The sequence below is a fragment of the Sinohyriopsis cumingii genome, chromosome 6, assembly GCF_028554795.1.
Source record: "Sinohyriopsis cumingii isolate HCF-2022 chromosome 6, ASM2855479v2, whole genome shotgun sequence".
Classification (NCBI taxonomy): domain Eukaryota; kingdom Metazoa; phylum Mollusca; class Bivalvia; order Unionida; family Unionidae; genus Sinohyriopsis; species Sinohyriopsis cumingii.
In genome coordinates, this window is record NC_142966.1 from 111,148,920 (window position 1) to 111,293,098 (window position 144,179).

The 144,179-nt window shown below is 35.0% G+C and overlaps 2 protein-coding genes across 5 annotated transcripts; one reads left to right on the top strand and one right to left on the bottom strand.

The window, feature by feature from the left end:
* The first annotated feature begins 5,743 nt into the window (after positions 1–5,743).
* Positions 5,744–66,505, top strand: LOC149797723 (MSL complex subunit 3-like). Of its 4 annotated transcripts, XR_016421872.1 has the most exons (12): positions 5,744–5,962; positions 21,871–21,953; positions 25,226–25,318; positions 37,535–37,676; positions 39,614–39,661; positions 43,757–43,840; positions 47,987–48,126; positions 49,709–49,855; positions 53,302–53,981; positions 57,492–57,576; positions 63,998–65,413; positions 65,754–66,505. XR_016421872.1 is itself a non-coding variant. In XM_089962652.1 (11 exons), exons 1-11 carry the CDS (start codon positions 5,864–5,866, stop codon positions 64,065–64,067), a joined length of 1,671 nt encoding a protein of 556 aa, XP_089818778.1. In that variant the 5' UTR covers positions 5,744–5,863; the 3' UTR covers positions 64,068–66,505. The 4 variants fall into 4 exon arrangements, 3 of the variants coding, with proteins under 3 accessions (XP_089818778.1, XP_089818780.1, XP_089818779.1); XM_089962652.1 differs by having other exon boundaries at positions 63,998–66,505; XM_089962654.1 differs by having other exon boundaries at positions 5,745–5,878; positions 63,998–66,505.
* Positions 66,506–98,459: 31,954 nt separating this feature from the next.
* LOC149797724 (tetratricopeptide repeat protein 29-like) lies at positions 98,460–139,435 on the bottom strand. Its single transcript, XM_089962655.1, has 10 exons — positions 139,364–139,435; positions 134,318–134,549; positions 131,729–131,952; positions 126,528–126,713; positions 124,580–124,798; positions 121,811–121,896; positions 117,672–117,763; positions 112,115–112,238; positions 110,202–110,436; positions 98,460–102,585 (listed from the first exon to the last, which is right to left on the bottom strand). Exons 2-10 carry the CDS (start codon positions 134,518–134,520, stop codon positions 102,410–102,412), a joined length of 1,545 nt encoding a protein of 514 aa, XP_089818781.1. The 5' UTR covers positions 134,521–134,549; positions 139,364–139,435; the 3' UTR covers positions 98,460–102,409.
* Positions 139,436–144,179: the final 4,744 nt, after the last annotated feature.

The following is a 144,179-nucleotide window of genomic DNA, read 5'->3' on the forward strand; positions in this document are numbered from 1 at the left end:
TAAAATAAGAAGTTGGTGGAGGAAAAGGAGAAATTAGAAGAAGAAGAAGAAGAAAACCCAAAGGCCCTTTTCAGGGCCAGCCATATTTCTCGAAAAGAGATAGTCTTTGAATTGCCTACCCCTTTTTTAAAAAAATTTTTAAAAAAAAATCCCATGTTAAATTCCCCTTGTCCGTAGAGTGACCCACGATTTATTGCCATGTTAAATTCCCCTTGTCCGTAGAGTGACCCACGATTTTCTCCATGTTAATTCCCCTTGTCCGTAGAGTGACCCACGATTTTTCTCCATGTTAAATTTCCATTGTCCGTAGAGTGACCCAGGGGTCCCTGTAATGCTAATTCCCATTGTCCGTAGGGTGACCCCTTTCACTACTGATGTCCACATGTGGAACACAATCTCAATAATTCGTATGTGCTTCTCAGATTTGTAACGTATTTCATGCGATATTGTTTTAACAAGTGGGGTTAGCAAAGGCTCGCTTACAAGTAGAGCAATGAATTCGTTCTTTTCCTTCATGAATGCATAGCTTAGACATTACATACCCACTACATCTCTCTTCACAATTAATGGGTTGCTCTAGATTGATAAATCCCTGGTCACATTTCTTTCAGTAGTATTTGTTTCCGAGATATCCTCCGATACTTGTACTATAATAGACATGCTCTTGATGACGATACACGTGAATGTATTTTCAGCCGGGAAATAATAATAATAATAAGGACTTTGTATAACACCTAATCTTTAGAAGCTCTAAGCGCTTTACAACATTAGACAACACCTATAAGATAAGAAACATAATAATAGTATTACAAAAACAAACAACATGAAATTAGAAAAACATTAAACAATAAAAAAAACATGCTGAGAATATTTCAGGTAGGAAACATTATTAGGTCTTTAAGTTTGTTCTTGCAGTCGAAATAAGTGAGTTTTGAGAGCCCTCTTGAATGTGATCACTGTGTCTTTGTGTCTAAGTTCAGTGGGCAATCCATTCCACGTTGCTGGACCCTGGTATGCAAAAGAACGCTGTCCATATGACTTTGTTTATCCTATACCTATCAAGAAATGCAAATAACGAAGGCAACTTGATTGTGAAGAGGAAGAACCCATTCTTGCAAGTGAAGAAATATGTGTGTGAGAGAGAGAGAGAGAGAGAGAGAGACAGAGACAGATAGAGATAGACAGACAGAGAGGAAAATTAACTGTTCCGATGTGTTATGAAAATTCCATTGTGGTTCTGATTAAAAATAAAATATACTTAAGAAACTTAAGTTTCTCTTTCTCTTGATTTTTTGTATAGTAAAGATAAGATACTTACACACACACATACACACACACACACACTATTAAATATTGGGGAAAAGGATTTTAATTTCAATTGATTTGGCAATCATTGAGCAATATATAATTTGTAAGTGAAATTAGGTGGTCCTGGAAAGGACTGGTGGGCTAATTTTATGCTTATAAAAAAGACAACCAAAAAGCAAAAGCATGGACATGATATCAGCAGCTTTCGCTGTCTCAATCCCTTTCCACGAATGAGTCCTACTCGTCCTATTTGCTGTTTTCACTGCCCAATCAATGCCTTCCAGGGCCTTAGCGCTGAAAATATTATGGTGCCCCACCCACCCCAAATGTAAAACTAAAACAAACAAAGTAAAAGCTAAAAAGGTGGTAAAATACCAGTGTTGCCATTAATCTTAATCAAAATACTCTTACATGCAGATCGAAATGGTCATATATAATTCATTCAATTTTATCATCAACAATTAATTTGATTTTTTTTGTTTTCTGTTTGCCCCTGTTGGGCTGTTGCCCTAAACACGTGCTTAATTGCTGCTGCTGCCGGTATCCCAGTAGCAGTGAGTGTGGATGTAGCAATGGAAGGTTTAGAAATCTTGGGTCGTGAAGGCTTCAATCGATTGGGGTTAGCTAAAAAAAAGTCCGATACATTTGTCTCAGACATTACAACTCCTCCAAAATGCCTCGTAGCACACACGTCGTAAAAGTATAAACTGCGCCCGCGCATGTGTGTATAATAAATCCAACCTTTTGTTGCAGTATAAGTCGGTGTCGTCATAATTGTATGGAAGGAGGGGTGTTATGCATTTAACAACATCATTCACCTCATAACTGGCTGAAAACTCAGGAAAACCCCAGAGAATTTTGTAACGGCCACAGGGGCACGTTGCAAATGAGGTCACGAGTATCGGTCAAGGGACAGAGGGCTGTATTGTTACCAGTTTGGACCCTCCAGCCCTTAATCCAGTGGCCGATACCCTCTAAGTTTCCTTGGTAACTTGTCCCTGTAGCCAATCCACGTAACTTAGGTGGCAGGGTCCAGTTTCGTAAATTGATCCCTGGCAAATTTCTTAACTTAAGGCTATGGTGTGACTTTTTCAGCTATTATTGTTTACTATTTATAGATATGGATATATTTGTGAACTAGGTGTTTTGGGCTTGTGTTGTTCTTGAAATTGATATCAGGCATATACACCTTCCATAGTTGCTCTGCAGTATGTTGATAGTGAAATACCAATAGTTGGCTAGGAAGAAGAGTTAGCCTCCCATAGCAGTAGACACATGGGTTCAAGGCAAGCAGAGTATCTCAAAAAGGGCTTGGATGACAACTATTCTGAATTGCATCAAGCTATTTAGTAGACAATGTTTTTCAAAATTTTCATCCAGGGAAAGGGCTTGCGTTTGCACTGTGAGCACCACATGCTGTCAAAAATGGCATTTGGATGTGAAAAATGCATGTATAAAATAAGGGTTGGGGTGCATAAACCTCTTCTGCTATGAACTGCCATTGACTTCTCTGGTCAAGTGAATACTATTCTTATGCTTTGTTTTAATATAGGTATCTAAAAATATGGACCTTTTTGACCTCACTTGTGTATTTGATTTTTTTATGATTTTATACTAGGTCGCTGTTTGCGGCATTAAATTTGTACATAAAAACTGGACCCTGCCCCCTTAAGGAAAATTGATAATTTTTTGATGGTGCAGTCAGCCACATCTATTATACTTTTTTGTTTCTTTGTGTATATTTAAATAATTTTTATGCATTAGCTTTATTATATCTCCTTTCTTTTTCCATATATCACTTAGTGTTGTATGTAATGCTCTTTGGAGAGGGAGGTAACTGTGTTTTGTACCTCCATGTGAGAACTGTTTATATGACAATGTAGCATATTTTGGACTTAACTTACTAAATATGGGAACAAAATGGTAACCATTATGTATTGTCTTGCACTTTCTGTAGCTGTCAAGGTTTTGCACCCCTGTTTTTAAAATAATATTCACATTTCAATACAGACACACCTAAGCAATTGCATAGCATGTCAACATGTATTCTTTAAAGTAATTTAACTCCAAAGGAGCAGATAGAATTCAGAGGAATCATACATAAACATACTGTTGTGAATATTGAATGTCACCAGTGGAACGGTCTTAGAAATAATGATGCATATGGCATATTACTTGCTATATTTTGGTGAAAAGAATGAAAGTTTTAGCACACCGACATAGTTTCTACCTTCATGACCCTACTCTGAAGTTGACATAAGAGATTCATATCTCACACTTGGGTGATAATAGAAAATGTTTCAATGCTATGTATATATCTTGAAATTTCTAGGTTCAGTTAACAAAGGGGGAAAAGCTTAAAATTAAGTGGCAGCTTCATGCATTTGACAATACACATACAGTTTCTCCTCTGAAAGTCTTATGTTTTCACTGAATGTTAAAAGTACATCAATATCACTTGTTTCTTTTCTTTTTGCAGGTCTCAGTTTGCATGGTAAGAGATTAGGATTAATCGGTTAGTCATGCTGAAAGAAACAATAGCTTCAGTCTCATCCAGATACTCATTCTGATCTAAGTGCACAAGAGAGTGACTTTGACGGACAGATTTAGCTTCTGCAGGAGTTGTTTTATGGTACGTGCTTATCAAAAGCCAAGCCAGTGAAATGCTTTTTACCTTAAACTGGATTTTCCACTATAAATATTTGTTCTATACTTTATCTTATTATTTACTATGATTTTGTAAACTCCAGAAAACATCAAAGTCAGTTGTAAGTAAATTGGTGTCTGAGAAGAAATTTCTCTGTTAAATTGTACTGAGTAATTTGTATATGTATGGTCAGTTTCATTGGCTATGTATCAATGAATTTATTTGATATGTCACTTTGTAAGTTTTAGGGTCCCACACATCAGTATATCAATATTCCAGCATTGTCTAATGTTAGTTGATTAAACTTTGACTTCTCCAGACTAGCTAGACTTGTGTTGTGATTACACCCCACCCCCACAACACACACTGACACAACACTGATGCTGCTATTAGCATCTCCAGTATGATAATGAAAAGTTAGGAACCACTTCTTTTAGATCAGTCTAAGAGTACTTCTAAAGTACATGATTTACTTAAATGTGTGATTTCTTTAAGTTTGCTAGAAGAGTTTATAGAAACTTTTCACTTCTGTAACTGACACCTAACATAGCATTTCTGTCATTCCCTCCTAAAATTTTTAACTTCCAGTTTTCTTCTTGACATTCATGAAACATTGTAAAGGAATTTTGATTTTGTACTGATGCTATGGTGGTAAACAAAGACCAAAAGCATTGTAGGTTGCAAATAATTTGAAATCTTTAAAGAAATGCAGTCAGTCATAATTCACAATGTAAATAATGCAGTGCTTTTTGCAGTGCTTTTTGCTGCAAAGAGGTAACTTTTTCAAAAGCTTAATACCATTTTTAGCTTTGTGCACAAAATGTTTTCCTTTATACCATTGTACTAGATCATGTCTAAATATGTGATAATGTACACAACTTTTGACATAAACCATTTTCAGCCATATTCTTAAGGTGGCAGGGTCCAAATTTCTTAACTTAAGGCTATGGTGTGACTTTTTTCAGCTATTATTGTTTACTATTTATAGATATGGATATATTTGTGAACTAGGTATTTTGGGCTTGTGCTGTTCTTGAAATTGATGTCAGGCATGTACACCTTCCATAGCTGCTCTGCAGTATGTTGATAGTGAAATACCAATAGTTGGCTAGGAAGAAGAGTTAGCCTCCCATAGCAGTAGACACATGGGTTCAAAGCAAGCAGAGTATCTCAAAAAGGGCTTGGATGACAACTATTCTGAATTGCATCAAACTATTTAGCAGACAATGTTTTTCAAAATTTTCATCCAGGGAAAGGGCTTGCGTTTGCAATGTGAGCACCACATGCTGTCAAAAATGGCATTTGGATGTGAAAAATGCATGTATAAAATAAGGGTTGGGGTGCATAAACCTCTTCTGCTATAACTGCCATTGACTTCTCTGGTCAAGTGAATACTATTCTTATGCTTTGTTTTAATATAGGCATCAAAAAATATGGACCTTTTTGACCTCACTTGTGTATTTGATTTTTTTATGTTTTTTTATACTAGGTCGCTGATTGCGGCATTAAATTTGTACATAAAAACTGGACCCTGCCCCCTTATGTTAAGTCCTGTGACGTGAAAGTTATTAACAGTGTCGTAATTGAGAATTTTGTTTTTAATAGTAGGTACGCATACTTGATTTAATTTTAGACTTAGATGTTATACGTATACGCCTACGGACAAAAAAAAAAGATCATCATATACATTTATAATGCATGTTATGTAAAATTGATCCTGATTTACGACATACCGTAAATATCGGCTGGTTTTAAAACATATATTATCGTTTAATAATTTTTATATTTGATATACTTCTTTTTTGTATACAGTCTTCAGTGTGCACCCGCGAACGACGAACAATAATAAATTTCGACCAGAACCGTTAGAAAATATAAGAAGATCGTTGTTAATGAAGGGAAAAGACTATGAGCTTGAGAGGGGTAAAGTACAGTTATTCAGTTGGCGAAATTGTGCTTTGCTTTGAACCCGATCCAACAAAAGCTAGAGTTTTATACGAAGCAAAGGTAAACAGCAGATCAAAATGTTTCACACTCTCTACCCGTACCCGTATCGAGACACTTTCGCATAAGCCGATGGAAACATGTACATTGCATACGTTATTAACGAATAGGTGTGAAATGATACGTATCACGATACACAGCGCATGATAGATATAGTCCTTCGATGAAGACATCGACCCCGATATGTATTTTGTGTGGGTCGATGTCTTCCTGCATAAACAACGGCGCTATGTAGCGTGTTCTGATGTCGACTAAGATTGTAACTAGAAGTCAGACTTACAGAAATGTCTCACACTTGACAGCCCATATCGATGCTTTTCTACAAATTAATGTTTTAGTCAGTCTTGCTCTGATGTCTTTTTAAGCTAATAAATTCAAATTCTGACTCAAGCAATTTAACCTGTTTTCTAGTTCTATTGGCATTCATTTCGTTTACCTGGAATGTGATGGGAGCCAGAAATGTAGGTCAACTGAACTTATAAACATGTCCATTTTGTTGTGTGAGAATTTATTAGAAAAAAGACATCAGAGGAAGTAAAGTCTGACTAAAACATTACGAATTTAATTTGTAGAAAAGTGTTGCCAAGTTTGTGATATTCCTGAAAATTTAACTTACTGTTCTGATGTTATTGTTAATCAACATCAGAACATGTTACACAGCACCATAATTTGTGCAGTAAGACTTCAACCCCAAAGACATAAATATCAGGGTCGATGTCTTACATTGTAGGACTAATGTCTTAATGACAGATACTTTATTGATACACATGTGGACATGCAGATTTAGTAGGTATGCTTGGTGCTGGATTAAGGCCTTCCAGGGCCCTAAGCACTGAAAATATTGTGTTGCCCCCCAATGTGAAACTAAAAAAAAAAAAGCAATGTTAAAAACTCAAAAAGTGGAACAAAATGCTATTGTTGCCATCATTCTAAAGCAGACTGCTCGTACATGCAGATAGAAATGGAAATGGTCATATCTAATTCATTCAGTTTTATCATCAAAAATTAATTTGAATTTTTTCTGATGCCCCTGATTATATGCAAGGTGATTTGAGATATGCATTTGAAGGAGAATTATTACCTTTTTTATTTACCGGGGTCACATTATTGGACATTTATGATCTCTCCATTAACCCAACGATATTAAGATATTATGCCGGAAACTGATTAAAAATTAAAATCAATAGGATATAGTCAGAATTTCTGAAATTTGGAAATCAGCAGTTTTCTCATCAACAAAAGAAAACATCTCAAAATTGTAAATATTTTTGAAATTAAAGTAAACAAATGTGTGATATCCATTAATTCCTTCAAGTAGGTTTTTAAAAAAAAATATGAAAACATGTATCCCCGTTTTTCGTATCTTGGGTAATTGGCAGTAAATCGTCCCCAATTGTATATCAGAGTTCACCCTCCATTGATTTACTCCATTATAAAGACATAATCCAGGCAAATCAAACTATAAATTTGTGTTATGAATAATAATAATTGTTTCATATTCACGTTTTCTTGTACCTGAGAATTAAGTAGTAAACTTAAAGTCAAGCCAATACTTAACAACACTCCTCAAGAATATAAAGGGTTAATCTGAAAATCTAGGAGTTGCCAGATGAATACTCCAGAAAATTATACATCATAAGTTGGTGATGAGGCCTATAAATTACATATCTATGAAAAGTTATGAATTTGTTATATGTTGTGCTGATTTTGGTTTTAAAAAATTGACTTTTGCATTGTAACATTTTCTAGCCTTTAGAATGATGTCACTAATGTTAAAAGTCTATGCTCTTAAAGTAAGTAACAGAGAAGAGTGAAAGACAAGCTTTGTAAAATTTAACAAATATATTTATTTCCCAAGAAGTGAAAATGAGAAGAAAAAACTTATGGTATTGCGATTTAAATCCCAAAATAATCCAAGAATTAGATACAATTCCTAGTAATTTTAAGTCCTGAATAAAATTCAGTAAACGTCTAGAATAAATCCCAAAACTGAAGTTTGACATATCTGTGGTAGCTATTGAAGTGTTGGTTTGCAACAGTCTTCTGTTGAATTACAAAAATATAATTCCAGGTTTGAATATACTATAAATTCCAGCAAATATCTCTGTCCAAGAATTTTACTGGAGCACTTGTGTATTTCCAGAGAAAATAATCACTTGAATTCAATATTTTGAACCAAAAAAAGATTCCAACCCAAAACTCCTGGTCACAACATATAATGCAACTTAAAAGTGCTAGATGTTAAAGCACGAATGACCAAGTCCTCACAATTACAAGATTATATAGTTCTCTACTTGACCTTGGGTCACCATTAATATTTTCTATAAGAATAAACATTACCTAATGGAAAATAAACTTCTAGAATAATTGTGATTGCACTCAAATCAACATATTTACCTCCTTTATTAATAATGATCCTGATATTAAGCCCATTAGAGAGAGAATAATTTAGCTATGTATTAAAGAGGTCTCGCTAGGATTTTAAAACTATTTTTGTAAAATTATGAGTCCTGTCAGCAAAAGTTGCAATCCCCTACCAAAAATCTATGCAAAGTAGATGAACTGTTGGTTGCCATTGAGTTTAATTTCTATGTTCTTTATAGCACTGACATAGCTTTTGTTTGTCCATCAGAGTGAGACTGAATTTATTTTGTCAATCCAAGAAAGGTCCTATTCCAAGCACATTTTTTTTTTGGAGGGTGCTCTCCCTGGTTGATCTTCTCAAACCATTTAGGTAGGCCCTCTTGCCCTACCTGTGGTTATATATGTGCTATATTTTTGTCTTTATATACATTTTTCCAACTTTTGTATGAATTTCATATTATAATCTTTGTGTGTGTGTGTGTGTATGTATATATGTGTGTATATATATATATATAGAGAGAGAGAGAGAGTTGATTTTTTGTTATTGTATATTTATTATTTTTTTGTTATTGTTTTTATTTTAATTTTAATTTGTTGTTTTTTTTTGTTTTTTTTTTAAAAAGATAAGATGAAATCTATTCAATGCATTTGTCATCTTCCAGAAGGTAGGTTTCACCCATTTTAGCCTCTTCTTCTCTATTTTGTCTCTTTATAGCCCTCCTATGTCTGTCTCTGTTTAATTATTCTTCTAGTGATGTTGTTTGCTTTGGTTCTTTTGATGTTATCATTGTGGTTTTCTGGTTTTCCAAACTGTATTCCAGACAATCATCTTAATTTTCCCAATATTTTTCTATCTCTATTTGCATTGTTTCCATTATTTGTGTTGTTTTTTGCCATTCTTTTTATCTTTTTGCTACTATGCTCTGGTGTTTATTCCAATTTTCCTTGTTTTGTTTTTTCCTTCTTCATAACTGACTGTGTTTGTTTCTTTTGTTTCTCTTGGATTACTTCTGCTTTTGGTTTTCCTGCTACTTGTTGTGCCTTCTGTTGTTGTTGTCGGATTTGTTTTTGTACTAATTGGTGTTGTTATTTCTCTCCTTGCTGTTGTTTTGAGCTATTAGTTTCTTGCTTTTTGTGTTGTTTTAGTCACTTTGTCTCTTGTTTGTGTTTTTCTTGCTGTTTGAGTTTATTTTGTCCATTTTGTTACCTTTGTTGTTGTCCTTGTTCTACGTTTTGTTTGTCTACATGGTGTTGACGTTTCTGATCACCTTGTTGGTATTGTTTTTGTTGTATTTTTCCTTGTTGTTGTTGTTGTTTCCGTCCTTGTTGCCTTATAGCCGGGAAGATTTCCAGCATAACTGTGTAGGTTTGTTCTGTGCCTCCTGAATGGGTTTTCGTCTGGGTTTCTTGGGCATTTATGTGGGGTGTGCCCTGTTTTAACGCATCTGTTGCACTTTCGGTGGTATATACATCCCTTATACCAAGATTTTGTCAGAAAACCATGTAAGTAGAAAGCTCTTTTGATCCCTCTTAGTTTTGTTTTTTCAATTTCCAGTATTCTGATACTGTTGTATATGGAAAATCCTGGAACCGTCACCAATCTAGATTTTTCTACCCTTATACCGAATTTGTTTTCAAAGCAGTCGACTGTTTCTTCTATGGGTATTTCCATGGGGGTATCTGATAAATAGAGTTCTCCTGTCTGTTTGTTGATCTTTTTTAGGAGTGGTACTGGGTTTTTAACTATTACTGTCTCTCCTGAAATATCTATTTCTCCAGACTGTAATACTGATAAGTTCCCTCTTGGTCGTATTATATATCCTCGTATCCTTTTCTGTTGATGGAGTAAATTTGTTGTAAAATGTCCAAGCATTCAAGGTATGTCCCTTCGTTAGTCTCAGTTCTTCTTGTTTTAAAATACTTTTCCAGTTTCCTTATTGCATTATGAGTCTCCGCCATGTTTTCTCATTTTCCTTGCTCGTGAGTAGTATTTGCTCTGTTTTCTTCTTCGGTAGATTTGTATAAATTCTTGTATATATTTTATACTATCGTATAAAATTCCAACGATTCTGAAATTCTGTCTTGAAAGTTAATGTGCGCTCTTACGAGCAGCCTTGGTTGCTAACTGTTTTCTTGTTGTTGACACCTCTTAGCTCCATCCCAGCATATATGGCTGGTTAGAACTTAGAAGTGACACCGTTTTTCAAAAAGTGTTTTTGGTGTGGGTTTTCCCTGTCCTTCCATTTGTGTGTAAGTATTATTGTGTAAACACAGTAATGCAGTAAAAATTGTGCAGGGTTGCTTTATTTTTTTATCTATCAAGTTATTCAGTTTTCTTAGCCCATATAGCTACGTGATGTACTATCTTCCCTATGTCGGTGCTTACATTGGGCCTGATTTCCATCCTAGTAGCTTAGATTTAGTGTTGTACTATTACTCCATGAGATAGGTACGGCTATGGGATAATTTCCTTCCCTTTCCCTATAGTTTGTTGTTGTATTCAGTTTTGGAGCCTTTCCTCCTGTTGACTTTCCAAGCACTAAGCAAGATAACGCATACTTTCTTACACTTAGCTACTGTCTCATTCAAATTTACAACACAGCTATAGGGGGTTTTACGGTTGTAACGGAGTTACTGATCGTAGCGCCTAAAATCAGCTCCAATGTGAATGTCCTCCCAAAAAATTCCAGTTCTGGATAGTTCAGTTCTACACTTGGTTAGCGAAACATAAAGTCAACAAAGGCAGGATTCTTAGCTGGACTACAGATCATTATGGTTAAACCAATGAATCAGTTATATATGTCTAACATCTTTTGTTCATACTAGGATATTAATTATAGACATTAAATCAGATAATTAGATTAAGTGTCCATACTTACATTATATCAGATAATTAAATAATATTTACTTTCCATACATAAATGAAATCAAATAATTAAATCAAATACTCTGTCCATACCTGATAATATAGATTCGTTATCCATAATTTCAGATACATTTGTAGGAACATTTCACTTTGCTCTCCGATTTTAAACATTTATTGCACATTTTTGGCTAAATGACTTTAACGAAAACAATTTCAGCTATTTGCATTTTTCTATTTTGATATATCCTTCTTTCTGAGTTACTTTTGCAAGGCTAATAGTTTGTTTATAACATGAGTTAAGAAAGTTATAACACAAGTTTGATCAGAAAATTATAACACGAATTCGATACGTCAGCTGATTTGTAATGCTGAATAATTTAAACCAGAAAAGTTTTGTTTTTTAAAAAATGGAACACATTATTTTAATGTATTCAGAGGAACTTAACAAAGCAATAATTACATTAGCTATCATAACGATAAAGGAGTGTAATTAATGCAGACGGAATATTTATTCATATTTGGGTGTAAATATCGTACAATATTCAGATTAAATAACATGCCCAATGATGTTTATTTTTGTTTCATTTTCTTTTTGACTTTTGAAACATCAATTATCGGACGGTACATGCAATAACTTTCAGAATAAGTTTTCTTTGCTTATGCTGACATGTAGTAACTCTCAAATTTGCTGGGGTCTTTAGGCAACATTTCTGATTGCCGCCAGCAAATTCATCTAGAACAGCCTTCTTAAAATTAGTTTAATTCTGTTTAACTCTCCTTGCATCAAATATGTAAGTTTTATAGATCAAATTATTTCACAGATTCTGTCTTATTACTTTGGTTCGCCTTTTAAATCAATATTGATCCACATGACCAGATGTGAAATTGCAAACAGTATGATTTAAAAAGAGACTGCTTGTAAGAACATGCTCTGCAAGTCAGTAATAAATGGATACTCACAAATATTTATATTTGTTGTCTTTATCTATCAGTTACTCTTTCTATCTTAGCATCATTTTATACTCATTTTTAACCAGAAGTATGTTTATGTAATATACGTATGCGAACACACATTCATTCGAGGATATACATACCCATGCACCAGATGTTGTTGTTATTGTCGGGTTTAACACCATATTTCAGCACACGATAGGCTATGCATTGCAGCCAGTATTAATGGTGGAGGAAGAACCCGGGAAAAGCCCGGGAAGAACCACTGACCCACGAGAAGCTACCGGCAAGCATTCTCACATACCCATGTTAGCCGAATCCTAGACTTGAACCCATGCAGACAGAGTTGAGATGGCAGTGATTCGTAATGGAGAGCACTTTAGACCACTCGGCCACTCGGGGCCCCCTGCACCAGATGAAATGAGACAGATAGGTGAGAGCCATGAATGTCCTATACATGCATAGTGTGTCTAACATTGATATTTCTCTGAATTGATACTCTAAAATTTCCAACCGAAGGAAATAAAATTAAAATAATCATCAAGGAGACTCGTCCGTGCGCCTGTCTGTTCAAGCGTGGTTGATATTTGTGCATCTTGAGAAAACAAGTTATTTCAGGAAAAATATAATGAACATTAATAGAAAAGTCTAAATCAATAACAAATGAACCTTGAAAAGTTCAACTTCCATTAATTGCTATGATTGAAGCTGTAAAAAATAAACATATTTTCATTATTCTTCAAGCGAGATAAAGTGCAAGAACTTTTTATGCAGCGATACACTTTTGCACAATCAAATAATGCAAACTAGAGCATAAGGTAGTAATGGAAGGATAATGCAGTTCTGAAGTGGGCAGAGAATATTTATTTGAAAGCTGGGAGCAGCACAAGTTAGTGAGAAGAAATAAAAAAGATGTAAAAATAATTGATCAACTATTGATAGAATTTCTTTTTAAGATAGTGAGATATTGCTCCTGCTTGTATAATATGAGCAGTCTGTCACATTTTCTTGATCTACATCTGCCATCTTAATTGATTGAACTATCCGGAAGTGAGTTGCACCGAGATGCCCTCTGGTGTTTTCAAGGGGAGATACTAACCGTGAAACCCCATATTGCATCATGTTTTTATGATGGTCTCATATAATTGCAACATGTACATCAGGGGGTCTTTCTGCCACTGAATTATATCATTGTAAATATCAGCACATTTTCCACCCAGCTGCCAGTCAAAGTCTTTGAACTTGCTGCCCAGCTATTGCATCATGTTCTTTTGGATGTACTTTTATAATGGCAACATGTATGTACATCAAGGGGTCTTTCAGTCACTGAATTCTGTCATTGTAAATATCAGCACAGCTAATTGATCAACACTTTTTACCACAAAGCAGGTGGCTGAAGCAGGACTGGCACATCTTTGAATTTTGCCACCCACCTATTACATGCCTATGGAGGACTCACGCCCATTTGATTTCCTGCACCCCAGATAAAAAATTGGCACCCAAATATGAGCGAATAATCATTTCCAAACCTCTGTATTAGTTGTTTGAATAAAATAAAAGTCAGTCAGGTCAAGCGGAAATGAACTCATTTTTGGACAAGGTCAAGTCCAGCATACAGTGTTACATCACAATAACATGTAATGAAATTTTAAAAATTGAAACTAACAAACAAACAATTAAATTAAATGTACATAACACTAACTATATATACTACTTCCATCTTGCTGGCAAGGTATCTTCTAGTTTGGATTACATGCCTTACCCACTTAATTAAAAAATAAACCTTAGGCAAGGTGCATCAGCCAAAATTCTCAAAAATATCTTTAAAAAATGTTAAAATTTTTGCTCGTTCTAAAAATGTATGAGTTAAGTGCATATTTGGCAGAATAACAACAAAATACAACTTAAACAATTTGTTGTGCATTTACTCACCTTAAAATGCATGCTAAAATGAAGATAAGGCTAGATACGAAAAGACTTGGTTTTATACTTTACATAAAACCAATAATTCCATTCAAGATGTTAATACCGGAACACTGATTATGGTGCAAAAAATATGTTTTGTTTTCTGGGTCTTATGTTAATTTCCAAAAGCTGATTAGAGTTATCCCCCATGCTTGAGCATAGTTATTTCTATAGGACTCACGGTACTAATTCCACTCCAATGGTAAACATATGGAAACACTATCATATTCAAAATTCAGCAACTTAAAATTTATGGGTGCTGATAATGACACCTATAATTTTTCGTGCACATCTAACCTTGGTGCAAGCTTATGTATGGAGAACACCATATGACCCGCGGCAATTTGTTTACATACATGTGCATGAAACACGTGTTATTGATTCTGCACCAAATGAATCAGGTGCTACTTTCAGTATTGAGTACTCCTGAGTCAAGCCTGTAAAAATGCTAAAATTGCATCAGTAGAAATTTGTCAATATTTTTTTTACATTACATATAGGATAAGCTCTCAAAAGATATTTTTCATAAAATTTTAATTTTCATTATTAACCAATTATGGACCACCAAACCTGTAAATACTCTATTATTTCTTCACCCATTTCTAGACTGGTTCACAGTTCTTTCGTTTAATTAGTACCGTGTGTCCTATAACCAGATTTAATTTTTTTTGAAAAAGTTGTATTTTACTCCTTGATATTAGAGCATAATTGTAAGAAAGAATTGGCCATGCTTGTGCATGGGTAATAGTGCAATAGCATTTTATGTGATACCAATATCTGTAGTTAAATTGCATCCACATTACATGTTGCTGTGTTGTATTGTACTTATTAATGGCTTATTCTTGTTATTAAAATAATTGTTTTCTGCCTTTGTATCTTCATGTTATCTTTCTATGGCATGCATGCTACACAAAAGAAACACAAGCATGCTGACATCAGCAAGTATGACATCACAGGGTATCAAATTACATGACACATTGTATTTTCATCTCTCACTGGCTATAAGACAAGTTTTCAATGTTTTAAATTTCAAAATTGCATTTCTTTTCTTGCTGACTCTCACAGAAATAACATACAGTGCATCCCTATTCACATCAATCAAACAAAACAAATAAGTGTGCCACATGACAGGTCAAAATGATACGAGGCCATTGCCCTTTTGTGACTGAAACAAATACACACACCCATGAAGCATCAAGAGATGCTGATATTCCAAACTTATTTAAACTATCATCACATGTGATTCATGACCCCCAAATGTTAATAAAAAGGTATAAAAGCCAAGGAAGAGTTCCATAAGCTGTATTATACTGAATAATTAAATAACATAGTGCTACTTTTTAGTATAAAACTATGGGGAAGGGTGAATAAGCAAAGAATAGACACAGTAATTTCTTCAAGCCTGGTAATGTTCCCCACAACAAAGGGGGTGGGGGGTGGGGAATGTGTATCAACCCAAATAACACATCAACATGAGGTATGTTACATAAGGACATCAAGAGACAAATTTGAAAAAGCTATCCAAAGTTCCTATAATGCTGACATTGATGCTGGAGACAGAAAGTGTATGGAGAAATGTGTGAAAAACTTTGCTATGCCAAGACAAGTTCATGTCTCTATGCAAAATGCAGACACTGATAAAAATTGTCACTGAATACACTACTTGTTAAATTTAAGTAATAGAATTGAATTGCATATTGAAGTTGTCTAATACATAAACATATACCTACATTTACCCAAAGCTCATAAAAAGTTAAGAAAAAGTCTAAAAATCATTACTGTGGCTGCTTTCCACTATAAGCAGTGTTAAATTACTTACTTTTTAATATAAAGCTGAAAAAATGCATACATTATTGAACAAAAGAGAAACAAAGCAAACATTGCAATCACTCAATTACAGTCAAAGGGGAGGTAATACACCTTGATTTGGCAAACCAAATAGCAAGCTCTAATTTACAGCTAAATGATTCCTTACTATTACTTGATGGTAAGAACAGAGCAATGTAGGTTTTATAAATAGCTTTTGTTTCAAATATGAAACCATATTTCTGACATGAAGCTTGTTTTCATTTATTCACAACAACATATATGGTGAACAAAACACATATCGCTTAGTGCATGCAGTAATCAAATGCTGAGATTTGGAATAATGTGTTCTGAGACCACAAGTTGCAACACCCTGAGTATGAAGGTTTTCTATCATGGGACTTGGTACATGAAGAAAAAAGAGATCTGGTTTGGTGGGAGAGAGCAGTATGTTCACCATGCAGTTATACATCAAGAATGTTTCAACTGTATGAAGAGAGGTTGGGGAAGAAAAACTGCCTGTGTAAAGAATGCAATACAGATAGGACTTTTGCAGAGTTATATTTGGAATGAAGGGTTGAAAACTATTATTTTAAGTGAAAATATCCCTCCCTGCTCCCTCAACAAAAGGAATGCAGAAAAGTTCCAATACTGTTTACCCAAAAATGTAATGTACCAATATGAGAAACATGCTGAACATAGAATAGGTGTCAAGGAGTTTAATTCTAGGATAAGAAATAAGACCGGTATAATTGATATTCAATGTGACTCGACATATAATAATTCAATTTACAGGTTGAGGCAATGCAGCATGTGCAGTTTTGTGCACAGTCCTTATTTTTACAATGTTCTCTGCTTTGATCTGCTGAGTGTGTCTCTAAAGTTAAATGATCAGTACTGATACATAAGTGATTGTGACATAAGTGGCTTACATATAAAATCTCCCCCACCCCCACCCCCTTTTGGGGAATTGTTGCATGTGTTAAATTTTATTTAACCATATAGGCCAATCTATGGGTACCATCATATGAAATTCTGCCATCAGGCCATACTATGCTCTTTTCCCTATGGCCTGAGCAATCTACTTCACTCTCCAGTGTATAAAACCATCCCCATCTGTCTTTTGTATAGATTTTTTCTCCAAAACCACATTCAAACCATGATAAAAAGACTCCATTATGATTGTCATATGTAAAAACCACCAAATTGATACCCTGTATGCACGTGGTAACCATGGAAACAACAAACTCCTATTATGGTATAGGTCGCATATAGGACTCACGGTACTAATTCCACTCCAATGGTAAACATATGGAAACACTATCATATTCAAAATTCAATAACTTAAAATTTATGGGTGCTGATAATGACACCTATAATTTTTCGTGCACATCTAACCTTGGTGCAAGCTTATGTGTGGAGAACACCATATGACCCGCGGCAATTTGTTTACATACATGTGCATGAAACACGTGTTATTGATTCTGCACCAAATGAATCAGGTGCTACTTTCAGTATTGAGTACTCCTGAGTCAAGCCTGTAAAAATGCTAAAATTGCATCAGTAGAAATTTGTCAATATTTTTTTTACATTACATATAGGATAAGCTCTCAAAGGATATTTTTCATAAAATTTTAATTTTCATTATTAACCAATTATTGACCACCAAACCTGTAAATACTCTATTATTTCTTCACCCATTTCTAGACTGGTTCACAGTTCTTCCAGATAATTAGTACCGTGTGTCCTTTAGGACTCCAGTACTACAATACCTTCAACCTGCCTAGACCAGCAAGTAGATCTCTGCTTTTTTTTCTTCTGATATTACTGGTAGCAGAGATCAGTTGTGTGGGGAAACAATTCTGAATGAAGCTTTCAACCTCCTATCAATTCAGACTATCTTCCAGTCTCTGGTATTAAATAGATTTATTTTGACTGATATTATATACGGATGGTAAGTAAAATCCCTCTTCTTTTGTCCCTTGACATTAAATCCTTCAGAAGGCTCACTTTTTTTAGTATGAATGACGGTCTGCTCAGAACACCTGTGTATCCATCAGTTACTGACATTTCTTTAAATTGCTGATGCAATGTGGAAAGCAGCGTCACAACGAGGTCAGAGTCACACCTGGAGTTCCAAGTGATAAAATCTTTGTTATATGGTCTCCATTTGTTTACTAAGTGTGTTTTGTTTTCAGGATGTTTACTGGCTCTCTCAGAAATATCTTAACGGGGTGTTGGCATTTCACTTAAAGTTTTCCGTCTATTATATCAGTAGTGCAGCTAGTAAATTGTAGACTTCAGTGTCAACACATCCAGCTTTTTTTAACAAGTTGTCTAACCTTTCGTAACAGGTTTGAGATTGCAACTTATAAAACTAATAAATACACATACACATAGAAGTACACATAGTAAATTCATACACTATTAGGTAATTTTGAAAGGGGGGTGGGTGTCTGCAATTTTCTTTTGAGCTGAGATATTTTTTTTATATCTAGCATGGTAATAATGTTTTTTAGATAATTTACTATGCTATTACTTTCTGTAAATCAATATGCAAGATATTTGTTCCAGCTAATGGTTGAAGGAAATGTTTATTTTGAAAAGTGACAGGCCGCAGCCCCTGATCATTAAATTGTTGGTCCCTAATATAATTGCAGTATAGCATGGTATATATTGCTGTATGTTTAGAAATATAATGGTTTACTATGGTACAGAATGTTACATGGTACCCAGATTAATCACTGGGTTAGATGGCAACTTTGTGGTATACAGATTTATACAAGAGAATCTGTCTTATATATATAGATTGTTCAAGAGCTGATCAGTTAAGTGTATTTACCATGCCTTAGTTATAAGGTCTCTGTTGTGATATCTACAGTATTTAATACTTAGTTGGACCCTGCATGGCTGAGTGGTCTAAAGCATTTGACTTCACTGATCACTGCCATCTCACTTCTTGAGCTTGGCTAATGTTGCTATGTTAGAAAGCTTGCCAGTAGCTTCTCATGGGTTGGTGGCTCTTACCAAGTTTTCCAGGGTTCTTTCTCCACCTGTTATACTGGCCAACTTGTATATCCTTCCTTGCACAGAGAAATGGCATTAAATCCAAAACAACAACAGTGATATTTAGCATGCTGATTTTTTTCCCCCCACTGTTTAAACCAGTATGTGCCCCTGTAAAATTTGTACAAAGTAGAAACCAGAAAGGAGATTAAATGTGCCAAAAATTGCACAAAGAAAAATTAAAACAACACATTCTTTTAAAATCTGAGGTAGATGTGACAACCAATCATTAAATGTGTGAATTTCACAGTGATATTTTAAATGAAATCGAACATAATCCTTCAAGTAATCGTTCCCAATGGCATTAATTACTTTACTCAATGAATGTTTTCTCCAATGTGTCGAAATAGCATTGTACTCTTTATATTCCATAACATATCCTGGTTAAGAGGTTAAAGAACAAACTTGGCATGTAACCAAATTGTAATAGTCATGATTAAAAACTAATATGTTACAAATTCAGGTAAGATACAGAGGTAACCTCCACACCTGTTTTATTAGTATTTTTAATTTAAAGAAAACTTTGTAGTCTCTGCAAGTTTAATCAGCAAATGCTTCAAGACCTTGATGATAGTCACTTAACAACCATAAAGTCCTTTTTATTGTTCTTTTTTTATTTTTTTCTCGATAAAATACATTGATCAATTAGTAGAAAAAGGCGCAGGTGTCTCAAGACTAATAGTACATGAAAAAAATTGCTATGATTTCATGTCCCAACTTTTCTAAGTCATAAAAAAATACTTTTGAAAATAATTAAAAGTATTCCAAGACTTATAGTGTCAGATGACTTAGGCATTACGTTAGCACTGTTTATCATTAAAGGTTATTTATGTTGCATTTTCTAAAAATGGTTGCATCAAAATTAAATGATTGGAAATGAAGTTGAAGTGATCGTTCAGTAACTTAATGAATCACTTTAGTAACTGACTGTATATTACCCGTTTACTATATCATCCTATCATCCTACTCAAAAGCCCAGAGGCTGAACACAAACATTTTATTTTCTGTTTAGACTTGAATACTTCATTCTTGTTTAATGCAAGTTACATACTTCACTGAACTCTGAGGGTTAGCATCTGCATACTGTTACCTAGTGAGATAAACATTTTTGTATGTGTGATTTGGATTTTTAATGTAGCTATAACAATTTTTCAGTCATATCACTGCGATGCCTGAAGTGTGACAGTTCATAGTGATGCCTAGCACTGGGGCATCATGCTGCAGACATGTAGCATGATGTCCCACCCAGTCACATTATCCTGACACTAGACTGACCAGTCCTAGCACTAACCTCTTAAGGCTGAGCTCCAAGCAAGGCAGATACAAGTACCATTTTTATAAGTCGTTAGTATGACTCGGCCAGGGTTTGAACCAGTGACTTCCTGCATTAGAGTCAGATGCTCGAACCACTAGATTACTGGAGTGGTTGAGATAAACATTTGTAATGAAATGATTATAAATAAGAATGAAAAGAATGGAAAAAATTATTGCCTGTTATGATTTGAATGATATGATATTGTTGATATTGTTTAATGTAGATGTTTTTGTGTCTTATAGATTCAGACTTTTGATTATTGCTTGGTCAGTACACTGTATACTCTACTGGATACAAAAAAACTTGTGAAGTCTTTCTTTACATTGCAAATGTTGGCACAAAAACAATTTTGGTATATGTAGTTGTGTCCCTGACTCAAACAAAATAGGGAAAATCATTACAGAACATCCATTTCTGAAAAATCTTTTATGGACAATATTATATAACATTTGGGCCCAATTAGAGTCACAAATCAGTATGTGCATTTTGTTTTTTTAATTTAATTTTTGTAAATATTTTTTTCTTTGTACTGCTGGGGAGAGTGCTAGAGTTGGCAGTGAAAATCAGGGACAGTCTGCTGACCTGAAATGTGTTATGTATATTTGATTTAATTTGACTGTAAGTTTTGAATTTTTTTATTTTTAATTTCATTACATGTCGATGTAATGTAATTTTGTTTACTAGGAATTCGATATTTTCCAGAAAATTCAGTTTGACCTGAATCTTTTCATAAATACATGGTAATAGAAACACTGTTTTTATTTTTGACCCATTTCCTGGCCTTGATCAGGGGTCAAGTAAACAACTTCTTTTTTTTAATTCATTTTTGGTGTGTGAATGGTGGTGGTGAAATCGGCTGTACTGGAATACATGCCATTAGACTTGTAGATACCTTCTGGGACGTTCTAGGATGTGATTATGTGACCCTATTCTGGGAATCTGTTTTGTGTCTCAAGTTACTGTATAGCCTTTGTTTATAGAGAAATTAGACAGTTGGGCTTTTACAATGGAAAGTGTTTGTGACTAGTTTGGAGTTACATTAATTTTTATTCAAATTATTTGGATTCTAAAGGATAATTCTTTTTCCTGGAAATAGTTGGGTGCTCATGCAGAATTCTTGGACAAAGACATTTATTTAAGTTTTATTTGGAATTCAAACACTGGAATATTATTTTTTGTGGTTGACAAAGGACTGTAAACATCAGCACTATACTGACTACAGTATATGTCATCACCTTCCATCCATTTTGGATTTTTTTCAGGACTCATACTTGATTTCATTAGAACATTTTATTACTATGAGTTCTAAAATTTAATTTGTGGATTATTATTGGATTATTTTTTGGATTTTATTCATAAAACTGTAAAAAGTTCTTTCTTTTTTTTCATTTTTACAGAGTTTTTCCAGGGAAATAAATTATTTGTTACATTTTTCATAGCTTGTTGTTTTCACTCTTTCTTTTGTTACTGTTTATTAGAGCCTAAACATGTAACATAAGACGTTATCTTTTTTTCTTATTACTTAAATTTGAAGAATAAATTCCAATGATAATTATCAGAGTGAAATTTTTATTGCAGATTCTTGACTATGATGTAACCCGAGACGGCAGTGGTCACAGAATACCAGCATATCAAGTACATTTTCAGGGCTGGAACAGCAGGTCTGTCACAGTATTTGCATACCGTCAGAAAGTATCATGGATATAGAGCATTTGTTGGCAATGTTATAACTTCGTGATTGAAGTTGAGAAATTATATTGTTTTGTTGCTGTGGACTAATATCAGCAAAACCAGGATCATAATTTGCATGTGTCTTTCATATGAAATATTTATAATCATCCCTTACCTAATCATTACACGTGCATAGGTCTGAAAGGAAAATAACTCTTTAAGTACTATGCACTTCAATGAAATAGGAAATTTAAATTACCTCCCCTGCTATAATTTGGATTAATATAGTTGTTGTTGTTGTTGTTGTAGGGTTTAACGCCATTTTTCAGCACACGATAGGCTATACATGGCGGCCAGTATTAATGGTGGAGGAAGAACCCGGGAAAAGCCCGGAAAGAACCACCGACCCACGAGAAGCTACTGGCAAGCTTTCTCACATACCCACATTGGCTGAATCCGAGACTCAAACCCACGCAGACAGAGGTGAGATGGCAGTGATCCATAACGGACAGCGCTTTAGACCATTTGGCCACTCGTAGCCCCGATTAATATGGTAAATACACTCACACTGCAGTGTTTGTATTTCTTGCATTATACATCAGTTACATGAAAATTCTAAGAACTAATATCCCTCTTGACATCCAAGATGATTTCATTGTGACAAAAGCCAGTTCTGAATGATTTAAGATTTTTGGTACAGGTATCTGCCTACGTATTTGAATTTCACTTTGACATGATTTTCCTTAGTGGAGATGGAAAAGTAATGAAATTATTTGTCCTAAACAAAAGAAAACATAAGATTCATAATTGACTAAATTGAGTTAATGGAATCACGTATCTTTTTTGTGAAAATTAAAGGCAGTGAACCCCCAAAATTTCAGGTTATGCAACTTTCATTTATGAGATCACTCATGGCAGGGTTAGCTTTAAAAATGTTGTCGCCAAAACAATTGCCAACGTCAAGATTGTGTTGCAAATTTTCAAGAACTTTCGCCATTTTCATAATACATTACTATCCTTTTATCCTAACACCCTCAGGACCAAGGTAATATTTTTGACATAAGTGGAGGTTGAGATGGGGGACTGAAAATAATTGAAATTTCACATGCAAGTGAAATTTTTGAAGTGGCCTGTCATCTGTGACTAGGATTTACACAAAGAGGAAAAAAATATATGGAAATTTTGATTAAATAAAGACAACTAGTCTGAAATACACTTGTATATTGACAACTTACATCTGTGTAGTACACTTCACGATGTGTTAAATAATGTACAAGTATATGAAAAATCCATCAGTTTGAGTCTTAGATGTTAGAAAATTCATTTATCAGTAAAATCCCATTAGAAATAACAACTAACACATATGTATAAAAAAAATGGTTGTCCTCGTTTGATCTGTATCCCATAGTCAACAAGCACGTTTCACGAAATGATTCACACTGATATTCATTAGCCTAATAGCACATGACTGTATAGTTGTTTATACGTTACATATACACTTGTACATGTACTTAAATTGGCCTTGATTTTGGTCAGCTAGAGACAACTACCCTGATGCTGAGGCTGTACAAATGTCAATCAGTAATGTCAACCAGCCTCTCATTGTGGAGTTGTCATCAGTGTTCCCACCAAGATGTGCAGGTGATTTGTAGGTATTTAACAAAGTGGAGGAGATTAAGTCCTCAACCACAGAGTGGGGGATTTAAAAAAATCCTGTGAGCTGTACTGTATCATCCAATGCTACAGACTAAACCAGACTAAAGTCACTAACTGCCATCATAGTGCCAAAGCCATGTAAAATCCCCATTACAGTTAACTATTCCATTTTCAAAGGAAGCAGACAAGGATGTACGCAGTCAGTTAAAAGGTTCATATTATTTCTTTATCTTTTGTGAAAAACCAGACCATGCCATGATGAGAACTCTTCTTAATTGGCTTTACTGAAGGAGCCAAGTATGTTGTTTGTCTTCTGAGTCAATCAGTAATGTGATTATGGTTTTCCAGAATAGATCATTTTTGGAAAAGGTTTGTGTTGTTTGTTGTTTATTTGATGTTACAGTTATTAAAAGCCATGCACCAGGCCATCTTCAGTTCACCATTGTTTATACCCTTTATTTATTGAGTTAATCTCTTTATGTCATCAGTGAATTAAGTCATTGCCTTTTGTCTCTAATAAACTTATTTTGTACATAGGATCAGTAAGTATTATCATAACTTACTGTGCAGTTATTCTACTTCTTATGAATCAACTCCAAAATTTATGGACACGTGAAGTTCACTATTGGACAGGATAAGTAAATATTATCTTAGATACTGCTATTTTGAAGTTTATATCCTACTTTTTATGACACGATGGTCTTAAACTAAGTAACAAAAGAAAGAAAAAACCAACATGTTTAGTAAAATTCAAAAAACAATTTTTATTTTGCTTCAGAACAAAGTGAAAATGTAAAATTAGCATAATATTGGGAATTAAATCACAAACAATCCTAAAAGTTCTATTCGCAAGTACAAAAGTATTCAGTATTCTGATGAATTTCAGTATTGAATGTGCTGATGTGCCAGTAGCCTTGAATGAGCTGATGTGCAAACACGTTTGATGTATCTAATTCATGAAAGCGCACTGGCATAGAAATCGTCAGTCTTGAAAAATTTCCTGGAGGAGCACATCATAATGAATTAGATGGATACCTTAGGTGCTGTTGCGTGGACAAGTGGTTCAGTTGTGTTGCCAGACCTTGGTGGCATATAAATTTGCAGTGACAATAGCAGACACTGTTATCTGGATGACCAGGCCTTTAACATACAAATAAATATAGATAATACTCTCTTGGTAGACCAAGTGCATGTACATCAAACAATTTGTAGTCTGCTCATTTTCTCCTGTCCAGACTTTATTATTTTCACTTGATTAGAAAAAAAAAAGTGAATCAACTTTTTTATCACCTGTACAAATCTCAACATGGTGTTTTCACCAGAAGTCTTCTTATTGTATCTAGTTTGTCCTAAATGGAAATTATGCTATTCGTATATCCAGCTGTATCAGTGACTGCTTAGTTAAATTACGTTGCTCAAGAATATCACAAATGGTTTTCAACACCCAGCAGTTAAAAATATGAAAAGGTCTTTCATTGAATTACTGGAAATTGTTTTTGTGTTACTCGTTACTGTTTATTAGACAAGATTGGTTTCTTTTTGCAAAAATGACCTTTTTTTAAAAATGTTCTGTCATTTATGTTGGTGCACCAATTCTCATTTTCAGTTGGGACCGTGTAGTTGCAGAGAATTTTGTTTTGAAGAACGACGAGGAAAATCGAGCATTGATGAAGAAGCTGGCTGACACCTCTAGAAAATAGTAAGACACACTATCAGTCAAGTTTGTTATGAAAATTAATAATATAAACAGTGCTGTTTCTCCAGCAAATACAGTATCTGATCACGTTACATCAGGAAAACTGTTTTTGCTACTTCAGAATCTGATCCTTCCTGAAAGATGGGAAACATCTTAGAATTCTTACAGATTAACTCCCCTTTCTACATGCAGGGTGGCTACTGTTTTATCTGGTTTGAACCAGTTTCTTTTCCCTGACATGGGTTATGTCCTCCAGACAATCCAGTTAAAGTCAATTGGTTTTAATACTTAATTGTAATCATCCACTTCTCTTTTTCAGTATTAATGTTATATATAGTACATACATTTTTGTAAAACCCAGTGAATTTATTAACTCTTTTGTAAGTATCTTGCCATTCGAAATCACATTTGACTTTGAATGGCAACATATATTTTCATTGGTGGAATTTCCTGGGCTCTGTTTTTTAGAATTTACTCCAAATATAACTTGTTTTTAGAATGAGATTGGCATTTATATCAAGTGTGTGTGTGTGTATGTACATATATATACATATATATACAGTGTGACCCTGCTATAAGACAGTAGTTGGGAGCCATAGAACCCGAATGTGTTACAGACCAAACCATGATATAAACATACAGTACTCATGCTACATGTCAAGATAAGTGGATTATGATATAACATTGCACTGTTTAGATGGTTTGTCAATATGGACAGAGAATTTGTTTTTGTAACAATATATAGATTTAAGTGCATTTTATATCCATTTTACATCTTCCTTTCATGGGGCCTCAGAATTTCTCCACTTCAAACCAGTGGTTGTATATACAAGTTCAAACAGCAAACAATGTTGTCAATTTAAAAGAATTGCCAAATGGTATATTTTATTGACAATAAGGGAAACAAATCCAAGTTTGCGACATTAGTGAAGCCCTACGTAATTCCAGAAAAATACATATAAAATTTTAGTAGCCACACCACATCCGTCTTGTATTATTCATATGCAATCTCCACCTCAAAATGATAATAAACCTTTCGTGTTTTTTTTCGTACTTTTAAGAAAATTTTTTTCTTCTTCATGTACCTGTATATGAAATGTCAAGAGCCACACCACGACCATGTTATATCCGAATTCATATTATAACAGAGTGTGATAAAGCTCTGGTGGCCTAGTGGTTAGAGCATCTGCCTTGGATGCAGGAGTTCATGGGTTCGGTCCCCGGCTGAGTCATACCAAAGACTTAACAAAAATGGTACCAACAGCTGTATTGCTTGGCGCTCAGCATTAAGAGGTTAGTGTTGGGACTGGTCGGTCTGGTGTCAGGATAATGTGACTGGGTGGGACATCACGCTACATGTCTCCAGCATGATGCCCCCGTGCTATACATCACTATAAACTGTCACACTGCGGACATCATAGCGATATGACTGAATTTTTAAAAACTCTATGTTAAAAATCCAAATCACACACACACACTTTTTGTTTTTTTCCCTTATTTTACAGTGATGACAACAAGCACAGTACAACAAATGCAAAAGATTCAGAGTAGTTGAAGACATTGATGAGTCATGCCTACTCTGTACCAATTGTTCTTCATCACACACTTGTACAGTGTATTTGGTGTGGATAGAGTCATGCCTTCTCTGTACCAATTGCTTGTCATCACACACTTGTGCAGTGTATTTGGTGTGGATAGAGAATACAGGGTTTAATCTTCCTTGATGAATCTTCTACTACCCCAAATCCCACAGGACATGCATGGGGGTCTTTCTCCTTCAAATACGTTCCCCGATCACATTAACGTTAGGGATATAAGCCTGCTACCTCTCGAATCCAGCCCTACTAAAAGACGAAAATTCGTCTTTTCTGTCTATCTCATATAGACCAAAGGGCAATAACTCTTGCCCCTTACCTCCCCTTGCCACCGCCAGGTGTCACTAGTTTTTAAGCTTCGCTTGTACTGATAACACGTACATTATACCTCCAAACAATCCAAGCCATCTTAGCGTTAAATTGGACCATCCAAAGTTAAATTTGGATTTATTGTGTTGGACCATCATTCTTCTACAGGTTGTATACATTATTTTAACAGTTTTTTTCAAAATTGAGTGACTTTGTCACCCTTACGGATTTCGTCTACTGAAGACCATGTTACACACACTATCGCTAAACTCGTGTTGTCAATTAAGAGTTAACGCGACACTAATTTCGCTTACTCCGTTAGTAACAGTTGTGGTATTAACGAATTAATAACATGCTGAATTGCTAATATGTGCTTTGTTTTCTTTTCTTGTGTCGTTTTAGTAGAAAGGTCAACCAAATGCATGAAATGCAAAAAGTTCAAAGCAAAAGAAGACAACCATGACTCTGGTATTGTATGTACCAAGTGTACATCATCTATACCATGCAGCATGTGTAATACTTGGACAGAGCAAATATGGGCTGATGTAATCCAGAAGGCAGCAAAAGGGAGGGATAGACGGAATAAGTCGAAGAAAGATAGCATTGATGTCCTCAGTAGACATCCGAAGACAGCCTCCATTGTGAGTTTTTTGGGGGACGTTGGGGTCCCCCCTCCACCTAAAGTTCGTCGTTTGCAACTGTCAGCCACAGTAACATCAGCGGCAATGGAGGAAAATAATGTTGACAGGGTACAACAGTCCACCTTTGAACAGATGCGTCGTTTGGTCCAGGAAACAACGATGCAGCTATTGACATCAGGCCAGATATTACCCTTATTTCCTTCGCTCGCTTCCACAGCTTTTTCTGACTCTTTGGGGGAATGTTCCCCCAGTTTTAGACTGCCCAGTGGGCATAAGTCCCCCCGCATGTCCGAGCATGGCCTTTGGGCCTGTAAGTCTGGACGCATGGGGTTTTTACTGGATCCATCAGGTCCATTTCATTATACAACCTCTACGTCACCGGCCATCCAGCTGTCCCAGCATGGGGACCCTATTGCTAAAACGGTCCAACCAAATATGACTTACGGGGATCTTAGTGATAAATCCGTCCATCAAGCTGTACCACCGGCAACATACCAATACTATGGCGGAGATTTTAGTGAGAAATCTGCCCGTCCAGCCAGGCCATTGGAGCAGCCGGTACCGGTGATAGCAGGACCATCGCCAACATTCAGGCCGACCACAAGCCAGACAAACCAGCCGGCAGGGCCGGCCGTCCATATGTTCACAGCTTATCCACAAGGGAGAGTTAGCGACAGTGTCAAGGATGACGAAATCGCGTCATCTATGCAATCTGGTATGCTCTATCCAGAAATGCAAGCTATTCCAGAACGTGACTCAGCACACAGTGAGGGTGACGAAACTACTGCAAATCAGCCGTACACAGATCCAACCATAGAACGGACTGAGTTTGGCTTCAAGGCGGCAGTGGAAGAAATTTACAGGGTGTTGGCAACTTAAGAATGCCCTCCACCTCCTACCGCCACTCAAGACTACAAAGTTAAGGCGTCTGTAGATCTTGACAGGGAGGAAGAGACGCCGTCCTTCCGGTTCCTTCCCCAGTCAGCAAAAATTAAGGAGATCAGTGATCATCTATCAGGACGAATAGGTGATCTGGGGAATGCTAAGGCGTTCTCATGTCGCTGGTACAAAACTCATTCAGACGCCTTCAGTACGGATCTTCCGGCCCTGGACAAAAATATGGCAGCAGTTCACACGTCCGCTCCACTGTTTTACAAAGTGGACAAAAATGTGTTCCAAGCCACGTCAAAGCTAGTCCAGAATGTAGTCGCTACATCTTAAATGTTAGGCTTGGCTTCATTAGCCATTTTCCGACTCGCAGAAAAATCCGACAATGACCACACTTGGGAAGCGACGGCCCAGATTGCTAGAGTTATTAACAGGGCAGCTCAACATTCCATGGCTAATGCGCTGACTGCTTCTGCCAACTTAGACCTAATACGACACCCAACCCTCGCAGGCGTTTAGAAAAAATCAGCCCCTGCCACAGCGGAGGGATGATTGGCGGACCAGGGACAAGGGATCCTTACAATCAAATGTACAGTATAGATCCTAACCCAATGCCAGGAGACAACAGTCTAATCAAGCTAGGAGGCAACCATACAGAGACAGTAAGAAACAAAGTTTCTTCGTCTTCAGGCCTCCTAACTCTAAAAATTGACATACCCTCCTCACCACCCGCAGACAGCCTACCTGTGGTCGGCTGTCTCCTGCAATTTCAGGACCACTGGACCACCTTTTTTTCCTCAGAACGATTGGGTGGTCCAGGTCATTTCAGAGGGGCTTTGGATTTCATTTATCCGACCCCCTCCCCTGTCCTCCTCTCCCCTCTTCACGGACGTACCGTCCGATTGGGAGAAGGATACCTTTCTACAACAGGAGATACGGTCGCTCATAGAAAAACGGGCGGTGGAGAAAAAACCGCAATCACCAGGGTTTTATTCCAGGCTGTTTCTTATCCAGAAGGCAAAAGGCAAGTTGAGGCCGATCATCGACCTGAGTCGCCTCAACCAATACATTTTATCACCGAAATTCAAGATGGAAACGGCGAGATCAATCCGTCTTTCCATCCGGCGAGACGAGTATGCCGTCAGTCTAGATATGACCAATGCATATTTTCACGTCACTATCCACCCCGCATCACGGAAATTTCTCCGAATCACTTACCGCGACGCGGTTTATCAGTTCCATGTCCTACCCTTTGGTCTCAACATCAGCCCTTGGGCTTTTACCAAGGTTATGGATTGCGTCGTCACCCTGTTCCGCTCGACTTCATCTACAGGGATGGCAGTGTACTTGGATGACATCCACCTGAAACATATGGTAAGTTCTATTCTGCTCAAAGGCAGAAACGATCTTTTAGCACTTTTAGATCATCTAGGCTTTCTCGTGAACTGGAAAAAGTCCGATCTCCGTCCATCCCAGCGTTTTGTCCATCTGGGTATGAGTTTCTCACCGATCTGAATCTGGTACGGCTTCCTCGCGTTCGCGTAATCCGGATCGTTGAACTCATCGAGTCCGTTTCCAACAGGATGTGGATTTCAGCAAGAGAATTCTTGCAACTCCTTGGATTATTCAATGCGGCGGCGGACTTGATCCCGCTTGGCCGTCTTTTTATGCGTCCCTTACAAATGACGTTACTGGCATAATGGCACCCCTTTTCAAGTCCCCTCAATCAAATAATAATGATCACACCCCAGATACGATCATTCCTGCGTCATTGGCACAACCCCGGTTGGCTGTCCACGGGGATTCCTCTGGAGATGCCCCAAGCGGAGGTAATGATATGTACCGACACCAGTACCTACGGTTGGGGTGCCCACCTGTTGCCGGACTTCGCTACAGTCAGCGGCACGTGGGAGCCAGAGGAGAGGCCTCTCCACATCAACCTTTTAGAAATGAGGGCTGTCATCAATGCCTTTCATTTCTGGAAGGATCAGCTCTCAGGAAAAACTGTCCTCATTATGTCAGACAGCTCTGTGGTGGTGACTTACCTCCTCAAACTAGGGGGCACTAAATCACCAGACCTATGCATTCTGATCTGGTAGTTTCTACGTTGGTGCGACAACCTCCACATCAACGTACAAATCAGACACATTCCCAGCAGACTCGATGTCTTGGCCGACACTCTATCCAGGAAAGGTCAAGTCATTCACACGGAATGGTCACTCCATCAATCAGTCTTTCTTCGGATTTGCACACGTTGGGGGCGTCCGATGATCGATCTTTTTGCGACAAGGTGGAATCACAAGTTGCCCACCTTCATCTCTCTGGTTCCAGACCCAGAGGCTTGGGCCGTGGACGCTCTGTCAATCAGCTGGGAGGGGTTGTGGGCATTCCCCTACCCTTCCACGGTTTTGGTACCAAAAATAATCCAGAGGTTAAGGGGTCAGAACTGTCGGATGATTCTGATTGCCCCTCTCAGATGGAACAAGTCCTGGGTCACCGATCTACTCGATCTAGCGATAGATCTACCCAGGAAGATTCCAACCAGCCCAAATCTTCTCAAACAACTGCGATCATGGGTGTTCCACCCCTGCCTGGGCCGTTTTCTTCTTCATGCTTGGCTCTTGTCCGGACAGCCTTGCGAGACAAACAATTTAAACCTTCGATTGTGGAGAGAATCTCAAGAGCAAGAAGGCCCTCCACTCTGAAGGCTTACGAGGGAAAGTGGCATGTTTTTGGGGACTGGTGCCATATCAATAACATCGTCCCTTTGAGTGTCTCAATCCCTCAACTGGCCGACTTTTTTTTCTGGCTTTTCGAGGAGAAACAGTTGGCCCCAGTTACTATCAAAGACTACCGCTCCATGATATCAGACACGTTCTGCCCTCATGGTAGATGTGATATTGGGCATAACAAAGATCTATCAGATCTTTTAGCCAATTTTGATTTCAATCGACCAAAATCCCTCACCCTGTTTCCAAAATGGAATCTGTTCTGGGTTTTAACATGGCTCAATTCAGACAAATTTGAACCTTTAGCCCACACTTCGTTAAAGCTACTATCATACAAAACATGTTTCTTGATAGCCTTAGCTTCAGCATGCAGGGTGAGCGAGTTACATGCCCTTTCCAGTGACCCGAACTTTCTTCAGTTCAGATCAGATGGTTTGGTGGTCCTTCTGATGCAACCAGGCTTTGTAGCCAAAAAAAAAAAAAATAGGTTACCATCCATTGGCAATCAAAGAATCATCATTCGCTCGCGCTCTTCCATAGATAAGTCAAGAGCAGCAGCCATGCAAGATCCTGTTCGTGCACTCAAGCACTATTTAAAATGCACAGAGGCGTGTCGGGACACACGTAAGCGCCTCTTTCTTCTGGTCAAAGCTGGTAAACGGGATATCACCCCGCAAGCCCTTGCTTCATGGCTGAAGTGGATTATATGCTCAGCGTACTCAGAGGTCTCACAAGATCAGAGTCGCCTCATCAAGATTACAGCTCATGAGATTAGAGCAATCTCGGCGAGCCTGGCATTCGAATGCAGTGTTTCGATCCGAGATATAATAGAAGCTTTTGGCTGGCATGCAGAGTCAACCTTCTCCAGTTTTTATCTCAGAGATTTGGCTTCACAGAGGCAAACCTTGAATCTGGTGTCGGCAGCCCAGATGACCACCAGACCCATTTAAAACAATCAGTACAGCCTATCAGCTTCGCTGGATTCGCCAGTGAAATTTCATAGGTAAGAAGATTTAAATATCTATCTTCTTAACCGTATATAGGGGTCACATATCATGGGACCCTAGGCTGTGTTGCTGATGAAATTAGGAGAATGGGTTATCGTTCAAATGGGGAATCCAGCCATCATTCCCTAGAAGGTACCCGGGGTGGAGGTAGGATGCTCAGTATTCCCTCCTCCTATTACCTATTCTCCTAATGTTAATGTGATGGGGAACGTATTTGAAAGAGAAAGCAAATTTTTAGTAAATTGTGTTTCTCCGAGAATACTTACCCGATCACATTACTTAAAAACCCTCCCTTTTTCCAGAATGGTTGGGGTCTTACACGGTGCCGAACATACTCTGGCAGATGTCATTGCAGCAGCTATGAACTTATAATAGGTGGAATGAGATGGTGTGCTGTCTGCCTCCACTTTTCTTGAGACTATCATAAGGTCAAGCTTCGCTCTCAACCTTTATCATCTAATCTCCTTTTTAATGATCAGGTTGATTAAATCCGCAGATAAGCTACCATGGTGATCAACTTCTTTCCCTCACAGTCTCAGCTACAGCATAGAAATTTCAAGGCAATCAACAAAGAGAATTCAGGAATGCCCTTGGACACACGCGGAAGCAGTAATACTGAACCTACAACCAGTTCTGCCAAAACAGTGGGCAAGAGGCTGCAAGAGGGCAACGATTTTAGCCAGGCTTCCTATCTCAGAATGAATCATCTTCATGCCACCCTTATTACAGATTCTTGTAGGGGGGAAGGCTCCAATTCTTCGCTTCCCCATGGGACAAGGTATGCACTGATGACTATGGCCAGTACAAGTGGTTTATTAGGGACTCGTTATTACTTTCACCTTCCCCTTTGTCCAGGGTTCCCTCAGCTACAAATATAGCACATTTCATCCTATCATCTTCCTAAGCACACTGAATCGGTTCATCATGCCCCTTGGTTCACAATGAAAACATCACAGTGGGTTCTAAATATCATCCAGGATGAAGACTACACAATTAGTGCAGACTTGGAAGATGCATATCTTCACATCCCCATTCACATGATTTCCAGAAAGTTCCTGAGATTTGCCTACAAAGACACCAATTACCAGTTCAGGACACTCCCAGTTTGACTTTGAATCAGTCCTTAGTGTTTCACTTGATTGATGGACTGGGAAATGGCTGATGTCCAGACCAGCTCCATGGTGGCAACATCATTCTACAAAAACATAGGTGAGTTATATATTGAAGCAAGACATGATATCCCTCAGCTCAAGCAACTATGACAGCAGGTGTTTCATCCCAACTCAGAGTTGCTGAGCCTGCATGTCTGGATCATATTAACAAATCAGGAACAAACAGTTCTTGCAACCAGTGTTGGAGAAATCGCTAAAGCGCGATGGCCTTCTATATTAAGGCATACGAGGTTAAATAGATCTTCACTATGTGGTGTGCGCAAAAATACATTATATCATAGCAAGCATGAATATCTCAAAAAGCTGACATCTTACTATGGCTCTTCTCAATAAAATCATTGATACCCTGTGTCATCATTGAAGAAAGGGTATTGGACAAAATATAGACCTATATGATCTGTCCAGTTTTGATTACATGTATATAAAAAAAACGCCTCTTGGCTCAAAGTGGAATCTATCATGGGAACTGACTTGGCTGAACAAGGCAGCATTTGAACCAATCTCAATAGCTTCATGTGCGACCTGCTCCCTCACTGCATTAGCTAATTGCAAACAGAATTAGTGAAATGGATGGTCATGTCAGTGGAGCTGAACTACATGCAGTTCTGACAAGATCGGTCAGTATCGTTCATGATGGCCTTAGCTTTCATTACCAAGAACAGGCTTCTGTTTGTGGGGAATCAGACTTTTGTGATGATATTCCTGTTTACACAGGACACATCATGTCAAGGTCTGCAGAACTCAGTGCTAGCTTTGAAGTGGTATTTAAGATGTATTGAGTTGTTTTCTAGAAGATCATGCCTCTTTTTTTAACCCTCACAGAGGGAAAGGATGATATATCAGCACAAACCCTTTTGTTCTGAAAAAAATACAGGGTTATTCATTCCGCATATCAGAAATGAATTTGCTTCACACCTTGGCTCATGAAGTTAGTGCAGTCACCACATACATTGCATTTGATTGACACTGTTCTGTCATTATCCATGCTGTGGGCTATAGGTCCGAGTTCACTTCTCCAGCTTTTATCTGAAATCTTTCACCCTAAGAGGGGGTTAACACCATTTTTCAACGTATTGTGACAGTATTACTTGTGGAGGGAGAACCTAGGAAAACCCTAGTAAGAACCACCAACCTATGGGAAGCTGTTGGCAGCTTTTTCACATACCCACATTGGCCAGGCCTGAGTCTCAAACCCACACAGGCAGAGGTGAAATGGCAGTGATCAGTAAAGGTGAGTGCTTTAGACCACTTGGCCACCAGGGGCCTTGTATCCATATAGAGAGTGTGCCTTCTACTCCAATAGTAATTGAAGTATTCATGGGACATGGAGCAATTCCTGTATCAAGGGAGGTTACTTTAACTGACATTATGGTGGGCAAATAACTCTGAGCTTTTAAGCCTGGGATGACTGGATTTGCAGTGTAGTAGTACTTCTCTTTATGTATTATGATCCGTTAAGTATTATTGAAGAAACATATTTTACTGTATTATAAAAAATTAGTATCATGCCTCAAACCAACATCACTGTTGTCCCTACAGAGTTCAGTGACTCCCAATAATAGCTAGAAACTACAGTAACTGAGCCATGTAATACATTAGACATGTGTAAATACAGGTATGTACATTATTATACATGAACTGACATTGTAAGATATCAAAGAATAACTGTACATGATTGTGACGTTCTGGGGTATTGGGGTGGGGTTCTTCCAATATAATTTAATTAAATTATGATGAAAGTTCCACCCTGGCTCGTTAGGTTAGAAAGTTAAATTAGTGACGATGTAGATTTACAGCTCTGAGCCCCCAGTCAGCAATGCCGACGGTTAAATTATAGAGAACACGAAGATGAAATTCAATCAATAACAATTTAATAAATGTGATAATTTAAAAAACGATAACTTCCAATCACTCGTCTTTCCCTCGACCAAATGACAGCCTAATTCATCCCGTGATTTACAGTGTGAATTCGATTTTCCCCCTGTCCTTGCATCTACTCATCTATTTCTTCCCGCTGATTCTTCCTTCTTTCCGTTCCTCTGACTCCTCCTCTGTCTCTGTTTCCCTCTCTACTATCTCCTCCTCCAGCTTCGCTCCCAGACTTCAACTTCACCTTCTTCTCCTTTCTTCTCCTTTCCTCCGTCTCTCTATCCGAGACTACGGGACCAACTTTAACTGGTCTGTCCCTCAAAGCTTCCTTTTGAAGCTTTCTGTACTTAGAATTTCCCGCTCTAAGATTTTTCCACCAATAACGAATGGCTATTCGGAGTTACACTAACCTCCACTCTGGGTAATTTCTCTCAGCGAACTAACTTTTGCCAGAAAACGCGGGGATATCACTCTACCCAAATCAAGGTCTCCCCCATCTTGATTCTGATTGGGTGGCGCTGTGCCCCTGTCCAGTCGTCTTAGCGGCCAGTTCAACCTGTCTGTCTGTTTGCAGGGGAAAGAAGTTAGGACACTCCTACTTCTTCAGGCAATTTCTTTTGATCTTGGAAACATTTCGACACCTAGGTGATAATTGGCTGTCTGTGACTTTGCAACTCCGATGTCCGGTTCTTCTATTCTAGCCACAACAATCTTACGTAACGGATTAGTGCTAGCCTTCGGCAATGTTCGACATCAAACAATGGCCTGTCAGAATTACCTTGATTATACATGTTTCAACTGGGCTACTCTGGGTCGGGGTAAACATGACAACGATAATTATGTTAACCCTGTTTGAACCTGAATTCTGTATATGACAAGATTAATCACACTGGATTATAAAAGCTCAAACATTCTTGATCGTTCAATATATACAAGATGTAATTGAATTCATCTTGTCTGTTCAGCAATAAAATGTATAATCAGAAATAGATTATGTTCATTGTTATAGCATGTCATCATGTGACATGGGTCCAACTTAGAAATTTAGAATAAATTCAGAAACATTCAGGATATTAAACAATTGGTCACATGTGCAAGAAATAATAAACATTGCAAGAAACAATACAATGTTACATTTCACATAGCTTTGTGGTTTGTGATTACATCTTTAAAATGGACAGCTTCCAGATATGGCTGATCTGCATTGTGATGATATAAAGAAAAATAGCACTATAAGACGTGGTCAAGTCCACAGATAGAGAACTTAAATTAAAAAGCCCTTTACTGCAGGTGCTGAGTGAACAGAAAGCAGTAATTTGAAATAACCAATGGTATATCAATATACCCCGGGTAACGATGTATGCAGCAGTGAAATCCACTTTACATTTTATGTTCACATATAATACGAAAGATATTTTTGTACACATAATTCCATGACTCTGTCCATGTGATACCAGAAATCAATAGTGTGACACAAATAGATGGAAAGTTGCATAAACTTTTGCCTTACTTTTGTTCACTGTAATGCTCTATAATTTTCCTTAAAGTGGGAAATGGTTTCATATAACCAAGCCAGAATTATAATTAAAGTATCGCTTCATTGTTTGAGTAAAAAATATTCTCACTCAGTTAAATAATGAGCATCTCCATCTTTTGTAACAATTCCTTTAATGCTAGCTATCACAATATGCCATTACAGTATGCCATCATGTTATGCCACTACAGTATGATATCACAGTATGCCATCATGTTATGCCATCACAGTATGTTCATTATTAACGCTGACATTCATTGGAACTTTACAGAACTCATTTAAATATGGGAGGAGCGTGATCCAGATTTAGTGTGTCCAAGGCATCATGCTCTGTTTTTAAGCTCAGCACAGGTGACCACATTTCTGATGGCAATAGTGTCAGCATTTAGATTTGCACAAACCTTGTTATTAGAACTTAAGTTTCAATCAGCTAGTATTTCTAAGGACATAAAAATGATTTTGTTCTGCCTTTCAGCCATAAAAGTAAATCCTGTAAAAAGAGAATAGAGAACATCCTCCATGCAGCATTGTCTGAGACAGGACAGGTCTTGCTACATGAAAAAGGTGCAAAGGATGAGAGCGAGGAAACTGGAGGATCAGAGGAGGAGGAAGAGGAGGTAGTGTTAACTGGACAGAGATGAAAACATTTCCAACAAAATCCAAATAGATTTTATTTCACATTTTACACATCTGTTATATAATTTTAATTTAATAGCATAGACCTTAATGACAGCCAGATCCATTCCTCAGCTGTTCAGTTATGCAGTGTGCATAAATAAATACAGTAATGTTTTTTTCTCCTTAACTGTCTTCAAGAAGTTACGTTTTTGGCAAGCCCATCTTAGTGGAAGCTAAACTTAGTGATCGCTTTGGTATCCATTTGGTTGTTCATCTCTATTTCTGTCCACTCCATAGATTAACCCCAGTGTTAAAGTTTTCTTTCCTTTTATTTAATGCCATTTTATCCCACCCACTTCAGATTTGAAATATATTTTCAGTATGCACTTAAATTTATTTTGTTTTACTTTAGTTTATGCTTGAGAAATGTGGCCCGTTTCTTAAGTGCATTAGGCAATGGAGTCATCTATTTTGGTTTGTGGGCATATCTTACTAATTTGCCAAATATAGAGTTGGTGTGGGTTACATTTTCACTTTCATGGCTTTGGTCAATTTTCTTTTTGTTAGCCAGTATTTTTATATGTTCTGTTTGTTAGGGAGTTATGCAGCTTAGTTCCTTGATACACCCTGTTGGGTAAATACCAAATTGCCAAAATAGGTCAGTTTGACCTAAGTTTCATGCTAAAATGTTTTTGTGTTATGGTGATTTTCTTGGATAATATTGGTCTTAGAGTCATGGAAATTGATAATCTTGATGAAACAATACTTTTCCACCTGAAAAGAATACTTTGACCTAGTTTTCATTTTGAAACTAGGCCAAGGGCTCTACATGCAGACCATGCCTAGCTTCTTGTATTTTCGAACTTTGTGATCATTCCTGGTCTAAGTGTCTGTGTAATGTTTCATTACTGCTATTACTTTCGCTATTGAATATGTATGAAATTAAATCAAAGTTAACAGTAATATCTCAACTGTTAAAAAAATGTTTTTTCTTTAAATTACAATTCAGTTACATTAGGGTCTATCCAACAACTTAATTGTTTTGGAAAATTTCCCTCTCCATTTGGAAAATGGGAATTTCCTAAATATAGGAGGAACATATTGAAGAAATAAAGATAGGGCATGATTTTCCTGAATTTCGTTGAATTTTTTATTGCAGTTTTTGATAAATTTGTGTGCATCCCACAATTGTATGTCATGGAGTAGATTGATTATTATCATTAGAATTAAGAAAGTTTTTTTGTATCCATGTTTTTTTTTCTTCTTATTTTCAGTCTTCTTTTGATCACTTGCTACATTTTGTTGATAAAATCACACTTTTTAAATGCCTAATTCACCCTTCTAAGTTTAGGGTGAAAATTCTCGCAGCAAATTTAGTCATCCTTTCTAAAATTTATTTTCATTGCCTATTATAATGCTCAAGTCTTCTATCAATCTAACTATTAAAACTGACAGCACTAATGTTTCATTGGATAACATAAAACAAAGGAGGAGATTATGGATGCCTGAAGGTACAGTGACACCTATTGTGATGGGAGACCACATCTGCCAGCAAAAAATTGTCTTTCAAGACAGATGGTCTTTCATTAGATGTTATCAATTTATACATGTGTAAAACATGAAAAATCAGTACATAAAGTATCTGGTCTTTTATAACAGGAGGTCTTTTATAACAGGTGGTCTTCCAGAATAGCGATCTTTCAAGTTAAATGTACTTGCCTAAGATAAAGTGAGATTATACTTGGCTTGTGGTATTTGTGGGAAGTGCATGTATTAGCAGAAACTTGGGCTATTTCACAATGCTGAACAATGTAACAGAAGAACTTGTACAATTTGTGAGATTGCTCTTGATTGAGTTTGTTTAATAGCAGTCATTGAAGACCTGCAGAAACATCTTGCATTCATGGTGATGTTTTGTTCTTTTTCTTGCAATCAGAGAAAGTCAGATAGTGAGAGGAGTAATGGAACTTGTAAAACAGAGAAGGTAAGTTCATGTTGGTGTTCAGAGCCAGTAGACCAGAATTTGTTCTTAGTTGACTTTTGTTATAAATAAAGTTGACGAAGATAGATAGGTCAGATTAAATAATATTATGATCAAACTCATTGTAACAAAACCGATTTGGTGTGCCCCACTTTATTCGCTTTTACTTAGAGCTGTTCCTGTAAAATATACATAGGACCCAGGGAAGGAATATTTAATGTAGAATAGTCATCCATAGATGCATTTAGAATTTTGTGTTGTTTTCATATGAGCTCTTTGGGTAATCTGAGTACCCTAGCATATATTTTTTATAAATTCCCTTCCCTGGGTGCCATGTATGTTTAAATGGAATAGGCCTTAGTTATCATGAATGATTTCTGGATGCAGTATTCAGCCTTAATTTAAAGCAACAGTTTTGAAAGAACTTCAAAAACATGCATGTTGCATGCTTGCTTGTGCCTATGTTAACAGAATGCTTCAGTGAACAAAAAGATTTATCTAACCATAGGAGAATTTTACTCACCTTGGAAAAGTAGACAAGACATTTTCCAGCTTTCCATTTGTATGCCCACTTCACATGTAGGAAAGCCATACTGTAGTATCACTAATGTTTGTGGTGTACCAATTTTTGTGGATTTGTTGTTGTCCTGAATGATGACTTTAAAGACACAACAAAATTTTAGCTACAATTGATAAAGAATGCCCCACCCCCAGCTCAAACAATTTTTCTTACTGTTTCATTCTTTGAGACCAACAAAATTTACATACATAGTAATCAAATATTGTCTTTTACATGTTGTTTTTTTTTTTACCTGTTAAAAAATTTTTAGAATGTATTTTATATTCTATAAATATTGCTGGTATACAGCAGAAGTAGTTTCCACTCACTGCCGTATATTGTGATACAAGTAAGAATTGAGAGAAAAGATAAAAAGCATAAGGTATTCAGACTCTAGTGTTACTGAAAATAACACAATGAATAGTAAATTATACTTGTATATGAAAATTAGATTTAATACTTTTTATTTTTTTAAATTTAAAGGTTGAAGTGAATCTGTTGTTGCAAAAATTTAAATCCTAATGAAAGAGTGTCTCATTTTATCCATATATGTTTAATCTCTTTGAACAATGCACTACAGGAATTATTGTTTGAAGCACAAGTGCTGATGAAGCACTAGATATATACATTAATTACTGCAGATTGTCAAAGTTAACACTTCGCTGATTTTTGGATAAAACCACTGAATCATGTTAATCAAGTCTGGTTGCACACACAAATGTTTGTCAGTTAAATAACCTAAAATTATTGATTTAAACAAGTCCAGCAGCCTCAAAGCCGTGGGTAATTAGGTTTGACCTTTCATACATTTTCTTGTCTGCCACATTTATCCATTCAGCATGAATTCGCTTAAGTAAAGCCTACTGGTTGCATTTGTTTTCAAATTTAATTAGCATCTTTGCACTTTGATGGGCTTTGAATGCATGAAAGACTGACACTGCTTATAACTGCATGGAGCAGCTGGTCATGTGTTTGGTTCACAGGTGGAATAATGACATCCGAACCGACATGGATCTAATTTGAATTTTATGATTCTGAAGATACTGTTAAACGCCATGGACATCAGAAAGTAATTGATGGTACAGCTTTATGGACTGTGATTTAAGGGAGAGATCATACATGTGCTTTAATATCTGATTATCTTGGTTTTAGTTGGCTGTGTTGACTCCCTTTCATGAGTGTAAGTGATTGATCTTTTGATTTGTGCTTATACAGGTGCAGAGATGCTGCCAGGCTGTGGGATTGCTTGTTTCTTGCAAACACAAAAAAATGATCCAGAATCATGCAACTTTCAGAATCAACAAGTTTCCTGTAGTTCCCATGATATCTTGTAGCCAGTGTACAATTTTTTTTAAAATTAGGTAGATCTAATCATTGTATTCTTTTTTTTTTATACCTTTTTTTCCATGATCTGAGTTAGTCCTATATCTATTGAGAATAATGTTTGAATACAAGCACCTTTATGATGCAGATCTATTGGCACTATTGCAGAAACTATGGAGGTATTCTGAATGAATTGTTTCCTGGAGGAATATAGTATATTGAGCCATTTATCAACCATTAGGGAAATGCCTAAGGTGGCACTCTTCAGTTTCGTATTTTGCATGGGTTAGAATTTTAAAGAAAAAGAATTTCCCCAGCTTTCCTCACCGGTTTTACTGCCTATTTAAAAAAGGCCTTGTATATCTTAGCTATAAATCAAAGAACCTTTAATTCCCATTATTTTGGTGTATGATTGATGGGTGTAATATGGGATATAGAGTATACAGCTTGGCCTTACTCCAGATGTGCATCTTTCAGAAAAGTGCTAGCTCCACTTGGTCATTTTCACTTCCTGAACCTCAGAGGTAAATTGTATAAAAAAAAGAGCCGATAACTTTTTTCACATTTGATATATTTGGTAATTCGTTCATTGCACTTTCAGTTGTTTGCATTTAAAACATGCACAGTGGAGAGAATGTTGGCATACATCTATGCTACTTTCATGTAATGTGGATGATATTTCTTTGGATATTGTGCTTTTGGAAATTGTACATGTTCTAAGCACACTGCTAACTAAAATGACTGCTTCCTTATGCTAAACAAATCAGCCTGAATTAGTCGAAAGTACACTATCTTTAGCAGCTATTAAAATAGGGAAGATGAATTTTGCCAGGCTAGACAATATCAGCTTCTAAAAGTGCAATGAATGAATTACCAAATATATAAAATGTAAAAAACTTATCAGCTCTTATTTTTACAATTTACCTCTGATGTTCAGGAAGTGAGACTGACCAAATGGAACTAGCACTTTATTGAAAGGTGCACATCTGGAATAGGCCAAGCTGTATACTTTATAACCCGTATTACAACCATCAATCATACACCAAAATATAGGGAATTAAAGGTTCTTTGAACAATACCTAATATGTACAAGGTCTTTTTTAAATAGCCAGTATAACCAGTGAGGAAACCCAGGGAAATTCTTTTTCTTTAAAACTCTAACCGTATGCAAAATACAAAACTGTAGAACACCACTAATTGCCGTAGTTTTGCCTTTATAAAATGTTGATTGTGGAAGGAGATTCAGTTCTCAAATCAAAATTCACGCTAAAGCAAGGAATAGGGTAACCACAGACCTTTGAAAACTCTATCTGTGGTAAGAATGTTTCAGAATATCTGAGATAAAAAAAGAAGTAAATATAGGGAAAGTATTTCTTTTTCCTTTTTTTCTAAGATATGCTGACATTTTCTTATTATATTGATGGAGTTTCAAAGGCTGTGGGCTAGCCTCTGAAACGGTAAATAAACTGGTGATTATACAGATATGTGTATATGTGTGGTCCAATAAATGATTTTCAGTTTGCAAAAGCTTTTTTTAAGTGGTATGATACGGAACAAAGAAGAATAATGTATGCAGATACCTTGTATATTAATTGTCAAAGAAGTGACAAATAATTAAATGCGTGTTTTAAATCAGGTGTTACTGTACCTTGTGATAATGTTGTCACCCATCAGCTACTGTTCTGCATCATTTATCCATACCCACCCACCCCCAAGGTACCCGTGGGTGTCCTGTCCCTCGTAAGAAATGTCTGCAGGTGGTAGTATTGTCTTAACCATTGTGACAACCACTATATGTTGTTGGCATGGTCTTGTTCTTTTGTATTATTTATTTTGGGTACTGGTAGAGATTAATCCACACTAACAACAAATATGCAAATTCTGACAGGTAAACCCACAAATTTAATAACCCACTAAAATTTAATTTTTTTATTTTTCAAATTCATAGAAATTGAAACCCACAAAAAATAAATGATACTACAGTATAATGTTATCGATGTCTCTCTGTCCGTCTGATATAATTTCTGGTTTAGGTCGTTTATGAGGGACATTTGTGTGCTATGTGCAACTGATTAGAAAGCTCATTCTTCAAAGATTTGTCCAAATTGCCCCTTATCTTTGTTAGTCAAGGAAAATAACAGTATTGTTGAACCTGATAACAGTGCAGATGAAAGCACAGTAATGTAAATTTTCATACATTACAAAATACATTGCAGGTACAGTCAGGGGAGATACCAATTCCCGGTGAATTGAAGGAAAAGCTCAATAGTGATTATTTTGCCATTCACTACAGTAAGCAGGTAAACTTTCTTATTAATTTGTCTGTGTAGTAACTCCAGCTTTTCTGTGTTTCAGGGTGGGGGGAGGGGGCCAGAAGAAATTTGTTATTGTTGTGTAGAAGAAAACTATAGATATTTAATTCATGAATTATTTGGATAGGATGAAATTTATACTCCACTCCCCACAGCTGACACTAGGGCAGCTGTTCCCAGCTCTGAGGTTGTGACCTGAAATCAGGTTCATGGAGGTTCATCAGGAGGGTCATGAAGGGTCATCAGTAGAAATCATTAATCATAAAAGCCTGAGGGTCAGGAGGTCCTATTGGTGGCCAGTTTAGTGTTGTTGTGATAAAAGATTGGGATCCACTGCTGGAGTGGAGGGCATCATGGAAATGTGGAGTCCAGTTCCAGACTGTGTGGAAGTAATGATTTCCTGAGTCCCAACTAATCTTGTAAGGGATATTTTCTCAGATGATGACAAATGACTTACATTATGATTTCTTGTTCCCAGTGGCACCATCTGTTGATCCATCACTTAAAATGCTGATTAATTTGCATCTTTGATTTCACATTCAGTTGGGTCCAGAAGGAAGTCAGCAATAAATGAAATAGAGTCATTGCACCATGTGAATAGATTTAATTTTCACCTTAACTGATCCCATTTTTTTTCTGAGTACAAAAAAATTCAATGTTTAAAGTCTGAAAATAGTTTTCCTGCTTTTGCAACACAATAGGCAGTATTGAATAGGTATAACATAAACTCTCTCTGCTCTTTATACAGTATAATCATGGCTCTGTTGATTGGGGTATCTGCTACAGCAAAATTATCATCCTTCACAGTAGATTTTTTCAGTTGCCATCTTGAATGTTCCTTGCTAATTGCATGAACATGAATTGGGTCAATCTTTAAGTTGGTTGTACCACAGTAAAGGGCATCTGACCTATCAGCTTAATCAGGGAACTTAAAATAAATTGAACACAGCAGTTTTCTTGTACCCTGAGCATCAGTGACCCACAGCCAATTTGTTTTCCACAGTTCTTCAGATGTGTGAATACACCTCTCCCTCAATAACTCGTGCACAATGGGGTCCACAAACATAGACCGCACTATAACCAAGGCATGAGTTACCGAGGGACCTTCAAAAATTGAAAAAATCACTTTGACATCGAGAAAACCGTGGGGGGGGGTGGGGTGCGGTGTTATGGAACTGGGCTGTTTAATGACTGAATCCTCATTTTACATTCACGTCGATAATAATTTTTAATAATGTGCATTTTCTAATAAAGTTGTTTGTTATTCTGTTTAAATAACATTTTTGTTTTCTCAAAATATCCAACATATGAAAGATCATTCCAACTGGTCTGAACAACCATCACGTGTGGTCGAAAAATCTGTGTATTACGTCACTGCTTTTTGTTTTCTTGACGAGTCTGGTTCCCGTAGTGGTAATTAATAGTATCTTGCAAAATCGTTGGTCCACAATTTGGGAACTAGACTAACTGTTGATACACCACCAAACAAGATTCCTTTTTTTTTCAAAAACATGTGACATTTATTTCGTGACACGTCTATGTCGAAACTCAGTTTTTTATTGTTCAGTTAGTAGAATGTTAATATCATGATTTCATTGGAAGTAATAATGAAATTTCTTATCAGCCCTGAGGATATCTCTAAATGCCAGTTCAAGAATTCTCTGAAACTTGCTTGCCCACAATGGTTCATATCTGTGAAATCAAGCTCTTTATTTTACGAAGTATTCTTTTCGCTTTGCTGCCTTGTTATCTTTGATCACAGTTATGAAAGAGTCAGTTTATTGAAGGTAGTTTCTGTTACATACACAATAACGTTTATTACAGTGTTCGATTGATCAAACGAAGTTCACCCAACATATGACAGAGGCTGCTAGATTTTAAGTTAGTCCGATTTTTGTGCCTTTTAACTTTTCTTTTATTCCACCTCCTTTTTTTATATTCAATAGACATAATTAACGTGATAATAGTAAGGAGGCCAGCTTTTAATTAAGTGCAACAATACAATAAATACTTCCGCAAGTCAGTTATCATAACACGGTCAGCAATTAATTAGGTTCTCAGAGAAACGCTCGCGGACATAGCTGTTAGGTAGATTGACGCTTTTTATGTTTAATTACAAGAGGACACATTGCACTTATGACGATTACACTTATAAGAAACTAAAAGATGGAACTAGAACACAAATTTCAATTGATAAAAAAGTTATTTAGTTTGTATTCATTTATTAAAGTACTGCCTCCACTCGGCATAAGTGACATTTTCATTGATCAAAATTTCCTTATGTATCGTTAATTACGGTGTACTAGGAATGTCGTTTAGAAAGAAAATGTAAAAAATTGTATGAGTTATTTTTAAATTTGATATTTCATGGTTTTGATTAAAATTTCCAGGTCCTATCTACCGTTTTCAATGATAAAATGAGCGATACATCAGAGTTTCTGTTACCAGTTTTGATCGTGATTTTCTTCAAGTTCAACAAATAGGGATGCATTTTTGGGGTATTTTCGGGTTTAAAAAATGGGATCCACGCCTGACACCGCCTTATAAGCAGGTTTGCGAGTTATCAGGAAGCTAGTTATCGAGGGAGTGGTGTACTGTGTTCATTATATTTTATATCCTTTGTTTGGGTCATTTCAATTTTTCCTTTTGGTCCATTTTCTTTGTTGTTGGGTTCTTACAGCATTTTGGATTTGCTGACAGATGTTAAAGAAACTCATGACATGTATTATCATGTTCATTGAACAGAACCATGTGTTCAGATTGGTTTGTGTTATAGTGTTGCAGTTAGTGGCTAATTCAAACTCAGGGTAGAGGGCCAGTTATATGTTATGCATGAGCACATGTTTTAGCCAGTCATTGCAACAGACATCTTGAGTGTCACTGATTGAAGCTTCAGGTAGATGACTTTGAGATTTTCTCTTTCAGAGTAATAAGGTGAAGTCCCTTTCAATGAAATTAGACTTTAGGTCTTGCAACTTTGATACTTCTTTGGACGGTACTTTAATTAAGATGTTAAGAAAAGCACTGGCTTGTACTCTTCAAGTCATGCTGTTTCATGAACACAGCAAAAATGTTAATTAGCTACAAGTAACTTTGCTTTTACATAATTTTGCACATATATTTCTTCAACTTTTTCACTTTGTTTTAAGAAACAACTTTGAGGCTGCAGAGGGATCCTTTTAATTTCTCCTTTTTTCTAAAGTGGTAGGTCCCATGGACTTCAGACAAGATTATTATTTGAGTCTGACATGGAAAACATGTCCTGGACCCTCGACCACCACTATTTTCAGGCCGAGAATGAGGTCTTTGAAAGCAGAAATATTATGGATGTTGAGAACTGTGACTGAACCATTCCTATTTTTCATCAGCTCACCCGATAAAACAGACAAGCTGTTCTGAGCAATGTTTCCATATAGTAACATTGACTCAGATGTTGCTATTTTATTTGGGGGGGGGAATACTCCTTGAAAACTGATAAAATGCTTGAAAAGTCCTTGACAAATAATATCTTCAGGCCCGATCAAACCCTGATTGGCATGGACACTTTTGATGTGCCAAGTCTTTTCTGTGATGTGGCATAGCTGCTTAGGCAGCCACCACAACAGCAGTATGGGGGAGTCCCATCAAATGTTTTAATTAGGATGGGGCTATGCTAATGTTTCATGGGGCTATGCTAATATTTCATGATTTGAAGTTCCCTATTTATACCATGGACATCTGTCGGCTTGTATATTTACAGTTTTGATTACTTTAAGAACAGAAGCAACTGTCTTTCACTCTAGCTGAAATTTGTTTAGTAGTGAACTAGTTATCGACCTTAAATAGGTCAGGTTGCCTCTTTTTGTCATGAAAAAAATGCAGACTAACTAGGCAAAAATAAATGGTGGGTAAAGTGCTAATAAAATGCTAAGGCCGGAAGAATCTGTAGATCTTCAGCTGGACCAGGAATAAAGATTTACTTAAAATTGCACAGCAGTTTGCGACTTCTTTACCTTCCCTTTTTTTCTCTGTTTAAGGTAAATGTCTTTAAAGTTTGCTTGATCAGCAAATGTTTATACTTTTCATGTGCTACCATGCAGGAAATCTTTCAACCGTACTCAAGGATTTTACCCCTTTTATTTACATGTCTTTCAGTTACTGAAGTTGCCAGCAAGTCCAAATGTAGTGACTATATTGGAGAGCTTTGTAAAGAAGTTTACAGTGGACTTCTGGTCTCCTTCCTTTGACAGATGGGGATTCTGTCATACAGATCCCAAAATAAAACTAGACAAAGTGTAAGTATTCAGTGAGGGCGGTTCCATTTAAGCATTCTTTGTATCCAGGTGAAGGTGGTTTTTAAAAAATATATTCCAGAGTACTCGCATTACTCAAGGGTTCAAAATGATAAAAAATTCTAAATTGTAATAATGGGTTATTGTAATGTCCCAAGCTTTACTTCAGCACAAGGTCAGTTTTGACTAGATTTTAATCACAAGACAGGAAAGATATTTCAGTTTCAGCAATTTAATAAACTCTAGTAATGGTAAATATTAACTGTGTAATATGCATGAATGGATCAACAATGAAATCATAATGTTTCAGTCAAAACTCTGAAATAGGTCCAAACGAATCAATAACACCTAAAATTCTTTCTTTACATAAATGTGTGGCTTAGTGTAAAGTTAAGAAAGTACATAATAAAATAATCACTGAAACTGATTAATATATTTCCCAGGGAAGAGTACAACCCAAAACAAATTGAATTATAAAACACATGAAAATGCACTAATACTTTAAAATATACATTTAGAATTGTTTTTCTTCTTTATAGCCATTTAAATGTGACATTAATGTAATATGGAAATAATGAATTCCCTGTAGGAATATTACAATGAATGCTCCCTTCTATACGTGTTTAGTTAGTTACCGTAGCAATGGTACTGATATTTTAATACATGTATCTATTTGAATTTCCTTATGCAGCAATTATATAACAGTAGAATAGATTATTGTTTTATCACTCGAGTCAATATAGGTTAAACCAATGCTTCCATAGTATAGCACTGTTAAGTCTACGGGGTATCAGTCTCAACATTGAAGAATATGTTGTAGGTTTATTCTATATCATTTGGAATATTATATCGTCTGTAATGGTTTTGTATTGTTATAATGTAATCTCTATAGTAATCATACCATGGTCATATTAGCTCTCATATTTCTCGTATACACTGTTCTCATATTGCACATATATAGTCTCCCAGAATGCATCTCCCAGAATAATGCACATGACTGGTATTTAAACCCTTGAGACCCATTGATCTTAATGCAGAGATCGATGAGAAAAATCTTGGTCATAAGTGCTTGAGGGAAATACACGAGAAGTTCAAATGATACTTAACAACACCTTAGAAACGCTCAAAAATATGATGGCAGGTGAATTGCGATTTGCACTTACATAAGTACTTTTGCAGTGGAATTACTCTATATTTGGACACTTGAGGTGAAGATATTCACTTTAGAACTTAACTCTTTATCTCAGAAAATGAATATGCTATCATAATGCTAAATAGTGTTAGAGGATTTAAAAGAGGCAAAAAAGTGCCTTCCTTGTGTCCCAAGTTTGGAGGTTTTTAAGCTGTCTTGTTGGTCCTAAATGAAAATAGTTTTAATCCACCTTTTGATTTGTCAACCACAGCATCGAGTTTGAAAATCTTGTTATTGCTGAATAATACAGAGGTGGTTTCAACACTCAGCAGTTGAAAGGAAGAAATGGTCATTTCTTGAATTCCTGTTAGATCTTTTAGTCAGTAGAACATCAGTCCCTTTTAGGGACTTTTGTTTTAACACATATTAATTGTTCTTTCTGTGCTTTTTCAGTGTTCCATTGTGTAAAGAATATGTGGATGGCTTGAGGATATGTTTTGATTTCACTCTTCCCCTGATTCTTTTGTATGCAGCTGAGAGAGACCAGTACAACAGAGTGACTCATGCATACAAAAGTAAATCTCCAGCCAAAGATAAAAGGTGAGCATAATTATAATCAGCTGTTCTTATATTTGTAAATTAAATTGCCTAAATTTAAATTGCCCAACCACAAATACAGGGTAAGTAGAAATAAAATGATAAAATGTTAAGAAAACTGTCAAGTATCTATATTAGTGACACAAAATATGAACCATTTACAATTAGGGAAACTTTTAAAGAATTGGTGTAATAGTTTTACAGGTTGTGTGTGTGTGTTTTTTAAGAAGATTTCAATACAACTTCACTCTTTAGTTTTGGGTACTTTTGCCGTCTTTGACTTTCATTCAGTAGTACCTTTACAAAAGTGTTCATCCAGTTTAAACACTCGTATAGAATAGTAAAGTAGGGTCAGTTGCAATAAAGATAAACTAAAGTTTGGTCACTTTGTGTGAAAATGGGTACAATTTAATGGAAAATCATACAAATAAAATAAAATAGTAGACTAACTTGTGGCTGCCCATGTATGAGTGACATGACTTTCTTAAAATGGTTGCCACTAAAATCTTGCCCAGGCTAGTATCATATGGAATCACTTGTTTTCAGGTATTTGTCAGCATTTGTATTGTGTACTGTTGTTTGTTTTTTCATGGGTATAATTTTTTTTTGTGTGCATTTTAAAAAAATTTAAAGAGATTTTCTTGGGTACTTAATTCTGTGAATTTGTTTCTGTCAGTCAGTATATTGTAATGGATTACCTTCTATACAAATCTAAGATAAAAACTGCTACAAAAAATATGCAGCTAACAAAGCTGGTCACTTGAATGGCCAAAACAATACTACCACAAGAATGAGTGCAAATCAAACACTTGTTAGGAACAATTCTATCAACTATTGTTTTCATCCAGCATAAAATGAAGCCAACAAAGTCAACAATACCAAGCCAAGTAGTTACCGAAGTACATCCACAAATGATGTTTTACTTAAACCACTGTATATAAATTGTACCATCAGTATGTTCAGATGATGTTAAGAGTGGTACAATTCAAGTTAGGTCCCACCAGATAGGTCAGATAAATTGGCTTTGATAAACCAGGACCTGTGTAATTCAGCAGTTTTGGGATTCTTTGTATTGCAGAAGTTCTCTGTGCCAAGAGGCTTAATATATATTTTTAATAGTGTTTATATTTGAAAGTTGGTGACTTGTGAGCTTTAATACTCATACATGATTTTTCTACGTTTTAAAGCGGAATTCCGCTCTTCTACTGACTTGAATCAGATTTTTCTTGATATAGTCCTTTTTTTATATCATCTCTGATACATTTTTTTAATTAAAAGAACAGTCCATGCACATTCCGCAATGACCCTTGTAAAGTAATTGTTCCATATATTAGTTAGCACAAGAGTCTCATAAAGACTATTCTGATTGGTCAAAAGTTTAAATTCATCCAATGAATCTTTATGTAATGGAAACTGATGGCAATGGAAAGAAGAAGCATGCTTGCAAAACTTGGCATCCAGTTGTTGAGAGAGACCATGAGACGAAAAGTTGAGATAAAGGTTTAAAAAATGTATTGAAATGAGAATGCCTGGAGCAAAAAGTTGACGGAATTTAGTTGGTCAGTTTATAAGAACTGAATGCTAGGGGACTGGCATTTTGTGACCTCTACAAAAAAAACCTCAATTATGGTAATCACAGTTGGAAGAGTTTGGAACAGCACCTACAAAAGAAGCTGCATATAGAAAAACTGAAGCTCAAAAGGCATCTAGAAGAAGTGCATTTAATTACTATAAGAAGAAAGATTTCTTGCATGAGAGAACAGATGTAGCCCTCTGTCAGAACATGTGTACTGCATGTTGCCAATACAAGTACCAGCTTGAAAGGAGAAGGGTTCCCATTGAGAAGGAAAAGAAATGATTGCACATTGAACCAAAAAAGTAAGTGGTGACAAAAAGGAAGGCTCAAGAAATCTTTGCCAAAGTTGCAAAAAGAGCTGGACTGGTATATCAACAGGTTGTGTCCAGTGGAGAAAAAGACAAATGAATGTTTGGGATTATTTGTATATAGTTGATGTACTTGGGTGTTTAGTTTACAGATTCATTACGAAAAGAGAGAAATATAATGTTTGCTGCAAAAATTTACAAATTTTTTGACTTAATTACGTTGTGAACACTGACATACACATGAAATAACTTCATTGTTATTAGAGAACAAATTCATTTAACAATAAATATTATGAAATTATTCAAGTCAAGTTGATCATTTTTGGTAAGTTTATTAGTTTTTAAAATGATTATGTTGTTTTATATTATGATCATAAGTTGTACCAGGAGCATTTCTGTCTTGGATTGATGTGTACAAAAGCAGTGAGAAAAAGAATCCAAAAGACATGAATATAGGTATTTGTGATGTTTATGATTGTATTATTATTAATTTTAGATGGAGCAATCTGCAGAGAGGGGTTGGGGAGACAGAACTTCTTATTTTCTGAAGTTAAAAGTTAATTTCCGTGATTTTGGGACAAGGATATATATATATATATATATATATATATATATATATATATACATATTGTTATGTATATGTAATTTAATTATTTGTTTTTTAAAAACATTATTCCATTACATGCTATTATAGGGTAATTTTGTCTACAGGATGTGACTTTAAAAAAAAAAATTCAGTTCAGTTCTTTTTGACCTGACTGTTATAATATAGAAACACTGTAATCTAGTTGCTGACCTTGATTCAGAACCAGTAAGGGTTCTGGTAAACAACTTTTTTTAAAAATTCTTTCCCAGAGTAAGAACCATTCATTTCAGTTAGGGCCATACTGGGAGTATGTGATGTTGGACATGTAAGAAGCTTCTATTTTGTTCTGGAAGGGTGATGATGTGACCCTCATACCGGAATCTGTTTTGCATCTAAAATTAGTGTATAACTGTTTTCTGGATAGAATTTGGGCATTCAGGCTCTAAACCATTGACACTTAAAGGTGTTTTGATCTGACCAGTTTGAGTTGAAATTTTATTTTATGGAATACAAGTGATTCTTTTCCCTAGAATTATATTAGTGTTCATTCAGAATTCTTGGACAAAGATATTCATTGAAATTTATTCGGAATTCAAAATTGGATTACATTTTTTCTGTGATTTAACAAGAGACTGTTGACACAACAGCACTTTGAAGGTTGCAACAGATGTCATTGCCTTCTATTTTGGATTTCATCGGGACTCGAACTCAGAATAATTTAGGACATTTTAATAATAGGACTTCTATTTTTTTAATTCATGGATTAATTTTGGAATTGTGTCATACAACTGTAAGTTCTTTTTCTCATTTTTACCTTGTTTTTGTAGGGAAATAAATTATTTGTTAAATTAGAGCCTAAACATGTAACAATATGTATATAGTGTATCAAGATATGCAGTAATTACATTATACACATTTTGCAGATAATTACAGTAACCATATAAATAGAGTAATTATTGTTATTCTTGCTTCCTTTCAGCTCACTGCAAGAGTCCTGTCTCATTCCTTCGCCATCTCTTCGATTGTCAGATCGCATGAGGTCTAGCAGTACAACAGATGAGCCACCTCCAAAGCTACCCAAGCTGTACCCAAATTATTCCCATAATGACTCAGACGATGATGAAATTATTTTTCAAACTCAAGAGGAAGTAGTACCACGCCGAGTGACTAGACGGTCGACAATAGACAGCCCTCACAAGGATCAAGGATTTTGTGAAGTTTTCTCATCCTCAGTGACCTCATCGGCAAGCCAGGAAAGATCAACTCGAAGAATGTCATTGTCACGGATTTCAAATCACAGAGAAAGAAGAGTCTCTGGCACTAAAAAGAAAGAATACAGAAAGTCATGCAATGGTTCAAGTGAGAGCTCTAGTTCAAAATTAGAGCCAGCTCCCATAGAAGCAGCACGTTATTCAACTCGAAGCACTGATCCACCCCCACCACTACTGATACCATGCACAGTATCTTCTGTATCACAGGATGTGGCAGGAGATGCTAATGGGAAGCAGGGAGGGAGTTCTGACAGTTATGGGGACAGTGGTAAAGAGGAGATCCTTGACAGTGTGTTTGCATGGCAACTCCTTCCACCAGAAGAGCAGAACAAGCTTCCTACCCCACCATCATTATTGTATGGTTCACATCATCTCTTAAGACTCTTTGGTAAGTAAAATCATACGACTCCTTGTCTTTTCGCATCTGTGTGAAAATAAATATGAGTTTATTTTTGTGCATGTATATGCATTTTTGTCTGTAATTCATGGACAGGACTTGCAGGTGAAGGATGCTGTACGTTTTCCTCAGCCTCAATAATCACATTACCCTCAGCAATCACATCACCCTCAACAATCACATTACCCTCAGCAATCACATCACCCTCAGCAATCACATCACCCTCAACAATCACATCACCCTCAACAATCACATTACTCTCAGCAATCACATCACCCTCAACAATCACATCACCCTCAGCAATCACATCACCCTCAGCAATCACATCAGCAAACCAGGAAAGATCAAACTTCATAGCCAACTATACCATCTTTAGGAAAGTTTTTTCAATCTATCATAAAATGCCTAATGCCTAATGCCTAATTCATTTTTATAAAAAGGATAATGAAATTTCTTTTAAAGGATGTGTGAATAAAAAGGGGCTTTGTAATAAATACAAACCACATTATATGCTTTGTTCTGAATGTTGGATAGAACTCGTTTGATATGGCATAGACGTATGTATCTGCCTGACAACCTCAACATACTGTATCAAACTCTGTCTTTCTGCCTACTCGGAACAAAATGCATATGTAGTTTTTTCTATGTACATATCATATCAAAGACATTTATTGTGTGTTTGGTTATAGTATTTTTCATATTGTATCAAAAACATTTATTGTGTTTTTATGATACTATTATCGTACATATTTGATACTAGTATTGTACATGTGTCAAAGATATTTATTTTGTGTGTGTTTCTAGTATTGTACATATTGTGTCAAGACATTTATCATGTGTTTGATACTAGAGTTGTACATGTTGTATGGAAGACATTTATTGTGTCTATGATACTATTGTTGTACATGTCAGATCAAAGACATTTATTGCATGTGTGATACTAGTATTGTGCATGTCATATAAAAGACGTTTATCGCATGTGTAATACTAGTATTGTGCATGTCATATGAAAGACATCACATGTGTGTGATACTAGTATTGAGCATTTCGTATGAAAGACATCACGTGTGTGATACTAGTATTGTGCATGTCGTATGAAAGACTTCACGTGTGTGATACTAGTATTGTGCATGTCGTATGAAAGACATCACATGTGTGTGATACTAGTATTGTGCATGTCGTATGAAAGGTATTTATCATGTGTGTGATACTAGTATTGTGCATGTCGTATGAAAGACATCACTTGTGTGATACTAGTATTGTGCATGTCATATGAAAGGCATTTATCGTATGTGTAATACTAGTATTGTGCATGTCGTATGAAAGGCATTTATCATGTGTGTGATACTAGTATTTGCATGTCGTATGAAAGGCATTTATCATATGTGTGATGCATTTATCATGTGTGTGATACTAGTATTGTGCATGTTGTGTCAAAGACATTTATCATGTGTGTGATACTAGTATTGTGCATGTTGTGTCAAAGACATTTATCATGTGTGTGATACTAGTATTGTGCATGTTGTGTCAAAGACATTTATCATGTGTGTGATACTAGTATTGTGCATGTCATATCAAAGACATCACGTGTGTGATACTAGTATTGTGCGTGCCATATCAAAGACATTTATCACGTGTGTGATACTAGTATTGTGCATGTTGTGTCAAAGACATTTATCATGTGTGTGATACTAGTATTGTGCATGTTGTGTCAAAGACATTTATCATGTGTGTGATACTAGTATTGTGCATGTCATATCAAAGACATCACATGTGTGATACTAATATTGTGCATGTCATATCAAAGTCTGTGCGTGTAATACTAGTATTGTGCATGTTGTATCAAAGACAGTGTGTTTGTGATACCAGTATTGTGCGTGTCATATCAAAGACATTTATCACGTGTGTAATACTAGTATTGTGCTTGTTGTATCAAAGACAGTGTGTTTGTGATACTGGTATTGTGCATGTCGTATCAAAGACATTTATCACGTGTGTGATACTAGTATTGTGCATGTCATATCAAAGTCCATGTATGTAATACTGGTATTGTGCATGTCATGTCAAAGTCCATGCGTGTAATACTTGTATTGTGCATGTTGTATCAAAGTGTGTGTGTGATACTAGTATTGTTCATGTTGTATCAAAGTGTGTGTGTAATACTAGTATTGTGCATGTTGTATCATAGTGTGTGTGTAATACTAGTATTGTGCATGTTGTATCAAAGTGTGTGTGTGATACTAGTATTGTGCATGTTGTATCAAAGTGTGTGTGTGTAATACTAGTATTGTGCATGTTGTATCAAAGTGTTTGTGTAATACTAGTATTGTGCATGTTGTATCAGAGTGTGTGTGTAATACTGGTATTGTGCATGTTGTATCAAAGTGTGTGTGTAATACTAGTATTGTGCATGTTGTATCAGAGTGTGTGGGTAATACTGGTATTGTACATGTTGTATCAAAGTGTGTGTGTAATACTAGTATTGTGCATGTTGTATCAAAGTGTGTGTGTGATACTAGTATTGTGCATGTCATATCAAAGTGTGTGTGTGATACTAGTATTGTGCATGTAGATATTGAAGACATTTATCATGTGTGAGACACTGGTATTGTGCATGTCGTATCAAAGTCAGCACATATGCAATACTAATATTGTACATGTCAGATCAAAGACATTTATTGCATTTGTGATGCAAGTGTTGTGCATATCATATCAAAGACATTTATCGTGTGCGTGATACTAGTATTTTGCATATCATATCAAAGACATTTATCGCATGTGTGATACTTGTATTTTGCATATCATATCAAAGACATTTGTCGCATGTGTGATACTTGTATTTTGCATATCATGTCAAAGACATTTATCGCATGTGTGATACTAGTATTTTGCATATCATATCAAAGACATTTATCGCATGTGTGATACTTGTATTTTGCATATCATATCAAAGACATTTGTCGCATGTGTGATACTAGTATTTTGCATATCATATCAAAGACATTTATCGCATGTTTGATACTAGTATTTTGCATATCATATCAAAGACATTTATTGCATGTGTGATAGTATTGTGCATATCATATCAAAGACATTTGTTGCTTGTTTGATACTAGTATTGTGCATATCGTATCAAAGACATTTGTTGCTTGTTTGATACTAGTGCTGCACATATCGTATCAAAGACATTTGTTTCTTGTTTGATACTAGTGCTGTGCATATCATTTAAAGATATTTATTGTGTGTGTTTGTAGTACAATTGTTGTACAGATCATATCAAAGACATTTATTATGATGCAAACCATGATGCAGCTTGGTCCAGTTCTTCTGTCTCGAAACTCATCATCCCATTTTTCTGAAAACAGTGACCTAAAACAACTTCTTGAAAATGAGCTTTCTTCTGTCTGTCTTTTTGTCTGTCTCTCTCAGAAACAAAATTGCTCTTCCAATACAGGAATGTGAGACATGTTTCAAAGATAACTTTTGCTATGTCTATTACAGTAAAGCTTCCAGGCCTTCTCTCCAAGATGGACATGGCCACTCATAAACTGAATGCTTTTGTAAAGCTGACAAAGTATTTTTTAGAGTAAGTAGCTTTATATCAAAGGTTTTTATGCAGCTTTTCTCTTTTCTATTTTATTGACATGTAAAGTATAAAATCTGTATTGCTTTGGATTTTTAAAAAAAATCACTTAAAACAAAATCAATCTGATTCAAATCAGATCTCCGCTATCCTACATGAAGATCTGATGCCAACTGCCTAATGGTCATGTTTTGGTGAACTTTGAATTAAGCCAATGGAAATGCAACGATCAAAAATCTGAAAGTGAATGAAATCATTCGGTACACATTCATGCTCTTCATCCACACTGCTTAGTCTCCAAATGCGAAGATATAAGACTTCATCTGATTGGTTGATAAAATTAGCAATTATGGTAATAATATAGGTTACAAGAACATGACCCCTAAGCAGTCACTGTCAGATCTTCATGTAGGACAGTGGAGATATGATTTTAATCAGATTGAACAGAAAGTTAGAATTCTGGTCAGGAAATTTATTCTGGTAATAATAATTATTGAGTAGTACAACACAGTTATGCAATGTGGGTATGTGAGAAAGCTTGCCAGTAGCTTCTCGATGGTTGGTGGTTCTTTCTGGGGATTTCCCGGGTTCTTCCTCCACCATTAATACTGGCCACCATGTATAGCCTATCGTGTGCTGAAAAATGGCATTAAACCCTACAACAACAACAACAACAACAACACAGTTATGTTTTGTTGTTTTTTTTTTCTTCACATTTGTAACTGTACTTTAGTTTCAAGCAGTTTTCTTTGGTCACATCCTGGGGGAATATGGGTCCCATTCCCAATCTAATGATGTTTATTTCCCAATTTTGATTTGAAAATTTTAGAATTAAACCATTAATGGAAAACATTGAAATGACATTACACTTGAAATATGTGTAACTTTATTTTAAAAGTTCATAACAGACAAAACTTACCATGTAGTCAAAAATAAATTAGGATTTATTTCCTTGTCCATGAAATCTCCCAGTTGTGTGCAGTTGATCCATTTATATCAGCTTCATGGTCCATTTCAAAAGACATAGGAATGTCCCTGGTATCATCTGGGTTTAACATTGATATGACTCAAGTTCTGCCATAAAATATCACTGCAAGTTCTTGTTGCTATCAAAATTATTTAAATATCCCAGAGTTCGCTAAGGTCTGATTAATAACACAAGCAGGCTTTCTTATAAATAAAGGTCACCAGCAATCATATCAATATACTCATGTGTAGAAGGCGTTTAGTTTTGAATCTCTTCTTCTATAAAATGATGGTTGTTAACAGCTCAGATTAAAAAAAATGCACTTTATTATTTGCATAGTTAAGTTTCCATCCACTTTTGTATGCAATCGATTTTTATTTGGTCAAGACTGAAGATGCAGTGCCATTTTAGTCCCATTTTCTTATCTGCCATCAGTTGTTGTGTGCGAAGATCCTATTGTTATTATATAATAAATGCTAGAGGTAAAATAGATGGTTTGCTGTATTGTTGCAGTGTGTAATAAGAAAACTGGGAGAAAGAGAAGAAACTATAAAAAAAAGTGGGTGGTGAAAGTTAGTCACATAGACTCACCATACCCATCAATTGGCAGAATTTTTCTTTCATCTTTCAGTGACGAAAAGTTAATTGTCTAGAAATACTGTACCAATATATATATATATATATATATATATATATATATATATATATATATATGTATGTATGTATCCTGTATCTGATGTTAGTACAAAAATTATTGTGGGAGCCTTCTAAATTTGGATATTTGCTCAGCTCAGTTTCTCCTGAACTGGATTATATCTGCCAAATGTAGATAATTCTGAGACAAATAGGTTTTTTATCCAGATCATTCAATCATTCAATCTAAGTTGGGCAGTTTCCCATTAATTTTCCCGCATCTTTACAATCCAGTCCATCTAGGACCCCATGACGCTAAGTAAGACTTGTGATGGATATATTACGAAAAATGCAGAGTGTAGGACTAAGTGTCAATCGTACATCATACTGCTCCGGTGGCCTAATTGGTCAGAGTGTCCACCTTGGATTTGGGAGGTTGTGGGTTTGAAAAAACATATTTTTCTCATTTTATCAACTTTGCCCATTATAACACCAAGAGCAGACCAATATAATATAGCGGGATAGTAATAAGCAACACATCAATAGTCCCCTGGATACTTTAAGCCAGTGTTGTGTTCTTATGGGAATATCCTTCTGTAGTGTTTTGATGGGAATTACCTTCTGTAGCGTTCTGATGGGAATGATCTTCTGTAGTGTTCTGATGGAAATGATGGGAATGTTCTTCAGTAGTGTTCTGATGGGAGTGTCCCTCTTTAGTGTTCTGATAGGAATGTCCTTCTCTAGTGTTATGATGGGAATGTCCCTCTGTAGTGTTTTTATAGGCATGTCTTGTAGTGTTCTGACGGGAATGATGGGAATGTCCCTCTGTAGTGTCATGATGAGAATGCCCCTCTGTAGTGTTTTTATGGGAATGTCCCTCTGTAGTGTTATGATGAAAATGTCCCTCTGTAGTGTCTGATGGGAATGCCCTTTTGTACTGTTATAATGGGACTGTCCCTCTGTTGTGTTCTGATAGGAATGTCCTTTTGTAGTATTGAGATGGAAATGATGGGAATGTCTTTCTGTAGTGTTCTGATGGGAAAGTCCCTCTTTAGTGTTCTGATGGGAATGTCCATTAAAACACTTTTGTAATGTTCCGAGGGGAATATCTCTAATGTTATGATGGGAATGTCCATTAAAACACTTATGTAGTGTTCTGATGGTAATGTCCCTCTTTAGTGTTTAGATGAGAATCTCCTGTAGTGTTCTGATGGGAATATCCTTCTGTAGTGTTCTGATGGGAATGTCCCTCTTTACTGTTCAGATGGGAATCTCCTGTAGTGTTCTGATGGGAATGTAGTGTTCTGTTGGGACTGTCCCTGTGTAGTGTTCTGATGGCAATGTCCTTCTGTAGTGTTCTGTTGGGACTGTCCCTGTGTAGTGTTCTGATGGCAATGTCTTATATAGTGTTATGATGGCAGTGTCCTTCTATAGTGTTTTGATGGCAATGTCTTCTGTAGTGTTATGATGGCATTGTCCTTCTGTAGAGTTCTGATGGCAATGTCTTCTATAGTGGTATGATGGCAATGTCCTTCTGAAGTGTTTTGATGGGAATGTCCTGCTGTAGTGTTCTGATGTGAATGTCTTCTATAGTGGTATGATGGGACTGTCCCTCTGCAGTTTTCTGCATGGAATGTCCTATAGAAGTCTGATGGGAATGTTTTTTGTAGTGTTCTGATGGGAATGTCTTCTATAGTGTACTGATGTGAATATCCTTCAGTGTTCTGATGTGAAAAGTGTTTTGATGGGAATGTCTTCTATAGTGTTCTGATGGTAATGTCTTCTAGTGTTCTGATGGGAATGTCTTCTATATTGTCCTGATGGAAATGTCTTTCTCCAGTGTTCTGTTTGGAATGTCCAGCATTGTTCTTATATTAATGTATTCTGTAGTGTTCTGATGGGAATGTCCTTCTGCTGTGTTCTGATGGGAATGTCTTTCTGTAGTATTCTGATGGTAATGTCTTCTATAGTGTTTTGATGGGAATGTCTTCTATAGTGTTCTGATGGGAATGCCCTTCTGCATTGTTCTGATGGTAATGTCTTCTGTAGTGCTCAGATGGGAATGTTTTCTATAATGTTCTGATGGGAATGTCCTTCTGTAGTATTCTGATGGGAATGTCTTCTATATTGTTCTGATGGGAATGTCCTTCTGCAGTGTTCTGATGGGAATGTGTTCTATAGTGTTCTAATGATAATGTTTTCTAGAGTGTTCTGATGGGACTCTTCTATATTGTTCTGATGGGAATGTCCTTCTGCAGTATTCTGATGGTAATGTCTTCTGTCTTCTGTAGTGTTCTGATGGGAATGTCTTCTAGAGTGTTCTGATGGGATCTTGTCCACTGCACATGAATGTATCGCTTTGCTGTTCTTATCCAGATGGTGCCATTTCCACTTTTGAAATCCTTCTAGGGTTAAAGGATGAAACAGTTAAAATACTTATAATGAATGGGGGGAGGGGATTTTTACTTTTTTGTTATTTCTGCACAAGTAATCTATTTTGTAATTCTAATCTCAACGTGAAACTTTTTCTGTACAATCCTGTTATAGAAGAGAAGAATTAATAACCTAAGTTGATGAATGCAGGAAATGGTTACATAATCAAAAGATCAATAATCAGTAATAAAGGAAATTTAAGTGCTAATGCCTGTTTTTATTAGCCTAACCAAAAGGCTTCCTTTACCAATCTTGTCTATGTGTGAACAAAATATGAAAAATGTTTGATGAAGAAAAAAAATGAAGGTAAAAGATTTTAAGTGAAGTATTTATTTATTCATTGACATCTTCCAGAATATCAGTCCTGTGATTGGTAAAGCTATGTTTACTGAAAGCTTCACTAACCTAACATGGTTCAGGTTTCATTACCTTGGAATGAAAACCTGTATCTGATAACAAAGAAGTAGTCACCTCTCACTCAAAGAACAAAAGCAGTATTAACTCTAACTTAGGTGCATACAATACGAACACAGAAGGTGGGTTTTGCATCTTCAAATGCAATTCTTATTTTTAAGTTGTGAATAATTTTTGGTCTTACTGGTATGTAACTATCTACTAGTTCTGCAACCCAGCCGTACCATTGGCCTTTTGGTATTCATAAAAGCCAGCTTCAGAAGATATCTATTGAAGCATTTTACTATAAACCCATAATGATCTTTCTAATGCATGAGGTTACCCTTCAATCTTGCCCACGCAGTCAGGAATCTTTTTAGCATCTCCTCAATCTCTTTTAAGATAACAATTGCCACATGCAGACACCAACGTGGACATCTTGAAAATCTTATCACTATTTCTCCTGAATAAATGGTCATATTAGCATGGAAGACTTGGTATGAGGTCCAGTTGGTTGTAAATGAAAATGGTGCCAATCTGACACCACTATGGCCATCATATCTTGCAGATTTTATTATTACTGTTTCTCCTAAATGGCTGGTCATATTGACATTGTTCTTTCACTGATGGTTTTCTTAGGATGTCTAGTTGGTCCTAAATGGAAATGGGGCCAGTTGGATGACCAATATGGCCACCATTATAGCTACCTTTAAAATCTTGTTATCATTACTGCTACAAAATGGAAAGTCATATCAACATGATGGTTTTCATGAAAAGACTTTTTATGTTGCCTTGTTCATCCTAACTTTAAAATGGTGCTAATCTGATACCCAGTATGGCCACCTTGAAACTTTTGTTATGGCTGCTTCTCTTAAATGGAATGTCATTTGACATGGGGTTTTCATCAGAAGAATTCTTGCAGTGTCTAGTTGGTCCTAAATGAAAATTACCCTTAGTATGGTCAGCATGCTGGTCATTTTGAAAATATTGTCATCTCTATTTCTTCCATTGTCATATCTTGAATTTCTGAAAATTCTTTTCAGCAGGTCGATCATTAGTCACTTTGAGGGACTCTTGTTTAACAAATCATATCTAGGACACTACAAAAGTTGGGAAAATATGATTCAGGGACATTAACAGAGATTATTAATTTCAGTGGCATCATTCTTGTATAATATGCTTTATTTGCCGTGAATTATCTTATAATAATAATTCTTAGATTTTATTCTGCTTTAAAATTATTTTACATGTAAACTGAAATATTAAACCATTGAACAATTTCTTCCTTTTGATTCTGCTGGCTGTCATCACTTTCACAATTGCTTGAGGCTGACATTTCCTCTTCACTCTCTAACCATCTATGTTTCCATGGTTATACATTAAACTAGTAAGTGTTCCGTAAAGACCAGATTCTCTGGATGAACAATATTTTTCATGCTTGTCAAAGTAATTTTAGTTTCAGATAGATAACTCTAAACAATTATTACAACAGACAGTTGGGATAGAATGAATGGACTAAAATTATATCATGTTCCAATTTTATCATTGGAACCAATGAAGCATCAACATGTTATCCTATTTTTAGTGGTTAATAAAACTGAAATAAAATATCAGAATGAAATGGTGATGTTTGTTTTTTGTGAAATCTTCAGATTTTTTAATAGTATTCTTAACAGTTTAAGTACAAATCCTGCCGCATGAAATTGCTTTTTCCAGTGGCCATTAAACATCTCCCATTCTCAATCCTTTCATTTCATTTATGAACCATTTTTAGGTCAGAAAAATAAATTTCGATGTTTTAGCATTTAGTCCTGAAACTTTCTGAGTTTAGCACTTTTGTGGCACTTTACTGATTGTTGATTTCACATTATACATTTTGTCAGGGATATCAGCAGCTTTAATTCGTGCAAAAATTACTGAAAAGTATTTAGCTTTCTGCCAGTTTTGTGCTTTATTGTACTCACTTATCATAAACTCCTAAATTATTTGTATCTTCAGGTATGTGATTGATCATCAGGCGGAGCTGTTTCCAGAGGATTCTTATATTTTGGCTAGTGAAGCAGTTTAAAAATCGGAGTCTCTTGCCCATTATGATGATTTATTCTTTTACCCAGATCCTTTAATCCTTAAGGCCAATCTTGCTTAGATTGGATTGACAGTTTGGTGGCTACCTTCAAATGACACAGTATATATAAAGCAGGCTTTTCAACATCATCAAAATGTAAAACTTTACTATTGGTTCCATTCCTTGTACATTTGTTGTCTAGTTCTTGGATCATTTGATAATTTTACAGTTCAAATATAAGTTGGAAAATGATGATAATCAGTTTATCAATTAAATGGCAGACATAGAAGACCATCCACAAAAGCATTTATTCAGTACAGTAGAACATCCCTTGAAAGACCACCCCTTCAGATAGGTGGTGTCTCATAACAGGTCATACCACTATATAATCAATAAATCTGTGCATTGAGAATATGGTCTTTCAAGGCAGGTGGTCTCACATAGCAGTGGTCTTTCAAGACAGGTTTTACTGTATTGACACTTTATATATGCATTATAGAAAAGGTGTTTTAAATAAAATGAGCAACAAGATGCGCAATGTATACATGTGTCTTTCAGCATATTGACTCGAAATCTAGAAGTATACAATAGCAAGATACATCAACCTCTTAACATTTCAAGTCTGATGATGGGATAAATGATCAGCAAAACATAACAATACTTTGGCACTTGAAAATTAATATGTCAATATTAAAATTGTTTTGCTGAAGAAAAAAGCATTAATCCATAATTGGTTGTGTTTTCCAAGATATATTTTTGGTCAGTAAATCTTTTACAAGTAAAGCTCCTTCTTTGAACTGCATTAAAATATTGAAAGTCAACACTTGGACCCAGTCATAAATATTTCTTGGAGTAGTCACTACCTATAGGCAATCACCAATTGACAATAATCCCATGTTTAAATAATGTAAGTAATGCTCAATGTAAAAAGCGTTTGTTTCCTTGATAAAGTTCTGTAAAAAAAACAACTACTTTACATTCATGGAGCTAATTGTTGTGGTTTGGTTCAGTTTTCGCCCCAGCTTTATATTTAATTCCTGCAGTAACCATTTGTTGCTTTTATGCTTGAGACAGATGATAAAAACTGTTTAAATTTTGTTCTCAGTATCACTACACTAATTGAGTCAATCACCTGTTATTGCATGCTGTTATAGTCTCTATGGGAATCACGAATTTTGTTCTCAGATTTTTCTGCAGATTTGCTAGCCAGTGAAGTTCATTGAGTTCATCCTCATTAAAACCCAAACATAATAGGAATTTCATTGAGTTCATCATTAAAACCTACACATAATAGGAAGTTCATCGAGTTCATCCTCATTAAAACCCAAATATAATAGGAAGATCATTAGGTTCATCAAAACCCACACATAATGGGAATTTCATTGAGTTCATCCTCATTAAAATATACACATAATAGGAATTTCATTGAGTTCACCCTCATTAAAACTTGCACATAATAGGAAGATCATTCATTGAGCTCACCATTATTAAAACCCAAACATAATAGGAATTTCAAAGAGTTCATCGTCATTAAAATCTACACATAATGGGAAGTTCATTGAGTTCATCCTCATTAAAACCCACACATAATGGGAAGTTCATTGAGTTCATCCTCATTAAAACCTACACAAAAGGGATTTCATTGAGTTCATCCTCATTAAAACCCAAACATAATAGGAAGATCATTAGGTTCATCATTAAAACCCACACATAATAGGAAGTTCGTTAAGTTCATTCTCATTAAAACCCACACATAATGGGAATTTCACTGAGTTCATCCTCATTAAAATATACACATAATAGGAATTTCATTGAGTTCATCCTCATTAAAATCTACACATAATAGGAATTTCATTGAGTTCATCCTCATTAAAACTTGCACATAATAGGAAGATCATTCAATGAGCTCACCCTCATTAAAACCCAAACATAATAGGAATTTCATAGAGTTCATCCTCATTAAAATCTACACATAATGGGAAGGTCATTGAGTTCATCCTCATTAAAACCCACACATAATGGGAAGTTCATTGAGTTCATCCTCATTAAAACCTACACAAAAGGGATTTCATTGAGTTCATCCTCATTAAAACCCAAACATAATAGGAAGTTCATCAAGTTCATCCTCATTAAAACCCAAACATAATAGGAAGATCAGTAGGTTCATCATTAAAACCCACACATAATGGGAAGTTCATTGAGTTCATTCTCATTAAAACCCACACATAATGGGAATTTCATTGAGTTCATCCTCATTAAAATAAACACATAATAGGAATTTCATTGAGTTCATCCTCATTAAAATCTACACATAATATGAATTTCATTGAGTTCATCCTCATTAAAACCTATACATAATAGGAAGATCATTCATTGAGCTAACCCTCATTAAAACCCAAACATAATAGGAATTTCATAGAGTTCATCCTCATTGAACCCACACATAATGGGAAGTTCATTGAGTTCATCCTCATTAAAACCCAAACATAATAGGAATTTCATTGAGTTCATCATTAAAACCTACACATAATAGGAAGTTCATTGAGTTCATCTTCATTAAAACCCACACATAATGGGAAGTTCATTGAGTTCATCCACATTAAAACCAAAACATAATAGGAAGATCATTGAGTTCATCCTCATTAAAACCCAAACCTAATAGGAATTTCATAGAGTTCATCCTCATTAATACCTACACATAATGGGAAGTTCATTGAGTTCATCCTCATTAAAACTTAAACATAATAGGAAGTTTATTGAGTTCATCCTCAGTAAAACCTACACATAATAGGAATTTCATAGAGTTTATTCTCATTAAAACCTACTAATAATAGGAAGTTCATTGAGTTCATCCTCATTAAAACCTACACATAATAGGAAGTTCATTGAATTCATCCTCATTAAAACCTACACATAATAGGAAGTTCATTTGAGTTAACCTTCAATTAATGGGAAGTTTATTGAGTTCATCCTCATTAAAGCCTACACATAATAGGAAGTTCATTGAGTTCATCCTTATCAAAACCTAAACATAATAGGAAGTTCATCATTAAAATCTACGCAAAATAGGAAGTTCATTGAGTTCATCTTCATTAAAATTTATTGGAAGTCCATTGAATTCATAATTAAAATCTACTAAAAATAGGAAGTTCATTGAGTTCATCCTCATTAAAACCTACACAAAAGGGATTTCATGTTCATCCTCATTAAAACCCAAACATAATAGGAATTTCATTGAGTTCATCATTAAAACCTACACATAATAGGAAGTTCATTGAGTTCATCATTAAAACCCAAACATAATAGGAAGATAATTAGGTTCATCATTAAAACCCACACATAATGGGAATTTCATTGAGTTCATCCTCATTAAAGCCTACACATAATAGGAAGTTCATTGAGTTCATCCTTATCAAAACCTAAACATAATAGGAAGTTCATCATTAAAATCTATGCAAAATAGGAAGTTCATTGAGTTCATCCTCATTAAAACCTACACATAATAGGAATTCTATTGAGTTCATCCTCATTAAAACCCAAACATGATAGGAATTTCATTGAGTTCATCTTCATTAAAACTTGAAGTCCATTGAGTTCATCATCAAAATCTACTAAAAATAGGAAGTTCATTGAGTTCATCGTCTTAGCTATGGTATACTATGATGGAGCAGATGGATGTGATTCAGCTGTTTCTGGAAAGGTCCCTCACACAAAAACTTGTAGTAACATAACCTATGCTGATTTTTGTTACATTTTGTGTCCGTGTTTGTGCCTAAGATAAGAAAGATAGCTTTGTTGCATCTCAAATTAAGGTAATATGCTGGATTTCATGAGAAATATAGAAAGTGAATGGAACATATATGGAAGTTCTTTTGCATAGTGCTAGTGAGGAAGATACATAAAGATGAATCTCTTCAGATGACCAATCAGAAATAGATATACACACCTGTATAGTTATGTTAAGAGTAATATTTCCAGTGGAATGTAAATATTTACCCTTTGCATATTTTACTGTTTTTAATGTTAAAGAAAATGTAGTTTGAATTACTTTATTGTGAATTATTTGTCAGCTTTCGTGTAACTGTCAGAAGTAGATCTTGAGTCACATTGTAAGTTTCAGACTTCATTTGCATCATGTGATTGTTCATCCAGTCATTTTGGATCATGTATCAGTGTTACAAATAAAAAAATAAAAAATATTAAATGTTGAAACTTTTTGCCGTTCCCCCCCCCCCCCGCCCCGCCAAATTTTGTGAAGAGGGCGTAACCCTTGTCCATTAATTTATCCAGGATATACAAGACCAGTTTGTTTCTCATTAGAGTATATTTCCCAATCACATGAAACATAAGAAAATAAAGTTAGCTACCACTAGAATCCAGCAATCCCAGAATAACAAAATTTGAGTCTTTCCTATCTATATATTGTATAGACTTACCTATTACCTTCCCTTGGGCTTGCTAGGTGGTTACTAGTTGTTTTTTTATCAGTTAAAATGTTGCTGCAGTATGGACATTATCATCCCACACTACTTATTCAAATCCTTCACAACCGTCATTATTTTATACAACATTCAAAACAGGGTCATAATATATTGTGTTTCAAGATTTCTGCAAAGACTAATAAACTTACCTTTAAATAATGGTAAATTATTTTTCATAATTTTTGGACTTTGTCTCATGGGACCCGGTAAGTTACATGTAGTAGCAGTAAGCCGTACATGTTGCTGTACTGAAAATACAGTTGACTTGGTGTTTTTTTTATGGGAGCTGTTGTTTAAATTTTGAGGTGGTTATTGACCCTTTTTACTGTTTTTTATTGCCTTTTAAGGATACAATCACAACCAAATGTTCTAAATGTAAGTATTTTAATGCTAGCAATGTCACTTGTCTTCCTTGTATGAAGTGCACATTCGACAGCACCTTGTAGTATTTACAGTTCTTGGTCAGAAGAAATTTTCTTATTTGGTCCTGAGGAAGAGTCGGAATATAGAGAGAAAAACAAGTCAGTCCTGAGGTTAATTCAGGAGCTCATTTTGCCATTGCATTTGTTGGTGGTTTTGCCCCTTCACCCCCACCCACGCACCCCAGAATATTTCATTAGGCCATTTGTTTACTGTGTTGAATTTATTGCAAGAGTGCCCTCACAGCATTTGGTAGCCTAATGGGCAAAAGTCCATCCCACCACATGACCTCATATCCTGTAAGACAGGGTTCATGGGATATGGAACTGACCCAGCAAACTGTTCATACCAGCTGTTTTCACCTCATGCCAATGTTCACTGGTTCACCTTGTCCAGACATCAGGCAGACCATGTGTACTATGTAACCGAGGATCAATTCATTTGATGGGTAATGCTACATGTTGGCCACCAAAACCGTTGCATACAGCACCATAAGGAAACTGCAGTAACTGATCCATTCACTTTGCAGGCAAGCCAGCCATTCAGCCTTCTGTTTAGCTATCCTTCCAGCCAGTTGAACATAGAGTATTGGTTGCCTTGCCTTAAATCACATTCAGCAGATCTCAACTTTTTCGCCATTTCAGGTGGAGAATTAACGGTTTGATGCCTAGGGATGATGTTACGACCAATGCCTAGCTATCTGGTATGTTGTAATCAGACATGGAAGATTTTGCCAGCCCAAAAAAGACCCCACATTGCATGCAGTACAAGCCTTGGTCTGCCTCCTATTCCTGAAGCTACAATGATGAGGACAAAATCTAGTTCTAAGGTCATAATGGAAGAAATTAGCTGATTTTGACACAGCCTGAGTACCTCCATCTCTCAGCAAGAATTATAAAATTAAGACTTGAGTAGATTTTGAGGATAAGGAAGAACATCCCTCTTGCTTTCTGCCAGTCAGCAATAATCAGATTTTGGTCCTCTATCAGTCTGAATTCCGATATTGCATGCGGTGATGTATTAATAGTCTCAAATAGTTTTGATGTGTCACAATGATATGATCTAGAATGTTTTTTAATGAATTCATAATAATCTCAAAATAGCGATTTAGACCAAAATGTAAATGAGCACTTTGCAGTTCTATTGAATAATTTTTAAATAATCATTCCTTTGAAATTATATCAACACAACAAAAGATGAGTGCAAAGACTGAACTTAAGGTAGGAATTAATCATTTGTTGACTTCAACCTTATATGAAAACCTAAAACAATAAAATGACGAGGATGTAGGTCAAAGTTACCTTCCAGATCATTCAAGTTTTTATAACAAAAGCTAGATCTTAAACTTAAATATCAGTTAACAATTTATGTATAATTTCAAAACATGAAAAAAGCAAGTATTCACCAAAACTCTATCCTCATCATGGACAATGGTCAAGCACACAATGCAAATTAAGTGTACATAATCCGTGTGTCCGTACATGTAGTTGTGCTCCAGTTCCCTAGTTAATTTCCACACAGTCACTCCAGTTCTTTATCATCAACTGTCACCAAACTTTGTAAATAGCTTGCATGTTGAGAATAGTACACGACAATCTATATAGAGGTCATTGGATAAAACTCGGATGCTGAAGGTCACAGGTTCGAATCCAGGTCGAGTTCTACCAAAGACTCATAAACATGGTACTAACAGTTGCCTCGCTTGATGCTCAGCATTGAGATTAGCGTTAGGACTGGTTGGTCTGGTGTCAGGATAATGTGACTGGGTGTGACAAGATGCCCCAGTGTTAGAGATCACTGCAGACATCATCGCGATATGACTAAAAATTGTAAAGCTACGTTAAAAATCCAAAAACACCACCACCACCAAATTGTGTGGATGGTTTGCACTTCGATTTGGGACTCAAAGGGCCATGTCACTGGCTGAAACTAGAAAAATGCTTTCCAAGCAACAACTTAGGCTCAACCTCATCAGCTTGGACGAAACTTTGGGATGGCTTGTACTTGCAGTAGGGAATAATCCATTTGATTTTGGTGTTTAACATTCAGTGGTCTAGGTTGCCATGGCTAAAAAAATAAAATTGGTTTCTGCACATAATTTTAGTTTATTTACTCATATACATAATAATATTTAAACCAGAAATGTTGAAATAAATTATTTTGGTAACTACTTAAAGGACGCACAAATTGGTCAAACAATTACAAACATGCACACCAGCACAGGTCTACTTAATTCTGACCATCCAATGTCAACGCTTCCCTCCACAGACACTTTGAAAATAAATGGTCTGTGATTATTATCAGCATCCAAGAGATGCATCTAACATTATTATTGGCGGAAGATGGAGATTACAAAAAGGTGTACAAAGTAAGTCTTAGTACATGAAACTTTTATTCTTGATTCTTTTAAAAATTTCAAACGTTAAGAATCACTATTAAAACGTCAAAGACTATGGTGGGGGGAAAATGTAATTGAAAAACAAAAATTTCAATTTAAAATTCTATTTTTAATTTTTAAAGACTCACGAGGAAACTTCGAGATTGCGAAAGAATTAATGAAAAGAATCGTAACGAACAAAGAGGAGATATTTTGCTTATTTATTCATGTTTGTCAAGTCAATGTTAGTGGGAAAGATACATATTGGTCACTTTTTCCGATCGCGGTTCGTTGTATAGATCAAAAATAGTCTGAAAATATGTAAGTGCACATGAAAATATCGACCGATCACAAATAATAATAGTAATCTAAAATAAATATAAAATAATTATTAAAATGAATAATAAGTTTTTAATGAAATAAGCTAATTAATTTTTATTTGTAATCACATTCTTTGCTCCGTAACTTTTATTGCTATTCAGAAATGTTCCAAACCTAAGTCTTTTAAAATGAAGGATTCGTAGTACCAAAGTATAATGCAGGAAGGAAAATAAATTTTAAAAACTATAAGTATAGATAAATTATTTTTGCTATCAAGCCAAACTTGCTCCTTAGAACAGAATCTTCAGTAAAAAGTTCAACTTGAGTCACCAATACTTCCGTTTCATAAAAGCAGAATATTAGATAAGTTTTCCGTTAATTCCTTTTGCAGAAAGTCAATTGGAAAAGAGTTCCTCTGGACAGAAGACTGAGATCTGTGCGCCAAAAAGAGTAAGTTTTCATTTTGGTTTTTGAGGAAATCATTTTAAAAGTCAAGGAACCATACGATTTCTTAATTTTGTGTATCAAGAATATATTGTCTGCATTATGAAAATTGTATTAACTATATAAATATCATCGTCTCAAAATCCGATATGTTCTCTTTTAATATGTGGCTGTCTGCGATAAGATTTCCTCGTTTCTCGTGCATAAACATGTTCAACGCACCATTGCTTGAGTAACATTTTCTCGCAAGGCTGACCCATCATGACATTTCAAACAGACTGATGTGTGGGCTTTGGATTTTTAACGTAGCTTTAACAACTTTTCAGTCATATCGCTACAATATCTGCATTGTGACAGTTTATAGTGATGTCTAGCACCGGGGCATCATGCCGCAGACATGTAGCATGATGTCCCACCTGGTCACATTATCCTGACACCAGGCCGGCCAGTCCAAACACTAACCTTTTAATGCTGAGCTCCAAGCGAGGCAGCTGTTAGTATCATTTTTGAAAGTCTTTGGTATGACTCGGCCGGGGATCGAACCCACGACCTTCCGCTTACGACGAGGACGCTCTAACCATTAGGCCACCGGAGCGGTCACGAACAGACTGATCTAGTTAGAGATTCGCTGTCAAACACAGTTGCATATAGACCGATGTGGTCACTTTCTTTGATGCATATGAACTTGGCTCGTTATTCGTGAGAAACGAAGTAATCTTGAGACGAGGTACTAACCTGAAGTGCATACAAATTTAGTCTAGACCAATATCCAAGTTATTATGGAAAGGTGAAAGGTGTTTTAAACCCCTGCTTCCAATACATTTAACAGATAATTCACGTTGTCAATTGGTGAATCATTCCATGGATCAGCCCATCCGTCATCCCATCCTCTTACGGTTATACTTTTCAAAACTTGAGAACACAACGGAGACAAATATGCACCTTGTATGTGACTTGGGCAAACATGGGTTACAGTCTACAACTAGTCACGCTGATATATTTCCTTTGTTTAATCAGTAGTTCTTATGGATTTTGTGTCTATGCTGTAAAACATTTTCACTCGAATCTGACCTATTGTCACCAAGTCCGAACGTTCTAAACGGTCAGTGGTCAATTTGTGTCGCAGAAGAAAATTGGGTTACTGTGGCCAACTTGAAGTAAATATGTGTCGGAAAATAAAACATATTACATATTATTAATATTCATAATGTTATATTCCAGTCATCAATAGTGCCGAGGACAAAATCTGTATTATCATCATAATCACCACCACCACAACCACCATTTGAAGGCAACTAACATCAGTAAGATCCTTTTCACACTGTTGCTATGGGTTGTTTCTACTTTTCAGATGGTTCGCAAACATGGACACTGATGAAGATTCTCCAAGGTCCCCATTGGTTAAAGCGGTAGGGTTTTTTTTCTTTCCCTTTCTGACTTCTTTTAATTTTCGTTAGAAAAAAAAATTCTTTTAAGTTTATTGTTTGCTTGAAATAGAACTGTTAAAATAAAAGTCTCCTCTGTTCCGTAAAATGAGGATGTTCCTCTCCCTACCTACTCAAGTATTATACATGTCTTCTGTCAATCTAAACGTACATATATCTTTTATAAACTATTGACATAGTGATTTCCATTTCAGTTTAAAAAATAACGAAAACGTTCTCATGGATGGTATGCACATTTCACGTATCATTTCTTTGCGATCTGAACAATAATAGTCTTTAGAAAATCGCGCGCGATGAAACTTAGCAATAGTAGCACTGTATACGAAGCTAAGGTTTCGCTCCACATTTTCGTAGATTGCACAGGGATGAATATCTAAATAAAAATTAAATCCCAACATTTTAAAGAGGGACCGTTTTTATTTCAAGTGGAATTCAGGAATGCATATGTAAGTTGGAGTCAGTTTTATTGCAGTATTCGGTACGTACCTTATGCTGCTGATATCTAGCTCGGTATGATTAACACAAGGTTTAAATACCAAACTATGTGGTTGGTGTTAATGCAAAACTGCATCGGATGCATGAGATGAAATCATAAAGGTTCTGCTTGTAATATTTCTTGACATCTTTTATATATAGAGGTAGACAAAATGAAGTCCTTAAATTTCGATATTATTATTTTGGAAACAAATTCTTATGTTAGAAGAGAAACTTAGCAAACATACCGCCTTTAGGTTATTTCCGACTTCTACTTATAAGTAGAATTTAAACGGGTGTGTAGTAATTTTGACTCAAACATACGATAAAACCTTTAGCTACACAGACAGTGAACGTTTTCTTGGATTAAGAAACGTTCAAAATGTCCCTAGTATTGAGCCGTAGAGATGGTAAATCATACATACTACATACGTGTGATCAAGTGAAGTGTTGTGAAAACTCAGGAGCATAACATGCTCAAATTGTATTTAAGTTATATGCACATTTTGTCTTCTAACTACAGATTATACACTTTTAGAGAGATATCTTTGGCGGGGTGAAGTGTGTTTGTCGTTTTGATATTTTCATGCGTCATATAAATGTTTGCTTTTCATAACATCAGCTTCTAAATTTGAGCTAAAAGAAGGAAATATTTTCAAGAGTTTTACTTTTGCGGTCACCAGTCTAGCTAGCATTAATATTAGTACCCATAGTTCGAAATCGTAGCTAGAGACTGGCGCGAATTCGAAACTACCATAGAACTGTTCAGTTGCAACGCACTTTGTACGTTCAACATATCTACAAAATAATGGTTTCTGTCGAAAAGAAAGAGAAAAACATGCGCGATTATTTTCTGGTTTTTTTTGTGCATGTACACATAATAATGCTGGACTCAAACAGAGATGGATCATTAAACCAATCCAATTTATCTCTATTCCTACAATGAAACCCAAAGTCATTAACGGAAATGGCGAACGATGCACTGATCGAAAATAGCAGTGCTATAAATGGGTTCAGAAACATTAGTGCCTTGGACATATCAGATACCTGCCTTTCCATCCCGCCATTGCACAGGTTCAGTACTTTAATAAGTTCATACTTGAAAAAATAAAACAACTTGCAACGTTTTCGGCCAAGAGAAATGCTGTACTTATTCGGAGTGTTCTCAATTTCCATAAGGAAATTTTGTCCTTTTTGCATTTTGTGTAAAGATGTAAGATATGCATAACATCTTGCTAAAATTACTTGCATGTAATTTCTCCTTTCTTCCAGATAGAGCAGCTGAACAAGGATGACACGTTTGCACACGAAAGAAACGGTCCCAATGAGATGCAATGAACGATATATTAGTTTCAGAGCATCTCAACAAGGATGACGCATTTGCAAACGAAGAGAAAGGTCCCAGTGCTACGCAATGAACGATACAAGTTTGCTTTGAACATGAATGAAAGATTATTGAGCCTTCATGAGGATGAAACAAAAATGAAACTGTGATTATACTGCTCATCGAAATAGAACTGATGCAAAATTTAATATCGTTGTCTCCTATTAGTTTGTGAGAATATTTACTAATACTTATTTTTAAAACAGTGGAAATCACGTGAGCAGAAAATTCAGGGAAGGATTCAAAACAGTTACATGTGGCCAACCCTTTGTCCAGATTCTGACTGTTCGGCTTCTTTAGCAAAGGAGTTTATCATGTGTGATCGAACCCGCTGCAACCCCATTTCTGTACCTGCAGGAATATCTCATTCGCTCGCATCTTTAGTCCTTGTCTTTTAATCTTCATTTTTGAAAAAATTGAATTGATACAGTGTCATTTGCTAATGTACTGGACTATACACCTCATTTACTATTTGAAATTTTGAATGGTTTTATTATTACAGCATTCTATTTTCCGTAACTTCTTTTGTAAAATAATATATATTTTTTTTAAAGTTTATCTCGTTATCCATGTATGCATACATGCATACGTAGTCAGTTGAACACTTGAATGTTTGCACAAATGAACACAACTGCATAAATAAATTAGAATGAGATTTGATAATACAAAGCATTATTGTTTTCTTTGCAATATTTCATCTATATTTCATAATCATTCCTTTGTGACTTTCATGCCAAAATCCCAAAGTGATGCGATTGATATTTGCACTGAAGAAATTGCTTGTCTTAGGACGGTAATTATAAAAAAAGTATAAAAAATAAATTGAAAAAATCCAGACATGAGCAGGTTTAAAAGAAAGTTTGAAGATAAAAACCAATATCTGCTACAGATTAAACGATTAAATAAAACTATGTCAACATAAGCATTTACGAACCATTTGTTAAATAGCAAATAATCTCAAAGATCAAAGGTCGGGAGCAACCTATTTTCTTTGCATATGATCCCAAATACCAATGGGGAGAGAAGCTTTAGGTAGTGCTCTACAGTTTTGCTTTATACAAAACTAATTTTACAACTTTTCCTCACTGGATATACTGGCTATTTATTGTTATTATTATATTTAAGAAACCGATCCTATATCTTACGTATTTTTAAAAGAACATTTGATTCCCTTTATTTCGGTATATGGTTCATGGGTGTAATATCGCTTATACATTATTTGCTAAGTTCATCATGCACGATGATAAAAGATATGGAAAATAATGGCACAAGTTGTCATATTTATTTATCGTGGCGATCTACAGTTTCGTATCTTGCATAGAGTTAGATTTTGAAGAAAACGAATTTCATCAGTTTTCTTCACTGGTTTTACTGTCTATTTAGAACAATGACCTTGCAAATATTAGCCATTGTTAAAAGAACTTTTAATTCTCTTCTTTGGTGTACAATTCATGGGTGTATTATGAATGAGAAATGACAATTGTTTTCCTGACCGTGAAAAGTCCTTGAATTTCTCAAGTATTGATAAAAGTCGGGAAAAACCCGGGAAGTTTCCTCCACAACTTGGCGCCCGAAACAATTACATAATTGAGTCGTAACTGAACTGATCGTGAGTTAAATTTATCGAGTTCTAACCATAACATTAGGAAATTGCAGTATAGATCATTTGGGTGCTTGCGATAAATAAATTTGTTGACACAATCCAAACGCTCAGTGGATTAGATTCCTCTGGTAGACTTTTTGTAAACAGACAGTTCGATATCCGTATATTTTTTATGGAAGGTATGAAAACCAGTCTAGCATCAAAAGAGGCCAATATGGTGGCCTTAATGCATAGCGGCTTTGCGGATGGGCTAGCGAACTAAAACGTTGTTAAATCGAGTTATACCTGCATGAAATTGATATGAAAATTATTTATTTTCTCAGAAATTGCGAGTATTAAAATCGTTATGTCTTTAATCTGCTGAAAGGGGATACAACTAATGCGCTGATGAAATCTGAGCTGGAACTTGCGATTTCGATTGCTAGGCGCACGAGCACACATAATCTCATAACTGTCATTTTCAAAAACTTTGTAGAAAAAATATTAAATGAAAGTCGTATACTGGTTGTAATAAAAATACAAAAACGAAAGAGCACAAAATTCTCTATATTTCTTCCGAGACCAACTTCCGGAGTTTTGTTTAATCACGTGACTACCACGTTGACATGTGCTCTCTCACGCAGCGAGCATACGAAGCAAGGAACCAGACTACTCTGCTTAATGAATCCCACTGCCCAAGTTTCTTGTAGTTGTTCTCGAAATAAATATGTTGAGAATTTTATATTCTTTCTGGTTTTTACAAAAGGTACCAGACTTTCATTTCATATAATTGAAATCTTGTACAACGACATTAAAAAGGAGTTTGTTGTTGATATCGCGTGACTATTGGACTTCCGGTGTCGTTATTTGAGAGTTGTGAAGTCATGTGACTATTAACGCAAATGGCGAGTAGAGGGTTAGATTTAATCTATGCTGAGTTTCGTCTAGCTTGCCAGCGATTAAAGACATAACGATTATAATACTTGCCATTTTTGAGAAAATAAATAATATTCCTATCGAGTTCGTACAGGTATAAGTCGATGTAACGTAGCTTTAAATATGCTAGGCCCGCTGGTAAGCTATCTTACGGTGGTGACAGATTACCAATTTTTTATATGTAATTGCTCTGGACTCATGCTCCATCCTAAATGTCCATATGGGGTTGGAATATTCGGAGGAAACCTGGATTATAAAAATTTTGAATCTCTGAGCTGAACTTTGGTGCGAAACTATTACACAGTGACATGTAGCTTGAAGCATTGGTTTCAGATCTTAAATAGAACACAGGTGAAATGGGAAATTGTCGTCCCTTATATTACCAATTAAGAAACGACAAGAGCCCATGTATCAATACAGGTTTTGGGACTGGTTTATTGAACTACAAGAAAACAAGTTGAGTTTACAGAAAATTCAGTCCTTGTTTATACAACAATATATAATTTTGAAGGTCTTTTGTTAAAATTTAAATCAACCCTTTTGTAAATGTCTTTAAATAACGGAATTTTTAGGCTGGTTGAAAAATCTTGTTTGAGATTTTATTGACACAAATAAATTCAGGGTTAAACTTTGTTCGTTACAAGATAAGATTCTAATAATTTGCATTTTTCTTTCATACTGTGATAGGAAATGTTTACTCTGTATTACATGCACATATATTGCTCTAGAATTATTTGGAATTAAAGGTTTGAAAGGAAACAAAATAATTCATGCTCATTATGTTGTTTCCAGGTAGCAAAATAACGCATGTCAGCAAAATCAATGTAAAGTTAGAATTTGTATTCTGTACACTGAAATGGCTTTAAATACCAATTTATACGAATATAGTCAGATTTGTTTCGTGTGACTCATTTTGTGGTTATGTACATGATTTTCTTTCCTGACACATGTTTTGGAGAGTCTTGAAAGAGAAACGTCTTCAGATTCGGAAGATGCATGTTTTATAATCCAGAATGTTCTTTATTTCCATTCTGTAATGGTCATATGTTAACCTTGAAAAAATTAATTTCATCCTGGAAAAGACCTGGAAATTTATATTTAGAAAAGCGTGTGAACTATGCACCCACAATGAAAGTTTAAGGTTATAAGTGAAGCTACCGGTATATAGGAGTTTTATCATGGGCATGCGGCACAGATGGACCCACAAACATAGATGAACAAAGTAAATCCCATACATCGCCAGCTTACTGACATGAAAGTATAAATGGAAACATTTTAAACAGGTACAACTCTAGACCTTTCAAAAAATTAAGGTGAATTTTATTTTGATTAATGAAGCATACTTTAAAAGAGTCCAGATATGTTCACTAGCATAATATTCAAATAAAAGTGAAGCAAAAAGTTAGTAATTTGCAGGTTAAATCGTTCTTCTGGTTGCATTAAAATCGGGAATTGTCCAATTAATTTTACGTGGGGGGGGGGGACTGGAATATTTTAGCCTCAAAACAACATATTTCCACCTCTTTAATGGCTTGAAAATAGCTTATCATATATATTACACTAGTTGAACAGAATCAATTACTGGAGGTAATAGAAGATTTAAAAAATCATCTGGATTGTCAGAAAAGCTGATTCTCCCCCTCCGCCAACAGTTTGTGGTTCCCCACTAAATACAGATATTGCCGAAAATGTAAAACTCGTACAGTTGTTGTCACTTTATAAATTCGTTCTGGACAGGTTGTAAATTAATAATTTATGATATTGTGCATGGCATGCCTCATGTTATCCTGTTTCATAAATATGCTCATGTGAAGAGTTCTTTTGAACAAAGCACTGTGTCATATTGAAAATATGTCAAGTTATTTCCCAAAAGAAATCTTGAGAAAAGCAACATGAAAGCATTCTCTTCCCTTTTTATGCATTATTAACTCCATACCATTATAGCCATATGCACAGAAAATTGATGAAAATTCCACTATAAAGGTGGCTAAGATGCACATACTCAAAGCACACTTAAAAAAAAAATTGTACACAAGTGGCAAATGAGTTGATGGTAAAATCATATATAATGACCCTCGAAAAGTCTACAATTTTGATCTTGAAGATGGCACCAAAAGAATGAGATGTGATGAATCCTCCAGGTTTTGAGTCCGAGCGTCCCAATGACCAATGACCTTGACCTTAGAACTGCAGACCTGTCAGCTGGGTCATATGACGTGGAGCTGGAAACGATTTCATCAAATTTATGAAGTGGTTATAAAGTAATGGCCCATAAAGCGAAAAAGGATATGCCCTTTTTGACGTAATCCCCGGGGGTGGGGTTAGGGTAGAGGATACGACTCAATATACTAGATACTGTTGAGTCCAGATATGTAGCAGGACAAAGTTACATGAAATATCTTCATTCGTTCAAATGTTATATATACCTGCACATGGACATAGATTGCTAATTTGTATTTTCCCTTGTTGTGACTTTAACCTTGAGACTGAAGCAATGTCAATTGCATCTCTAATTACGATGTCTAGCTGGGTCAAGTTTCAGTAAGTAGTTTCAAGTTCCTAGAAAATGTACAAAATCACATAATTACATATCCCTTTGTCTTGCCTTGAATTGTTGCGGGGGTGGTGGTGTCTATATATGGCACGTGAGACACTGTGTAGTTGTGATATATACATGGGCAGGACAAGCAAATGTGAACTGATGGATGTCACCAGAGTTGCACATCATTAGAAACTTCTTGCCTGGACAATGAGAAATGACAGAATATAATTTGCAACACAATCTCTCTGTACACACACTCGTCCTAATATCGTGCAAGCTATATAGACTGCGACCTTGATGCAAAAATTCAATACCTGAACATTTAATATAAATCTATGAAAGTGGAATATAAGACAGTCAGATTATCATGGATACTTCATCTATTGAAATCTGGGGTTTTAGTTCAACACTTGGCAAGAAATGTATGCATAATGCAGTGGCGTCAGTAGGGTTGGTGTCACCCAGTGCGGTAACTCATGGTGTCACCTCCATGGACCTACTTCTGTACCAGATCAAACAGAATCCTTCGTGATGTCGATTTGGTGTCACACACACACACACACACACACACGATGGTGTCAACCGGTGCGGTCCGCACTCCCCGCACCCCCCACCCCCTATTGACGCCACTGGCATAATGATTGACACGTGACTTAAACTTTGTGGCTAAAATTACGAAAGTCACAAAATGTCAAGATATCAAATTGTACATTGTTTCATAATGCTACCTTTAATGACTGAAAGTTGCAGCAAAGACCTCTCAAGTAAATAACCTTGATATGACCGTGTCCTTAACTTTGCAGCTTGGACTTGATAGTGGTACAAAACACACCATCCAAAATACTATCATTATTTAAATGTCTTCTGAACTACAGCCAAACCATGACAAAATGACATAGTTTATAGAGGTATGATGCATAACTGACAAAATAGGCATCCTACTGGCATGTGAATGCTAGCATACCACTGGCATATGAAGAGTAGCATCCCACTGGCAGTGGCATGCAAAGACTAGCATCCCAGTAGCAGTGTCATGTGAAAACTAGCATCCCACTAGCAGTGGCATGTAAAAACTTGCATCCAACTGGCAGTGGCATGCAAAGACTAGCATCCCAGTAGCAGTGCCATGTGAAAACTAGCATCCCACTAGCAGTGGCATGTAAAAACTTGCATCCAACTGGCAGTGGCATGTGAAGACTAGCAGCATCATACTGGCATGTAAAGATTCTAGTACCATTTGCATCTCATCAGTTTCTGAAAATAATTTCACAATGAAAAGGTGTTGTTTACGGAGTTGTAATAATAGTCTTTGTTTTGTGATGAAAACATGTACACAATCTAATCTTCTTTGTGGTCCTCAGTTATATACATAACGTAAATGAAAATGTATCAAATGAAGCTGGGAGACAAGTTTAATAAGAAAGATATTACTGATTTAGTTTACAGAAAAGCAACTGAGTATGGATTCAGCACACAATGCACTGTGTACACATAAGTAAATGTGCAGAGGCATTTTATATACATGTAATATATACACAAAAATATACAAAAAACTTGGTAATAGTTATAGACATCATCTGGATTGCATCCATTTCAAACGTCTGTGATGAAGGCAATTTGGTATTTAGCTTAGCTAGACCAGAATCTGTATTAGTGTAACGTCGCCCTTTAGTAATGGGGGTGGTTAATTGGATTTGGCCGGCGTTATCTAGAGGACGACCACCCTCGATATTAAAGCCCGGTGGGAGTGAACAAATAGAATTTCAACAGATAGCTGAGCAAGAATAAAGGGAAGAAATAATGCAATACGAGCCCTTTAGACAAGAAAAATAACACATTCAATCAAAACAAATTAATAGCGGCAATTCCAATTCCAACTAAATTATGCCAACAGAATTTAATAGCAGTGTCTAATTTGGATTTATTTTATCATAATAACGAATGGTGAAAGGAGCGCAATGTCTACGACTGATTGTATCATCTTTCCCCCTTGACCATGCAGCAACGTCTTCCTGTTTCCTCGAGCCTTCCTATTTTCTACGAAGACTTACAAAAGTGGTACTAACAGCTTGGCGCTCAGCATTAAGAAGTTAGTGTTACGACTGGTCGGCCTGGTGGCAGGATATTGTGACTGGATGGGACATTATGCTACATGTCTGTGTGCGTCCTAGCAGTAAACCCTGTCTTTTCTTACAAGAGAATCACCTGGTCCCTTTTTCTTTTATTAATGAAGAATGCACTATTCTTTTTAGGCTTCCTCGGAACTACTCACTGGATTTTTTGACTATAATATTTCGACTAAGGTCATCACTTTAAATTCACATTATTTTCAAAGTGCACGCCTTAATTTATTCTGGCCAATCGTAAGCAGCGGTTCCTAAATTTTTCCCAAGATAACCATTTTTTTCGTCAGATCTCAGACAGCATATAATCTATGAAGTACGGGCATATCAATTTCCCTTTGAAAATGATAATTTGACATGGGTTCCTATCAAGCGGTGATGGTTGGTAGCTCAAATGTTTGGGTGAGAAAAGAAGAAAGGTCAATGCGACCTTTCAAAAAGACTTTTCTGGCTCAAATGTGATAACATTTTAATGCTCAATGCATTCAACTTTGAGGTCCAATAAAATTCAAAATGTGACACTTTGCAATTAGTATTGTTTGTCCCTTTATTGAGCATATCATTTATATAGTTGAACACAAAACATATCATTTATATAGTTGGGCACAGAACATATCATTTATGTAGTTGGGCACAGAACATATCATTTATATTGTTGGGCATAGAACATATCATTTATATTGTTGGGCATAGAACAAATCATTTATATAGTTAGGTACAGAATGCATCATTTATACAGTTGGGCATAGAACATATAATTTGTGTAGTTGGGCATAGAACGTATCATTTATGTAGTTCGGCAAAGAACATATCATTTATATAGTTGGGCACAGAATGAACCATTCATATAGTTGGGCATAGAACGTATCATTTATTTAGTTGGGCACAGAATGCATCATTTATACAGTTGGGCATAGAACACATAATTAAATAGTTATTCACAGAACATATCATTTATATAGTTGGGCATAGAACATATCATTCATACCATTGGGCATAGAATGTATCATTTATATAGTTGGGCACAGAACATATCATTTATACAGGTGGGCATAGAAAATATCATTTATATAGTTGGGCACAGAATGTATCTTTTATATAGTTGGGCACAGAACATATCATTTATATAGTTGGATAAAGAACATATGATTTGTATAGTTGGGCATATAAAATATCATTTATATGCTTGGGCACAGAACATAGCATTTATATATTTGGGCACAGAGCATATCATTTATATAGTTGGGCACAGAACTTATCATGCATATACTTGGGCATAGAACATATCATTGATATAGTTAGGCACAGAACATATTTATATAGTTGGGCACAGAATGCATCATTTATATAGTTGGGCACAGAATGCATCATTTATATAGTTGGGCATAGAACACATAATTATATAGTTATTCACAGAACATATCATTTATATAGTTATTCACTGAACATATCATTTCTGTAGTTGGCCACAGAACATATCATTTATATAGCTGACACAGAATGTATCATGTATATACTTGAGCACAGAACATATCATGTACATAGTTGGGCACAGAATGTATCATTTATATAGTTAGGCACAGAACATATTTATATAGTTGGGCACAGAACATATCATGTATATAGTTGGGCACAGAACACATAATTATATAGTTATTCACAGAACATATCATTTATATAGTTGGCCACAGAACATATCATTTTTATAGTTGGGCACAGAACATATCATTTATATAGATGGGCACAGAACATATCATGTATATAGTTGGGCACAGAACACATAATTATATAGTTATTCACAGAACATATCATTTATATAGTTGGCCACAGAACATACCAATTATATAGTTGGGCACAGAACACATCATTTATATAGTTGGGCACAGAACATATCATTTATATAGTTGGGCACAGAACATACCATTTATATAGTTGGGCATAGCACACATAAAATTATTCATAGAACATATCATGTATATAGTTTGGCACAGAACATATCATTCATATAGTTGGGCACAGAACATATCATTTATATAGTTGGCCACAGAACATACCATTTATATAGATGGGCACAGAACATATCATGTACATAGTTGGGCACAGAACACATAATTATATAGTTATTCACAGAACATATCATTTATATAGTTGGCCACAGAACATACCATTTATATAGATGGGCACACAACATATCATGTATATAGTTGGGCATAGAACACATAATTATATAGTTATTCACAGAACATATCATTTATATAGTTGGCCACAGAACATACCATTTATATAGATGGGCACAGAACATATCATGCATATAGTTGGGCACAGAACACATAATTATATAGTTATTCACAGAACATATCATTTATATAGTTGGCCACAGAACATACCATTTATATAGTTGGCCACAGAACATATCATTTATATTGTTGGGCACAGAACACATAATTATATAGTTATTCACAGAACATACCATTTATATAGATGGGCACAGAACATATCATTTATATTGTTGGGCACAGAACACATAATTATATAGTTATTCACAGAATATATCATTTATATAGTTGGCCACAGAACATATCATTTATATAGTTGGGCACAGAACATACCATTTATATAGATGGGCACAGAACATATCATTTATATAGTTGGGCACAGAACACATAATTATATAGTTATTCACAGAACATATCATTTATATAGTTGGCCACAGAACATATCATTTATATAGCTGGGTATAGAACATATGATTTATATTGTTGGGCAATGAACCACTAGAAATGTTATACATAAATTTAGCTTTTCTTAAATATATTTTTTCATAGATAGTCATGAGCATCAAATCATTTGCACATTCATAAATAATGTCAACTTTGTTGTCAAGGGTGACTTTATTAGCTCGTTTTCTTTTATTACTCTTTTAATATATTATTTTAGAAGTAAATGATGTTGCAGTAGTCCAGAAGATGTTGAATAAAACTTTTATAAAACATTATTCTGTAGTTAAAGATTAGGAATTCATGAATGTTTTTTTATGGTCACCAGATGTTTTTATGGCATCTTTTCATAAGATTATCGATATATTCTGACAAGACCATATTGGTATAAATTTGAACACCTAAATATATCTTGCATAATATTGTTCAGTTCCATAACATTAAAATTTATGTGGAGGATGCACGTATTCTAATTATGTCTGGTTATCAACAATGCTTTAAATTTGATCTAACTGACCATTCAATTATCTTTACACCATCTAGAGAGTTCTACAAGAGCATTATGTAAGTTTCTTTCAATAGTATTTTTAGATAAGCTGATATGTAAATTTTGTGTTATGATCATAGACATCAGTCTCATATTTCCTGTATGCAATTATAAATCATTTATAAATGTAAGTAATATTAAAACCCTAAACTAGATTATGGAGGTACTCCACAAGCAACAATTTTGTGTGATGTGACATTGTTTATATCAACTTTTGTTTCCTTCCTTTGAAATATGACTTGGATCAATTGAAACTACTGTTATTGAGCTCGTAAAGTTTAACTTTTTAAAGTAAAATCACATGATCAACTAAATCAAGAGCTGTCCTAAAAATCAGTCAACATAACTCCAGCTTAAAATCTCCATTATCTCAATTGCTGAGCCATTTGTTTTTATCAAACAAACAAGAGCAGGTCATATAAATGACTTGGGTGAAGCCTGATTGTCTATCATGAGGACATTTGATAGAACAGGATGAATTGAGAATGGGTCTAAATTTATTTGATAATACAGGATCGATTGAGATCAGTCTAAAGTTGTTTGATAAGACAAGATGGATTGAAATGGGTCTAAAGTTGTTTGTTAAGACAGGATGGGTTGAGATGGGTCTAAAGTTGTTTGTTAAGACAGGATGGGTTGAGATGGGTCTAAAGTTGTTTGTTAAGACAGGATGGGTTGAGATGGGTCTAAAGTTGTTTGTTAAGACAGGATGGGTTGAGATGGGTCTAAAGTTGTTTATTAAGACAGGATGGGTTGAGATGGGTCTAAAATTGTGTGTTAAGACAGGATGGGTTGAGATGGGTCTAAAGTTGTTTGATAAGACAGGATGGGTTGAGATGGGTCTAAAGTTGTTTGTTAAGACAGGATGGGTTGAGATGGGTCTAAAGTTGTTTGATAAGACAAGATGGATTGAAATGGGTCTAAAGTTGTTTGTTAAGACAGGATGGGTTGAGATGGGTCTAAAGTTGTTTGTTAAGACAGGATGGGTTGAGATGGATCTAAAGTTGTTTGATACAATAAGATGGTTTGAGATGGGTCTATAATTGTTTATTTCATCACAAGGATTATGTTTAACTTATCCTTGTTCCACTTGTCAGCATTTCCATTTGCATTTATTTTATACTAAGAAAACATATCTATCTTATACTTCATGAAATAAAACCTGCTCCTGTTTGTAATAATCTTGGTCCCGTTAAGTTGGCGCCATGAAATTTGTTACTTATTACTTTGGCAGATATTTCAGTAATTGTACTTTATTGTCACATATGAATGGTATTTCACAGAAAGTAGTAAGGAATTTTTTCTTTACAAAAGTGTGAAAGTAACAGCAGTAATAAAAACAGTTACTGAACTCATTGGCAATATCTTAATTTTTGTTGTTTTTTATGCAATCTTCAGGTGCAACAATTATTAGAATACAAATAAAGAGAATGACCTTCATGATCTCTCATAATACACTCATAAAGAGAATGACCTTCATGATCTCTCATAATACACCCATAAAGAGAATGACCTTCATGATCTCTCATAATACACTCATAAAGAGAATGACCTTCATGATTTCTCATAAAACACTCATAAAGAGAATGATCTTCATGATCTCACATAATACACTCATAAAGAGAATGACCTTCATGATCTCTCATAATACACTCATAAAGAGAATGACCATCATGGTCTCTTATAATAACACTCATAAAGAGAATGACCTTCATGATCTCTCATAATACACTCATAAAGAGAATGATCTTCATGTTCTCACATAATACACTCATAAAGAGAATGACCTTCATGATCTCTCATAATACACTCATAAAGAGAATGACCTTCATGGTCTCTCATAATACACTCATAAAGAGAATGACCTTCATGGTCTCTCATATCACACTCATAAAGAGAATGACCTTCATGGTTTCTCATAATACACTCATAAAGAGAATGACCTTCATGATCTCTCATAATGCACTCATAAAGAGAATGGCCTTCATGATCTCTCATAATACACTAATAAAGAGAATGGCCTTCATAATCTTTCATAATACACTCATAAAGAGAATGACCTTCATGATCTCTCATAATACACTCATAAAGAGAATGACCTTCATAATCTCTCATAATACACTCATAAAGAGAATGACCTTCATGATCTCTCATAATACATTCATAAATAGAATGACCTTCATGATTTCTCATAATACAGTCATACAGAGATTGACCTTCATGATCTCTCATAATACACTCATGAAGAGAATGACCTTCATGATCCCTCATAATACACTCATAAAGAGAATGACCTTCATGATCTCTCAGAATACACTCATAAAAAGAATGATCTTCATGATCTCTTATAATACACTCATAAAGAGAATGATCTTCATGATCTCTCATAATACACTCATACAGAGAATGACCTTCATGATCTCTCATAATACACTCATAAAGAGAATATTATTCATGATCTCTCATAATACACTCATGAAGAGAATGACCTTCATGATCCCTCATAATACACTCATAAAGAGAATGACCTTCATGATCTCTCATGATAACACTGATAAAGAGAATGACCTTCATGATCTCTCATAATACACTCATAAAGAGAATGATCTTCATGATCTCTCATAATACACTCATAAAGAGAATGATCTTCATGATCTCTCATAATACACTCATACAGAGAATGACGTTCATGATCTCTCATAATACACTCATAAAGAGAATGATCTTCATGGTCTCTCATAATACACTCATAAAGAGAATGACCTTCATGATCTCTCATAATACACTCATAAAGAGAATGACCTTCATGATCTCTCATAATACACTCTTAAAGAGAATGACCTTCATAATCTCTCATAATACACTCATAAAGCGAATGACTTTCATAATCTCTCATAATACACTCATAGAATGACCATCATGGTCTCTCATAATAACACTGATAAAGAGAATGACCTTCATGATTTCTCATAATACACTCATAAAGAGAATGACCTTCATGATCTCTCATAATACACTCATAAAGAGAATGACCTTCATAATCTCTCATAATATACTCATAAAGAGAATGACCTTCATGATCTCTCATAATACACTCATAAAGAGAATAATGACCTTCATGATCTCTCATAATACACTCATAAAGAGAATGACCTTCATGATCTCTCGTAATACACTCATAAAGAGAATGACCTTCATGATTTTTCATAATACACTCATAAAGAGAATGACCTTCATGATCTCTCATAATACACTCATAAAGAGAATGATCTTCATAATACACTCAGCTCATAATATGTCAGAAATCTGGTGGTTCTCAGTAGGGACAATTGCCTTTGTTGTTAGACTGGTGAAATTCCAGTTGAAAGTACTCATAAAATTTAATTGTGCCATACTTGTACTTCTGTGACTATATCGACTTTGTTTCACGGTCAGTTTTTTAGGTGCTTGGAGAATCATGTCTTGATATATGTATTTACATGTATTTTGGGTAGTGTGCACAGCTACATCAATGTAGGCCACAGTGACCTAATTTTCATGCTTCAGTGTCTAGATCAATCTTGTAGGTCAGTTTATTTAACGCTCTTTTTAAAGTCTTAAACCTTTGATATGTGAATGCATTTTGCTTTCTAAAACAACCCTGTAAAATAAAAAAATACACCTATTGCAATGGTGAGCAATTTGCTAAAAGCAATATACCCCTGTCTCGGACTGCATCATAACCCAGTCCTACATGATGGAGATGAGTCTAATAATAATTGCAAAACTGTTCTGATAATAATGAGTACAGTGACAGGTCAAAATGCATATTTTCCCATGATGACCGTAACATGTATTAAGGTCCAATCCAATTCTCAAAGTATCCAGCTCAAAGTCAAAAGGGCATTAACTCTTACACAATTACTGGAGCACTAATATGTCAATATGTGCATTTTTATATATAACTATTATACTAAGCTTCACATTGATCCACCAAAAAACAGTGTGACCAGTCGTATTCACAAGACCAAGTCAAAAAGGGAAAGCCTCTTAACAAAAATCACAGAAAATGACTATACAGTAATATGTATCAAGCTTCACTGCACTCCATCAAAACCTCAGACATGATGCATAACACAGGATTGTGTGATGGATGCATCATGGACAGGCAAGAGGTCCAACTAAAATTGTGGGTCACAGTAATTTGTTGATATGCATGTCTTGAAATGATGACCACGATAACATGCACAAAGTTTTCTAGTAAATTAAAATCCATTAGAAAGAGTCTAGTTGCAATGAACTATCATACTCTTAATTATCGTCAGAGTAAAACAGGGCAATAACTCTTATCACAAGAAACAGAACCACATTTGTTTGTTGATGTACACATCTTCAGATGATTATAACATATCCTCCATCTCAGGTGATACATTTAAATCTGAGACTAATTGTATCCATATACATTTGAACTTCCCACATTGGAGTTTTTCCTCCTCTGTTTTGGAGTGGCCTCCTGTCCCTCTCGCCATTCACTGAAATCTCCCATGTACATAAAATTGTTAGTAAAATATTTAATTTATTCCAATTTCTTACACACGTTTTAATGTTTTAATTGAAGTGTAGTATATTTACGGTAATAATGCATGTGGTCATGTGACTGAACTGGATTTCTCTCTGCAACGTAGGTTCTGATTTGATGCTTAAAGATACTCATACTGTATATCATCAAAACTAATTTGGATAGTATTAAACATGTCAGGGGCACCTTCAAAATTAATTTTTCGGGTGGAGGCAAACATGTAGTGGTCAGCTATTAAGTTGTACAGATGTAGGCGTAAACATATTTAGAGGTGAAATCTGAAGTGGTGGAGAGCAGTTGCCCCCACCCTTTCCCCTTTCCCCTATGTTAGGGTGTCCATGAAAGATGTTAATTGATAATAGTTCATCCAAGAACTCAAGTGGCATAAAACTGGGTTTGTTTGTTAAGTTTGTTGTGATGTCTAAGAGTGCCTTGCTGCAGTAGCTGCCAAAACACGAAATCGCAAGGAAATTGAAATATCACATGAAATTCAATGTTGGTTGGTCAAAAGTGAATGCAATCACTAGTTCAATAGGACATGAATATGCATTCTACCCTTCTGTAAAGCTGATTTTAAATTCTGTTACAGAGGCTAGATTGACATCACGAATTGTGCAGAAAGACCATTTCATAAAAGCATATTAACCATGCCATCACTGTTTGTAGAATCTGCATTTAATGTGGATAAGGTTACATGTGCTGAGCCACTATTTGCCAACTTTACAGCAGAACAGTCTCTTATTTTGGTAGCAGATCATTTTCCAGATCTACCGGTAGTCAAAATAATGTTCCACGACAATTAAATAACACAAAAGTGCTCACACAGTAACTACTTTATTGTTCATAAGAAATCATAATCTTAATTTAATAATAATAATAATAATAATAATAATAATAATTTATTGTATAAACTCATATTCATGAGCGTCCATTTGCAGAACATGACCATGATTTTTATGTGAAATATATATTCGACACTACTGTGGGTGAATGCACAGCAAAACATACTGATATAAACACCACTGACCTTGACTTAATCCTTTATAAACCTGAATGTAAACCACACCAAGGTACATGTCGCTACTTGCCATTGTAAACTGTAATGTCTCAAGCAGATGAGTAGGTTCTTGGTCTTCATGTATAATACTGGTAAATGATTATCATTTTCTGCAAATTACTGGTATGCCTAAAGTTACAAAGGGTGTGACGGTATAATGTATGCATTGGTACTTCATGTGGAGAATCTTCTGATGTTAAGACAACATGAGATCCAAACAGTAGTTTGGCAGTCAGCAATGAATCTACCTATAGGCAGGAAATAATTATAACTTTTTGGTGGACTCGTAGAGTTGAATTGACACTAAAGCTGTACTGATGTCACTTTTTGCCAATTATGCTGATACTGCATGTAGCAGATTATTAAAACTGCCTATACCAATTATACCAATTGTTCCAATAATCGGTCCAATTATGAGTATGGCAGATTAATCGGTACAGCTTTAATTGACACTGCCACAATTTGATGCAGACACTAAGAAGGAGAATCATTTTCCATTTTGAGGAAATTCAGGCTCGATCTACAAGAAATCTGGATTCAGTAATAGTACATCATCTCCTAAGCGTTAAGATGAATAGTTATGAAGACTGCTGCCAATACAATTTCCAGCAATGATCTAAGAAATGTTAAAATGTTCGTGGTAGATATAAATAGTGACAAGTTACTGTGAAAAGCCTAATTTGATGAGATGTGCATATTTAAAAAATGTAAATTTGTTCAATAGTTGGAAGTTTTTTGCTTATTTGATTGCTAAAAATCACTTTGATGAAAATAATCCCTCTTTTAAGTCAATATTCCTTAACATTCTTTTAGAAATCTCCTGATTTGTCCTTGCCTGATCTATCATTTCTGTCACATTTATGCATTCACAAGAACTGTATACACTATGTCCATCTGCTAGTTAAAAACAGCAACAACTCTTACAAGATAAAAGTGCATCTTCAGATAAAGAAGGATTCTTAAATACACCACCACCACAAATGATTTTTAAACCAATACCACAAATAATTTTCCTGACAAATCAAAGACAACACAAGTCTTTAATTTCACACATACATGGTATTTCATACTTCACACCTTAATGTAATGAATTCTTAATTCTAAACTGTGGATTGGTATTTCATGCTAATTAGTACTACAAAACAGGACCAAAACACATAATGCACAGAATTATTCTTATCTCTAATTCCTGAACACAGCATAGATATCTTGAGAATTGTTTAAATTAAGAAATTTTTATAGAGGTCATTTTATGAAACAACTGTGCTACCATAAATTGTTTCATGAACATTGTGTGTGTGATTTGGATTTTTAATGTAGCTTTAAAAATTTTTTAGTTCATTATGCCACCCAATAATTTGCTAATTATTTGGGTTCAGAAGTATTTTCCCAAGAACCATTCCATATAATCAAACAAGTAATCAATACAAGAAAAATCTAACAAATCAATAAATGGAGACATAAATACAAAAGAATCCTAGGTTTGTTAGGGACCAACCATTTATTTTTCTGGTGGTGGTGGTGGTGGGAGGGGTTGGGAATTTTGAGGGAATAAATGTATGTTAAAAAGCCAAATCACACACACACACTGAATGCATGTATGTATGTATGTATGTATGTATGTATGTATAGGATTTAATGGCATTTAAACACAATATTGGTTTAGTGCCCACTGAAATTAGTTATAAAGAAACTATTCTGAAGAACTTTTAAGAAGATAAACCCAAGTAAAAATAAATGGGTAGACCTTCTCAGTAAAAGTAAATGGGTAGACCTTCTAAGTAAAAATAAATGGGTAGACCTTCTAAGTAAAAATAAATGGGTAGACCTTGAAGTGCAAAGTTAGGGCCTGTAGAGTTTATATTCTGTTAACTTTATTGTCAGTCTTAATTGGAATATTTTAATTTGTATGTACAATCAGGGGCATCAGATTACCCTATATGCCAAATCAACATGATGTTAACTTTTATAAAATCCTAAAATTTAAATGATGGGTGTGTCAATACAGTAAAACCTGTTATGAGAGACCGCCCCTTCTGCCAACCAAAAGCGGTCTCTCAAGACAGGTGGTCTCTCATAAGAGGTGTGTGAAAATGGACTGGTTTTCAGGGTCAATAGTTAGCATTGTTGAAAAATAAATACTACCCATACTCACTGTACATGTATCATATCCTTTATTCATAAATCTTGTTAAATATTGCATGCATTCCTCTCAAAATATCTTTATATAATAAAGATATACATCTATCAAACAACGAGAATAAAATTTATATTTCAACATCACATTAATATGTACAAAAAATGAACAGTTAGATATGATGTATATATCTTATTTTATACACTTATTCACTTGTTTTTTTAAAAGAAATCAATTATATTTCTTTGTTGACATGTTTTACTCAGCTATTTGGTTTGAACATGTATCTCAATTATTGCCTTTTCCTGAATCAACTTCCCACTTACTGGTATGTTTTTACTCCTTGCAACACAAAACCACTCCCATACTCGCTCGTTCAGATCTCCGTAAACTGTCCGTCGTGCCGTGGCATATTTCCTCTGTGCTTGTGTACCTTTCTGCCATTCGTTTCTAATGGACTTCTTGTCTTTGATTACATTTTGAACTTGAGTTTTACCGACGCTTAAGCTGACTGCTATTTTGCGAGTGGTCTCGCCTTTTTCATTTCATTCAATGACATTAATCCTTTCTTCCAGTGTTAAAATTTTTCTTTTTTTCAGCGGAGATTCTGCCGTTGTTATTAGTGTTGACGTTATAAAGACTATCGGTTCTGATCAGGTTTTGGGGAATTGTGGAATAAATATATATTATGTACCAATTAATGAAACCAAAAGACACAATTAACTCATCAGGAAACAATACTGTACATTTATTCTGAGACGAAGTTTAAATCAACAGCGTTATAGCTCGATAAACAAATGTTCCGACTATCTGCACCCACGTAAACAGATTGTGGCTTGGTGAAACACTAACAAAAGAAATAAAAAATAATTTTAAAAAAAATCCGGAAATGATTCTCACTTACTAGTATTAAAGACAATGAGCTCATTCACCCTCCAGGCATTATGGATTAACTGGAAAGCAAACGACGTACTCAAACCAACACTGAAGCCCTTTCAAACGATTTCTCACTTGGACATAAGGGCTACCGGCGTTTTGTGAGTTTTCATACAGATAAAGTAAAATTACAAACCTCTAAATTGACTGCGTATATCCATCATTACTCCCTTTGATGTTACTCTTTTCACATGACTTCGGCACTACAATGGCGGTTAGTGACATGTACTTTAGTCTGATTTACTGCAGTTTACAAATGACAACGTACGCTGGAGTTGTAAATTTCACAAAACTGGTACTGTAGCAAGACAAATTATTTTTAAATACTATATTAGAGCAATCTTTGCTATTTATGCAGTCTTTGTTACAAAGGATTAAAATGATGGTTGGAGGTGTTTATCCCGATATATGGTTGTTCAACTATAGTGTTATTTAATGTGCACTTTGTTTGCATACTACTATTATCCCGAGCTCTAGTGTTTGCAAAGGATTAAGTTAAGGTTAGTGGTGTCAATCTGTTTTGATTTTTTGGCGATGCGGTCGTTCATAGCAGTGTCAAAATGCATATTTTGCCAAGAAATCGCGGTCGCTGGTCGCGTTCAGCAGGTGGTCGTTCATAACAGAGCGTTTATATAGTAAAATCGATCCGTGCATTACGATTGTGGTCGGAAATGACAGGTGGTCGCTCATAGCAGAGGTCGCTCATGACAGGTTTTACTGTACCAATTTGTAAAAATGTTATTTTAAGAGAAATTTTGTTCACCACAGCAAAACATTGTCAGAAGAATCTTCAGCACATGTGCCCATAGTCTTATGACTCATAAAATAATAACATCTGATCATGCCTTGATGTGATAAAATACTGCAATCCCTCACTATAAGACCCTACATTATAACACAGATTATGCTGTAAGGCTGGTATGGTTACAGCACTATCTCACTATAAGGCCCTTTGTTATAACACAGTTCCTGTTGTAAGGCTGGTATGGTTTTTTACTCTCTCACCACAAGGCACTCTGTTATAACACTGTTTCTGTTGTAAGGTTGGTACAGTTACAGCACTCTCTCACTATAAGTCCCCTCATTATAACACAGTTCCTGTTATAAGGCTGGTATGGTTACGGCACTCTCTCACTACAAGGCCCTTCATTATAACACAGTTCCTGTTATAAGGCTGGTATGGTTACGGCACTCTCTCACTACAAGGCACTTTGTTGTAACACAGTTCCTGTTATATGGCTGGTATGGTTACAGCACTCTCTCACTACAAGGCCCTTCGTTATAACACAGTTCCTGTTGTATGGCTGGTATGGTTATATCACTCTCTCACAATAAGGCCCTTCATTATGACACAGTTTCTGTAACACATTTGCCTCAATAACACATGCACAATGGGGTCCACAAACATAGATCGCACTATAAGCAAGGTGCAGGTTACTGAGGGACCTCCATAAATTGAAATAAATCGCCTTGACATCGAGAAAACCGGGAAGGGGGGTCCTTAGGGAACTGGGCTTTTTAATTTCCTCATTTTACAATCACATTGACAATATATTTTAAGAACATGCTTTTTCTAATGAAGTTGTTCGTTATTTTGGTTAAATAACATTTATTTTCAAACTGTCCAACATGTGAAAGATTGTTCCAACTGGTTTTAACAACCATCACGTGTACGCAACAAATCTGTGTGTTACGTCACTGCTTTTTGTTTGCTTGATGAGACTGGTTCTCACAGTGGTGTTTAATAGTATCCTGCCAAATTGGGATCCAACAGAGCAGGGAACTAGTCTAACTGTTGATACACCACCAAACAAGATTCTTCTTTTTCATAAACAAGCGACATTTTATTTCGTGAGACAATTGTCCACATTGAAACTCAATTATTTTTATTCATTTAGTACAATATTGATGTTGTGATATCATTGGAAGTAATAATGAAACTTATCATCCTTGAGGATATCTCTAAGTGTCAGTTCAAAAATTCTCTGAAACTCACTTGCCCACAATGGTCCATATCTGTGAAGTCAAGCTCTTTATTTTACGAAGTATTCATTTCGCTTGGCTGCCTTGTTATCTTTGATCACAGTTATGAAAGAGTCAGTTAATTTATGGTAGTTTATGTTACAGACACAATAAAATTTATAACAGTGTTTGATTGATTCATGGAGTTCACCTTACATACAACCGGGCCGCTAGATTTTAAGTTCATAGGATTTCCATGCCTTTTAACTTTTCTTTTATTCCACCTCCTTTATTTAATTCAAAAGATGTAATTAATGTGATAAGACAAAGGATGCCAGCTTTTAATTCAATGCAACAACACAACAAATACTTCCTCAAGTCAGTTATCAAAACACAGTTGGCACTTAATTATGTTCTCTGAGAAACACTCGTGGACATAGCTGTTACAGTAGAATGATGCATTTTACGTTTAATTACAAGAGGACACATTGTATTTGTGATGATTATACTTAAAAGGAACAAAAAATAGAGCTAGAACACAAATTTCAATTGATAAAAAATATTTAATTTGAATTTATTTATTAAAGTACTGTCTCCGCTCGGTGTAAATCACATTTTTATTGATCAAAATTTCCTTACATATTGTTAATTGCGGTGTACTAGGAATGTAATTTGGAAAGAACTGCCCTTTTAAATTTGATATTTCATAATGTTGATTAAAATGTCCAGGTCCTATCTACCGTTCCTGATGATAAAACGAGCGATATGTCAAAGTTTCCGTTACCAATTTTGATCACAATTTTCTTCAAGTTCAATAAATAGGGATCAATTTTTGGGGTATTTTCTGGTTTAAAAAAATGGGATCCATGCCTGACCCTGCATTATAAGAGGGTTTGTGAGTTATCAGGGCGTGAGTTATCGAGGGAGTGGTGTATATGGCTGGTATGGTACAGCACTCTCTCACCACAAGGCACTTTGTTATAACACAGTTCCTGTTGTAAGGCTGGTATGGTTACAGCAGTCTCTCACTACAAGGCCCTTTGTTGTAACACAGTTCCTGTTATATGGCTGGTATGGTTACAGCACTCTCTCACCACAAGGCCCTTTGTTGTAACACAGTTCCTCTTATATGGCTGGTATGGTTACAACACTCTCTCACTACAAGGCTCTTCATTATAACACAGTTCCTGTTGTAAGGCTGGTATGGTTACAGCACTATCTCACTACAAGGCCCTTTGTTATAACACAGTTCCTGTTATATGGCTGGTATAGTTACAGCACTTTCTCACTACAAGGCCCTTTGTTGTAACACAACTCCTGTTATATGGCTGGTATGGTTACATCACTCTCTCACTACAAGGCCCTTCATTATCACACAGTTTCTGTTGTAAGGCTGGTATGGTTACAGCACTCTCTCACTACAGGGCCCTTTATTGTGACACAGTTCCTGTTATATGGTTGGTATGGTTACAACACTCCCTCACTATAAGACCCTTCATTAAAACACCATTCCTGGTCATGGATCATATTTCATCAAGTAGAAGTCAAATTAATTGTATCATGTATTTTATTATAAGTTGATTTCATTATAAGGTCAATACACTTTATAGTGCATATGTTACAATGAGGGAGTACTGTATTTGTCATAATGGTTTTCCAGGTGGTTCTGAAAATCACAAAAATGTAAAATTACAACCAGTCTATCTTATCAACACATCTTTAACATAAACAGATACAGATGTGTGTTGTGTACCATAAATAAATAATTATTTACAAGTATTTATTTACACTGCAGTAATGGGGGCAGCCAATGACAAAGCACTATAATCCTAATAATTTATGTTCATTGAAAATCAATTTTAGTCTGCATAAAATGTTTTTCTTGTACAATATGGGAATCCCAACAACCATGTCACTGACATTTTATTGTAATAGGAAGACAGACACAGATGTTATTTTACTAACATCATTTATTCAAGGCAAAGAAACGTTTTACACGATATCACAGACTAACATCTTGCTGCAAGAATTATTATAGTATATATTCTACCAATAATATGAGTCACTTTTGTCAAAATGACTAATTTTACAAAAAACGCAATTGTTCTATGGAACAAAAATTAATGCTTTATGCTGAAATCACTATATTGTCTCATACACTTCTTAATGATTTCGTAAAATGAGATATTATATGAAGTTAATATTAATATATTCATATTTCAATTAAATATAGCAGTTTAACACAACAGATGAAAACTGCATGTCAATATGGCGGTCTGTTCAAAAGAAGTAACAATAAAATAATTTTAAAGCCTGGCAGCCAAGTTGGGCCTCAGACTGGCATCATTTTTAAGTGTTAAGTTTCATGAATCTCAAGTTGTTTAGGAGAAGTAGTGATAACAACCTTGGGCAAACAGATGGAAACCAGACAGACACTGGATGACACGCTGTCACAAAGGCTCTTCTTGTTTTGGACAAGTAAAAGCCAACAATCTTTCCTTTATATTAAAGAGATTTTGAAGAACTTTGTAAATACATTTTTTATTGTTAATAGCAATAAAAGCCTAAAATAAGTGAACAGTTTAGATCCAAATAGACCCATTATGCAATCTGTCATTATATCCTGATCCACATATCTGCAATTTATATAGCCATCATATCAGGATCCACAGATCAATATTTTCATAATCTGCCAACAGATTGGAAACCAAAGCTAAGGTATTATAAAAACTGCCAACATACTGGATACCACAGATAAGGTATTATATAATCTGCCAACAGATTGGAAAGCACAGATAAGGTATTGTATAATCTGCCAACAGATTGGAAGCCACAGATAAGGTATTATAAAAACTGCCAACATACTGGATACCACAGATAATGTATTATATAATCTGCCAACAGATTGGAAACCACAGATTAAGTATTGTACAATCTGCCAGCAGATCAGGATTTAAAAAGTCTGCTTGAAGTCATAATCAGAAACAATAAGTGGTGTATCATGTAATGGAAAATATGAATACACTGTTGGCAGATATGTATTGTATAATTATGTAGTGGACAGGTAAATATGATACTTTATAAAAAAATTTGTTTTACATTTTAAGGCATCAACATTGTTTAATAGAAACATGTCAGTAAAAAATACTCTGAGGAAACATTTTCAGTGCTGGTGAGTAGAAGATAATGCAATGTATATTTGTCAAGTAATCGGGGCCATGGAGGATACCATCACCACTATGTGGCAGTTTCTCAGCCGACTGAATTTTCATTTTTAGTTTTTATATTACCAACTGTATCAATAATTTTTTATCTCACAGTAGATGACTAAGTAAATGCATAGAATTCTTTGCTCTGTTCGAAGTCATTAATATACAGTAATATGCATTCGCTTGGTTAAATAGAGGAATTAAATAATTTTTTATCATTTAAATCATATCGATATTTTGCACATTTTAAAGACTTTGTTTTCAATCAAAATTGGACGGTCTTACACTCAAACATCACATATGCTAAAGATATTGATAAGGATTTACAATCTAAAAGAAAATGTACTGCTGTTCTCTGCATGTTAAATACAGGAATTAGATATATATGACCTTTGTTGTTGTTTTGGGTTTAAGAACATTTATCAGCACAAGACAGGCTATGCATAGCAGCCAGTATAACTGGTGGAGGAATAACTCCTGAAAACCTCATTAAAAACCACTGACTAATGGAAAGCTACTGCCAGCTTTTTCACATACCCAAATTAGCCGAGCTAAGACTCAAACCCATGTGGACAAAAGTAAGATGTTAGTTATTGGTAAAGGCAAGTGCTTTAGACCACTCAGCTACCCAGGGCCCCAGGGGCCTTGTTATTACATGGTTCCTTTTATAAGGTGGATATGTTAGTAGTAAAATCAAATGTATAATGTACTTTATTATGAGGTAGTTATCAAGCAGCGGTTTTACTATACAGTGGTTTATTCCATGGTTTTCATTAATGGAATTATAATGAGGTTGCTGATGAAATTTTAAATTTCTGTGGTTGTGTGCAAAAAGTACCCCCACCCCCCAAGAATAACCCAATATTGTCAAAATGATCCTAATTTAATAAAACTGAACAAATCTGCTGCTTGAAATTTAAAAATATCATAAAATAAAATAAATAAAAGGAATTAAGCATAAAAAATATTGTTGAATCAAAGTATCAGAGATGTAGCTTTCTTAGAAGGACCATCTTGTTATTTAAAAATATACAAACCACATTCATCCCATAAACTTCCCCACTTCTTCCTTTTGGATTAACAAGAAATCCAGATTAATACATCAGTTTATACAATTGTTGGGGAAATTGGTTCCATACAAGTCTAAATGGTGTTTGGATTTAACTGAAACTGACTAATACAGTTACATTATAATAACAGAATTGATGTTGTTGTGGGTACCAAGACAAGAAAATCCCAGTTGAGCAGTTATATTATCTGTCTTTTGTGATACTTTGCCAAGCAGGAGACAAATAATGCAAATCTATCACCGGGGTTTTCATGTCTCATGTCAACCCCAAAACTGATTATTTTTCTCTCCCATTTTATTTCCATTTATGTTATCTAATATTCCAACAATTAATCTTATTTTCCACCACAAATGTTCTTAATTATTGACATGCATTTGTAATATCACTTTTCATGAAAATGACATTAACAGGTTGTCAGTTAGATATAAAAATGATTGCTGAGCCTGATAATATCTGCCAAAGTTATCTGCCGTATACAAGAGAAATGTGACAATAACAGGCTAGAAGCATGATCTCAAGGAATGATGGGAAAGGGAATCTGGGAAAGGAGTACTGATAGAGCATCCTTACTTTTTTGTCAACTGGACACAAAAGGGAACAAAAATTCTGGAAGGTTTTTCATTTGTAAATGAATAATTTTCATGTACACTTCATTAGTAATAATGTATTTTATCAAATCAAATAATATATCTGAGTTTGACACAGTCTGACTTCTACGAATTCAATACATCAAATATGGCATTCTGACCATTGTTAAAAAGAAACATTCCACTTCTGTCTTCTTGCATCTTTAATTGTTCAAGTGAGTCATGATGAAAACATGGTAAGAGACCGTACTTGGTCAGTAGGAAAATTACCAGGTCAGTATAACATGACATCAGTAGCATCATTTTTTTTAAGAAGTCACTCAACATTTGTTGGCCATGCTTTCACACAATATGAAAGGAAATGTTCACAAAAAAATCCTATTGGCCACTGCATGTTTTGTTACTGACCCAGCATGGAATGGTGCATACAATTTTGTCCTTGGTTGGGCACAAGTGCCTTGCCCCATAGGTTTTCTACTGGATCAGTATTATTTAATATTAGGTCAGTAACAAACCACAAATCCATCTAAACCATACCCTGACAATGACATATACAGAGTGGGGATTCAGAGGAGATGGTGGCCATGTACCCACCCACCCCTTCATTGAAAATTGTTAAATTTTCAGTAAAAACAGACATAGTTAACCTAATTTAGCAAAACAAATCACCCCTTATCACAATTCTGAATAAATCCCTTCCATGAGTATTTCAAATTCATCCCAACTTCAGCCTTAAAAATAAATAGTCTTTATCCTCTTGTCGATGATTACTGGGAAACGTCATTCAATGTCCTGCCTGATCTGGCTAAACATGTTGGATCCTTTCATGGATAATTATACAGGCTGCACTGTATAGATGCAGAAAGAGGTTACATTAAATCATATTTACAGGAGAAATTATGTCAAGGAATGTAAACTGAACCTAACATGTTTAATTATGTCCTTTTCCTTGAACAGTGATGATAGTCTCTTCTCCATATAAAAGATGAATTTTTAAAACGAAATATTGTTCTCCAAAGATTTGTGTTTGATTAATTCAGCCACTCTCTGTGGTCTCAGTGTGTGTGTCTGTATCAGCAGTTGAGGTAAAGGTGTTTTCTTTTCTTTCCTCCTCCTCCTCTTGTTCCTTATTTCCTTCGGGAGTCTCCTCCTCTTCCTCGATGTTAGTTTTTGAAAGTTCCTTGGGGGTTAAAGGTCTGGGTACTAATTTGACTGCAAAGACATCAATTTTTAAATTACCATCAGTAACATGATAAATGCACTCAAATGGAAGGAAAAGATGTGATGTAATTAGATAAGAAAGAGTTTTGGTGAACATGAAGTGATGTAAAATGATTCCAAATATAGTCTGCATGACATGAACATTGATTTGGATGCTTTCCTTTGGGCAACAAAAGCAAGGAAACTTTGGTCACAATAACTCTTATTTCTCAAGCTTAGAGTCAATCTTTTATTTTCTAATAAATTTTATTTTTTATTTTTTTTAATTCTTTATTTCCTGTTTTCTAACAGAAAGTTTCAAAACATCCATAACAAGTTAAGAAGGGTGCAAAAGATATGTGTTGTAAGAGTGCATTGTTTGTATAGCATGCTGTATATATTGTTTAGTTCTTTACTGTGTTCACTTAGCTAAATACATGGTGAAGTGGATCTTGAAGCAAAACAAAACCTGAGCTTCTTACAAAGAAACTATTTCACCATCAATTGTTTTATGTCCTTCCTTCATCAGAGTTGTCATGTGTCTGGTAAGCACATACCATATAGTTCCAATATGTACAAAATATATAAAAACAGCCAACATAATGCACAATATACTACTTTTTCATACAAGAACGAGAAGAGTAAGAGCCAAAGAGAGGGTTTTTTTTCTCAGAGACAATACTTCATCTAGTGATCATACACATATTAATAAAACTTAACAAAAACATTTGACATTAATCACAAATATCAACTATTCAGCTTTTATGATGAATGCTCTATTTCCCCATGAAACCAATTTCTTTTTCAGTAAAATGTTTCTTCCATAAACAAGGTAGCATTAGAGTGATCTCCCATTGATACATGATTTGGTGCCAGTTCCAGTGAATACTTCAGTTATTACTGGACAGGTGGCAGGCTCTCTATACAGATGTAACTGGTCTATGAGTATTATGATTGGTAATTATTATTGAAGGAATACATTTTACTAGATGATGTTACCCAATCATAATACCTTAGGAGAACAGGTAAGAGGTGGAGGGAATGTTTGTGGTGACTCCCCTAACTTTGCAAGCCCAGATGTGATGCAAATTCATTTGGTCTGGAGTTATTTTCTGATATGCAGAATGAATAACCCACTTTTACAGGATGAAAGGAAATAGTCTCTGCTGACATGTCGTCTTTTCCCTCTGTGATGGTTGAGAAAGACATGATCTCCCTCTACGCAATAGCTGGGTCATTCTTAAGCACCACTTCAGAGTTTGCACTGGGTCCTGAAGATGACCTTGAGATGGAGTGTCCAGAGTAGACAGGAATTTCATTATAAAATTCTGACTCCCTGTGAATGGGACCTGTTCTTAGCAATGAAATCAGGGTCTGTCATAAGTGATGTTGACCCATCTTGTTGGAACTGCAATGTAGCTTGGGTCCAATGAGAGGGCATCTGTTTTGCTGTTTCAGCCTATTGTTCACAAATGCAGTGAGGTACTAAGCAGGTCTTATATGAGAGGTTAACCAATAAGGCTCTTGTAAGCAGTTCAAATGGTGTCTTGTTCAGCAAGGTTAATACAGTAGTTATAATAGTACCCATGACAGATTCCACTTTGGGCAAACAGCCAACATCCTTGTACATTGTGTAATCAGAATTGGACAGAAGATCAGATAGGTTTTTGCTTAATCGGATAATCTCTCTTCTATGATGATGCTGGGTGTGTGTGATCATGGAATGGTAGCCTTTGATTGTGCTTGATGCTGTCAAAGTGCCATAGTAAGAAGTTAGCTATGATGCTTGCACTGGTATATGGTGCTCTTGGGCATGCCATTTATACAAAGATTATCCACATGCCTTTGTACACTTTTAAACTGGACAGCCATCTTGCTTGAGTGACTTCTCCACCCACATTTGTGAGAATTGTTTATTACAGAGGGCTTGTTTAACAAGATCCAAATGTGCTTGTTCAGCATCTCTGAGTTGGAATGAAACACCTGCCATTGTGGTTTCTTCTTACAGATGAGGGACTATCTCAATATTCTTAGAGATTTCTCATCTTCCTTGAGATTTCCAATGTGAGATTGATGAAGTCACTGATCCATAATTTTTCCCATCTGAGTGGAGCAATTGGATGAGGTAACACACCGATTCTCTTGCTTTCTGTGTCACCTTCAGAATCAGAGGTGTTGGAGGGTAAGCATATGAATCCTGACCATTCCAATTTTTAGAAAGAGCATCAACTTCCCATGAGGCCTTTGGATCTGAGACTGGTTGCATTCTCCTTGTCAAAAATAGATCCACCACTGGTCATTTCTCGCGTATCTGAGTGAAAACTGCAGGATGAAGAGACCATTCTGTTTGTACTGGTTGAGTCTTCCAGGACAAGTCAGCTAATATATTTTAGTCAGCCTGAACACTACTTTATAAAATTCCAAACAAGAATTCAAAAGGTCTGGAGACTTGGTTCCACCTTGACATTTGAAATCAATCACCACAGTGAAGCTGTTGGACAGAATGAGAACTTCTTTCCCATCTCGATCCTGCTGCTACCAATGAAATGACTTTCACCTCCAGAATGTTGATATGTAAATGACAATCCTGAGGGAATAACACTCCACTGGCTTCCTGAAATGATGTCAGGAAGTATTCCGCCAGCCATCTGTTCTCATATTCATGAAGACTGTGATTTCTAGAGGCTGTACCACAGAGTTATACTCAACATGAGCCAAGTGAGGTTATCCAATCTTCTGTGATGGAACCTCATATTTGTGCAGAAATTGGTCCAATAGGCAAAGTCTTGGCCTCCATTTGGACTACAGTATAATTTTGTAATGTGTGCGTAAATAGGTGACCTTGGACTAAGAGGTTCCGCTACCGCACTGAACAAACCCAGTAGGCAAAGGAATTCTCAGGCAAGTAGATTGTCCCATATAAGTAAGGAAGCCACCATTGTACTGATTTTCAATGGTTGTTTCTGAGTCTAATGAGTATCAAATTCCATACCTAGATGAATGAAATGTTGAGATGGTACAAGGTCGGATTTGTCCTTGTTGACAATGAAACCAGAATTGAGAAGGAGAGTAACAATGGACTATATCATTAGCCAGAATATGTTGGAAAACTCTGTTTAAGATCAAAGTGGCCACTCTGTAAACAGACTTCATGGATGTTGTATTGGATTCAGGATATACACTGTGTTCTACCTGTTGAAAGATTGCCACAGATTCTACATCCCACATAGAGCTCACAGCCATGACTTGAGCACCAACTCCTCTGTATCATTAAAAGACTTCCAATCCATGTGCACAAATGATAGCTGTCTCATCCCCAAAGCTGTAATATCCTGGTTGCTGAGGTATCCAAAATAAATGAAAAAATGGTGTGTGTGTGTGACTGATAGAACTACCAACAAATGATCAAACGAATGGGTCTTTGCAAGAGAGTTGGTTGACATTTGTGTCTTGTAATTGATGATATAAACATCCCAGAACGTCAGTAACTCTGCCAGACTGGTAAAGCAGCTGAAAGTAGATTCTTCCTTTTGAGTCAATACTCAACTGATTCCATAACTTAGACCAGGCAATTGTTGTAGAGACAGGAGGAGGACAGAACGCTGGTGGCAGTAGGCAAAAAGTATCTTCAGACAAAGTCTGTAGTATTCAGTCTTCAATTACATCAAGTAATATCTAATAATGATAATGGGACTCTCAAGCAAATTTCATCGTCTTTGGATAAGCTGAAATCTCTTTTGCTACTGTGAAGTAGTTGTAGAAAAATGAAGAGGATGGTGGTTCACTTACTGGCAGAACATTTGGAGTTAAGATATGGTGACATTTAAGTTGTTGCTTTAAAGTACAGGTTCCCTTTGAGTGGCAAAGGCTTGATAGCAAAGTGAAGCGACATTTCTTGGATACTGAGGCACTGAGCTGGGTATCATACACTGAGAGTGCCTGTATAATCTGGGCTTGTGAAACTAGTCAAAGCTCATTCTTTTGGTGGCTGATACTGTATGACTGTGGTTGTAACACATTATAATTGGAAGTATACTGTCCAGTCATAATGAAACACTGGGCTATCTTGACAGGCATAACACTGATTTTTAGATGTTCATCCATGTAAACAGTAAATAATTCTGATATGCAAGATGGTAGCAGAGATTGTATGTTTGCTCTCTTTCTCACTACCCAGCAACTAATACGGTGCAGAACCCTAATATGCAAACTGATAACATCCTCATCCCTTCTGTACCTTTCCCTTCAATATCCCTAATACTGCTGCACACTGACATCTGTCCATAATATTCAGTTCTGATATGTATTCATAGGCTGACAACCAGAGAGGGCTACACAGGTAGAGTGGTTGTCAATCAGGTATTGCCCATGTTCTAAATCAGTAAGGCAATACATACTGGTGTAGCATGGCACACATCCAGCTTCATGAACTTCATAATGTTCATGCAGAACTACATGCAATGACATTTACCTGTAAAAGGGTGCATCAAAGAAAGAAAAAACAGAAAATTTGGAAATTTAAAGACGGAGTATAATATTTCCCTTCAAAGAGAACACCCTCCAACTTGCTTTAGGGCAAAAATCTTCCAAATGCATATACATGGATTGCAAGACCTCTCTGTCTGTGGAAAGCATGCTACTCAGCATGAACAGAAACAGTATCTGGAGTATTCACAAAATTTGGTGAATATCCATATATCTATGGGACATCACTCTAATGACCTCAAGCCGGGCAGATAACGATTAGATTTTTAACTAAAACATTTTAGATTTGGAACGTCTGAATTTGTAAGGCCTCCTACGGTATTATAATTGGGTAAATTTAGTATTTGAAGAAGAATAAGTTTTCACATGATTCCATTTTGCAAATAATTTTTTAACTTTAGGATTTCCCAAATTCAGACTCATCAGTTTTAAATTTAAAATGAAATATCAAATCAAAGTTGAGTTCTTGTATACTGGGTTTACTGTTTTGAAATTTTAACTTGTATATAACAGCTTTTGCCAATAGCAAAACAAGATATACAAAACCTGAATGACAAAATTCATTTAAATCTCAAATTTTTTAAATAATCACTGATTATTTTCCCTGATTCATCTTTTGCTTTAATTGCCATTTTGTTTCTCTTTCTCAAGGTTTAAAAAAATATATTAATTTTTTCTCCTTCTACCATTATTTTGATTGTACAATCATCATGTATAATTTGTTTCTTATTTCTTAAAGCCAAATTTTCAAGTAGAAAAAACTCAGTATATACATTATTTAATTTCTTTTTAATATATAATCAATTTAAATTAATAATTCTTTTTCTTCTCTTTGTTTTTCCCTTGTTTTTAAAAAAGAATAAGGGCACATGTTTTTAATTAAAAGAATTACAAGAAGAATGGATGACCCATATTATTATTACTATTATTTCAATATACTAATCTTAGCTCTACATTTTTCTTGACCTTTTCTAAAAATACTTTCTTTCATCAAGAGGTTACTGAATTTCCAGAAACCTTGTGCCTTTCTAAATTTTGTAAATTAACAGTTGAGTATTACTGGGAAATTATCAGACATAAAGCTGCAGTATATGTGAGTACCATGAACATTATCAGAGAATGATCAGACATAAAGCTGGAATATATCTGTGAGTATTGTGAGTATTATCAGATAATGATCAGACATAAAGCTGGAATATATGCTGCGAGTACTGTGAGTATTGTCAGAGAATGATCAGACATAAAGCTGGGATATATGCTGTGACTATTGTGAATATTATCAGAGAATGGTCAGACATAAAGCTGGGATATATGGTGTGAGTACTGTGTGCATTATCAGAGAATGATCAGACATAAGCTGGAATATATGCTGTGAGTACTGTGAGTATTGTTAGAGAATGATCAGACATAAAGCTGGGATATATGCTGTGAGTACTGTGAATATTATCAGAGAATGGTCAGACATAAAGCTAGAACATATGCTGTGAGTACCGTGAATATTATCAGAGAATGGTCAAACATAATGCTGGATATATGCTGTGAGTACTGTGAGTATTATTAGAATGATCAGACATAAAGCTGGGATATATGCTGTGAGTACTGTGAATATTATTACAGAATGGTCAGACATAAAGCTGGGATATATGCTGTGAGTACTGTGAGTATTATCAGAGAATGATGAGACTTTAAGCTGGGATATATTGTAGTACAATCAAGGAATGATCACTCAGAAATATTATAAACAGAAATTATGTATGAGTGAACCTGTTGCTCAAAGGTTTTGCCATTACTAAAATTTCAAACAGATTTTGCCTTGCTTGTGAAGCATAGGTTACACATACATATAACCTTTCCAAACACGTTGTCATCATTTTGCATAGTCTTCAAGGTTCTGCTTTTGCATTTTGGTTTCTCTGACACAGTTGTATCCAATGTCATAAAATCTGATGGGTATATTCATACTGGACAGTACTATTCACCACAAAGCAAAAAAAGGTTACAGTGACCTACTTTCAGTTATTACATTAAATTTTTGAATTAAGCACAATTTGTCTGAAACTGTTGTTATGTATAGTTATAAAATTTGATGGGTATATTCATCTTGGACAGTACTGCTCACTACAAACAAAAGAAGGCCACAGTGACCAACTTTTCAGTTATTACACAAGTTTTTACATTTATCTCAATTTCATTGACACTGTTGTACATACAGTCAAGAAACTTTATGGAAGGTACTACTCACCTTGGGAAAAAGTAGGGCACTACTTTTCTTGCTTAGGAACTTTACAAAGTTTGTGGATTATGCCAGATATAGCATTCTATATAAATATTGTTTAGATATAGCTTTCCTTAGTCTGTCTGTATGACCATATAGTAGGATACTCTAAAATGAATTTTCAGTATCAGCAAACAACCTGAAATTTTTATTCTTTGCTCCCAATATTAAAAACACCAAATGATTTCTCATATTTTTATTTGATTTGCTTCAAATGAAACATTTCTGATATTGTATATTTGTGCACTGGCCGGCAAAATGTAGTTTTAAACTATGTAAAAACTGGGAAATACTGATAGTTAAAAATCACCAAAGCACTTTAAAAGTGCCTGACATTAACTTTACTCCTGTAATGACTTCTCAGAGTCATGTCAATTCAGTCATTAAAAAATGATTTTTGGAACATCTGTTGGCACAGTGGGATTGAATTTTCTGAAAATGTTAGTATTGTTTGGGTGGAATCATGGAATTATATTGGTTACTGAGATTTTACTATGGCATAATTATCCATAGTGGAACAATATTAAGGAAAATATGATTGCCCATTTAAAGTTCAAGTCAAAGGTTACCCGTCACCTAAGTTTACCAAATTTTCAAATTTTCTTTTCAATAAAATCTTTTCTGACAATATGCACACCCCAACCTTTACAAAAATCTACAAGGTAATCCTGACCTTTGACTCATTATGGCATTCAAAACTTAAACCGTACTAGATTCTGAGAATGGCCATTGTAAAATATGCATTCAAAACTTAGTCTTTTCTAGGTTCTGGGAACAGCTCTTAATTGTAAGTGTGCATTCAAAATTTAGTCCTTACATGGTTCTGGAAACGACTTTTCTAAGTATGCATTCAAAACTTAGCCCTTACTAGGTTCTGGGAATGGCTTCTCAAATTCATCTAGCCGAGAACTCTTCCATTCCACAATTCTCTCCAGAGCTTGCCGACTGTTCATGACAATGTGGCGAGCAACACCCATTTGCATCTTGTGGGCCATGGCGATACCAAACTGTACTCGATTTACGTTGATAGAGGCCACATCTCCCATTGATCGAGCTAAAGTATATGCTTTATCAAAGCTCTTTGTGGCCTCTTCATAATTTCCCTGCAAGATTGAAACTGTCACGTCACTCATCAAGTACTATCATATTTTTCATATTTCTCAAAGATGAAGTCTACAATTATAAGTAAGAGTTTTACTGTAAACATTCCAACTTATAGACTATGAGCATGATATTGATTAAAACTATGACCATGACATTGATTAAAATGATGACCATGACATTGATTCAAACCATGACCATGACATTGATTAAAACCATGACCATGACATTTATTAAAACCATGACCATGACATTGATTAAAACTATAAGCATGACATTGATTAAAACTATGACCATGACATTTATTAAAACCATGACCATGACATTTATTAAAACTATGACCATGACATTGATTAAAACTATGACCATGACATTTATTAAAACCATGACCATGACATTGATTAAAATTATGACCATGACATTGATTAAAACTATGACCATGACATTTATTAAAACCATAAGCATGACATTGATTAAAACTATGACCATGATATTGATTAAAACTATGACCATGACATTGATTAAAACTATGACCATGACATTTATTAAAACTAGGACCATAACATTGATTAAAACTAGGACCATGACATTTATTAAAATATGTATATACCATGTCCTAGCATTCAATTACCATCCCATTTGTTTAAAAGTAAAAAGCATCAAGGATTATAATAAATGCAGAAATATTTGTCATTTCTTTCATAAATGTATCATTTCTAACCTGATTTTCACCATTGGGTCCCTAATACTTTCATCTTTTGCATGTTTCAAACTAAACTCAAGTTTCTTTTATCAACATGGCACCATATTTGCATGGGCAAGACTATTGTTTTCCAACAACATGTGACTACGTTGTTCAACATCTTATAAAAGCTCTGAATAATTCCTTAAATTTCTGTAAGGTTGGGAGATGCATCACTTACAATGCATGCATGTAAGAGTTACAGTTTTTATTTTGTTCTACACTTTTTATTTTGTTCAATTCCTTCAAGAAATATAACAACTACACATTGGAAATACTATATGCAGACAATCAATGATCAAGAAATTGAAAAAGGATAGTGAATGGTTTGTCTGGTTGTTTACAATGACAGCCTCTGTCTGGTTTGAAATGTCAACAAGAAAATTTAGGGACCACCTGGAGACAAGTCAGATACAACAAAATGATAAATGAAATGACTATTTTTGTGTGAATTTGTATGTCCTTGATGCTTGTCATTTCTGAAATCATCAGGGGAGTACAAGCGAATGGGAGGGTAATTGAATACTCTAGTATAGGTTGTTCTGCAATATTAACATTATTTACTAATCTATGTTACAAATTACACCACCTGCTGACCTATAGTTTGTTGCACTGAATAATCAAATGTATAAACTGGATGGGATTAAAATCCGTCAATCGAAAACATGAAAATCATATTTTAGCATGTATGAAAATTAGTAATTTAATCTGCAAGTTGTGCTATATGGATTTATTTTAAGTTACTATATAAAAATGAATCTCGCCATATTTAAAAAAAGCAATATATTTTTCAAGTCGTATTACCTTTTGATTTGTCTATAAAAAAATTTGATTCTTGAATATGTTCTCCCTAGTGGCTGGGATAGAGAGGATGCAGTTTATATTAGTAAAGAAACAAAACTGGATGACAGCTGCATAGATATAAGTGTAATACTGACCAATTTGTTGAAGATAATTCCAAGATTGTGACAAGCCTTGCTGTATGCTTGCTCATTGCCACTTTTCTCTGCCACTTGCACAAACTGTTTCAGGTACTCAATGCTCTTTTCTACTTTACCATCCCTGTAACCATGGTTGTTTAAAGTAATTAGTTTCTATAAAATTCATTCATTGTGAACAAAAACAATTCTAAATCATTTCTCTAATTCTCTTACATGTATGACACACTGTACTCACATGGCAGGGCTCCTGTCAGTTTTTATATAAAAAAATACAAAGTCAGGGACTTTCTGAGTTTGAAATCTGGATTTACCTTCACTCAGACTGAAGCCATTTTGATGGATATGAAGATATTTTGTACTGTATGACTGATATTTTCATTGCTAATTTTACTAAAATATTACAATTTTACTAATTTGTTTTTCATCTAGTTTGATCATAAAAAGCAAACAAGTAAGTACATGCATTATAATCTATCATTATTTAATGCCTTATCCTACAAAAAGTAAATACATAACAAGAGGCCCAACTGGGGCAAAGATTGCTCACCTTTTTGACATATGTCTAATACCCAAGGCAAGAGCAGTTGGCCAAGAATTCAGGGTCAGCAGGATGCTTTCTGTTGCACATCAGCATAATTTGTCCAATAGTGACAGGTCCTTATGTCAAGATCCTGTTATCAAAGTTGGCCAAATTTATTTGAGTATTTTGTTGAAAAAAGTTGTTTAAAAGTTTTCCAATTTGTGTAATGGTGGCCATATTTGGTGACAGATCAACATCAACTGTGTAAAATCTGAGAAGCCTTCCAGGAAGGACACTTTCTGTCAATTTCATCCAATTTTGTTGAGTGTTTTTTTTTTTTTTTAAAAGCCTGTCAAAGGTTTTCTATTTTCAATAGCGGCAAACACATTTGTTGGTGGATCAGCATCATTGGTTGAAAATTGAAAGCATTTCATGCCAAAAAGTTTTTTTGCCAAATTTGGTCAGATTCTGCAGAGTGGGATTTTAGTAGAAGACATTTTAAGGTTATGTAGTTTTAGACAATGGCAGACAGATTTGATGGGAATGCAGCTTAATTTCAATAAAATTGAAAGCCATTCAATGTCAGTGCTTTAATCGAACATGATCAAATCCTGTTGATAAGTTAGAAGTTGTCTAAAGGCTTATTGATATTCAGTAATGGTGGTACTATTTGAGAGTCAATCTGCATCACTTATAGAGATTGGAAAGAACTTCAAACAAGGATGCTTTCTTTCAAACTTAGGCAAATGCTGTTAACTGGTTTTTTTTAGAATAAGTTGATTGTATGTTTTTTCTATTTTTAGCAACTGTGGCCATACTGCATTTGATGGCATAGTTGCATTTCTGTACAAAAATGGAAAGCCTTCATGCCAAGATCTTGTTTCTTAAATTTGGTCAGATTTTGTTAAGTGGTTCTTTTAAAAAAAATATTTTTTATATTAAAATTTAGTAACAGTGGCCATATCTGACGGAAGATGGAAACAATCTGTATAAAAAAAATCTGAAAATACTTCACACCAGAATGCTTTTGTCAAATCTGTTGTGTCTGGGGGTTTTTTTCAGAATAAACTTGATATTTGCAGTTTATTATTATGTTTAGTACCAGCAGTCACATTTGTTTGTGTAACAGAATAATCTGTATAAATCAGAAAGCCCTTCATGCCAAGATGCTTTATGTCAAATTTGTTTTATTTCCACAGTGTATTTTTCTTAAAAGAAAAAGTAATTTAGGAAATGCAGCCATATTGGACAATTACTCAGCATAAATAAAACAAAACTGAAAAAGACTTTGATTCCTGAATGAAGTAAAATCATGCAAGTTAATCAAGTGCTTGCTGAGAAGTTGTAAATATAAACTACAAAAGGATGACTGACAATGTATGACTTATGATGGACAAAGAACCATGCCAAAAGTTCGTAAATTAATTCACAATAATCAGTTATGAATTATTGTAACACCTGTGCAGAAGTAATTAGAACCAGCTGTTGACACCTTTAGAAATGGCAAGGTCTCTGATTCTCAGCATTTAAACACAAAATCCAACCAATATTGGGACTATTTTAGGTGATAATTGTTCATATATTATATCCAACCTTCCCATAAAGTTGGCCTGCATGAGGAGTACACCCATCCCAAACAAGTGCACACCAGGACAGAAGATGATATTACGCTTATGATGTCAAAAACACTTGCACTGGTTCTAATATGAAACATACAGATTTTGCCAGTTTATACAAACTGTAATCCTTGTTTACAACAAATGTTTGGGGGATATTTATATGGCTAGATTTATACTGATGATCAACCATCCTTTTTCAGTTCAAAAATGGTCAGCTAATAGTATGAGCTATTACAGTGCAACCCCACCATAATGTGCCCTGGGATAATGCAAATTCGGATATAACACAGTCGTGGCATGGCTTCTAAAACTTTGTATATTAATTCACACATGAAAAAAATAAAATATTTTTTGTTCAAAGTACATAAAATGGTGTATAAAAAATGTATTATCATTTTGGGGAAGAGATCACATATGAACTGGAATATTTTACGACTGTGGCATGGTTCCTGAAATTTTAAATACATGTGCGTGTATTTTTTCATACTGGGAAATAGTTTGTAAAACATTTATCATCATTTTGGGGAAGAGTTCGCGTGTGAATTTTAATACAATACAATCGTGGTGTAGCTTCTGAAATTTAACAATATCACCAGGTTCTTGAAGTGATATGCCAAAATAAACATTATCGGAAATGTTACTTATTACTGATCCATTAGTAAAGTCAGTAAGTCGTCTTTGTGATTGTCTTTAATGAATTCTGTATACAATCATTGCTCAAACAATAGCTGACATGTGTTTCTTCTTTAACTGCATACACAACCAAGCAGCAGACAATGTGGTGGTTGATAAAATATTCTCATAATTTAATAAACATCAAGAAACGAAAGCTGTCAACATGTTTGCTGGGCTTGGCGGTGTTATTAAGCGCAATCAGTTGACCAGTAAATAATGTCCACTTTATTAGCTGGAAATTGAAACAGCATGAAATTGTACATGCATTCAGCTTAAATTTGTTTAATAAAAGTGTCTCGTGACCATTGCAGGCCTACTGCACTTAGTTCTCTGGTTTTACATGTGTATGGTGTTTGTATATGAACTCATTAATTTCCTATTTTTTATAAAAATATTTTATCGTTATGGAAAAGCCAGTTCACAAACCCAAGTCATTCTCTGCACTTTGCACAATGATTATCATAGTAGTTTTCATACATTTTTTTTTCAGTATTCACAAAATCTGAAGTAAAAGTTTTATGCACACTGAAAGCATGAGTTGATTGGTAATTATTCATGCTGTAGTCATTCAAACAAATAGGCATACAAGCATTAATTATTGGAAACTTGCAACAATGGAAATATGGAAACGTATTTGAGAAAATTTTAGATGTAATTTGTACAGACACCATTCATAGACCCTGGAGCATAATGAACCATACACGTGCTTCGTCTTTCTTAACCTAATTTTGCTGTTAATATTTCCTATTGAATTCAGACACATAATGATCTGTGACAAAATTACTGAATAGTTTAAATATGTATGCAATTTTTGCAATGGAATTACATGCTATATGGATTAACTACAAGCCCCGACGGTACAATATCAGACGGCAAGTAAACAGTGTTACTACTCTATTCATGCTGTATATTAGACACTGAATTCAGAGACAATGATCTAGAACAAAATTAATGAATATTGTAAATCTGTGTGCAATTTTTCAATGGAATTACATGCATTACAGATGAACTGCATGCCATGACGGCAAAATAGTAAATGGTGTAGATACCCTATTCAACATATACATTAGACATGAATACATGTATATGTGCCAATGAGTTGTTCTCTGAAAAAAGTTAAATACTATTTTAAAAAGCGCATTAACGCAACCCCATTAGTAATACGATCCAATTTTTTTAACCCCAATAAATGCATTGAAGAAGGGTTCCACTGTATTTGAAAAATAAACAGAACTCATTTAAAGTGTATGACAGTGTCGTCATTAAGGCACATTTACTCAAAAATATATTGTTTTCTAAAATTTAATACTAAAAACTGTTTAAACAAAGTCTATTCAATACTGATTATTTTGCATTATAAATGTCTTCAATAAACTTCCAGACAAAACTTGCTGATCACTGTGAACTTTCACAATGGTGGCCAGGAACTAAAGTCAGTCATAACAAACAACAGGGTAGTACGAATTCATTTTCAACATCTGGACTGTGACATCACAGTGCATGATGTTCAATCCAATTTGTACTGGATCATACCTTTAGCTGGACCTTGTCCAAAAATGACCACATAATTTAACACTATTTTGCCATATGCATTTTGTCGGAGTGTAAGTAATGATCTTCCAATAAAATATGGAGGCATCAGGGTCCAAAAAAAGGTAATAATCACCATTTAAAGGTGTATGCAATCACGTTCTAAAAAATAACTTGTTACTGAAGTAGCTGGTTCTGCATATCAACTTGACCTCATGACCTTTCCTATAAATAACATCAGCTATTCAATCAATTTCCAATTTAATGAGTTGAAAACTCTAGCTTTGGTAGTACTACACCATGTTTGTTTACAAGTCTAAGAAACAAATGATGACAGACTGCATCCATGTTTGAACAGCAAGGGGTGTTCTGGTTGAAACACACACCATAACATGTCATGGTCACCACTTACCAAAGCAACCCCAATAATTTGGGATAATCTTCATACAGCCTATTCATTTTGCAGAAAAGGCTTATTCTAATTATGGCTATGATTTCTTATAGGTATCATTGTACTGGAAAATATTCAAATGTAAGGTCTGTACAATTTGTATCTAAATTAGAAATGTTTTTTTTTAATTCAAATTAACCCCCCTCCGCATGGTATTGGCCCATTCTGAGTGTATTATAATACAATGCACTTGTCCTCAGCTCTGAGTGATGCAATATTTAGATGAAGATAGCCTCGGACAGTTTCAGTCTTTTCCTTTTGCAAGAAGCTCAAGATCAAGATCAAAACCCCAATTTCTGGCTCAATACTTGTAGTAAATTTACATTATTTAAAAGGGGCCCCGAGTGACAGCATGGTTTAAAGCGCTCTCCATTACGGATCACTGCCATCTCACCTCTGTCTGTGCGGGTTCAAGTCTCAGATTCGGCTAATGTGGGTATGTAAGAAAGCTTGCCAGTAGCTTCTCATGGGTCAGTGGTTCTTTCTGGGGTTTTCCCAGGTTCTTCCTCCACCATTAATACTGGCCGCCATGTATAGCCTATCATGTGCTGAAAAATGGCATTAAACCCTACAACAACAACATTATTAAAATTTAGCATGTAAGTAATTGAAGAAAAGTTGGGAAGATCTTTAAAGTTCTATCTTTAAACCAAACTAAAGTTACAGAGCTTAATTTGTGCTTCACTAGGTTCTGAGGATACATGGCCTGAAAAACATGTGAAATGGTAGATTTATAATAAATCAAGCAGATCAACCTACCTTTCCAAAGCTTTAGCGATAGCATCACATGCCTTTCCAATGCCATCATTGTCGTCTGCATTGCGGCAAATGGCAAGATAATTGTTCAAATGCTGAAATTGTAGAATCAAACCATGCTTTAAGTATGATTGCTTCCAAAATGTAGATGCATTTAAAATTTCTAAAAATTGATTGTTTCACTTAGCTAGGGGTCCGAGCTATTTATGACAGGTCACAAATTACTCAAGATTTCCAAAATGTCTTGCATAATTTTTCCTGACTTTATCATTTCTTTTACAGGACTGTTATTGTTATTATTAAAATTATAAGAGATTTTTCTTTTTTATACTTAATAATGTACAAAAGGTCCAACTAAGTAATTTATGTTCAATCTCTATTAGTTCACAGCACTGTGATAAACCTAGGCAACACAATAACTGTGAATGGCACATTAAATGGACACGCGGTGTTTACTAATCCTCTACGTAGTTACCTGAAACTTTCTGTGTAGAAATCACTTCTCTTCTTTCAGTCACAATAACCTTAATTAATAGGCTATTTCCTGAGCCCAAGAGTAAGCCATATTTAATATTTTGATCTGTACGTACAACTCATGTTATTGTGCAGAAACCATTTTTCTTTGTCACAATAACTTTGGCCTTTGTCCATTTGGTGCCAAAGTCAAAAGGTTTCATAACAAGATTTTCAAAATGGCCACTGTAGTAGCCATATTAGATGTCTAAGCGGCATCATTATTTAGGACCAACTAAAACATGGGATGAATGTATGTGTAAAGTTCCATGGTAATTTTTGAAGTAGTTTTGGATAAATACCTATATCAAACCTGTCCTGTAAGCTCTTCTGGTCTATGACCAGCAAAGATATAAAAAAAAATAGTATCATGAATTATAAGAAGTCACATGACGTCACATCACCCTAAGAATCTGTAATGGGAACCATAAAATACTACTAATAACCATCCATATTTATCAAGGTAGAACATGCACTCAGCTAAACAAATTTCATAGACAATTTCCAAATACAATGGATCATCAGATTAATGTCCACAATAGTATTCAGACAAAATGAGGTAGACTCTGATCTTTGAGCACCAAACACCGTGGTCTCATTACAACGCATATCAGTATAACATGCTTCTTCATATAATATTGACGTTGTCATGAATATAGACATTATATTATTCCAAACCCCACATGCCAATGTTTACACAAAATACCGTGGTCTCATTACAACGCATATCAGTATAATATGCTTCTTCATATAATGTTGATATTGTCATGAATATAGACATTATGTTAATCCATAAACTCCACATGCCAATGTTTACACAAAATACTCTGGTCTCATTACAACACATATCAGTATAACATGCTTCTTCATATAATGTTGATATTGTCATGAATATAGCCATTATATTAATCCAAACCCCACATGCCAATGTTTACACAAAATACAGTGGTCTCATTACAACGCATATCAGTATAACATGCATCTTCATACAATGTTGATATTGTCATGACTATAGCCATTATATTAATCCATAAACTCCACATGCCAATGTTTACACAAAATACTGTGGTCTCATTACAACACATATCAGTATAACATGCTTCTTCATATAATATTGATATTGTCATGAATATAGCCATTATATTAATCCAAACCCCACATGCCAATGTTTACACTTCATGAAGCAGTAACCAACTTTTGAGCTCTATAACGTCAACATCACATACCTCTTATATTCACAGACAGTTAAAGGGAGGGGGTTTGAGACACAAAATGTGTTTTGATGTAACTTAGGGAGGTCAGTGCATGTAAGCAAAACAGATGACATCATCCAATTGAGAATAATCTGTCTTTGCATATAACCTAAAGAAAACTATTGGAAATTCAAATCTGAATAAAAGAAAATACATACTTGTTTCCCTCAAATCCTTTAATACACTTGCAAAGTAAAAAATAGTTGGCAGACTTAATATTGTCAAATATCATCACCATAAATGTACACATAAGTCCAAACACTTACATGATCACAACCACACTGACATTAAACCAATATTGTTATTCTCGATGACCATAATGTTAGCATTGTCAGAACTGTGCCTGACCAGGAGATACGCTTTTCTAACCCATGCAACTGAGAAATCTTGCTGATTTGCTAACCTAACAATTATTTATCTCAGTCTGGTAGTCTCAGCCTGGTTGTTTCAGTCATGGCATCCATGCACATGGAACTACTTTTCATGGGAAGAAACTCTTGTTGTCGTCTGCTGTGCCTGACAGAGTTGTTTTTAAATCAAGCAACAGCAACAGCAGAGATACAATCAAAAATTTCACTCATAAAACAACTTAAGGTCTCTCTAACTTTGATAATACATCATGCAAAACACACACACACACACACACCGACATACACACTCACATGCACACACACACACACACACAAAATCTTGCTGTTTGATGGAACTTGTAAATGAAAGTGTATCATAAACCAAATCTGCTTAGGCATCAGTGCTGGTGACATAAATAAAACATCATCGACTTTAAACAATTTATGGTTTAACAACATATTGCACATTTGGGGTAAAGGGAGGTGGGGAAGAACACAGAAACATCAAGGTACATGATGCTACATGTTCAGTTAAAGCATGCCAAACAGACACTGTATACCCAAGAAAGACTTGTGTTGATATGATGTATGCATTAAGTGCCTAGAACTAAATGCTCCCCTTTGCTGCTGTGCTTCACAAAGTAAAATTCCATCTATCAAGAATTCTGAAATTTTATTTTGCTGGACTTTGCTTGCTTGGCTGATAGCCTGCTTCCTGAATCACCTTAAAAAATGAATAACACTACTGTGACAACTAAAAAATCATGCTTTGTGTTTTATATATGGGGTAAATTCCAACTTCAAAGAAATGATGCCACCATTCACAAACTTGCTAATAAATCTCTAGCACAGATGGCTTAAACATTCTCATTCAAGGCAATATGTGTAATAATTTTTGTTCTTCAATATGCATCAATATAGCATCTCCTTGATTTACCTGTAACTTAAAACAAATTGGATTGTTCCACTGAGTTTATGCTGTGATTTTTTTTAATTAAAATATTTTGTTTTGAAGGTTGGTTATTGAAGATCATTTTTTTAAAACCACAACTGTGTCCAGGTATTTGTGAGTAAAAATTCATGTTTTTAGGCTGAGTCACATCATGTTACAACAGATATGCCATCCTACACCTGTGTGTGTGGTATTACCGAAAAGGAGATGGGTGTAAATGATACAAAATAATATAGACATTCTACTCACATTTAAAAAACCCATAATGTTTTTAGACCTGTTGAAAATGACCAATTTAGGAACCAGAGTTTGTGTCAGAATTTTAGACTTTTTGGCCTTAGATCTAAATCAGACCAGCACATGAAAAGATGAACTTTTGCAAAAAGTAATCTGTTTTAAGATATGGAGTAGACTGGGGACAGAACATGAAAATCATAGTCAAATATATAATATATTTAAAAAAAGAAAACAGTCCAATTTTGACTCCTGGTTATCTTAAATGGAATTTTTCAATTTGTTGAGATTTTACATATGTATGAACTAAGATCCATGCATCTCAAACAACAAGTTATACTGACCTAAACCAAATTCAGAGTTTTATAAGAAGAGTTTTGCTTTATCTGGAGCCAAATTATGGAATAACATACCACCTTATACAAAGTCAGCTGACTCATGCCAAGCTTTCAAAAAGCTTCTTAGTCAACATCTGCAGAAATAACCATTTGTATGATTCTGTTATTTTACTACTACTTTTTACAACATTGTTATCGTGTAGTCACCTATAATGTTTTAGACATGTTATAACTACTATTTATATGAATCCTATACATACTCATCCTTGAAACCTTGTGCATATTTTATTGTAACAATAAATCAATTGTCTAGTTTTTAATAGCATTTGTTTAAAGACGCCTCATCTTGTAAAAACTGCGCATTATACATGTATACATTTATACAAATATCATTGTAGAAGGCTTCATGGAAGATTGGTCAGTTGACAAAATGAGCTTCTTTAAATAAAAACATTATTATTATTATTATTATTATAATAGTATCTTTGGTTCTGTCCCTTACCAATAGGGCAGTCTCAGCATCACCATTCATTTCATAAGCCAGACCTAATTTGTAGGCTGCCTCCCCTGTCAACATGTGAATTTCACCTGAAATGAAAATCAACATTTTTTAATGGCAATGTGAAAAATTATCTTTTAGGATAAAACTGACACTATAATTTTTTTTGTACTTTGAAAAGAACAATCTCTCATAACTAAATATAGTTAAACCTGTTCTAATGGTCACTTGAGTTCAGTAGTCACCTAATCACCATTCTAATTTTGCCCTGGGCAAATTTCCTACATAAATGTCATGTAATCAGTTGCCACTTGTCTTTTCGTGGTCAGTGACCATATGTTTTTTTAACCAAGCAGTGATTTCACCCTGCCTTCTGCGGTGACTGAAGCATCACCAGTAACCACTCAAAGTCTGCAAATTAAACTTCCTTTGTTTGATGAGCAAGGCATCATATATATAAAGGTTACTATATTACCTGAACTGATATCAAAACATTCAAAACATTTCATATTCGACTGTACTTCATAATCCACTGAAATTAAATGGAGTCCACATGTGGGTGTCAAAAGCGAGGTAGTTTTAAATCTTACAGGAGGTATGATGCACCAGTAATAATCCCTTACGGTTTAGTAATCCGAATCTCCTCTGACCCTTCCCACCTCATTTGTGACATTCGTTCATTTATGGAGTAGTGTAGGGTCAGAGTCAATTGCTGACTGAAAAATTGGAATTCACTGCCACAGTGCCCTGGTGGCACAGGGTAGTCACTTACCAGGACTATAAAATAAATATCAAAATATCAAAATTGGGGTGAGTAAGGAAACTCAGATTAATGTTTTGGGTGCTACTAACAATATCCCCAGGAAGCTTCTTTTCATTTTCTAATCATCAACGGTTGCAAACAAAAGCTGACTGCCTTTAATGGTCTCAGTGAGTATGAGCTTGAGTTTAATCCATCAACTGTTTAAAGTGTGAACATGTTTTCATGCCTAACAAAAATCAGTCACGTGTTTCACAATTACAGGTAAGCTGTCAATTAGTAATTTGATTTAAAAGCCATTTCTACTGATAATGAGATAAAAGTGTTTGTGTGTGCAAGACAGAGAGAGAGAGAGAGAGAGAGAGAGAGAGGGAGAGGGACAGAGAGAAATGAGTGCATGTACACAGTTGTAGTTTTCTTGATTATTGCTAAACAGCTAAACTAAATACATGTATCTCTGTAGCATACTACTATTGACAATATTATCGTAGTACATAAATCTGTCATAAACCAAGTTTGAGAGCTATACCTGTCTTCACCGGTCACCTGTGTACAAAGGCCATATTGCCTTTTCCCATGGATAGCTGTTGTAGACAGTTTGAATTTAGTTTCTTTAATGCAAACAGCATGAATATCATTAGATGCAACATCCTGAATGCATCACTATGATGTTGAAAATTCCATTACATGATATCCATTTCTGTACAATTATATCATAATGGCTCAGAGTGACATTGTTGTATGCTACAGTTCATATAGACACTTCTATGGCCCTACCCATGATCATTTGCATTTTGTTGTTTAAATCAATATTGATGAAATTTGAATGACTTCTCAATGCAATTAAAAAGTAAGTCAAGTCTAAAACTTAAGCAAACTGAAGCAATATGGTTTTTTTTTTAATGTCACTTAAACACTTGTATTTCTAGTCTCATTCAATGAGACTCTTGAATGACTCTGTGACATCTTTACCAATATGGCAGTCTGGTAAAAATGCTTCCTATGGCTTCATCAGTATTCACTGTTACTGTCCGAAGGAGCAACACACAAACATTAAAATAGCAAAACTAAATGGGCATTTCTCTCCATCCCAAAATATACCTGGACCTTTTGGCAATAATTTAAGTCAAAATTCTATTATCATTTTAATTGGATGTCATTAAACAATTCATCATGCACCAGCAGATCTGGGTCTATTTTGTTTGCAGTTGAACTTACTGACTTACAAGCAAGTACATATGGCATGTTAAATTTTTTTTGGTGTACAAGTCAGGCAGAATAAATATTTAACAGTTATGTTAGCTTGATAAGTGACATGGAAAATGTAAGGGATGTAGTGGCTGTCAATTGTTTTATGGTAGTTTCAATAAGAAAATGATGATATACCATATATCAGTCATTGTATTCAAATATATCAGTACTTTCCTCTCCTATACAATAAAACCCTCCTTAACCAATTTACCTCAATGTTCCAGAATCCATGTGACAATAACTGGGATGGATTTCTCCTCAATGCTTTAAACCAACAGGTTCACAATGAAACTTTTTGAATCAAATTAGAAACTCAATTTATGCACATCCCTTTCATACAAGGAAATATTTCTACAAATTGTCATTCTGAGACATCTTAATAAATGAAGACTGAATGTATCTGGATTCTTCTTTAAATCCAAATGAAAGGTTACAGACAAAATTTATTCCTGGATTCACAATATTTTGCTGCATAATAACTTACCATATATATACTCGCTTGTAAGTCAGATCAAACTGCAAACAACATAGATCCTGATCTGCTGTAGCATGATGTTATCAGGTTCTATGTTTGTTCTACTAATTACTCCTAACAAACTACACAGACCCAGATCTGCTGGCATTTTATGTGACAATAGATCTGGGCCGGCGCATTTTGCAGTGGGTAAATGTGTTAAGTCTAGTAGCCAAATACCACTTAAAATTCAAACAGGAATTTCTTATTTTAATGTTTAATATACACTGTGAAGTATTTGACTTACTTTCTTGTGCCATATTAAATGCCTTTTTCAAATATTCAAGCATCTCATTTTTATCCTCCTCTTCCTCCTGAAGAAGTGTTCCGATAGTGTCGTAAATTCGGGAAAGGTGGATGCAGGCATCTGTATGAAATGTTCTGTTATCAGCAGTTATCCAGTCCTTGTTAGTGACTGCCAGCTTGTAGTATTGCTCAAAATTTTCCATTGCATGATAATATTCACCTATGAAAAAATGTATAAATTACTGTAAATTACAATAATTTCACAAGAACAGGATTTTTACAAAATTAAGTCAGAAAATTGTACTTTTTAACAAAATATCCTTGATCTGAAAGACAATGATGCAAAATAACTTGTATTAAGGGAAATAATTTCTTTGCAAAAATTTTAAGTCAAAATTTGCTAAATATACCAGATTTGTGCATTTTTAATGATGTTAAAACACCATGATTCACAGTAAAGGTTTCCCATCCCACTAGTTAATTAGGACAAAAATATTTAGATTTGTAAAAACATAAATAATAAAGTTAGCCAAAAAAAGATGCTTACATATTTAGGATACAACAACATATACAATAGCTTAGTCAATAATTATTTGAATTATGAACATTTTAAAATTGATAATGACTGCTCTGGAGTTTTAAATAACAGTCTCAGTGAGACTGTAATACAATCAAACCTAATATATATACTAATATATATATACATACATATATATATATATATATATATATATATATATATATATATATATATATATATATATATATATATATATATATATATATAAAGAAACCCAATTATAAACCAGTTATAAATCTGAGGCCAATTTTGAAAGGTCACATTTAAACATAATTCAGCGACAAAACTCTCTCTTTACAATACTGTTCATGTGAACCATAAAAGTGATCTTTACTGTAACAGAGTGCGCCATCTAATTGGGAATGTCTGTATAAGGCCATGTTATAATAGACTAGTGTATAAAATGCACAGAAATAGTTGACTGGTCATTATATAATATAAAATCGCTTTATAACTGGATCTCATCAGCCAAAAGCTAAAATTAAGGAAATAATTCATGTAGCAAAGATAAAACAATTTACAACAATTTAATGGGATTCAAAGACAGATTATAAGAGGGAGAGATCACTGTACAAACTTACTGCATTTAAAAAAACTTCCAGACAGCTTAAAAATCCTAAGACAAGTTCTAGCTGGTCTCCCAATCAGCTGTTATACACAAAGTTCTATAATTTTCAATACACAAGATATTTAATGGGTGCAGTAAAACATAAGCAGAATTATAATATATTCTCTCTATGCATTAAAATATTAACTCTCCATGGGTTCACTTAACACAGATTTTTCCATTCACAATTTTGATGAGCTCACACAGAAATGAACTTGCCTTCCAGAAAATCAACTGCATGCTGGCCCTCCCAATCAAAGAAAAATAATGACTTCAGAAAACTGAACAGGCACTCTGGGCTTGCAGCTATCAGTATTAACTGGCCCTCCTCTAAAGCTCAAAGGTCAATGACTGGCAGACCAGTGGCTAAATCAAATCCTGTATGATGAATCTAATATTTAACGATGAAAATTATATTTTCTGGGCAAATGTGTGTCCACATGCTTTTCAAAGAATTGTGGGGACCATTTAACAGTAACATTCCATCCATTTGTACACTTTTGTCTCTTTTAATGTTCCTCCTCCCACACAGTGTATCTTCAAAGGCTCAAATTCTCAAGACATTATTTGGTAAAAGTTAGTGATATGCCCAATGGTTCTAAAATTTTAACTAAAAAATATGATGACAGTTGCTAACTCATGACAACAGAACACAGAAAGTGCAGGGATCAGGACCACAGAACTTATGGAAATGATTAAAGGTGAAATGTCAATACCACCATCCCCATGAGCATAATAAAGAAACAAGGAAAATCTACATACCATTGTCTTCCTGTGCCAACCCTACATTACAGTAGCCTTCTGCCTGTGTTTTGCCGTTATCATTGGAGATGTTGGTACTGGTTTGAAGACAGGTCATAAAGAAGTGGTCGGCTAACCACTTGTCGCCAGTTTGCTGGAAGTAGCGGGCCAATTCAAACCTGGATTTGTATACTTCATAAAAGTCACCTGTTATGGCAAAATTTAAAAAAGTAACATTAAAATTATTTCACTTATGCTTAAAAACTGCTTTTTTATTTACCTCAATAGTTTATGCATTATGTTAACAAGAATCCTTCCTCACTCTAAAAGACGGAAGGCTGGATGATTCTAAAATTAAAACAAAATGTAAACATTGCTTTGGTGAAAAGAAAATATGATCAGGTCATCTGCATGTACATGTAAACATGCCTATAAAATTTCATGTATAAATCAACTGGTGTGTGCACAATGGAGCTAAGAACATATTCACAAAATGTTAAAAAATTCACTTTAAAAAAATGGAAAAATTACTTTAGTGAAATAAATATCTAATCAGGTTATTTTGTGTATGTATATAAGCATGCCTACCAAAAATCATAGTGTCTTGGGACAGCTCAGTGGACATAGACCAATCATGCCATTGTTAGCAGCGGAGCTACTTTAGATAATCCCACTGCAAACAGTGGCAGCATAACAATTTTGGAAAACTTTTTCTCCTTTCACCGTTGTTTACTTAGAATTAGCATGAGAATGACAAAACAGGCTTGTAATTTCATAATAAAACAGGCTTGTAATTTCATAATAAAATAGGCTTGTAATTTCATAATAAAATAGGCTTGTAATTTCATAATAAAATAGGCTTGTAATTTCATAATAAAACAGGCTTGTAATTTCATAATAAAACAGGATTGTAATTTCATACTGAAAGTTATATGGTCTTGTACTCTATAATTCAACAAAGCTGTTGTAGAGGAATACCATATATACTTGCTTATATGATAAGTCAAACTGCAAACAACAAAGATCCTGATCTGCTGTAGCATAATGTACCTGCAGACCAAAGTCCATGTTGTTTGTTCTACTGATTCCTCCAAACAAACTGCACAGATCCAGATCTGCCATCACATAATGTGCTGGAAATCTGGGTCTGTGCAGTTTGCACTTGTACCTGTCTTATAAGTGAGTACATACAGTATATTTTTTTCTGTAAGAAAATGCAAAGAAGCACCTGTAATGTCCAATCTTTGAGAATTCTTAACACATTAAGATCCAGGCTACTGCTGGAAATAAACCATTAAAAAAAGATATCCTGCAAATTGTGAATCATATACAGTGTAATTGTTACAACAGATGATTCTAGAACACCGGAGAACCCTTTAGAAGTAACAATCTTTACTTTTTTAAATGACTATAGAATACGTTTCTCAATTGTAAATGTACTGTATGTAGCTCGTTTTTCAATACTTGGTATTCCTTTTTCTGGTGCATAAATGTTAGCCCCCATTATTTCTTTATCATCAGGAAATGTGTTTTCTGGGTAATGTTAAATCTTAACCTTTACAGCTTGCTTTGGATGCTTGACATCAGTACTAAAAGCCTTGAATATGCATGAACCTGTTTAACCAATCACTGTAAACCTCAGTAAAATAAATTCAGAAGGTTGACCCAACATGACCTTTCCATGCCCAATCAAATTCTCTCTTCCAAACAGTCACTTTTATTGATCAATAAGAGGTAACTTTCTTTGATATACAAGTGCTATTTTCATTGGTTCACTGATATATATATTTTTGTTTGTGCATATTCATGAGAAGCAAGGAAATCTTATCTCTGTCAGCCATGGGTGAAAAGTGAGCATAATGGGTTACTGCCCATGGCTTATGGGGATGCTAAGGTCCATGATTTTACAAATGTTCATGGATTTTGGACTGCTCAAAACTGCAAGCTTCCAGTACAATAGAATCATTCAAATAAGAGTCACAATCAAAAGATGCACAACCCAAAATCTTCACATTTATCCTTTCCAACTATTTCAATGAATTTTAATATGAAGTCCGCTTGATATTGGAATATTTTTTGTGTTTAGCAACAACAAAAGAAAAGCAACCAGTCATGCTTTATTACTAACTTGCCAAATCTTGTATTTACACACCCCACTCCTCTCTAATATTTTTGCACGTGCAATAAATCCGACCAATCCTCTTCATACTGTGGATGTGCTAAGAATAGGTGGAAGAACATATCTGTGGAATTTGTTGGTAGTGTGTCTAATTTTAACATTTCCATCATATTAGAAATTGGAAATTTCTGTCTTAGAGACTTGGCCTTGATATCTCACTAAATTTATCCGAATTTTGATTTAACTTGAGAATCAGAATTACTTTCTAATGATACTATAACAATATGAGTAATTGTTTTTTTGACAAGGGCGAGAATAGTAAGAATAGAAAGAAAAGAGATAAAAACAACACATCATATGCTGAATTGTACATCTGGAGGAAATGCTTATACATTAAAGTACAGATTACTGTAATTTAGCTATTTTTATACAAGTCAGCAATTACAAGAATATTCATGCTCTAAATACATTGCTGACTTCTCCTGCCCCCCCTGCCACTTATTTTCTTGTTACATTGTTTTTTTCCTTGAACCTAACTAATGAATTTAATACTGACCAGCATTCAAAGTTTTTTGGAATACCAATAGTTTTTGACAGACTATTATCTTAAAGCACTCCAAGGATCTGTTAGGAGACTCTAAATATGGATGCTAGACTAGACCAAAGAAATCATTATATTTCCTAAAATTAACATAATCTTACAATTTTAATTAAAATAAATCTTGTGATTTTACTTTTCAATTACATGTGTAACAGGAGCTAATCTTTCTCCTTGATAGATATATTTGTTTAATTTTTATCTCTTAAAATCCATGTTGGTCTTTTAAATGTAAATTACCAAAGCAAAGGAAATTCAGTTGTTGTTAGAGGATCCATAAGGCAGAGGTTAAGCTGACTATTCTGAACCATGAAAAACTGGTGAATTTTGTTGGTATTAACTGCTAACAGGTACCAGTCAAATACAAGTATAACATACTATATGGAAACAGAGCATTATACTAACATCTTTAAATAGTTCATTTGAATAAATTTGCTTTTTATAAGGCATTACCAAGTATTTCTTGTACATTTCCCTAAACTCTGAGTTACAGTGACCTAATTTTAATGTGACTGTGACATTTGATGAAATGCATCCACATACATGTATCAATTTTCATGTGTTACTGAGGTGAAATAGGCTCTTTCATATGGATGGTAAAACAGATAGTGGAAAATAAAGTCACTCAAGCAAGAAAATTATATCATATTAACCTTGTTTTCGTGTGGTTCAAATACTTTCATTGAGATGTATGTACATGCCAATTTTCATAAATGTAGTTGAAATAGGGATCCAAATTGTACAGAGAGTGTAAGGATAGAACAGCTGTAAATACACTAATCATTCTAGTGTGAAAATTAGTTCACAGTAACCTAGTTGTTGTATGGATGCATTCACATACCGATTATCATTAGTGTAGGTGAAATTAGGTCCATAATGTTGAGAGCATAATGAATGAATAAACGAATGAACACACAAACACATATCAACACAAACAACTGGAAAAAACTATGGAAGCTCTGCCAACATTACTGGCATGGGGATAACAACTTCTTAAAATGTTAACAGCATACAACTAGAAAAATATTGGTATAATGTAAGAAGGTTTTTTTTTTTGTATTAATATATTAAAAGATTGATTTCAATATGAGAAGCTTCAAAGTACTGTAAATTCATTACTATTTTTTTGTAGGAAACCAACCAATTACCACAGATTTCAATGATTCTGCAAACGATGAATTTCAAGACACAAAATGATCCTTTTGTACATACAATAGGACTTCTTCCCTTAATCACATATTAAACTGTACAAACAATAGGAGTTCTTCCCTTGATCACATATTAAACTAAACAAACAACAGGACGTCTTCCCTTGATCACATATTAAACTGTACAAACAATGGGACTTCTTCCCTTATTAATATACTAAGCTCTACCAACTATAGGGCTTGGTCCCTTAATCACATATTAAATTCTATAAACAATAAGGTTTTTCTTTTAATCAAATATTACACTCTGCAAAAAATATGATTTCTTCCCTTAATTACATATTAAACTGTACAAACAATATAGTCTCTTCTCTTAATCACATACTGAACCAAACAAAAAGTATGGATTCTTCCCATAATCACATAATTAAACCGTACAAATAAATGGGCTTCTTCTCTTAGTCACATAGTAAAGCATACAAACAATAGGGCTTCATCTGCTAATCACATACAGTGCAAATAGGACTTCTTCCTACAAACATATTATGCCTTACAAACAATAGGGCTTTTTCCCTTAATCACATATTAAACTGTTAAAACAACAGAACTTCCTCCTTTAAACACATATTAAACTGTACAAACAATAGGACTTCTTTCCTTAATCACATATTAAACTGTTCATACAACAGAACTTCCTCCTTTGAACACATATTAAACTGTACAAACAATAGGACTTCTTTCCTTAATCACATATTAAACTTTATAAACACTAGAACTTCTTCCTGTAATAATATATTAAAGCACCAATGAAGATGATACTTTTATAAAAACCCACGAAACAGAATACCCCACACCTCCAATGAAAATGAATGAATGTACAGTGTGAGGCCAAGCAAATGTTTTTACATTTTCTTTTCTTAGACATCTCCAGTGGCCTAGTGGTTAGAGTGTCTGCCATGGATGCAAGAGGTCTTGGGCTCGATTCCCGGCTGAGTCACACCAAAGACTTACAAAAATGGTACTGACAGCTGCCTCACTTGGTCAGGACTGGTCAGCCTAGGGCAGGATAATGTGACTGGGTGGAACATCATGCTACGTGTCTGCGGCATGATACCCCAGTGCTAGACATCACTATAAACTGCCACATTGCAGACATCGTAGCAATATGACTGAATTTTTTTTTAAAGCTACATTAAAATTCCAAATCACATCACATTACATTTTCTTATTGGTCAAAGCAGTGTTTGTTTTCCAAAATACAGAGCCTATATCAAAGCAGTCCTCAGTCTTTAAAATGTCCTGGAAAAATATATTCAACATATTAAGTGAATTTATAAAGAACATTTTTAAGAATAACCTTTTCTAGTTGCATATTCCATTCTTGTTAAATGAGTTTTAAGCATGTCTAATTTGTCATGCTGATCCTTTAGCAATGTCATATTCCATGACAATGATTCAGGTCCTGCACTCAGTCTCTCTTCCTCTTGTCTGTGAATCAATGCAAACAGTTCACAGAATGATCGATGGTATCCTTCTGTAAGCATTTCTACACACAGGTTGTGCTTGTATGAATTCCTGTAGCTGTAATAGGTACAAACTTTATTAAAACATAAACCAGAAAATTAATGCCATAAAAGGTAGTCAAAAATATTAAACTGAATACAGTATATTTAGATACTGAATTGAACTGAATAATGTAAATACAGAATTGAACTAAATACATGTAAAAACTGATGTGAACTGAATACATGTACATATAAAAATTGAATTTAATTGAAAACATGTATATACTGAATTGAATTGAGTGCTGTAAGCTTCATAACTCTGATAATCAACACCATTTTTGAGGAAATGGGAGGTGACATCAATGGTATCCTCTGCAGAAAAAGATGGTATAAATAACTAATAATACTCTGTAAATATTGGTTGAAAATTTTCTTAAAAACTGCAAAAAGATTTCAAAATCTAAATGGTTTTGACAAAATAGAATGAAAAATTCCTTAATTTAATGAGTCATATTTGTGAAGCTACTGGCAGGCTTTCTCATGTACCCACAATGGGCCGAGCCTTGAAGACTCAAACGCACATGCACAGAGGAGATATAGCAGTGATCGGTAAAGGTGAGAGCTTTCCTCCACTTGGCCCCCATTAGTTTTTGTACTTTGAACATCATAATCTTCTGCCATGTAGAAATTTATCGAGGAAGCCCCACTCCTTCAAATTAATTAAATTCCATATTTGCTGGCCTATAAGTCAATGTGGAGCTTAAGACAAATCAGCAAATTTTGTAAATTTTCCATCCATCATCCATATGTAACTCAGTACTGAGAATAAGATGAGGCCAGATGAATACCTTGGTGTCATATTTTTCACTTTGTGCCACACAACGTCGCACATTTTATCATATCAATAACTACATAAATTTTCAAGTCAGGATCATTAAATGTAATAAAAGTATCTAATTTGTTTCAAATGCAGTATTTTAAACAAATTATGTACTTTTAGCTACGTTTAGTGATGGTGTCCTGAAAATTTACTGAGTTACAGATAGGATAAAATTTGTTGTTGTTGTTGTTGTTGTTGTTGTTTAACGCCATTTTTCAGCACACGATAGACTATACATGGCGGCCAGTATTAATGGTGGAGGAAGAACCTGGGAAATCCCCAGAAAGAACCACCGACCCTCGAGAAGCTACTGGCAAGCTTTCTCACATACCCACACGGGCCGAATCCGAGACTCAAACCCACGCAGACAGAGGTGAGATGGCAGTGATCCGTAACGGAAAGCGCTTTAGTCCACTCGGCCACTTGGGGCCCCGATAAAATTTGTGATGCTGTCTAATGTGAAACTATACAAATGTCTGATTTCATTAATGTTAATAGCATCACCCCATGGTATTTCAGATTTAAACATTAAATACAGAAACTGAATCAATGATGCTTGCTTTTCCACAGTTTTGTTTTAAAGATGAAGAGGGATTCATTGGGATAGCCAGTCTGGTTCCTCAACATTCCCAATTTGAGAATAAGGAGGTTGCATTCCCTTTCAGATATGTAATTATGTAAAAGGCTGCCTTCCTTCTCCTGTCTCTTTAGTGACCTTTTGCCGAAGGTTGCTTTACCGTCCTGTGTCTGCTGTGTGATATATGCTATATGGTGTTTAACACATAATTTTTGTTAGGATAGCTTTTTACCAAATTGATTTTTCCATTAGTATATTGTCTATTACTTTTTAGTAAAAACTTTTACAAAGAAAAACAAGAAAAAAAATGGAAGGTGGAGTTTTACTCTACCTCTTTTTTTCTTTGTTTCATAAAAGAATTTTGCCTAATATCTCAGACAGACATATTGTATACTATCCCCAACAAATAAAAGTTTCAATGTTTAAATATTCATAATATTTATATCTGAATAGACTCCAATTATGTTAAATCCCAAAAATGGTAATTTAGCAAACTGGTTAATTTCTTTGCAAGTAAAATAACCTCTCCATTCTCAACAGATAATATTATTTCTTTTATCATGTATCGGTACTCTTTCTGTCGCTAGTGGAATTAATTTTTATCTCTGCTCATGCTAGTTGTTACTTTAAACTGCTCTGACAGTTCTGTCAGCAAGCTCAAAAGATGCCACTGATTTCCGGTACACAAGTCAGCACCTGGCATTTCCTTTCATAACAGTGTACCATATTCATGATGCCTTATGGCCCCGTTGTCTCATTTCCATATTAGTAGCACCACTAATTTGGCCTGGTCTGCTGAATCTTGATATCAAACAGGTGTTAACTTAGATGACCTGACCAAAGCTGTGGCATATTTAATTGTCATGTATAGATTTTCAAGTTAAAAAGGTATCAACTTATAGGTCGGCAAATAAATTTTTCCTTTTAATCACATGGTTGTCAGTTGGGAACTTGCATAATAGCAACAACATAAAATGTACTTACGCTGTGGTCTGTCTTTTTGTTAGCATGGCTTGCTGTGACCTTGGTTTCTCTGGTTGTAAACCTTCTCGAGCTCCTTTTCCCCTCTTCAAGGGTTTGAGTCGACCACTAGGTGGGCCTTTTGGAGGGGATGGTGAAAACTGAACTGGCTGACCCTGCTTCAACCCCCCACTGCCTCCACTTATTGGCGGCAAAGTGGCTGCCATTTTTACCTACTGATCAAAGTGATCAGATCCTGCAGTTTGAAAGAGAAAATATTGATGTATGAAAAAAAATACATATTGTCTTGCATGATATTATGGTTGGCCAACTCATCCAAAATGGTTTTTAAGAAGCATCTTAATCAACATCTTAATCTGAAACAATCATTTGCATTTTTCTGTGTAATTCAGTTCAACTCTTCCTTAAAACACTTAACTTTTATACAGGTACATTACTATTCTGGTTAGAGTATCTGCCTTGGATGCAGGAAATCATGGTTTTGAGCCCCAGCTGAGTCGTTCCACAGACATAAAAATGGTACTAGTAGCTGCCTTGCTTGGCACTCAGAATTAAGAGGTCAGTGTTAGGACTAGTTAGCCTGGTGTCAGGATAATGTGACTCGGTGTGACATGATGCTACATATCTGTGGCATGATTCCCCAGTGCTATAAGTCACTATAAATTGCCATACTGCATACATCGTAGCAATATGACTGGAATTTTTTTTAAAGCTATGATAAAAATCCAAATCACACACATACACTATTCTTTATATGAATGCTGTGTAAGATTTTCATCTATAATGCCTTGTACATGTTTTATAGTAGTAGCTGATCAATTATCTAGTTTAATAACTTTGTTGTGAAAAGAAAGTTAGCACGAAAGACATTTAAACCTTTTACTACACATTTTGTCTCTAACGTAATATATCAAGCAGAGGTCATAACACATGGCTCACCAAGCTGTATCCTGTGGTCCGCAAATGATTGGCATCACAAAGTGTCATGAAAGATAACAAAGGCTGTGCGGCCCTTTGGCCATTGAAAATGCCTTCATGAGCTTGGTGTGGTTTGAGTTTGAGACCCCCGATATAGAGTAACTTCTTTTTTGATTATCATGAGTTATTACTGATAATGTTTATTACATCTATCTGTTAAATACTTAACACAAAATAATGGAGTACAATATGTTCTTGGCAGAAAAGACAGGCTGTATCAATTTTGTCCACCAGTTTTATTTCATACTTTCTTAATTTTTCAAATCAATAATCATGTAATTTTGTTACTTACAGGAAGATCATTCTTTTTTCTGTTCAGAATGAATGTCAAACTTAACTTTTATGGTTTTAAATTATCTTTAAATAACAACTTTAAAAATGACATTTTACATGTCCCAAACTGTGATGCCTTGTTGCCCCATCTGTGACAAAGGGTCACCACAGGAATATTATTGTTTTGTTCAAACAAATATTAGAATTTTTAAATAAGGTTAATTTTAATATTATGGTTTAACTTACTTATTTTTCACATCAAATTCACATGGATTTTGAATCAAGTGAAACCTGGCAAAAACTACCCAGTATTTCTCTGTGTGTGTGTGCATGTGATTTGGATCTTCATTGTAGTTTTTCAGTCATATTGCTACAATGTCTGCAATGTGGCAGTTTATAGTGATGTCTAGCATTGGGGCATCATGTCGTAGACATGTAGCATGATGTCCCACCCAGTCACATTATCCTGCCACCAGGCTGACCAGTCCTAACACTAACCTCTTAATGCTGAGCACCAAGCGAGGCAGCTGTTAGTACCATTTTTGTAAGTCTTTGGTATGATTCAACCAGGGGATTGAACCCATGACCTCCTGCATCCATGACGGGTGCTCTAACCACTAGGCCACCAAAGCGGTTCCCAATATTTCTGAGTCCTTCAGTGATGTGGAGGTTAAATCTCTCTGTACATCAAAAGAAATTGTAAGTAGCAAATACAAAATGCTTCCAATGGAGGCTTTTGTTGATTCATATTTCCAAACATTATACATTTTGCCTTAACTACATGGCATGGAGATACTAAGAGTTAAGCACTGAAAAATTAACTAAAAATTTCTCACACCTGACTAATGACTTTTTCACCAATCTGTTTTTTTAAAATAAACAACACAGAAATCATTTGCAACTAAAAGGTACAAATGTTATTTTCTACTTCTCACATTATGAGTCCTTTGGTCACCAAATGGCAACTGTTGACAATTTTCACCTGAAAATGCAAAGTGTTTGGTCACAAATCTGACCATTTTACTTACAACTTGTGCAGTACACACCGTCACACACATATATATACCGCAATTATATTAGGGCCAACAATTTAATGTTCTGGTGCATGGGATTGACACTTTTTAATTTAATTTCTGTCTGTCAATAGCAGGAGAAAAAAAATCTTGCTTTGTTTTAAAACTAACACGATATTATAGTCATAATATTATTTGACAAAAATATTAATTATCTGAAGATAAAAGAAAAGATTATATTTCAGATTGAAAGAAAAATCACAGCCCCCCCCAATTAATTGGCCAATACCTTTTTAGTTGATAAATTTTCTATGTGTACGCTAATAATTGTTGTATTAGTTGCATTAAAAGCTGTAAAATAAAGTGAAATGATTAAGTTGATACTTTGAAAGACATTCTGCTTATATTCGATAGCTTATTTATAAAAGTCAGACGTATTGATACTGAAGTATACAGTTTTCTAGGTATACTATTGATTGTAATTTGTGAGGAACAATCGTGAGGATACTTTGAGTGGGATGCCAACATCAAAGCAAGATATTTATCAGAGCAAGTTAGTAAACATTAAATACATTCAACAAATGAGAAAATATTTATTGGACTTGACACATTACATAAAAATCAGACAGAAAACAAATGAGCTCCTGAAAATCATTGGATGATTTGCAGCCTTGCAAATAATGTAAAAAGTAATCCATATATTTAACACATGCACATAACTAGTAAATAACTAAAATGTGACATTTACAGTTTTCTTATTTTGTTTTGTTTTGTTTTGTTTATTCCAAATTTTCTCCAAAAGCTGGATTTAGCCTGAAATTGTTTCACAACAATCCATTTGGCAATCACGTTGGCATACGTGACACAAGTCAAATATATGATTAAAGGATCATAAAAGTAATTATTGTTGTAATATTTGCCATTAATTTGTGACACATCCATTTTTTGAAAATGATAACTTTTGAAACTATTCTAAATTATGTCAAGAAAAATGAAAATATGCTGTTAATGTCATTAAAGTTGTAACAATATTGCTCTGTAATTTCTGTACATTCTTTAATGATGGAAAATACCATGGTTAACAAGCATACTACACATCTCTAATATATATATATATATATATATATATATATATATATATATATATATATATATATATATACATGTCAATAAATCCTTACATCCTACTTAGAAAGATTAACAAAAAAGTGATTCAATAATCGATGTAACTAGTTTTAAAGTAATGAGTCTTAATTGCTAGAGTCTTAATTGCTAGATAAAATCAAATTGTCAGTGTTTGAAAATCTGGATCATTATGCAATGCTAGTCGTCAAGTCATGATCTTGATTTTGTTATGCTGATAACAAGACATGATTTAGTAATCATGATCAAACCACTATGATTATTATATTTTTGTTATAGTATATACCTATCAATTTTCAGATGAATTAATAAAATCCCAAAGCATAACTTAAAGAAAAGAAATTGCACAAGATTTTAACCTTTGTGATACAAACTTCATCTTTACTCATAAACCAAATTTATTTTTCTTAATGGCTTAAAGTGTGCACATGAATATCTTTTGATGAACAAAAGTCATTAATTTTCACACTTATGACTGTTAATATAATAAAATGAGTTCATTGTTATATGGGGCAGCAGATCCATATATGTGATTTACAGTTATTGTTCAGTTTTCAAACTTTGCATCAGTGAAGGTCAGCTAAATAACTAGGAAACTTTATATCTGAGGCCCAGCTGATAGTGCTTCTAGTGAGACATTGCGAGATGTTCCAATGCAGCCTTGGCATAGGAATGGCAGGAATATTCTGATTGATATTTACAGCAGAATTAAAGATATTCGTGGAACCTCATAATACAGATTTGTTAAATAGGATAATACTCATTTCCATTTATATGTCAAGTGAGGCTACAGCTTAATTATTCAAGCTTTGTCAGCTATAACCAATAAACTTCAAGGAAAAAGTAGTTCCAGCCACATCTGAGAGTATGGTAAAGGTATCAGAAAATATCTGTATTGTTTTTCTACATTTCAGATTTGACAGTAAATTTCTGGCTCATCTGTGGGTAGAAAATGTATAGGTATATAATAAAATACTGTACAGTATTCAAATGTATTACTGATACAGTTATCACCTGGGAGTCAAGATGCTATTATGGCAGGAATTTGAAATGCCCCATCCAAATAGTAATGAATGATTTTTATAAGGATTTTTACTGACTGGAGAAAAAAGAAATAGTCAAATGGATTTTTTTCATGCGAAGTATATTTTTTTCATTTCACAACTGTGTCAGTTAGTGCCGATCAGTGTAAACAAAATGTCGTGGTCGTGAAATCAACGAGAGATGCGTTCTCTCGAGAACTGAAATCTTATAATACTGCGTTAAGATAGAGTAGCGTCAAAATAGGGTGTTCAGCGATATAATATTCGTAAACTTCCTTCTTCGTGTCAAAGCTACGACAGTGTAGCCAACGTAGTAAGCCATTAAACGAGTATAAGCTCTCTGTGAAATTTAGTATAAACATATAAAAAATTAAAATCTTTCAGTAAAAAATACTCAACAGACTGAAAATATAAATCCATCAAGTCTCTGCAGTTGCGTAGCGGCTCAACTACTGGAACACTCGTTTGGAAGTAAAGAACGAGATTTTCATTTAAGTTGTAAGTTGTTTCAGTTTCATATTTGCGAAATATAAATAAAAATATGATTTCATTGTTTAAACCCCAACATTATACATGTATTTTACACAAAGTAACTGTACCTTTTCGTCCTAGATGATATCCCAAGTGTAAATGGCCTCTGAGCTTCTTGTAGTCATAACAACCAAAATTACTTCCGTTCGTTTTACCTAATACTTAATGTGCGGTTGAAAGAAAGGCGAAAAGCGGTCATGGTCAATATGGCTAAGAAATACTAAGCGCACCAAAAGACACTAAGAAGCACTTTGAGACACCAAGTGCTACAGAGTGGTACTAAATAGTCATCAAAGCACTTTTAAAGAAACTATAATAAAAATTCTTATTATTTGTATTGATAAAAATCATTTGCAAACAGCATTGTTCGTTATATGGGAGGTTTATCGGCGCCGTTATTGCTGAGATACTTCAGTGAAGGAGATTATGATTATAAGTTCTGTACGCTCACACTAGAAAGTAGTGAAAAAGACACTGAGAACTAGTCTCATCCAAACTATTATTTTACTGTCAATACTTAATGACCAAAAACTATCCGAGCAAAGCGGAGCAGTATTTTTTATTTAGTTCATGTATGAAAATTTGGTGACAAATTAATAAAAGTAAACTGAAATGGTAAAGTCCTATATATTTTTTATACATTATTGTAATATATCAATTCAAACGTGATTAATATTCTTATTCTGATAAATCATCGACCAAATCTGTATTTATACTGATGTACGTTATGTGGGTCTGATGCCAACTGTTCATTAAAATGTATAATTTTGCTGCATGCAAATCTTTCCGGAACACAACTGAGACACCATGATACACTTACCGGTATTTGGCTACAACCATATCTAGCGCGAAATTCAAATGTCCATAAAACAGAGGGTTGTGCTTTTCTAAGTGGATTAAGTAGTCACCAAATGTAGGATTTGCACCGGAAACATAATGTACATGTCACCAAAAGAACCCCTCAGCCGACGGTAGCTGCACAGCCGCGAGAAATACTGGTAAGTATATAAAATGTACACCGATGTATGCAATCAAAATTGACTGCCGATTTTTGCAGGTTGAATGAATAGACGATATCAGTGCCGAAACCGCCGGTCAATATCATCACCGGTGCGGGATGTTGTGTGTGTACATACATACATACATACATACATACTCACGCAAACACTACTGAGGAATGAACGAAACACGATAGCCTAGTGAAATGTTCATCTTTCATCTTTGTCGAAAGAACAGAGGGCGCCCATGCATTGTAAGGAGAGATTACAGCAAAGAGCGCAAAATATTTCAAAATGGCACATGATGCGGGCCCAGGAATTAACTTACTCAGAGACAAATTGTATTTCATTCCGTTGCAGAAAACTGAGCTCTGTATTCACTGTAAAGGAATGGAATATCTTCTTCGATTCTAAATTCTGACAATAGTTGTTCTTCAAGATGCGTAACCTTCAAATGACCATAAGCAACAGTTTTGAATAAATTTAGAATTGTTTTATCGCATTCGTTATATTTTTCTGTTTGTAAAACAAAGTTTTGCACAGTATCTGCATTGTTCTTACAAATGACTCTATATTCATGAGCAAAACAATAACAAAATATCGCTGATAATGTCAAATAGATTTTCCCATCGACTACTTTCTTGGAGTTTTTGTATCCGTTTATTTCTCTTAGAACATTTGCAGCACGGAATTCTTTCACTTGTCCTAGTATGGTTATCTTTAAGTAGTTTTAAAACGTCTTCACGTTTATGGATTATCCCTGGATTCTGGTATTTGCTCCACTTACTAGCCGTAACAATAATTATTTTTGCAACAAATTCTGATCTCACAATAGTCCATGAACATTTAACCCGCTGAGTCAGTGAACTTTTAAAGTCTTCCATCTCTGTATATTTTCTTCGAATTGAATATATGAATATATTCTACATTTTTACTCCGTGGCACAAAGAAAGTCTCAAGTGATGATAACTATATGATTGGCCAAATATCAGTTATCTTAACCCTGTCAAATAGGTTCAACTAATATAAACATTGTTCTTTTGTATTGTAATCGGATTCCTCCGCATATGAGGATCAACTGTGTGTACCTGTTTACACTTTTCAGGCATTCAAAGTAGAGAGAGAGACGATTACTGCGGTGATCCTGACAGGGGTACGGGGAATCTTACAGTCGAAGGCCAGGGACGATTTTAACGGTGTCACTGGGGACATCGCAAAGGTGGGTAGCAATCTCCCTCGTGATAACAAATCTGCCGCTTTATTAAGAAGCATTATAGCGCTAGTTAACTCCTGTTCCCTTACATTATGTGCCATTTTGAAATATTTTGTGCTCTTGGCTGTAATTCCCCTCCCCTTTACAATGTAAAGTTTATCATGTGACTATCGTGTTTAGTTCATTTCTCAGCAGTGTTTGCGCGTGCGTGTTGTATACGTATGGTGATTTTTAAATAAATGACATTTATGTTATTACTTTGTATCATTTTACGTTAGCTTATGCAGCTTGTGTTTGTTTATTTCTCGTAAAATACAATTTACCATTATTTTCTCATCTCGGTATCATTGAGGGTCTAAAGCTCTATTAATAAAATGATCGCGAAGTATAATTGCTTGACACGATGACCTTTATCAGTGCAACATGTACACGCACTTCTAGCCAAGTATAATTTTTACTGATACAACTGTCATACAGCTATACAAAACTCGTAACAGATATTGTCAAGATCCAAACACTAATCGAGTTTAGTTAATATCATTGCTACGGAAATGAGTTTAATATGGTTGAATTGCAAAGATCAGGCTGGTCCAAAATCCGTTTGTATTTGTTTGATTTATTTTCTTAACAAGCTATCAGTAATCTTGTATATAAACATCCACACTTGTCTAAGCACATCTTATCAATCATGAAGTCGCGACTTCCAAAATCGCGGTGGCATCCCAATTTTATTTACTATATTTGGATTTTGATGTAAATTATTTATTTTCAACTCGTTCTTCCAAATTCTGTTTTTACTTTGTTTGGTTCTCATCCAAGGACGGACAATTCAACCTACTGTTATGTAAAAACCCACATTTGTCATTCAGCTTGTACCGGCTGCCAAACAAAGGTCGCGAGGTTAAAACTGGTGGTTTTTATCTTCAAACTTTCTTTTAAACCTGATCATCTCGGTTTTTTTTCTTCTTCAATTTAATTTGAATTATTTTTTTAATATAATTACCGTCCTAGGACGGGCAATTTATTTAGTGCAAATATAAATCGCATCACTTTGGAATCTTGTCATGAAAGTCACAAAGGGATGATTATGAAATATAAATAAAATATTGCAAAGAAAACAATAATACTTTGTATTATCTAATTTCATTCTAATTTATGCAATTCTCTTCATTTGTGTAAACGTTCATGTGTTCACGTGACTAAGTATGCATGTGTGCATACATGCATAACGAGATAAACTTTTTAAAAAATAGATATTATTTTGCAAAAGAAGTTACGGAAAATAGTATGCTTTAATAATAAAAACCATACGAAATTTAGAATAGTAAATGAGGTGTATAGTCCAGTACATTAGCAAATGACATTGTATAAATTCCATTTTTTTCAAAATGTACAGTAAAAGAAAAAGACTAAAGATGCGAGCGAATGAGGTATTCCTGCAGGTACAGGAATGGGGTTGCAGCGGGATCGATCACACATGATAAACTCCTTTGCTAAAGAAACCGAACAGCCAGAATCTGGAAAAAGGGTTGGCCCCATGTTTTGAATCATTCCCCGAATTTTCTGCTCACGTGATTTCTGCAGTTTTAAAAATAAGTATTAGTAAATATTCTCACAAACTGATAGGAGACAACGATATTAAATTTTGCATCAGTTCTATTTCGATGAGCAGTATAATCACAGTTTCATTTTTGTTTCATCCTCATGAAGGCTCAATAATCTTTCATTCATGTTCAAAGCAAAACTTGTATCGTTCATTGCATGGCATTGGGACCTTTTTCTTCGTTTGCAAATGCGTCATCCTTGTTGAGATGCTCTGAAACTTATATATCGTTCATTGTATCTCATTGGGACCTTTTCTTTCGTGTGCAAATGTGTCACCCTTGTTCAGCTTTTCTATCTGGAAGAAAGGAAAAATTACATGCAAGTAAGTTTAGAAAGATGTTATGCATATCTTCATATTTTATTTAGGTATTTATGTTTTAAAAGTGCTCAGTTCATATCTTTCAATTCTTTGTCCATCTTTACACAAAATGCAAAATGGAGAATCCGGTACTATCTTCCCGTCGTATACAAATTTCCTTATGGGAAATTGAGAACACTCCGCATAAGTGCAGGATTTCTCTTGGCCGAAAACGTTCGCAAGTTGTTTTTTGTTTTTGTTTGTTTCAAGTATGAACTTATTAAAGTACTGAACCTGTGCAACGGCGGGATGGAAATCAGGTATCTGAGATGTCCAAGGTGCTAATGTTTCTGAACCCATTTATAGCTCGGCCATTTTCAATTAGTACATCGTTCGGCCATTAGATACATTCGATTGGTTTAATGGTCCCTCTTTGTCTGAGTCCAGCATTATTATGTGTACATACACAATAAACCTGAAAATAGTCGCGAATGATTTTCTTTTCTTTTCGACGGAAACCATTCATTTGTACATATGTTGAACGTACAAAGTGCATTGCAATTGAACAGTTTTATAGTCGTTTCGACTTCGCACCATTCTCTAGCTACGATGTCGAACTATGGGTACTAATATTAATGCTAGCCAGACTAGTGACCGCAAAAGTAAAACTCTTGAAAATATTTCCTTCTTTTAGCTCAAATTTAGAAGCTGATGTCATGAAAAGCAAACATTTATATGACGCATGAAAATATTAAAATGACAAACACATT

What these genes read in the sequence shown, in the direction of transcription:
- LOC149797723 (XM_089962652.1), top strand. Translation starts at nt 5,864, where the DNA reads ATGAGCTTGAGAGGGGTAAAGTACAGTTATTCAGTTGGCGAAATTGTG. An exon ending in CAGAGGAGGAGGAAGAGGAG is followed by an intron (nt 37,677 to 39,613) that starts GTAGTGTTAACT and finishes TCTTGCAATCAG; the next exon opens with AGAAAGTCAGATAGTGAGAG. An exon ending in CCATTCACTACAGTAAGCAG is followed by an intron (nt 43,841 to 47,986) that starts GTAAACTTTCTT and finishes CATGTCTTTCAG; the next exon opens with TTACTGAAGTTGCCAGCAAG.
- LOC149797724 (XM_089962655.1), bottom strand. Translation starts at nt 134,520, where the DNA reads ATGGCAGCCACTTTGCCGCCAATAAGTGGAGGCAGTGGGGGGTTGAAG. An exon ending in GTTGGCACAGGAAGACAATG is followed by an intron (nt 124,799 to 126,527) that starts GTATGTAGATTT and finishes ATTTTTTCATAG; the next exon opens with GTGAATATTATCATGCAATG. An exon ending in ATTTAATATGGCACAAGAAA is followed by an intron (nt 121,897 to 124,579) that starts GTAAGTCAAATA and finishes TTTTCATTTCAG; the next exon opens with GTGAAATTCACATGTTGACA.